This window comes from Gossypium hirsutum, chromosome D07 (assembly GCF_007990345.1).
Source record: "Gossypium hirsutum isolate 1008001.06 chromosome D07, Gossypium_hirsutum_v2.1, whole genome shotgun sequence".
Lineage (NCBI taxonomy): Eukaryota > Viridiplantae > Streptophyta > Magnoliopsida > Malvales > Malvaceae > Gossypium > Gossypium hirsutum.
The window spans coordinates 7,056,591-7,200,769 of record NC_053443.1 but is presented as its reverse complement, the minus strand read 5'-3'; the positions used below and the strand labels follow the sequence as shown (position 1 = coordinate 7,200,769).

General features: G+C 33.0%; 11 protein-coding genes, 2 long non-coding RNA genes and 1 pseudogene across 20 annotated transcripts; 5 read left to right on the top strand and 9 right to left on the bottom strand.

Annotated features, from left to right (window-relative positions):
- The first annotated feature begins 602 nt into the window (after positions 1-602).
- LOC107955923 (flavonol 3-sulfotransferase) lies at positions 603-1,720 on the top strand. The gene has a single exon (XM_016891705.2). The coding sequence runs from the start codon at positions 699-701 to the stop codon at positions 1,539-1,541; it is 843 nt and encodes a 280-aa protein (XP_016747194.2). The 5' UTR covers positions 603-698; the 3' UTR covers positions 1,542-1,720.
- A 29,832-nt stretch (positions 1,721-31,552) lies between these two features.
- Positions 31,553-35,253, bottom strand: LOC107953339 (ketol-acid reductoisomerase, chloroplastic). Its single transcript, XM_016888625.2, has 10 exons — positions 35,029-35,253; positions 34,863-34,955; positions 34,253-34,318; positions 33,672-33,812; positions 33,322-33,549; positions 33,125-33,242; positions 32,904-33,043; positions 32,594-32,761; positions 32,276-32,431; positions 31,553-32,197 (listed from the first exon to the last, which is right to left on the bottom strand). The coding sequence occupies exons 1-10, from the start codon at positions 35,110-35,112 to the stop codon at positions 31,829-31,831; spliced, it is 1,563 nt and encodes a 520-aa protein (XP_016744114.1). The 5' UTR covers positions 35,113-35,253; the 3' UTR covers positions 31,553-31,828.
- Positions 35,254-38,646: 3,393 nt separating this feature from the next.
- Positions 38,647-41,686, bottom strand: LOC107953340 (protein MICROTUBULE BINDING PROTEIN 2C). Its single transcript, XM_016888626.2, has 5 exons — positions 41,262-41,686; positions 41,036-41,119; positions 40,011-40,355; positions 39,393-39,611; positions 38,647-39,102 (listed from the first exon to the last, which is right to left on the bottom strand). Exons 1-5 carry the CDS (start codon positions 41,475-41,477, stop codon positions 38,935-38,937), a joined length of 1,032 nt encoding a protein of 343 aa, XP_016744115.2. The 5' UTR covers positions 41,478-41,686; the 3' UTR covers positions 38,647-38,934.
- Positions 41,687-48,295: 6,609 nt separating this feature from the next.
- LOC107953341 (uncharacterized) lies at positions 48,296-50,647 on the top strand. 2 transcript variants are annotated; one of them, XM_016888628.2, is made up of 7 exons: positions 48,296-48,494; positions 48,618-48,662; positions 48,760-48,828; positions 48,927-48,997; positions 49,390-50,125; positions 50,215-50,312; positions 50,401-50,647. In XM_016888628.2, coding segments are annotated over exons 5-7 (834 nt in total). In that variant the 5' UTR covers positions 48,296-48,494; positions 48,618-48,662; positions 48,760-48,828; positions 48,927-48,997; positions 49,390-49,391; the 3' UTR covers positions 50,403-50,647. The 2 variants fall into 2 exon arrangements, with proteins under 2 accessions (XP_016744117.1, XP_016744116.1); XM_016888627.2 differs by lacking the exon at positions 48,618-48,662.
- On the bottom strand, positions 49,736-51,924 carry LOC107953343 (uncharacterized). Its single transcript, XR_005916035.1, has 2 exons — positions 50,742-51,924; positions 49,736-50,404 (listed from the first exon to the last, which is right to left on the bottom strand). It is a non-coding gene; the product is annotated as an uncharacterized lncRNA (long non-coding RNA).
- Positions 51,925-54,633: 2,709 nt separating this feature from the next.
- On the bottom strand, positions 54,634-56,187 carry LOC107953344 (dof zinc finger protein DOF5.4). Its single transcript, XM_016888629.2, has one exon. The coding sequence runs from the start codon at positions 55,839-55,841 to the stop codon at positions 54,891-54,893; it is 951 nt and encodes a 316-aa protein (XP_016744118.2). The 5' UTR covers positions 55,842-56,187; the 3' UTR covers positions 54,634-54,890.
- Positions 56,188-61,300: 5,113 nt separating this feature from the next.
- On the bottom strand, positions 61,301-63,901 carry LOC107953345 (uncharacterized). 2 transcript variants are annotated; one of them, XR_001699188.2, is made up of 4 exons: positions 63,476-63,901; positions 62,404-63,335; positions 62,049-62,152; positions 61,301-61,604 (listed from the first exon to the last, which is right to left on the bottom strand). XR_001699188.2 is itself a non-coding variant. In XM_016888631.2 (3 exons), the coding sequence occupies exon 2, from the start codon at positions 63,298-63,300 to the stop codon at positions 62,422-62,424; it is 879 nt and encodes a 292-aa protein (XP_016744120.2). In that variant the 5' UTR covers positions 63,301-63,335; positions 63,476-63,901; the 3' UTR covers positions 61,301-62,152; positions 62,404-62,421. The 2 variants fall into 2 exon arrangements, 1 of the variants encoding a protein (XP_016744120.2); XM_016888631.2 differs by having other exon boundaries at positions 61,301-62,152.
- A 1,283-nt stretch (positions 63,902-65,184) lies between these two features.
- LOC107953346 (uncharacterized) lies at positions 65,185-69,022 on the top strand. Of its 2 annotated transcripts, none has more exons than XM_016888634.2 (6): positions 65,185-65,792; positions 66,014-66,114; positions 66,802-66,899; positions 67,344-67,546; positions 67,706-67,740; positions 68,693-69,022. In XM_016888634.2, exons 1-6 carry the CDS (start codon positions 65,447-65,449, stop codon positions 68,714-68,716), a joined length of 807 nt encoding a protein of 268 aa, XP_016744123.1. In that variant the 5' UTR covers positions 65,185-65,446; the 3' UTR covers positions 68,717-69,022. The 2 variants fall into 2 exon arrangements, with proteins under 2 accessions (XP_016744123.1, XP_016744122.1); XM_016888633.2 differs by having other exon boundaries at positions 65,283-65,840.
- A 1,149-nt stretch (positions 69,023-70,171) lies between these two features.
- Positions 70,172-72,953, bottom strand: LOC107953347 (leucine aminopeptidase 2, chloroplastic). 5 transcript variants are annotated; one of them, XM_041097309.1, is made up of 7 exons: positions 72,621-72,953; positions 71,438-71,533; positions 71,269-71,290; positions 71,029-71,089; positions 70,924-70,953; positions 70,634-70,821; positions 70,172-70,519 (listed from the first exon to the last, which is right to left on the bottom strand). In XM_041097309.1, the coding sequence occupies exons 2-7, from the start codon at positions 71,452-71,454 to the stop codon at positions 70,484-70,486; spliced, it is 354 nt and encodes a 117-aa protein (XP_040953243.1). In that variant the 5' UTR covers positions 71,455-71,533; positions 72,621-72,953; the 3' UTR covers positions 70,172-70,483. The 5 variants fall into 5 exon arrangements, with proteins under 5 accessions (XP_040953243.1, XP_040953244.1, XP_040953241.1 ...); XM_041097310.1 differs by having other exon boundaries at positions 70,924-70,935; positions 72,621-72,949; XM_041097307.1 differs by having other exon boundaries at positions 71,162-71,290; positions 72,621-72,944.
- A 4,191-nt stretch (positions 72,954-77,144) lies between these two features.
- LOC107953348 (uncharacterized) lies at positions 77,145-77,971 on the bottom strand. The gene is made up of 2 exons (XR_001699189.2): positions 77,817-77,971; positions 77,145-77,523 (listed from the first exon to the last, which is right to left on the bottom strand). It is a non-coding gene; the product is annotated as an uncharacterized lncRNA (long non-coding RNA).
- A 12,969-nt stretch (positions 77,972-90,940) lies between these two features.
- LOC107955924 (rhamnogalacturonan I rhamnosyltransferase 1) lies at positions 90,941-94,695 on the top strand. The gene is made up of 8 exons (XM_016891706.2): positions 90,941-91,794; positions 92,018-92,085; positions 92,191-92,279; positions 92,409-92,574; positions 92,724-93,013; positions 93,106-93,310; positions 93,405-93,562; positions 93,822-94,695. Exons 1-8 carry the CDS (start codon positions 91,542-91,544, stop codon positions 94,069-94,071), a joined length of 1,479 nt encoding a protein of 492 aa, XP_016747195.2. The 5' UTR covers positions 90,941-91,541; the 3' UTR covers positions 94,072-94,695.
- A 12,213-nt stretch (positions 94,696-106,908) lies between these two features.
- LOC107953351 (phosphatidylinositol 4-kinase gamma 7-like) lies at positions 106,909-110,079 on the top strand (annotated as a pseudogene).
- A 1,520-nt stretch (positions 110,080-111,599) lies between these two features.
- Positions 111,600-115,247, bottom strand: LOC107953349 (uncharacterized). Its single transcript, XM_016888639.2, has 3 exons — positions 114,805-115,247; positions 112,576-113,986; positions 111,600-112,075 (listed from the first exon to the last, which is right to left on the bottom strand). Exons 1-3 carry the CDS (start codon positions 115,177-115,179, stop codon positions 111,831-111,833), a joined length of 2,031 nt encoding a protein of 676 aa, XP_016744128.2. The 5' UTR covers positions 115,180-115,247; the 3' UTR covers positions 111,600-111,830.
- Positions 115,248-135,193: 19,946 nt separating this feature from the next.
- On the bottom strand, positions 135,194-139,112 carry LOC107953352 (disease resistance protein RPS2). Its single transcript, XM_016888640.2, has 2 exons — positions 138,823-139,112; positions 135,194-138,350 (listed from the first exon to the last, which is right to left on the bottom strand). The coding sequence occupies exon 2, from the start codon at positions 138,343-138,345 to the stop codon at positions 135,397-135,399; it is 2,949 nt and encodes a 982-aa protein (XP_016744129.1). The 5' UTR covers positions 138,346-138,350; positions 138,823-139,112; the 3' UTR covers positions 135,194-135,396.
- Between the last annotated feature and the right edge of the window lie 5,067 nt (positions 139,113-144,179).

Here is a 144,179-nt window from a genome sequence, read left to right as displayed (position 1 = left end):
ACGTGAATAGTGCCGTAAACGGTCGTATTCCCCAAGTACGAACCTGGCTCTGGTACCAATTGTTGCGCGGAAGCGTGTGAAAGAGTAAAATTATTGTACTGAAAAATCACACTAAGTTCAATTCCCAGGAAAGAGAGGTGGATCACGAGGATCGCTTACATACCAGATCTTTCCTAGCCAGAATATCCCTCTATCGTAATTTAATAGCACAATAAATCACTACAATGACACTTGCAAAATATGCAGAACAAAAATAAAGAACACTAGAATTTTAACGAGGTTCAGCAAATTTTGCCTACGTCCTCGGGCACTACCAAATATATTTCACTCCAAAAATACAAGTGAAAGTTTACAAATAGGGAGAGAGAACAATTGCCTTAAGTAGAGAATGACAAGTGTGGGATGAAGAAAGTAAGAAATGGTTAGGCCTATTTATAGTTGAGGTTCAAGGATCAACTTGCAATGTCCCTATACAATTAGGGACCAAAATTGCAATTATCCCATGCCAACTTTTAACCCAACTTGCCAACCAATTTTACTTTCTACTTTCGGTGCCCACCCTTTTTGACTTTTCAAACAATGGGTGGGTTCCAATAGAAACACTCCCCAATCTTCCCAAAGGCAAAGGCTGGATAACTGAGCATCTGGTTCAATATCAAGGTTTTTGGCTAACCCCTAATGCAGCTTTGAAAAATTTGATGTGGGTCCAAGACCACTTCAAGCCTCGACCCACCGATATTTTCTTAGCCTCCTTTCCGAAAAGCGGCACCACTTGGCTCAAGGCACTTATTTTCGCCACCGTCAACCGCACCCGCTATGGTTTTGCCGACCACCCTTTGCTCACCACTGGCCCTCACGATTGCTTCCCTTTCTTGGATGCTCACTTACAGGAAAAAGATCGGTCTCGTTTCGATCTTGATAGGTTTCCTTCACCACGTCTTCTTTCAATTCATATCCCTTACATTTTGTTACCAAATTCCATGACTGATCATCAAAGTTGTAGGTTCGTTTACATCTGTAGGGACCCTAAAGATGTGCTTGTTTCGAAATGGTTATTTTTGAACAAGTTGAGGCCTAAAGATTTGCCACCCATTTCACTTGAGGAAGCATTTGAGTTGTTTTGCCAAGGGATATCTCATTATGGACCTTTTTGGGATCATGTTTTAGGGTATTGGGAAGGTAGCTTAGAAACCCCAGAAAAGATATTGTTCTTGAAGTATGAAGATTTGAAGAAGGAGCCTCTTGTTGTTGTTAAGAGATTAGGTGATTTTCTTGGTTACCCTTTTTCATTAGAGGAAGAAAGTAAAGGAGTGGTTGAAGAAATAGTAAAACTATGTAGTTTTGAGAATTTGAGCACTTTAGAAGTGAATAAAGTAAGTGAACAAAAGTTCAGCAAAGATACCATAATTGATAATCGACATTTTTTTAGAAAGGGAAAGGTTGGAGATTGGAAGACTTATTTGACAACTGAGATGGTAGAACGTTTAGATGAAATAACATATGAGAAGTTACTTGGTTCCGGATTGGTATTTGGCAGCTAATTTCCCAATTTAATTTACTTGCTATTGAAAATTTGTTGGTATCTTTTATATATGTTTTATGAGCTGTGTTTGTTCGTTCCAACAATGTCGTTTCGACATTCTTCTCTTAAAAGTGTAATGTATTATTGGTAGCCATTATTTACAATTTAGGGTTGTGACTTTTTTTTAGGTTAATGTACTGGTTGTAAATTTGAAAATTAGTTTATTTACTTTTCTGAGTTCAAAATTCAAGTCCAATAGTTAACATTATCAAAGTTAATTTATTAATTCAGATTCATTACAACTTATTTTTTTCGTTACATTACTACTAAGTGATTTTTAAAAAAATCTCACCAGCAAATTTAATAAAAAGAAAATAGCAATATTAACAATCAGACTTGAATTTTAAAATATAAAAAAAGAGAAACTAAATTCTTAAAAATTATATATAAGGATTAAATTGTAGATTGTGAAAAATAAATCTCGGCATATTTTAATTTTTTTAGTAAGAAAATGATAGTGGTCCTTGAATATGCATTAATTTATCCTCGCAAGGTGAGTTTCATTTTCAATAATTGTAGCAATTTCCAATTCGTTGGTAGTTTAGCTCCGAGATTTTCTTTTACGTGCGGTTTGTGTTATTTTTTTTAGTGTAAGTAACAATGTTATCTTAATTGGATTGGTCGATTGGGTTTGAAATCAGTCAAGGTATTGGTTAAGAAAGAGGCTTTGAATGGATTAACTTGAAAATTGGTACGGATTGGTTAAACCTGTTAAAAAATCAATTGAATTGAGTGGTTAAATTATTTTTTTTGAATTTCTAATAATTTCTTAATTGAATCGGTTGAACCGTTCAAATCAATAAACTGATAACTTAATCGGTTTGACCATGACATAGAATAAAAAATTTCTATTTTTTCATGGCATCTCACAACTGAATAAATTTAGTTAATCTCAAGGACTGTAAATTTCATGATTAATTTTTTGAAATAATTAAATATAATCCTGAAGAAGAAAATAGTCTTGTTAAAATCAAGTTCGTCTCTTTTTAACCTCTTTAATTTAATAATACAACATCAATGGGTTTCCAAAACTCAAATAACCAATGTTTGGGTTGAGGAAATACTTGACCAAGTAGTGCATAGAGTTGAAGATCCACCGGGGTGGGAGTGAGGTCATTCGGTGTAGTTGAAAGATGAGATTTGTTTTTGTCTGGGTCTTCTCATCTGTATCTGATATGTGCTGCTAAGGAGAGAGACTTGGATGGTTTCGCTAGTATTCCAGGTAGAGCTGTTCATGGGTCGGGCCACCCGGCCCGGCTCGAAGACCCGTTTGAAATGTGGGAAGGTTTGGGTAAAAATATAGGCTTGAAAAATAAGTTTGAACAAAAAAATAAGGCCCGTTTAAAAAACGGGACAAGCCTTGGGTAAGGCATTTTGGCCTAAGCCGAATTCACTAAAGGACATTTTTTTAATATTATTTTCTTATTGTTTTCTTCCTATTTTGTTACCATTTTACTATTATGTTGTTACTATTTTGTTATTATTATTTGGATATTGTATAAAACTTAATTTATTGTTAATTTTGTTATTATTTTAGAGGCATTTGCTTGTTAAGTTACATCTATCTTAGTGTTATTTAAGTATACATATTTTTTAAAATTTATGTTCAATTTGTTTGGAATATTTATTTTGATGTATTATATATATTTTAAAATTATATAAAAATAATATAAAAATTAATATTGGAGGGCCGGGTCGAGCCCTGATTTTAACATTTTTATCCGAATTGGACTTGGGCAAAATTTTAGGCGCATTTTTCAGGCAGGGCTGAATCCAAACCTAGCAAACGAGCCTAAAATTTTAATTGAACCCGACCTGAACCCGACCCAACCCTGTCCATACACACCTCTAACTCCAGGTAGATGCTAGAGTCTTTAGAAGGTGGACTTTTACTTTGTTTTTTTTTTTTAAGTATGATACTTTGTTGCATGTTGGCCACTTGTTTTTTCTCTAATGAAGCTCATTGGCTTTTATTTCAATAAAATACTTGAATTATAAAATTTAATATATACAACCATGAGTGAATTAAATTAAATTATTTCAAATAAATTTTGAAAATTATATAAAAATAATATAAAAATTAATATTGGAGGGCCGGGTCGAGCCCTGATTTTAACATTTTTATCCGAATTGGACTTGGGCAAAATTTTAGGCGCATTTTTCAGGTAGGGCTGAATCCAAACCTAGCAAACGAGCCTAAAATTTTAATTGAACCCGACCTGAACCCGACCCAACCCTGCCCATACACACCTCTAACTCCAGGTAGATGCTAGAGTCTTTAGAAGGTGGACTTTTACTTTGTTTTTTTTTTTTAAGTATGATACTTTGTTGCATGTTGGCCACTTGTTTTTTCTCTAATGAAGCTCATTGGCTTTTATTTCAATAAAATACTTGAATTATAAAATTTAATATATACAACCATGAGTGAATTTATTAAATTTCAATAAATTTAATATACACAATTAAATACATTATTTCAAAATAATTAAATTAAACTTGTGAGTATCATGTAATCAATCTCTTTATAATGCGATATAAAAAGTTAAACTAATTTAAGAAAAGCTGGCCATGTGCCTAGGAATGTGTCCAGCTAATAATCCTTGGGGATTATAAAAATATAGATGTAATGGTATATGTACAAGTAAAATTCAACCCGGCCCAAAGTAAAACCAGATAGTCCATTTACAAAAATTACAGACCCAATTACAAGGCCCAGTGGCCGAAAATGTTCAAACATTTCAGAAGCCCTAAAAAACCCTAGCCCTAGTCTGCTGCCGCCGCACCTAGTTGTCCCTCTGCCACCACCTGCTCCACCTGCTACCGCCGCACCTGTCTCTACTTGCATTGTTATCTACAAGAAGAAAAGACAGCAACAAATAATAAAAAAAAAGCTTGTAAAATGGCTATATAAAGCCATTCCCCCCAATGAAAAGCGGGGGGATTTTTTTTTTTTCTGAAATACAAAAATAAAAAACAAAAAGACAGATTCAAAGAAAAGAAAACAAAGAATAGCACAAAGCAAAGGTTTTTTTCGAAACCCTTTTTTATTTATTCATTTTTACTTTGTTTTCTTTAAATATATATAGAGAGATATATAGCAAATATATATAAATATAAAAAACATACTTTTTTACTTTTTCGGTCACCGTGGACGGCGGCACCATCGCCGGTGACCGGCGGCCGAAGCGGTAGCGACCGGTCGAAATTCTGTCGGAGATCAGAGACTGAGAGAGAAAAGAAAGCTCTCACAAATTTTTTTAAAAAGAATGGACAGAATGTTTCTTTTACAAAAAAATTAGCTTTTATAGAGGTTCAAAACGACGCCGTTTTGAGCCCCAAGCCCAGGCACCAAAACGACGCCGTTTCGTGCTCAACCCACGCATGCGACCCGACCCGCCTGGTGGATCTGCGTGTTTTCAACCAATGGTATATTTGCGACTCTTTACAATTTAGTCCTTTTTATTTTTTCCTTTCTTTTAATTTTGCCCGATATTTTTTATTTATTTCATTTTAATCCGCGTTAAAACGCTGCGCATAATGATGGGGGATATTTTCCAAATTAGTCATTTCCTTCTTGGGACGCGTTTTACTTTAGTCATTTATTATCTTTTTTATTTTTTTTAAATCTATCCACTAAATCCTATTTTTTTGTCCTTTTATTATCATTGATTATTATTATCATCAGTTTTATTTTCCTTTTATTTATTTATTCGTTATTATTATATTATTCTATTAATTAGTTTCGCATTATTTTTTAGTTTTATTTGTTTACTTTTATAAATTTGTATATGTATATAGATATTTTATTATCATTTATTATTTATATATTTTTATACTTTAAAAATTTTACTTTTATTATTATTATTATTATGTTACCCTTTTTATTATATGTTTATTATTATCGTCACATTGTTTAATTAATTATTCTTTTTACATAATTTCTATTACATTTTTTATATATTGCATAACCTAAAATTGTTTATTTTTATTATTATCATTTATCGTCATTATAAATGTTTTCGTTTATTATTATCGTTACGTTGTTTAATTCATTATAAATGTTTTCGTTTCTAAATTGCTTTATGCTCTTATTTATGTATTTAATATTAGTTTTTTAGTTTCAATTTGTAAATTGGTCATATTTAATATTTGTCCTTTTACCTTCGACTCGTTTATTTTATTTTATTTGCGTTCTTTATATTATTGTTCATATTAATGCATTTATATTTATTCTATTATGCATACCAACAATGTAATTTATTTTCGCATTTTTACTACAACATCGTGTTTCATTTTACTCGATATGTCAAAATTTGTTTTAAATAAATAGCATTTCGTATTTTGATATTCGAAAAAGTCGTACCCTAACTTACGGGGTTTCAATTTTCACGATAAATTTAAATACACGAATCTTTTCAAACTCAAAGTTTTAAAACATCTCGGGAATTGAGAAAAGATCGTGTCCTAACTTACTGGGTATGATCTCTTTTTTTTTAAAATCCGAGATAGCTAAATATCTTTTAAAAAAGTAAATTTTTGGCATTCATTCGCGCATCGGGAATTTAAGACATTGTGTCCTAACTTACTAGATATAATTTTTTTCTCGATTAACGTGAAATATGCATTCCCCTGAACTGAACTCTGTCTATATGAGCCTATAATGGGAGAGGATCGAGGAATCTGCCAGTTTGGGTACCTTTACTTTAGAACCAAACCGCATATAGTGAGCCCTAAGAACCTACCCTAGGTAGAACCACGCCAAACTCTAGTAGTCACCCGAATAGGTGCTCTGTTTGTTTCTTTCTTGCTTACTTTTGCTTTGTACTAACCCGTTTCGTTTTGTTTCGGTTATGATTGCATTGCATTGCATTGCATTGCATTTTTCATCAAATAGAAAAAGGTGTTGATTCATGTTCAGTTGCTAAATAGAGAGCTTGTCATAAGAAAACAGATTTCTTGATAAAGTGGAAGACAATGCGGTTGTCCGAATATGGTCGAAGAAAATGGGACCAGAGAAAGATGATAGTCTAATGGAAGACTACTCAACTTTGCTTCGTTGCCCGAGAATTCAAGTTGACAAAGATTGTTCGAGAGTCGTCAATGCCGCGACCTTTTTAAAGAAGCTAACGAGCGTCACGAGGATGAACGAATAATGAGTTGTGACTCGGATCAAGCAAAAAAGAAGCTAATAGAGGCATCTATTGAAAAATTCACGAGATTCATTTTAACATCCGGATGAAGAAAAAGATCATTGTATTCGTTTGGAATATGAGGGCAAAGCCGTATACATATCTGCTTTATGTAAAGAGATTTATTTTCTAGTAAAGTTATTCTAATAAAATTGAACCAAGAATCGACATCTCTTTTGCATTTATTTCATGCATTTGCATTACATTACATCAAAAAGAGCCTAATTGATTAAAATTATTTCAGTTAATCTGGAAAACCAACACCCTTGCGATACTCGGGCAAAATCAAAAGATATGGATCAAAGATTGGAAAGACTCGAACAGTTCCAAAAACAGATGCAAGACCAAATGCAAGAGCGGCTAGAAAAAATTCAGTAAGATATGGTGGAAAAGATGATGGAGTCCCAGAAGAATATGGTGACTCAGTTAGCACAGCTGTTGGTTGGGGAAAATGACAAAAGAAAGGACCCCATGGTTAATGTTGAAGAAGGAGATAATGATGGACCCCTCTACCCTCCAGACTTTACACCTCCGCATGTATAGCCTCAAGCTGATGTACACCAACGCATGTCCTCTGTCACAATCAGGCCTCAACAGTTTTAGGCTGGTACTTCAATGCCAAGGAACTACCCGACAGGCTCAGGCTCCAATTTGGGGGACAATCTAGCCAATCCTGTAGTTCCTGATATAGATAAAATAGAAAAAACAAGAATAGAATTGCCAAAACAACTCGAATATCGGTACAAGTAGTTGGAGGAAAAACTCAAAGCAATGGAAATTGCTGACTACCATCAAGGGGTTGACGCTAAGGATCTGAGTTTGGTCCCAGATTTAGTGCTCCCGCCGAAATTCAAGACTCCAGAATTTGAAAAGTATAATGAGACTAATTGTCTTGAAGCTCATATCACGATGTTCTGCCAAAGAATGATAGCATACGTTAATAACGATCAACTGTTAATTCATTGCTTCCAAGATAGTCTGATCGGGTCAGCTTCCAAATGGTACAACCAGCTGAACTGTGCCGATATCCACTCATAGAAAGACTTGGCACAAGCTTTCATGAGACAATACATCCATGTAATAGACATGATACCTGACAGAATTACACTGCAAAATATGGAAAAGAAGCAAAGTGAGAGCTTCAGGCAATACGCCTAAAGATGGAGAGAGGTAGCGACACAAGTCCAGCCACCCCTTTTGGAGAAAGAAACCACGATGCTTTTCATCAACACTCTGAAAGCCCCATTCATTTACCATATGTTGGGAATAGCTACTATGAGCTTTTCAGATATAGTACTGTCTGGCGAAATGATTGAAAACGCAATAAAAAGTAGAAAGATAGATGCAGGGGAAAGCGTCAACAGATCAACCCCAAAGAATAAGGAAAATAAAGTGAATAACCTCAGCATGTATAATAAAGGGTATCCCAAATCGATCACTGTGGGCCAACTGATGGCCATAACCACTAACTATCAAGGCCCTTCAAGGCAAGAATCCAACACAAAGCCAAGCACAGAAAAACTCCAGTTCACACCCATCCCGATGACATACAAAGAGCTATATCAGAATTTATTTGATGCACATGTGGTATCTCTATTCTACTCAGAACCCGTGCAACCTCTGTTCCTGAAATGGTATGATGTGAATGCACAATGCGAATACCACGCAGGAATAACAGGATACTTAATTGAAAACTGCATTACATTTAAAAAGTTAGTTGAAAGGTTCATTAAGATGGGCATTATGAAGTTTGGCAATCCATCAGGACCTAATATGGCAGGAAATCCGTTACCCAGTCATCCAGACCTAGGGGTAAACGCGATAATTGAAAATGGAGGAAAGAAAACCAAAACCAATGTTGCAGAAGTAAAAACCCCACTGAAATGAGTTTTGACACAAATGATAGACACGAGATTAATTATTCAGAATTTAGAGAAAAGACCAAAAGGGATAAGGAGCTACTGTGAGTTACATGCTGAAGGAGGCCATGAAATCCAGGAGTGTGTTGAATTCAAAACTTTGGTGCAAAGCCTAATGGATAATAAATAGTTGGAATTCTTTGAAAAAGTCAATGGCCCGGAAAGAATGTTGGGGAATTTAAATGATAACGTCGTATCTGAAGAGGGAGCTGGGAATGAGAATTTATCATGCATTTACCCTTGCAAACCTAGAAGTGTTCTAAATAATTAGACTGCAGAAGAGACCCTTGTAGTATTTAGAGCTTACTCAGAGTAATATTCAGAACACACTTGTTGCTTTTAGCCTAGAGGCAATAGGAACTATTTTGTGAAATAGGTTCATGCTTGAACGTCATTATTTTAATGAAATGCATCTTTGCGATGATTTTTGAGCCAATATCCTTTCTTTCTTTACGAATAATTATTTTTGATTCTTTCATTCTTTTGGATTTTCTTCCAAATTAATCTTTCATTCATAATCATACTGTACAAACACTTATTCTTAAATTCATACATTCTTTGTATATTCGTCTGTACCTACTGTAATCACTGAATTTTGTCCGGCTCGATTTTGTTTTTTTTAAAAAAAAAATTTCAAAAAAATTACAAAAAATAAAAAATTACATTTTAACCTCTAAACTTTTTGAAATTGCATTTTAACCCCTAAATTTCATAAAATTACATTTTGACCCATAAAATTTTTGAAATTACGTTTTGACCACTAAAATTTTTCAAAATTTTGTTTCGGCCCCAAAACTTTTGCTTCATTTACAAATTGGTCCTTCTGTCAGAAAATCCCCTATAATCAGGCGGATTTCGTGCACTTGCCCCACGATTTCCGGCCGCCGGCCTAGGGCATGGCCTTCCCCACTTGCTACCTGCAAAAAAGAAGCAAAACCAACTATAAAAAGGAGTTTAAACTCCAAAAATCGAAGGGCCCCCCCCGGCGAATCAAAAAAGAAAAAGAAAAAGAAAGTTTCAAAAAAATTTTCAACAGCAAAAAGAAAGAGGAGAAAGAGAAAGAGGAAAGAAAGGAAGAGAGGGGAGGAGCGATGGCGGTGCAACCAAGGCGTAAAGAAGAAGAAGAAGAAAGAAGAAGAAAGAAGAAGGAAGAAAAAAGAAAAAGAGAAAAAAAAGAAAAAGAAAAAAGAAAAATAATAAAGCAGTCGGGTCGAACCGACCCGACCCGTCCGGCTCAAAACCCGACCCGAGCAGAAGACCCGACCCAGTGAGCCCATTAGTCAAGCCCAAAGCAGCCCAAAAAAATAAAGAAAAAACAAAGCAAAAAAAATAAGCAGCAAAAAAAAGGGGGCAGGCCAACAGCAGGCCCAATTCCAGCAGCCCAACAGCAGGCCCTAGCCCAACAGCCAGCCTGTCTAGCAGCAGCCCAGCAGTGCAGCGGCCCAAACCAGCGCAGCCCAACAGCAGCCCACAGCAAGCAGCCCAGCAGAAAAAGAAAAGAAAAAAGAAAAAAAGAAAAAAAAAGAAAAAAGAAGAGAAAAAGAAAAGAAAAATTCAATTTGTGTAACCCGTTCGGTGAAGCTCGCATTTTAGATTTTTCGGTAATTTCGTTTATTTCACTTTTAATTTAATGCTCGTATTTTTATGTTATTTCATTTTAATATTATTAGCATTTTATGCATTTTTATATTTTTGTATTTATATTTTCAATTTAATTTAATTTTAATTTTATTTTATTTTAAATAATTTTAAAAATAAGGCAACGGATCGATTTATCATAAAATCGTTGATTTCATCGCTATGTTGGGTGAATATCACCGGTTTGTGTTAAACTCGATACGCCCTTTTAAAAATAAAAAATATTCAAAAAATTCGTATTTTCAAAAAAAAATCCTCGGGTTTCGAAATTTTTCGTGTCTTCAAAAAAATTTATCGTGTTTTCAAAAATAAAGTAACAAATCGATTTGACACTAATTCGTTGATTTCATTGCTATGTTGAGTGAATATCACCGATTAGTGTTAAATACGATACGTGCTTAATAAAAAAATTAGAAAATTTTTCGTGTTTTCAAAAAATTCCAATTTTCACAATTTTTCATGTTTTCAGAAAATTCCCGTGTTTCAAAAATTCTCGTGTTTTCAAAAAAAAATCTCGTGTTTCATAAATTTTCGTTTTTTAGACAAAATTGTGTTTCCAAAATTCTCGTGTTTTAAAAAAAAATTCTCGTGTTTTAATCGGATCACGATTAACTATTAAATTGGATTTGTATTTTTTAAAATTAAGACAACGCGCGCTTAACAAGATACCAATTTTGGGCGTCGCGAGGGTGCTAATACCTTCCTCGCGCGTAACTGACTCCCGAACTCGAATTTTCTCTGGATTTTTACGTGGACCTAAAATTACCTCTTTTTTAGAAAAGTTTAAAAATAAATTTTTCTTCTAAAAAGAGAATTTTGTAGGTGTCCGATCACACCTAGAAAAAAGATCGGTGGCGACTCCTTTTTCAAATAAAATCGAGATTCAATTTTCAAGTTTTCAATAATTACTTCGAGTAGCGCCCGTGCCCAAATTTTTAGGTCGCTACAGCTGGCGACTCCGCTGGGGAACCTGTTGTGAGAGTCGAGTCTGATGTTAAACGCGTGTTGTCAAAATTTTCAAATTTTCTTGTTCAAATTAATTTTTAATCGTGATCCTTGAATATTGTTTTGAAAAGTCATGCATTTACATTCGGTTTTTAAATTAATATTTTTCTAACGTGTTTTATTTTTCTGTTTTTTGTCAGCTCTAAGTTTTACCTTTTTTGTTTTAATAAATAAAAAATAAAAGGTTTGTGAGTTTCTCCCCACACACCGTGCACTTGCATTTTTTGCATAACATGAGCTCTCTACCCGGGCTCCGTCCGTTTAAGTGGAAGTAAACGCTACGCCTTCGTGAGTTAACTCGTCCCTCCGCACAGGGTAGTAGTTACTTCCGGGTTACATATGACTTATGCTTTCGTGAGTTAACTTGTCCCTCCGCATAGGCATAAGTAAATGTAATCCCTCGAATTGAACTCGCAAGCCCATGACGGGCGATAACTGAGGCTCCGTACTTACCTTAGTAGGTGACAGTATGGACAATTCGAGTATCTTTCTAGAACCGTAGCCACATATAGTGAACCGTACGAGCCACCCAGTTAGAGCCATGCCGAACCTCTATCCGTTTGATAGTTACCAAAATAAGTACACGGGAGAAACGCCTCTTACCTTTTATTTCTTTTACATTTACACTTATTTACAAATGAATTGAGTCTGTTTAATAAATTGGGCCGGATAGATTGTCTGATGGTATGTGGGGTAGGTTTCTTGTAAAGCATGTTGGGGCAAAAAAAATGTTGGTCTGTTCCACCAAATTGCATGATTGAATAGCTTAATTTATTAAATTTTCCATAGTCTGTATTTCTCTTCTTCTGTTTATATCTGTTGTGATCTCTAACCAAGATTATTTGTTCTTTATTTTATTTTTCATCATACATCGTAGACATCTCATTAGGAAGGTGTTGATTAGAGATTGGTTGCCAAAAATGGGTTTCTGATGGAGGAGTCAATTACACGAGTAACTGAGAAAAATGCTGTAGTCTGAGATTGGTCTTTGAGGACTCAAAAAGTAAAAGGGGACAGTTTAAAGGAAGGATACACCTCTGATCTTCCCGAGCATGTGACTTTGAATGCTCGTCAGAACGATCTCGAAGACTTGTCTGGGATTTGGAAACAGTGGGACTCAGGCACTAGGGGCATCTTTATTGGCAAAATATTTTGTAATGGACTCTTTTGGATTAATGAAACGCCAAAATATGGGGCTAACTTGAAATCAACACCATTTTTTGCATATTTATGCATGACTGACATTCATCATCCATTCATTCATTCATTCATTGCACGTACATATCACCCTAATCATTCACTAAAGCCAAAACCGTACAATCCACAATTGCAACACTACAAGTCTGGAATCACGTCATTCTAGAGCTATGGATGCTGAACTCAACGAGAGTGATACAATTGAGGATGTTTCAATGATACGCTCTTATCCCTCAAGACATATTTTGAACAATTGGACTGCTATGGACCTCATTGTAGTTTCTAAGTCCTCTCCAAAGTAATGCCCAATGTTACTTCTCCATTTATTTTGTGTGCCCCTAAATAGTTGGATTCCTTTTGTAAGAGCTTATGTTTGCTTTTATCATTTCAATGAACATTAATGAAGATGCATTTTGTCATGATTTTTTCATTTCTATCAGTTTCATAGTTACCCTCATCGCTTCATATCCTTTCTCTCCATATATCCCATTCCATAACATTGTGTTTGTTGATTCCAATACTTTGATGCTCTCCTATAGCAGTCTTTTCTATCCGCCTTTCAAATGCTGAAATAGATTTTGAGAAGGCTGTTTGTTTAGGAGAATTTGAAGCCGAGGAAGATGCTGAAGATTGTGTCTCGCCTCCTGACTTACTGAGAATTGTTAAACAAGAAAAGAAACAGATTCTACCCCATCAAGAATCTGTTGAGACAGTGAACTTGGGAAATGAAGAAAAGAAACAAGAAGTGAAGATTGGAACTTCCATTTCAGAAAACACAAGGCAAGATTTGATCGCCTTGCTCCATGAGTACAAGGATGTGTTTGCCTGGTCTTATCAGGATATGCCAGGATTGAACACGGATATTGTGGTCCACAAGTTCCCACTAAAACCAGAATGCAAGCCCGTTCAGCAGAAGTTAAGAAGGATGAGACCCGAAATGCTGTTGAAGGTAAAAGAAGAAGTCAAGAAACAATTTGACGCTGGCTTCCTACAAGTCTCCAAGTATCCAGAGTGGGTAGCTAACATAGTCCCGATACCAAAAAAGGATGGCAAGGTGCGAATGTGCGTGGATTATCGTGATCTAAATCAAGCAAGCCCCAAGGATAACTTTCCTCTACCACACATCGATACTTTGGTGGATAATACGGCAAAGCATTCTCTGTTTTCATTCATGGATGGCTTCTCAGGTTATAATCAGATAAAGATGGCTCCTGATGACATGGAAAAAACTACATTCATAACAATGTGGGGAACCTTCTGTTACAAGGTAATGCCATTCGGATTAAAGAATGCTGGGGCAACATATCAGAGAGCCATGGTGACGTTGTTCCATGATATGATGCACAAAGAAATAGAAGTTTATGTCGATGATATGATTGCCAAATCTCGGGAAGAAAAAGAGCATGTTGGAAATCTCAAGAAGTTGTTCAAAAGGCTAAGAAAGTTCCAGTTGAAGCTTAACCCGGCCAAATGTACATTTGGGGCTACCTCAGGAAAACTGTTAGGTTTCATTGTCAGCGAGAGAGACATCGAGGTTGATCTAGATAAGATAAAAGCTATACAAGAATTGCCTCCCCCGTGCATACAAAAGGAAGTCAGAGGATTTTTAGGAAGACTGAATTACATTGCTCGATTCATTGCCCAACTTACGAATCAGTGTGACCCAATTTTTCGACTCCTTCGAAAACATAACCCGGGAGAATAGAACGAGGAGTGCCAAGTGGCCTTCGATAAGATAAAACGGTATTTGTCTAATCCTCCTATGCTAGTACTGCCGACCCCTGAAAAACCCTTAATTTTGTACTTGACCGTGTTTGAGAATTCAATGGGTTGCGTACTGGATCAACATGATGAGTTGGGGAGAAGAGAAAAGGCAATTTACTACCTCAGCAAGAAGTTCACAGAGTATGAGGCAAAGTACCCTTCAATTGAGAAGTTTTGTTATGCATTGATTTGGACGGTTCGAAGGCTCAGGCAATACATGCTGTATCATACGACATGGTTAATTTCAAAACTGGACCCAATAAAGTACATGATGGAGTCGCCTGCACTCTCAGGGAGGATGGCCCGATGGCAGATCCTAATGACTGAGTATGACATTGTATATGTGAGCCAAAAGTCGATAAAAGGAAGTGCAATAGCTGACTTCTTGGCAAGTCGAACAACGGAAGAATACAAGCCTTTGAGATTTGATTTCCCAGATGAAGATTTGATGTGCATTTTAAAAAAAGAGGGCGAGTCATCAAAAGAGAAATCATGGAAAATGAGCTTCGATGGTGCATCAAATGCATTGGGGTATGGAATTGGGGCAGTCTTAGTGTCACCTGAAGGGGACCATTAGCCACTCACTGCCAGATTGGATTTCTTCTGTACCAATAATATAGCGGAGTACGAAGCTTGCATCATGGGGCTTCGTGCAGCTATCAAGAAGAAGATCAAAATTTTAGAGGTACACGGGGACTCAGCATTAGTCATTTATCAAATTCGTGGAGATTAGGAAGTGAGAGATCCAAAATTAGTCAAGTATCATGATCTCGTTGCGAAATTGGTCAAAAAATTTAGAGAGGTGACTTTTAACTACTTTCCACGAGAAGAGAACCAACTGCCTGATGCCCTAGCCACATTAGCTTCGATGTTCAAAGCAAACAGAGAAACTGAGATAATGCCCATCCAAATGAGTATATATGAGACCCCCGCACACTGTTTTAGTATTGAGGAGGAGTCAGATGGACGACCATGGTTCCATGATATCTTGGAGTATATCAAGAATCAAGGGTACCCCGAGCAAGCAAACGAGAATGACAAAAGAACAATCAGGAGAATGGCTATTGGATTTGCTCTTGACGGGGATATTCTTTTCAAAAGAGGAAAAGATCAAGTGCTCATGAGGTGCGTGGACGCTGTTGAAGCTAGAAAGATACTTGAAGAAGTTCATGAAGGAATTTGTGGAACACATGCCAGTGGTTTCACCATGGCCAGGCAGATTATGAGACTTGGTTATTATTGGCTGACAATGGAAAGGGATTGCATTGGTTACGCACGAAAGTGCCACAAATGTCAAATTTATGGGGATAAAATTCATGCAGCTCCGTCGCCCCTTCATGTCATGACTTCTCCGTGACCTTTTTCTATGTGGGGCATGGATGTTATAGGGCCAATTTCCCCGAAAGCTTCCAATGGGCATCGATTTATCTTTGTGGTTATAGACTACTTCACAAAATGGGTAGAAGCCACTTCGTTTGCTAATGTGACAAAGGCTGCAGTCTGTAGGTTCTTAAAAAAGGAGATTATATGTCGATATGGTCTGCCTGAAAGAATCATTTCAGATAATGCTTTAAATTTGAACAACAAGATGATGGAAGAAGTATGTGAGCAATTCCAGATAAAACATCATAATTCTTCGCCCTATCGCCCAAAGATGAACGGAGCAGTAGAAGCCGCTAATAAGAACATTAAGAGGATTATTGGGAAGATGACTGAAACATATAAAGATTGGCACGAGAAGCTACCATTCGCTTTGTAGGCATATCGCACCTCAGTATGGACGTCTACGGGGGCAACTCCTTTTTCTCTAGTTTACGGGATGGAAGCCGTGCTGCCTATCGAAGTAGAGATCCCATCCCTGCGCGTCTTAATGGAGACAAGGTTAGAAGAATTAGAGTGGGTTCGAGCTCGATATGATCAGCTAAACCTTATTGAAGGAAAACGCTTGAAGGCAATTTGTCATGGACAGATGTATCAGAAAAGAATGATCACGGCCCATGATAAAAGGGTGCGGCCAAGAGAATTCCGCCAAGGAGAATTGGTACTAAGAAAGATCCTCCCGACACAAAAAGACTTTCGAGGAAAATGGTCGCCAAATTGGGAAGGGCCATACGTTGTAAAAAAGGCATTTTCAGGAGGGGCTTTGATTCTCACTGAGATGGATGGGAAAGAATTACCTAATCTAGTGAATTCAGATACTGTGAAGAAATATTATGCCCAAAAAAAAACAAAAAAAAGAACAAAAAAAGAAAAAGAAAAAAATCAAGATGAAAACCCGAAAAGGGCGTCTTGATAAACAAAAAATTTAGGATGAAAACCCGAAAGGGCGTCCTAATGAAATAAATTCGAGCTTAAAGGAGCAAAGTAACTTGAACGGGGAGTTGAATGACGAAGTCGCAATATTTAAAGCATTCTCAGAAGCTCGAAATCTTCTACACAAGAAGCCGTGCTCGAAAGGATCCAGGATGAAGAAATGCAGAGAAGTTCATGCATTGGATATCTAGAGCATTTCTGGCCATTGAATTCACTTTCTTTTCTTTATGACGATTCATTTGTTAAACTTTCCTTGTCAATTTTTTGTTTGTTGCTTTTAAAAAAAATGAATGTGAAGTCTTTCTTTCATGCCTACTTTGTCTTTTTATGCATCTCATTTTGGATTCATTTAAATGATAAATAGCAAGATGACATACTCTAAACAAAAGGAATGTTGAGCATTACCTGGATGAGAATTTGATAAATACAAGGGCCCCAAAGCAGGAACAATGTTCAGCAGGGGGCAAGAGAGTGATATACGAAGAAATGTGGATTACTTGCAAACCTTGAAGATGAGTACAAAACTTGAGAGAAAGTCGTGAATGGAGGCAATGAATGCGGACCCTCACAAAAATCAAAAGTGGGGCACGTGACAAACAACCCACGGTGCATTGCATGATCATGTAGACACAAAAGCATTTAGGACAAACATGTGCATATCGTAATAACATCATACATGACATATACAAGTATACCAGTAGAGCAAGGAATACTAGGAGAAAGCTGCACAGAATCAATGAGGAAGAAGGCTTTTAGTTTTACAGGATGTTTTTTTTGAAACCCTGTTTCTTTCAAGAAATATTTTTAAAATTCTGTTTTTTTTCAAAAAAAATCAACTCATAATACAGAGGTGAGTTGAGCCTCGGGTCACGCTGAGGTATTTTTTTTAAAATTCTGTTTTTTTCAAAAAATCAACTCATAATACAGATGTGAGTTGAGCCTCGGGTCACGCTGAGGTATTTTTTAAACTTCTGCTTTTTTTCAAAAAATCAACTCATAATACAGAGGTGAGTTGAGCCTCGGGTCACGCTGAGGTATTTTTTTAAAATTTAATTTATGTTTTTTCAAAAATCAACTCATAATACAGAGGTGAGTTGAGCCTCGGGTCACGCCGAGGTATTTTTTTTAATTTCTGCTTTTTTCAAAAAATCAACTCATAATACAGAGGTGAGTTGAGCCTCAGGTCACGCTGAGTTATTTTTAAATTTCTGCTTTTTAAAAAAAAATCAACTCATAATACAGAGGTGAGTTGAGCCTCGGGTCACGCTGAGGTATTTTTTTAAATTTCTGCTTTTTTCAAAAAATCAACTCATAATACAGAGGTGAGTTGAGCCTCGGGTCACGTTGAGGTATTTTTTTAATTTAATTTCTATTTTTTCAAAAAATCAACTCATAATACAGAGGTGAGTTGAGCCTCGGGTCACGCTGAGGTATTTTTAAATTTCTGCTTTTTTCAAAAAAATCAACTCATAATACAGAGGTGAGTTGAGCCTCGAGTCACGCTGAGGTATTTTTAAATTTCTTCTTTTTTCAAAAAATCAACTCATAATACAGAGGTGAGTTGAGCCTCGGGTCACGCAGAGGTATTTTTAATTTATGTTTTTTTTCAAAAAATCAACTCATAATACAGAGGTGAGTTGAGCCTCAGGTCACGCTGAGGTATTTTTAATTTATGTCTTTTTTTAAAAATCAACTCATAATACAGAGGTGAGTTGAGCCTCGGGTCACGCTGAGGTATTTTTAATTTATGTTTTTTTTAAAAAAAATCAACTCATAATACAGAGGTGAGTTGAGCCTCGGGTCACACCGAGGTATTTCTTTTAAATTTATGTTTTTCAAAAAATTAACTCATATTGCGAGAAGTGAGTTGAGCCTCGAGTCGCATGCTGAGGTATTTTTTTTAAATTTCTATTTTTTTTTCAAAAATCAACTCATATTGCGAGAGGTGAGTTGAGTCTCGGGTCGCACGCTGAGGTATTTTTTTAATTTCTATTTTTTTTTCAAAAATCAACTCATATTACAATAAGTGAGTTGAGCCTCGGGTCGCACGCTGAGGTTTTTTTTAAATTTCTGTTTTTTTTTCAAAAATCAACTCATATTGCGAGAAGTGAGTTGAGCCTCGGGTCGCACGCTGAGGTATTTTTTTAAAATTTTTGTTTTTTTTCAAAAATCAGCTCATATTGCGAGAAGTGAGTTGAGCCTCGGGTCGCACGCTGAGGTATTTTTTTTTTAAAAATTTCTGTTTTTTTTAAATCAACTCATATTGCGAGAAGTGAGTTGAGCCTCGGGTCGCACGCTGAGGTATTTTTTAAAATTTCTGTTTTTTATGTTTTTTTTAAATCAACTCATATTGCGAGAAGTGAGTTGAGCCTCGGGTCGCACGCTGAGGTATTTCTTTTAAATTTCTGTTTTTTCAAAAAATCAACTCATATTTCGAGAAGTGAGTTGAGCTTCGGGTCGCACGCTGAGGTATTTCTTTTAAATTTTTGTTTTTCAAAAAAAATCAACTCATATTGCGAGAGGTGAGTTGAGCCTCGGGTCGCACGCTGAGGTATTTCTTTTAAATTTCTGTTTTTCAAAAAAAAAATCAACTCATAATACAGAGGTGAGTTGAGCCTTGGATCACGCTGAGGTATTTTTAATTTCGGTCTTTTTTTTAAAATCAACTCATAATACAGAGGTGAGTTGAGCCTCGGGTCACACTAAGGTATTTTTTAATTTATGTTTTTTTTTAAATCAACTCATAATACAGAGGTGAGTTGAGCCTCGGGCGACACTCCGAGGTATTTTCAATTTCTGTTTTTCAAATAAAAAGAAAATTTCTGGATAGTCAAACAAAATTCAGTGCTTTTAAGTCTTTGCTCTATCCCTGTTTCACAGCGATGAGCAAAGAGGGGCAGCTGTAATCACTGAATTTTGTCCGGCTCGATTTCGTTTTTTTAAAAAAAAAATTTCAAAAAAATACAAAAAATAAAAAATTACATTTTAACCCCTAAACTTTTTGAAATTGCATTTTAACCCCTAAATTTCATAAAATTACATTTTGACCCATAAAATTTTTGAAATTACTTTTTGACCACTAAACTTTCTCAAAATTTTGTTTCGGCCCCAAAACTTTTGCTTCATTTACAAATTGGTCCTTCTGTCAGAAAATCCCCAATAATCAGGCGGATTTTGTGCACCTGCCCCATGATTTCCGGCCGCCGGCCTAGGGCATGGCCTTCCCCACTTGCTACCTGCAAAAAAGAAGCAAAACTAACTATAAAAAGGAGTTTAAACTCCAAAAATCGAAGGCCCCCCCGGCGAATCAAGAAAGAAAAAGAAAAAGAAAAAGAAAGTTTCAAAAAATTTTTCAGCAGCAAAAAGAAAGAGGAGAAAGAGAAAGAGGAAAGAAAGGAAGAGAGGGGAGGAGCGACGGCGGTGCAACCAAGGCGTAAAGAAGAAGAAAAAGAAGAAGAAGGAAGAAGAAAGAAGAAGGAAGAAAAAAGAAAAAGAGAAAAAAAGAAAAAGAAAAAAGAAAAATAATAAAGCAGTCGGGTCGAACCAACCCGACCCGTCTGGCTCAAAACCCGACCCGAGCAGAAGACCCGACCTAGTGAGCTCATTAGTCAAGCCCAAAGCAGCCCAAAAAAATAAAGAAAAAACAAAGCAAAAAAAATAAGCAGCAAAAAAAAGGGGCAGGCCAACAGCAGGCCCAATTCCAGCAGCCCAACAGCAGGCCCTAGCCCAACAGCCAGCCTGTCCAGCAGCAGCCCAGCAGTGCAGCGGCCCAAACCAGCGCAGCCCAACAGCAGCCCACAGCAAGCAGCCCAGCAGAAAAAGAAAAGAAAAAAGAAAAAAAGAAAAAAAGAAAAAAGAAGAGAAAAAGAAAAGAAAAATTCAATTTGTGTAACCCGTTCGGTGAAGCTCGCATTTTAGATTTTTCGGTAATTTCGTTTATTTCACTTTTAATTTAATGCTCGTATTTTTATGTTATTTCATTTTAATATTATTAGCATTTTATGCATTTTTATATTTTTATATTTTTGTATTTATATTTTCAATTTAATTCAATTTTAATTTTATTTTATTTTAAATAATTTTAAAAATAAGGCAACGGATCGATTTATCATAAAATCGTTGATTTCATCGCTATGTTGGGTGAATATCACCGGTTTGTGTTAAACTCGATACGGCCTTTTAAAAATAAAAAATATTCAAAAAATTCGTATTTTCAAAAAAAAAATCCTCGGGTTTCGAAATTTTTCGTGTCTTCAAAAAAATTTCTCGTGTTTTCAAAAATAAAGTAACAAATCGATTTGACACTAATTCGTTGATTTCATTGCTATGTTGAGTGAATATCACCGATTAGTGTTAAATACGATACGCGCTTAATAAAAAAATTAGAAATTTTTTCGTGTTTTCAAAAAATTCCAATTTTCAAAAATTTTTCATGTTTTCAGAAAATTCCCGTGTTTCAAAAATTCTCGTGTTTTCAAAAATTTCGATGTTTTGAAAATTTTCGTGTTTTCAAAAAAAAATCTCGTGTTTCATAAATTTTCGTTTTTTAGACAAAATTGTGTTTCCAAAATTCTCGTGTTTTAAAAAAAATTCTTGTGTTTTAATCGGATCACGATTAACTATTAAATTGGATTTGTATTTTTTAAAATTAAGACAACGCGCGCTTAACAAGATACCAATTTTGGGCGTCGCGAGGGTGCTAATACCTTCCTCGCGCGTAACTGACTCCCGAACTCGAATTTTCTCTGAATTTTTACGTGGACCTAAAATTACCTCTTTTTTAGAAAAGTTTAAAAATAAATTTTTTTTCTAAAAAGAGAATTTTGTAGGTGTCCGATCACACCTAGAAAAAAGATCGGTGGCGACTCCTTTTTCAAATAAAATCGAGATTCAATTTTCAAGTTTTCAATAATTACTTCGAGTAGCGCCCGTGCCCAAATTTTTAGGTCGCTACACCTAAAATAGGTCCCTGAATATCAACGACATGAGTGACGCTGCTACAAACTTAGAATCTCCTTTTGAGCGAGACATGTGTTTAGAGGGATCTCATGACTTTGAAGGTGACATAGATTGTAGCCTATCTCCAGACTTGTTAATGATGGTAGAACAAGATGAAAGACAGATCCTACCTTACAAAGAATCAATGGAGTCCATGTGTAATGACCCAAATTTAAGATTATCAGAAAAGTGGTTTCGGGACCACAAATCCGATGAGAAAATTTTATTTTTCTTATATTTTTATGGTCTATGATTTCACAAAATGATTTTTTGAAAATTTCGTTCGAAAATTTCGACGTTTGGGCACTCAATTTAGTCAAAAGGACTAAATTGTAAAAAGTGCAAAAGTTGAGTTCTACATGTTAGAGGTGTCCAATTGTTATGAAACTTTAAATTTAAGGTCCTTATATGGTAATTAGACCATTGGTAACTTGGTAGACAAAAATGGACATGAAATAAGTGAAATAGAAAATTTTTAAGTTAGGGGCAATTTGGTAATCTAGTAATAAAAAGAATTAAAAGGGAAAAAGATGGCAAAAATCATCATCTTCTTCATTAGGACGAAATCAGCAAGGGGGGAAGCCATAGTTAGGGTTTTCAAGCTTCCAAGCTCCATAGTAAGTGATCCCAAGCCCCGTTTTTAATGTTCTTTACGTTTTTGAGATCCCGGTAGCTTAATTTAGCTTATTCTAGCAATAATTTAACCTAGGGTTTATATTTTGAAAAATGCCCATAGGTGAAAAGTGTTTATTTAGATGTTTTATGATAGAATATGAAGTTAGAAATTATGTTAAATAAATTTTGCTAAGCGATTTTAAGTGAAAACGAGTAAAACGACATAATCGGTAAAAATACCTAATGTTCTTAAGTACATGTTAGAGTGGGAATTTGATGTTGCCATAGAAGGGAAAAATGTTCAGCATGTCATAAAACATAAGAATAAGGGATGAATTTTAATTTCCGAGCCTTGGGGCAAAAATGTAATTATGCAAAAGTTTAGGGGCAAAATCGTAATTTTGAAAAAGTTAGAGTCGAGGGATGTTTTGATAAATGTGAGTATTAAATGAGTTAAATTTGCTATTTTAGATCAAGAAGAACGAAACTCGAGGTTAGACAAAGGAAAGAATAAAGTTGAAGACTAAGTTGGTGAATTGGGCTATATTGGTACCGAGGTAAGTTTACGGTAAATAAATGCAATATTTCAATAATTTTTATTAATGCTGCTATTTTCCAGAAACTATGCATTTATTTCATGAATTTATTTGATGATGACCCAAGTATGAAATGATAGAGAATTAAAATTTAAAAGTCCCGTTGATACATAAAGATGATACTGGATACGAATGTCATGACATTTGGGTAAAGAGGTCCCATGTAAGACCATGTCTGGGACATGGCATGGGCACCGAGATGAGAGGTCCCCCGTAAGACCATGTCTGCGACATGGCATGGGCACCGACATGAGTACATCCCATGTAAGACCATGTCTGGGACATGGCTTTGGCATGTTATGATCAGAAGATACCCGAGTATCCTTATTTTTCCAATGTGGTTCAACGGGCTAGTAAACGAATCAGGTACATGAAAGTTCAGTTAAAGATAAGAAATGACAAGCTCAGGTGAGTTATAGGAGTTAAGAATTTATTATATTAACATTTGATATTCAACGATGCAGCAAGAGAAGAGTAAGTTATGAACACAAGTATATTAAGTAATCAAGCAAGAGAACTAGTATGAGATTAACTAAAGAGTAAAATAGAGATATAGACACTTGAGTTTAATTATTTGTGTTAAATATTGTTATTTATTTGCTAGTAAACTTACTAAGCTTTATGCTTACGTCTTTTATTTCTCTTTCTCTTATAGTATTGCAAGGCTACTTCAAGGATCCTAAAGAAGCCGGAGATCGTCCACACTATCAAGAAAAACTACTCGGTATTTTATGATGAAACATGTTTGAGTTATGGCATGTATAGGGATTTAGTTATTTTGTATGCTTGTAATTATGATTTTGCTAAAGAATGAGATGTAAGTATTTTATGATGAATGGTTATTAAAATGGTTAAGTATGAAAGTGTTTGTGGTTATAAGAGTCTAAGTGATATATTATGCATGGCAATCATGAAAGGGGTAAAATTTTGCAAAGAAACAGAATTCAGGCAGCACAGTGACGTAACTTTGAAAAATCACCTAGGATGGTATAAAATGAATTAGAGGGTGAATGATATATGTAAATAAAGCTTGTTGAGTCTATTTTCATGGAAAAATAACGGTGTAGAAAAAGGAATTTTATATTTTAAGATATGTGAATTTTGGTGAGATAGAGTCAGAACAGTTTTTGGTGTCCCCTGTTTTGAGTTTATAAAATCATTAAAAATTGTACAAAAATAGTTATAAGTTTTAGTTTATATGTATAGATTTCTTATTTAGTCTATTTTCTGTAAAAACAAGTAAGAACTTCGTATGAAAATCCTACAGTGAGAAAACTTATTTTTGGTGACAAGAGGTCAGAACAGGCAGGTGGTGAAACAGGGGAGACTTTAACTAATAAACTGTACTAATTGGCTAAGCCAAAAATTATAAAAATTTTATGATAGGAAGTTATATGAGTTTAGTTTCAGGGAAAATTTACGGAGTTAAATTTTGAGTTCTGTAGCTCGAGTTATACTAAATTTTGTAACTGCTGCGCGATTTGATAGATTTGCTGTAAATAGTGAAATAAATTTTCAAACTAAGTTTTTATGCTTCGAATTAGTAAGATAAGCTAAGTAATGCCTCGTGCTCGATTCCGGCAACGGTATCGGGTAAGGGGTGTTACACCATGACTTTTCTCTATGTAGGGCACAGATGTCAGTGGGCTGATCTCGCCAAAAGCTTTCGACGGTAATCGATTCATCTTTGTGGTCGTCGATTACTTTACTAAGTGGGTGGAAGCTGCTTCATATGCCAATATCACAAAGTCGACAGTTAGCAAATTCTTGAAAAAATCATAAGTCAGTATAGAATACCAAAAAGGATCATATCTAACAATACACTAAATTTGAACAATAGCATGATATCAGAAGTTTGCCGTCTGTTCAAGATTAACACCATATCGTCCCAAAATGAACGGTGCGGTAAAAAAAACTCTGCCGGGCAACACTTTTCACTTTGGCCTATCGCGGTTTTGCTCATTGAAGTCGAGATTCCTTCTCTTTGAGTTTTTTTGGATCCAATCCCAATTGAAGAGAAAGTTTCAAAGTTATTCGTCATGGTCAAATGCACCAAAAATAAATGATACAAGCTCACAAAAAAAAGTTCGCCCTAGAGAATTCCATTAGAGGGACCTGGTATTGAAGAAGATCCTTCCCATACAAAAAGAACTTCATGCCAAACTGGGAAGGTCCTTATGTGGAAGGCCTTATCTAGAAAAGCATTAATTTTGACCGTAAGGGATAACAAGGACTTGCCTAATCCTATTAGTTCAGAGTCAATAAAAATATTTCAAAAAAGAAAAGAAAAAGAGAAAAAAAGGAAAGAAAATGGAGAGGCCAAGGCAAAAACCCGCAAAGGGCGCATTGAGACCAAAGGGGATTTGAGTTGAAACCCCGAAAAGGGCGGCTTAAATTTTGGAACAAAATGGGGCATAAGGTGATCGAAGCAGCTCAAATTTTGATCAGATTGGGGCATGTGGTGATCTTGTTATAACTGAATCAACAAGAAAGGGTAGACGACATCTTGGGGCATCGATAAAGCCCTGTAGATCTCCTAAACACATGTTAAACTCAGAATGGTCTTTCAAAGGGTTTGAACAGAGAAGTTCAAGTTGCGATATTTGGGGCACCTAATCTTTATACTATTTATATTGAATTTGTTATTCTTGGAATACTTCATTCTTTTTCAAGATACGTGTTCCAATCAATTCCTCTGTTATTCTTGCTATCTTTGTTAATTTATTTCGAGCTAGGCTCCCAAATCAATTCCATTTTTATCCATCGTTATGATCTTTTGCAAGCATGTTACATTAGAATAATGATTAATGGACTAATAATACTTTCACAAGGGAAGTTTTGCATATTATTCTAGAAGTTTCTAAATAATACAAGAACCTGAAATAGGACTATTGTTTAGAACACACCAAATTTAAAAGTTGAAATATCTAAGAAGGAAAAGTCTAAATTAAGACTATACTTTCAGATTTTGGTTGTCCAAACATTGATTGAACAAAAATGACAGGATGTTATGTTGGTGATAAAGCTTCAATGAACAAACAAGCAATGATCACCGAGTGATAAGGAGAGGTTTCTCGGAAGAAAAAGTTTTACAATTGTACATAAACATTTGGTACAATACCTTGGGAATGGTGTAAGGCCAAAGAGATTCAGATAATGTATCCTTAAATTGCAGTAGGAGAGGATTGAGAGAATCAGATCTTATACTCCTAAATTACAGTAGGAGGAGGATGGTTCAAATTTTATGTCCCGAAGGTGCAGTGGATTGAACCTTAAAGGTTATGGTGGATTGAACCTTGAAGATTATAGTGGGGCAAGCCGGTTAAGTAAGATATGAGCATTACCAGCTGAAGAAGATAGCATTCTGACGTGTTGGTAATGAGGCATTAATGAACAATGAGCAATAATAACTCAAACATTAAGGGATCATTTTCATGACATTTTGCATTCATGCATGCACATTTAGTTAGGAGATTTTGATTCATTCCGATCATAATATTCTAATCACTAGGCATAAATAGGCCAATGAAATAGATTTTACAGGTCATGTTTCCCAGAACAGATCGGTGAAACCACAAACCGTATACCACTTAAGTTGTAGTGGAATGGATTGAAGAAGATTGCAGATCTTGTCTTTCTGTATTGGCAGCGAAGTAGATCGAAGATACAAGCCTCGTCTCCCTGAGCAGCAGTGGAGTAGGTCGAAGATAGCAGATATTGTCTTCCTGTATTGGCAACATAGTAGATCGAATATAGCATGTCTTGTCTTCCTGTATTGGCAGCGAAGTAGATCGAAGATAGCAGATCTTGTCTTCCTATATTGGCAGCAGAGTAGATCGAAAATAGCAAGTTTTGTCTTCCTGTATTGGTAGCGAAGTAGATCAAAGATATCAAGTATTGTCTTCCTGTATTGGCAGCAATGTATATCAGAGATAGCAGGTCTTGTCTTCCTGTATTGGCAACGAAGTAGATCGAAGATAGCAGGTCTTGTCTTCCTATATTGGCAGCGAAGTAGATCGAAGATAGCAGGTCTTGTCTTCCTGTATTGGCAGCAAAGTAGATCGAAGATAGCAGATCTTGTCTTCCTGTACTGGCAGTGAAGCAGGTCGAAAACACTAGTCCTATCTCCCTGAGCAGTAGTGGAGTAGGTCGAAGATTGTAGATCCTGTCTCCCTAAGCAGTAGTGGAGCAGATCGAAGATAGTGACTCTTATTTCTTGGGCTTTGCAGTGGAACAGATTAAAGCTAAAGGTAGCGAATCTTGTTTCATTGGCATTGTAGTGGAATAGATTAAAGCTAAAGTGGAGGGGATTAAAGCTGAAGGCAGCGAATCCTATCTCCTTGGCGTTATAGTAGAATAGATTAAAGCTAAAGGTAGCGAATCTAGTTTTCTTGACATTGCAGCGGAGCAGATTAAAGCTAAAGGCAGCAAATCTTATCTCCCTGGTGTTAAAGTTGAAGAAAGTAAGTCTTATCCCCCTGAAAGCAATGTGACAGACTGAATATAGAAAATCTTATCTCCCTGAAGTTGTAGTGGAGCAGATTGAAGTTACTAGTCCTATCTCCCTGAAGTTGTAGTGGAGCGGATTGAGGTTACTAGTCCTATCTCCCTGAAGTTGCAGTGGAGTGGATTAAAATGATGGATCTTATCTCTCTAAAGTTGCAGTAGAGCAGATCGCATCAAACTTTATGCAGTAAAGCAAGTTGAAGCTACAAGTCTTGTCTCACTGAGGTTGCAGTAGAGTAGACTGAAGATAACAGATCTTATCTCTTTGAAGTTGCAGTAGAGCAGATCACACTATAACAAGTCTTATCTCCCTGAAGTTGCAGTGGAGCATACTGAAGATAACCAAGTCTTATCTCCCTAAAGTTGTAGTGGAGTAGACTAAAGATAGCGAATTTTATTTTTCTGAAGTTGCAGTGGAATAGATTGAAACTATAAATTACCGATCTTATCTCTCTGAAGTTGCAGTAGAGTAGATCTCATCAAACCTTATCTTTCTGAAGTTGTAGTGGAGCAGGTTAAAAATAAACTAATCTTATCTCTCTGAAGTTGCAGTAGAGTAGATTGAAGACCGGCCAAATCTTATCTCCCTAAAGTTGCAGTAGAGCAGATTAAAGCCACCAACCTTATCTCCCTAGCGGTGCAGTGGAACAGATTGAAGCTACAACAGCGAACCTTGCTTCCCCGACATGACAGTTAAATAGATTGAAGCTATAACAGCGAATCTTACTTCCCTAGCGGTGCAGTGGAACAGATTGAAGCTACAACAGTGAATCTTGCTTCCCCGACATTACAATTAAATAGATTGAAGCTACAATAGTGAATCTTACTTTTCTGGTGGTGCAGTGAAACAGATTGAAGCTACAATGGCGAATCTTGCTTCATCGACATTGCAGTTAAATAGATTGAAGCTACAACAGCGAATCTTACTTCCTTGGCGGTGTAGTGGAACAGATTTAAGCTACAATAGCGAATCTTGCTTCCCCGATATTGCAGTTAAATAGATTGAAGCTACAACAGCGAATCTTACTTCCCTGGCGAACAGATCAAAACGGCAAAGTCTTATCTCCCTGAAGTTACAGTGGAGCATACTGAAGATAGCAAATCTTATCTCTCTGAAGTTGCAGTAGAGCAGATTAAAGCTATAAATAACCAATCTTATCTCCCTGAAGTTGTAGTGGAGCAGATTGAAGCTATTAATCCTATCTCCCTAAAGTTGCAATAGAGCAGATTAAAGCGATGAATCCTATACCTCTGAAGTTGCAATAGGTCGGGTTAAATTTACCATGACAAGTCTTATCTCCCTGACATTGCAGTGGAGTAGATTAAAACCACAAACCTCACCCCCTAAAGTCGCAGCAGAGTGGATTGAAGCTACAAGTCGTATCTTTCTAAAGTTGCAGTGGAGTAGATTGAAGAATACAAGTCTTATCTCCCTGAAGTTGCAATAGAGCAGACTGAAGCTACTAATCTTATCCCCCTAAAGTTGTAGTGGAGCGGGTCAAAAAAATGGTGTCAACAGTTACTTTTACGAGGGAGCAAAAATAATCAATTTATGACAAACATATTGTTTTCTTCTTCAATGTCTCTTTGTTAAGTAAATTTGAACATATTATTTACCGAAACAGAATTAAGAAACTTCAAATAAAACAATCATTCTTACCATTAAATTTTATGCCATTTGTCACATGTTGTTCATACCTTAACTATTTTTGTACAACCATTAGTGTGTTGAGGTTATAATTTGTATAACATTTTCAATGAGAAAATTTATAATCTTCTTTTTTTTTTTGATTACATAATAATTATTTTTCTGAGTAGGATATATTGCCTTCTTTGAGTAGGATGTAAACGTCTAATGAAATCATTGAAAACATTAATCAAGAATTTAGTTGAGTCCAACTGAATATCAATAAGGCAATAAAAGGTAGCACTAGTTTAATCTCTTTAAGGGACTTGCTAGGGACAATGATAGGAGATATATTGATGTTGATAGAACAAGAAGTAGCAATATGCAGTATGTCTTAGAGTGGGTTTGGATGGGCAGTGCATTTACTTGTGATTAGTGTAAAAACAGCGATGGCAGTGAGATTAAATACTGTAGTATGAGACAAAAAGTAAATTAAACCTGCCGCTCATCCAAACCCACCCTTAACTTACTTTTCCTACCGAAGAAAATATTGAACTTATCAGGTATATTTAAATTTTTTTATTGAAATAATTTATCCAGGCTAAAAATAAATAAAGAGATCATGTTATATTAAGTTATTAATATCTATTTTATCAATATAAAATTTTTATTATTTTATAAATTTTTATCCATAAATATTACAAATTTTCCTTTAAACAAATAAAAACTAAATGAACAATTAATTTAATACAAAACTATGTTTCATTTCTATATTATTTGAAAAAGTAAATAAAAGTATATCCAAAAAAGAGAACTAATCTTCTAAGAAAATTTGAAAACATTATATTAAAAATTGAAATAAATTATTCGTAGGATTTCAAAATTTAAAAAAAATTAAAAAATATATTTCTTTCATAAATTCATATTTTAAAAGTAAATTTTAAAAAGAAAAAATTCCTCTGATATTATTGAATTTAAATTTGAGAAAATGAATTCTCGCAAAGATTTTATATTGCCAACATTATAAATTGATTGTACCTTTAAAATTAATAATTTTATTGATAAAGTACATCATTGGCCACTTAATTGAGTAAAATAACAAAACAATTACTCAACTTTGAAAACTTATAACTTATTTACTAAATTTTAGAAAAAAAAACCAATTACCAGTAATCATTTTCAATTACATCTATATCAAAAAGTTGACCTATCATGGTTAATGGTCATCTTGGCATCCCACGGTGGAAACAGTCCCAATTTAAGAACTCTAGCTGGGCTGGGTAGTAGAAAAAGAAGAATAAGAATAAGAATAAGAATAAGAGAAGAAATAGAAATACCCTAGCTACAACTGTTTTGTTCCTCTAAGACGACTCTATCGAATCTCTGTCACTTTTTTTTTTCTTCTCTTCTTCTCATCTCCTCTATTTTCTTTTTTTCCATAACTTTAGTCATCACGGTTCATGGCCTTCTCCGGCCAACCGTCATCACCAAGTGGCTGTTCTTTGTCTCTTTTCGAATCTCACTTCAGATCTGCCAATAGGTTTTCAAAATTCTGAGATAAACACCTCAAAGCATTGAATAAGGCTTCAACGGATCTCTGTCGTCCATTGTCGGATCACCACCATATTCCGACCACAACTCTTCTTCAATCAACCATGACTCTTGACCGCTTGGATCATCGAACTGGTGGCTTGAGTTCTCCAACCCGTAAAACACAAAATGGGTGTGGGTTTCTTTTCTTTTGATTCTCTTTTTTATTTTTTAGTTTTTTTTACTTCTCTCTTTTGATGCAAGCCAATTAGGGATTATTGTTCTATTTTTGCTGGTTTGATTTTGGATGCTTGCTATTTGGAATATTTGTTTTTGGTTGGTATTTCACATGTATAGAATGTCTAAGGGTTGGGATTTGGTGGTTATGGTAGTAGTGTCTTGACAAAGGAGTGACAATGAGTGATGCTGGTGTGGTGATTAAATGATAGTAAGCTTGTGGAGGTGGCCAATGTCGAGGGTGGTAATGAGAGAGCCAAGAGGGATGAAGAAAAATGGTGAAAAAGCCCCCCCCTTTCTCTAGTTAAAATGGTGAAAAAGGGTGGCCAATGTCGAGGGTGGTAATGTAGCAAGTTAATTGGCCATGTCAGCTAGTTAATTGCCACATCACCTATTCTGTTAGCCTGTAACGAAAATGTTAGTGGGTGATTGTTTTGTTATTTTCCTAAAGTTTATTGACTGGGTTGAAAGTTGAGTGATTGTTTTGTTATTTTCTCAAAGTTGAGTGATTGTTAGTGTAATTTATCTAATTTTATTTTAAAATTTAAAATTATAATCATAAATAATTTTATTTATAAAAAATTACAATACCTTGCATAGGTCGAATTAAAACTCGACCCGACAGAGCTCGGGTCTCGAAGATGAATATTTTAACTCAAAGTTGATTAGAAAAGTGTTAAGATCTTTGCCATTAAGGTCACAGACATCGAGGAAACAAATGACAGAGAGATTGAGTCCTTATAGACTTTTGAGATGTATTTTGAAGAAGGCCAAAGGAGCACATAGAATTATTGTTTTGCAAGTGATAAACGCAATGACCACTGCAATTGAAGATCTCCAACAATAAACTGTTTTGCTTACTCATATATAACTTCAACAAAACTTTCAAAAAGCAGTCTAAAAGATTCACCAAAAGCATTCTCGAGTAAATCCAAAGGAGTCATATCAAAGAAGAGGCTGATAAGGAAGAAAAAAAAAAGGGAATCTAGTGCCATTAGTGTTCAAACACCCTAAAGACATAGCTAAAACTACATCACTCATTTATAAACGAGGTGAAAGTTTTGGCTTAAACACACTATAGCTGCCCACTCAAGTTCCAAGATTCCACCTACTCAATTGCCAGATTGACGCAACTCTGGTCGCACAAAATCAGCATCAGGGTGCACTGAAATGTCAACCGTTGGCCTCATTTGAGCACAAACTTCGATAGCACCATGCACTGGGTCTGACAAGAAGTTGCTAAGCAGATCCTGGTTGATGGGAGTGCCATTATCGACAGCCACCAAAGCCTGTTGGGTTAGGATGTAATCGAACCGAGGGGCCCATTTCCTGGATCCCAATCGTGCTGTTGTAGAGCAATTGTCAACCATGAAAGAAACTCCACGAGCATGCATAAATGGATTTAACGAATCCACTGCCTCTATCACACTCTCGTTGATGATCTCAGAGTACGAGTGCCCTTTCTTCCTCAATATCTCGATCTGCAATTATTCAAACCAATATAAAAATCATCAGACAAGTTTGACAACCTTCGTCTATATCAAAGGCAAGCATCATACCTGAGCCATCATCAAGGCCACATAGACACCGGCAGTAAATGGATACAATGGCCCTAAATCACCAGATGGACGTGCCTTTCGGACTCGCTCACCGACTTTCCACATGCGTGTTTGATCAATTTTTCCCATAGGGAAAGCAGGGAGACCATCCTTCTCCTATAAAACAATTCCAAACACAATGAATCTTGCTGGTCCAGAGTGTGAATAAATCCATAAATTATATAACAATAATTCTGTGCAACCTTAAATTCAAAATAGTGAGAAACTCGTATCCATTACAAGTCGAAGTATCAACAGCTGATTAAAGAAAATACTTACATAAAATCGTTGCGCAGCCAATACAACACTACGGATTTCACTTCCACTAGCTACATCTTCATAACACTCATACAGTATATCCATGCATGGGTGATAAGATGCACTATAGGCAATCTCGAATTCCCTTTTTCCCTCTTCGGACAAGGAATTGTACACAGCCAAGATGCCCTATTAAAGGAAAAAAAATAGACTACAGTAAATAAATGCAAACACTTAACAGGTCCAACTGCACCAATAGTAGAGCAAAAGAGAGAAGTAGATAAAGATTAGGAAATATAAGAGGTTCAAGAAATTGGACACAATGGACAACCTTTGTTGAGATGGTCTTTGATATAATTCCTGTAATGCATTCAACAGTGTTTTTGTAAGCAAGATCCTCGCTCATTCCGTTTTCGGTGTATCTTCTAAACAAACACTCCACAATTCCATGAACAGCACCGAGAAGAATGCCTAGAAATGATTGTCGAAGCACAATAAGCTAAAAGAAAAAGCATATAAGTTGATCGCAGAAGTGAATGGTAAATTACTTACCCCGCTCCCCGAATATGTCACTCTTGTACTCCTGTTCTAAAGTAGTAACAAAGGTGAAAGGTGATCCAAGGGCAACCGACCACCCCAAGGCAACATCAGTAGCTCTACCATCAAAGTCCTGTGCACAAAGAAAATTACTCAATGCCTTAACAGGAAAAAGAAGAAAATAAACGGAACAAGACAAGGAAAAAAAATACCTGATGGACTCCAAAACTAGAATTGATTCCAGCACCGTTGATCTCTTTGCCTTGAACATAAAGTCTCCTTACAGATGGACCCATTCCTTTAGGACACACAGCAATTACACTAACGTTCTTTGGGAAATCAAGTCCCATTGATTGCAAGTGTCCAAGAAGAAAGCCATGGGAAAGCCCAAGGATGCTATTTGGTTTCATGTGGGAGAATATCTTCTCATGATTGTCAGCCTGCAAAATCACATAGAATTCAATTCTTTGTGCAAGGAAAATCATATAAGTAGTAAGACCAATGACCAACCAGTTATTTTCATTAGTAGTTTAGACAAAAGAAATATTATATTGAAACAAACCTGTGCAGCATCAGAAATTAAGAGTAATACAAGATCACTTCCAGAAATAGTTTCCCACATATCACCCAAAGTGCCATTTTCTTCAGAGAACCCAGCAGCGCGAGCTTCGGCAAAAGAAGGAGAACCCTTCCTGAGTCCAACCTGTAATTTTATATTATTTAAATATTTCTCAAAAATATTATATTATATTTTATAAATGTAAATGCCTACCATCTTTAAAATAAATAAAAAATAAAACCATTAAAATTTTGTACGTATTATAAATTTTTTTTCTATTTTCTATTTTAACATTCTAGTTTTTTTTAGCAGGTGTACCTAAACAACTAAAACTTAAAAAACCTAAAAAGGCTAAAGCTTGAAATGTTTAAGAATTTGAGTAACATTAATTTATTTTCTTTCCAGCTTAAAACACCATATTTTTTTCTTTAACGTTATGAAAGCCTGAAAATGAGAATAGCGGGCTGTTATTGTGGTTATTCTTGCGGCCATTATTCGCCGCTATTGTTGTGATTTATATTCACAACCATTTTCTTCCGCTATTTGAATTGCTGATAACAACGTAACTGAACTAAAGAGATCACCTTGACAATGATATTAGATTTTGCATCAGCAAGAGAATCCCTTAAATTTTGAGCTTGAGCAGGTCCCTGAAAGAAGTTTGTTAGCAGTTAGTAAGTTGAAGATTATATCCCTCTACTTACATTCAGATATACGTTGAACAAAGGGGTACTTCATGAAACTATAATGAAGAATATGAAAGATATAAACAGCAACCCATGTTGCTGGGGCAACAATATCCATTACAAGAAGCAAAATACCATTTTTCTTTAGTTGAGTGAAGATGCAAAGTATTTTTATACAACAATACATGGATACCACATGCTTAATAAACCAAAAGCTATATAACAGAACACAACGCACACGATGCCATCAAACCAGAGGCAAATTTAGAGGCCATCAAATAAATATCTTTTTTCCAAAATGATGGAATTATAAATGAATACAAAATAAAATTACACCAAATATTTTATAATTCAATTCCCGGATCAAATAATATTTATATTTACTCCATGCATACACGAATTGCAATGTCTAATATATATACAAGAGTGGATAAGTCATAAATGCCCATATATAAATAAAACGAAAATAAAGCCTAAGACAAAAAATTCTGGGGGTTTGGTTTGGTACCTGGGAGCCCCAACCAATAACACCAATCTGCTTAATCCCTTTGAAAGCATCAGGCAGCAACGTAAACAAATCTCTTCCTCCTCTCACAATGTACTAAAAAGAACCCAAATCAATAAGCTCTCCAAATGAGATCGCAAAAAAAAAAAAAAAGAAAAAGAAACCCCACCTCGAGGTGACCAGCGAGGGAGACTTTCTCTTTCTTGAAGACACAAGTGTGGAAATCGAGAGAGATGTGGGTTTGAGAGGCCATAGCTGAGCCGCAGCAATTATGAGTAGTCAGTGGGGTTGGAATGAGAGGACTCAAAGGATCTGAAAATGGACGTGAAGAAACCTAAACTAAAGTTTTGAGAGAGAGAGTAAAGTAAGTAACCGCCAATCATGGTAGAAGGAGACAAATATTCAGCTTTAGCAAAAAGGGGCCACAAGCGGTTACACTAATTTGGAATTTAGTCTACAAATTAATTGATAGTAATATAATTTAAACAATAAGGATTAAATTCTTAAAAAGATATAAAATGGACATTAACCTTTCACAGAGTAGTCATATCAGTTGAAACGTTTTGTTCTGATAGTGAACCAAAATAAGAAACTGAGTGATACCCATTGATTTTAAATTTATGTCATAATAAATTGTAGTCACGAAGGCTATTAATTATAATATAAGTATGCAAAGAAATATTGTGCCTACAATCAAAATTCTAATTAAATTACCGATAAACGAGAAGTAATGGTAAACATGTGAAAAATGTTGGTTTTTACCATAAATAATTATAGGGTAAATTTTTTTATTTAATTATAAAATAATCAATGTTGCCCTTTTTGTCATCGTTTTGGGTGTTTTCATTGTTTACTTTAGTTAAGGTTTTGGGAAGAAGGCGGGGAATAGACGTAGGACAATGGAGTTTCTCTGTGAGGAAGAGAGGAGAATGCATTGAAGTAGGGCCCTTGGTTTGTTGTAGCAAGGATAGGCAAAATGGGGCAAGTTTGCATTGAAATCAGCTTGGATGAACCTCTCAAGATTGTAGACAAGTAAACGTAAAAGAAATGATTTTGAGAAAGACTACATTTTCACATATCTGAAAGTGGTAGCTTATATACATGCTGAAGGTATCTGCGGGGAGATTGGTGACCCACCTCCGCAATGCCAAGGAGTTAGTACAGACGCACAAAGGATATTTTCCTCAAAATCATGCCTACTAATATTCACAGTCTGCATCTTGTAACTTCATTTCACATTCTTCTGCTGAATCATTTTTCCAAAAATATTTCTCTCAAATTAGTCACCAAACAATTGTAATTTCTCAAAATTTTAACTCACATACAATTATTTCTTAATAATAAAATTAACTAACCATATTATTTAGACATGAAACAATGCAAATGTAGTTATAAAATGGATAAACTATATCGGTAGTCATCTAACTATTATTATTTCTTTTTATGGTCGTCCGGCTATAAAAAGTTATAAAATGATCATTCAACTATTTGAAATTTTCTTTTTTGGTCATCAACTATTAAATTATTAACGGAAAAATAATTTGGCAGCTTTTAAAATTGACTTAGTAATAACTTTAACACTTAACATTTTTACATTGTATCAATACTAATATTATTCAATATTAAAAGTACAATTATTTAATTCAAAATTTGAATGCAAAAATATATCATAAAAACTTTTGATTTCTAATATTATATAATTCAAATGTGAAATTGTTGTATTTAAAAGTATAAGAAGAATTACTTCATTAAAAAAAACATATATTGAAAATAGTATTTTGTGATGTACAATTTTTTTTTAATTGTTCTGCACACAGTTTAAGAAATTTGTTTGGAACAAAAAAAAATTATACAATTTCTTAGTAATTTGAAAAGACTTATTTATATATAAAATTTATCAAACATATTAATATAAGATGTGGGGTCATTATTAATAAGCAACATTTATAATTGTTTGCATTTATATAATTTGATTTATTTTTAAAAGTGGTTAAATTTATATGGTAATAATGAATTTAAAAAAAAAATACTTTATGTTTTTATCACATTAACTAAAGAACATTTTCATATCTCACATCACACTCATACTAAATAAATGTTAATTTTTTCACTATTTTCATGAGCCTCTAGAGTAATAAATTCATGAGAAATGAGTTACAGTTTGGGGTGTTTGGTTCGTAGAATATTAAATTACGGGAATGTAAAATTACGGGTAGAATGTGAGATTATCTTATTTGATTCATTTGGTTGGAATGTAAGATTTGGTTCATTTAGTTAGAATGTAATATTCAGATGTTCGGTAGACCGAAGGTAAGATTACCTAAAAGCAAATTTTATCTTTGCTACAAAATATGGACCATTAACCAAATAATTAAGTCAACTATATAGCCAAAGAGCAAATTAGTCCATCAAATTGCCAATAATTCCATAATCCTAATAGTTGGAGGAAAAAAAGCTTAAAATCTTGTAAAGAAAAAAAAATTTAATTAAAAGTTATGATCTTAGTGAAATTTTCTATCGAAGTGGCAATTTAAATTACAAACAGCAAAGCAAATAAGCTTCAAACTTTAATCTATAACAGTAATATTAAATTAAACTCATAACAAAAAGAACATTGAAAATTGAAAATTGAAAGTTAATTGAAACTCACAAACAATACAATACAAAAGAAGAGATGGCGATAGTAGCCATTATACAAGGTTTCCTATTTTTACCTATCTCTATATACTCATTAATTAATTAATTAATTAATTAAGGATTCATAACAACTGCGAGAACCTCTAAAAAAACAAGCAAGAAAATCCATAACAATCAAATCTACAACAATCAACAAACATGAAACCTACCACAAATGTTGAAATTTATTTTGAAAATCTCTCAATGCAATAAACCACAAAGCACTATGAAGACATAACTAGAAATCGAAAATATTAAACTTACCTAACTGGAGACGATAGTGAATGATTAGGAGAGTATGAAGTTAAAATTGGGAAGAGAAAGCTAGAGATTTTGTTTTTCAAACTTATGAAAGAAAAAGAGTGGTTTTAATTGTTGTCTTGAAATATAATAAAAACAGAGGGTAATTTTATCTTAAAATTCAGATTCCACCCCTATATTATGGAATAGCCGTAATGTGAGATTACAAGATTGTCGGGATATTGAAATCTCATTCCATAATCTTTAAATACTGTAATCTTATTTTGGAATGAAAAAATTATGGGTTATAATGTTATATTCAGAGGACTAAACGCTCCCTTATAGTTTTTTGTATACAATAATATATATTATATTAAAGAGAGAAACAATAATCTTTAAAAAAAAAGAGGTATTGATTCAAATAATCTACAACTTTACTCAATGCATATATAGAGTCAAATTCGAATCAAATTCAAAAGAGGAAGTTCAAATTAAAACTGAATCAAATTCAGATAGATATTTGGATTCTTTTGCAAGTAGACAAATGAAAGAAATCTGAGATTCAAGTTATATGCAAAGTTTGCATAAAAAACAGCCAAATGGAGAGACGCCCATTGTAATTGCCGACCTTCAATGAAAGCAATAGTTAAATATACATACATATATACACATATATTAGAGCTTGACCGAGTTTACAAATATTCACATCTTCAATCTATAATATTTTTTTGAACGAAACTGTAAGACCCAATGAGTCAAAGCGGATAATACCCGGCAGGTATTGTCATACAATAAACATGCAAATAATAAAAGAGAAAGATGGGTGAGAGTGAAGGAGGAGATCAGATACAGTAAATAAACGCCGACAGTATGAAACCAATAGTGCTAATACATTAATGAGCTTGTGCGGAATGCTTCAAGCTAAGATCAGACAATTTCGAACACGATACGTTTAGTAAAACATGAAACCTGTGTAATAAACACAACACAACCTGAGAAATTTAAGCACTACTAACGCAATGGACACCAACACGTTTAATACACATTTGTGTTGTGTTGTGTTGTGTTGCGTTTGTGTTTACACAGCTTACACAAAACAAAACACCGAACGTGACACGTATACACGGATTGCCAAGCCTACTTCAATTCTTATATTGCTTTATTCCATACTTTCTGATCTGAAAAGAAATGATTGAAGATATAACCTTGCACTGGCAGCAGCAGCAAGGGATTCTTCATCTTGCTTCTCTTTTGTAGCAGCAACAGCAGCAACATAAGCTTGCCTTGCTTCTTCCATTTTCTGTAGCTCCTCGTCATTGACATCATCCTGTTTATGCCAAAAGCGGATTCTTCATGACTAGACAAAATAAACAATGAAATCCGCACTTTATGGGCCTAAATGCAATGATCTTAAGTTATAATAAAGCAATAATAGCCTTAAATACAAATCCATTCATGCGACTTTCTATTGTGGCAAATCCAAAAGAATGAAAAGTCATGTTAGGGAAAACAATAGTTTATAAGAAACAAACCCGTATACATACATTTATTCGGAATTTTGTTCTCTTCTACCATATAAAACCATTAGATATATTAGGCATAGGATAGTAAGCTTACCATACAAGGGAGAGGATCCAAAGGGTATGGTTCTAAATCATAATCATCAGCATGTGTAGTGGGATTATTCTTTGTTAAACCATTTAACAACAGCATAAATGATGAAAATTCTCCTTGCATGGAATCAATATTATTTTGCAGCTCCTCCACCTTTTGCTTCGATGTCATTGCTTCCCACTGTGTCTTTTCCAGGGCAGCTTGCTTGTCTGCAAGTTTAATCTGAGGAAGACCTTACTTATCAATAAGGATTAAGGGAACAAGAAGAGGTTCACAATGAAAATGTTTTATGTAGACATCTTTCTAAGTAGTCAAATGATTCATAGGTAGACAAAAATACAAAAATGGAAAACAAGAACCAGATATGCTGCAACCTTTTATAATGGAGGATAGATGTATTCTGAAATCAGATGACAATCATATTTTGACAATCAATTAAATAAACAATAATTACAAAATCTTCCAATAACACAATTAAGTCTTGTAGATGAAACTAATTCTTTTTCATGTCAATTATGGAATATTTCATCCTAACTTTTTAATCTTTACACAAGTAATATAAAACCACAAACTCCGAATTCACAAACAGATCTCACTGTTCCCATTAATGATGTATTATACCTTGGCATCAGAGAGTTGCAACTGAATAGACTTGATTAAAGAGTCCTTTACTGCAGCATCTCGCTTCAATTTACCAAGTTCAGCACGAACATCATTGATCTGGTTCTTTGAAAGCTCTGCTGATTTCAAAAGTTCATCTTTCTCTAGCAACTTCTTTTGCAGATCCTCCAGTTGTTCCCTGAATGAAATTAACTCTTCATTCTCTTTTTCTGTTGCCAAAGCCTCTGAGGAAAATATTGAGCAGTCCTCACCATCTTGATTATTACTACCATTCTTGTCGACTTTATCTTTTTTCTTTCTCATTGGAATTGACTGAGCTCCATTCCTCCCTTTCATATCAGTAACCTACGCGAATGAAAATAACAAAATTATAGCACATTTATGTAAAGAAAATTAACCATCTCAAAAATGAAAAGCTATTAAACTAAAATATGAGCATGAATCTGATAGTAAAAACAATTGCACATAAAAAATCATGTAAAACAAACCTTATTGGTGAGAATTCCTTTGATAATCCTACAAAGAACTTCCATTGCATATTTGTTCAACACAAACTCAAATGTTGAATATCCTACCATGGTACGATACAGATTTGCACAAATGGAAGCATAACACATTCATATCAAAACACCAATTTAAATAGGCTATGCCTAATTTCCAATTTTTCATATTTGGAATGCAAAGGCATATATAATTTCAACTTAGATACAGGTATAACAAGGAGTAAATCTATCTAATTCACTAACAGTATAAGCTATTAAAAAAATAAAGCAAGTAATACATAATTCCACAAATTGTCAAGTAAACTCAACAGAGGCTATGCCTAATTTCCAATTTTTCATATTTGGAATGCAAAGGCATATATAATTTCAACTTAGATACAGGTATAACAAGGAGTAAATCTATCTAATTCACTAACAGTATAAGCTATTAAAAAAATAAAGCAAGTAATACATAATTCCACAAATTGTCAAGTAAACTCAACAGATTAAATTGAAACAAGTGTATATATATTATAATCTCACATTTCCAGATAAGGATTCCCTTGAAGGGGTCTTGGTGTATATCATCGAACCACGCCTTGTAAATGAACTACTTGGTTTCCTCTCCTGATCGAACACAAGGTTAGTAAATAAATTAAAATTAAAAAGAAACCCATTACTAATTTCCCTGTGTTGTTCACTAATTTCAAAAAATTAAGGCAAAGAAAAAAAAGTAAAATTAAGTAAGGAGAGAAGAGGAGGAGATTACGATGAGGGATTGAACGAGAGGGATCATCTCGACGAGATCGTTGTAGAGGACGCGATCCAGATTGGCGTTGGAGTAAGTGAGTGAAGAATGAGTTGGAAGGTGAGTCGGGGAGGAGTTGCCGTTCATGATGTTGCGATTATCACCTGAAAGCCAGGATTTGGGGTCTCCGAAATTCGAATTCTCTTGTAAATTTACGAAACGTTGAGGCTCAAACATTTCTTTTCTTTTCTTTCAAAACAACGCAGAATAGATAAAGAGAAAAGAAAAATCAAAGAGAAAATTCGAATTTTGAAACAACTGAAGGAAAAAAAAGGAAGAGAGAAGTTAAAGTTTTTTTTTCTTTTTCAAAACCGTTTTTCGTTGTTTCCACTTACGGACAACGGATATTTCTTCAAATCGTATTTTCAAAACTATTTTGTAAGATTACAAAAATACCATTTCACTAGAATATTTATATATTATTTTTTAAGTATATGAGCTTAGCCCGTTACACTAAAATAAAAAATTATTCATCTAAATTTTTTAAAAATTTTAAAATTTTAATTTTTAAAAATTATAAAAATATAAACTATTAAAAATTATAATTTAATTTCTGCCCCTTAACTAAATTTTTTAGCTTCGCCCTTGCTCTCATCCATTATTTTTTGTGTCCATTATTATCTAATGTAATTTCAATAACTATTTACAAGTAAGTAAATTAGAAGTCGAATTGTAGTTTGTTTCCTCTATTAAAAAAAATAAGTAAATTAGTATAGGGAAGTTAAATAAAAAGTAAACTGGTCATTCTATTAAAATTTTTATCTATTTTTATGGTTAAAAACCGATCTTTACACGTCAAAATAAGATATACATGGCACACCACATGTTACTTTCTGGTTAAAATGATTGATTTACTCTTTAATCTAACTTATAGAAGAAAACATGTATTTAACAGCATTTATTTAAGCTTTTTTTGACATTTAAGAATGCCTCTCATCGTCACGAAAGGTAGTGACGTTTTAAAGAAAACATAGCAAGATATTAGACTTTAGCGACATTTTTTAAGAAATGCGACTATAGATATAGCACATGGGTGGCATTTAAATGACAAACGCCGCTAAAATAAGGTATTTAGCAATGTTTTTTTTCATAAAACGCTATTAAAAATAAAGCATTGAGAGGCATTTTTCATCGAAAATGCCACAGAATATATGACCTTTTACGAACGCTCCTAAATATTCATATTATATTTTTTAAAAAAATTACATTCCCTAATAATTATAATACAATCCAAACATCTATAATTTCACATTATTATTTATAAAATTATATACAATTCACCAATGAAAAAAAATATTTATAAAAATTAATTAAGTTCCAATATAACATAAATTAAAAATTACTCATACAAGAACATTACAATCACCGGGAATTTAACAAAGGCATCCCCCTAATATTCATATAAGTGTATGAAACTAGGTGAAATATCTGATGGCTCTAACTTGCTTATTCCCTTGTTTAGAGAGACACAATTGACTGACCGGTCTTGAACTTCCCCATTTATTTTTCTTTCAATTTTATTTTTACATTGGAATTTTAAAAAAATAAATTTGTTCGGTGTGGCCCTACAGATTGACAGTACCATTAAATTTATTTGTTTATTTATTTCACTGATATAACCATATTTTTATCCGTATTTTTAAAAAATATATATTAATATTAATATTATTTGACACAGTGATGACATAATTTTTTTTAAATACTAATAATTAGCTAATAATTGGTAGGGAAAAAGAGAGTAATTTTGTCAATGTGTCCGACTATACCAATAGAATAATAACAAATAATCTATTTTCGTAATTAATTAATTTTTTTATGATATTTTTATAAAAAAAGCCTGAAATTTCAAATGATGTAAACACCTTTCTTTTGGCTTGATTATGAGTCAACTGCTGGGTAAAACACTGTTTGATAAAAGGAAGCTGAAATCTTCAGAAGTCCTCTCTCTCTCTCTCTCTCTCTCTCTCTCTCTCTGTTCTGCAAATTATATTATTTTGTTATTCTGTAATGAGTCAATAATTCATACTCACTGTCTCTTTCCGTAGTCATACATAATACAGTGCAAAACTGATATTTATAAACCAAAGGCCACAGACAAGGCAGTTCAGAGGCTCCGGCAACTTCTGCACCACATGCGATAGATACCTGCAACACCCTTATCTCTTTTGCTCTCTCTCCTGCAAGGTTTCTTCCTCTTTTTTTACCCCATAACTCCATAACCACCACTCCCATTCTTTGATTGTACACATTGGCTCATGGCAGATTGACAACGTATTAAGAACAGGATATGGGCTTTCCAAGTTCCTATATGATTGCAATTATTTGCCATTACCTGACGTGGGTTTGGATGATGGTCTTGAAAACTACAATAATAGTAATTTCAGATATAGCACAAGCATAAAAAAAACATTGTTCCATTGGTTAGAGTCTTACCCCTCCGTGTGCAAGAGCGATGGCCATAACAGCGGAACATGTTCTTTCAGTTTGTGCTCGAGCTCCACAACCTGCATTGGGTCAATTTGAAGGCAAAATAAAGTGAAAGGATAGAAAACTAGATTGTTCAGTTGACAACCAACCTTTTGCTGGAAATTTGAGCAAATTTCTTCCTTTTCCATCATTCTTTCTGAAAGTTGCCACAATTGCCTGTCTAATTATCTACATAACTCTGTCTTGGATGAAAGCTGGTTTTCAAGTTCATTGAGCTTTTCTTCTTTGGCCTTGCAAAGTTGATCCTTGCCTTCGGCTTTATCCTCTAAGTTGTGAAAGTTCTCCACTGACTTTCTTAAAGCACCATCTTTTGATTTCAATTCTTGCTTGGCTTTGTCAAGCTTCCATAGATCAACAGGAAGATGAGGCAAGAAAAGTACATGTTTAGGTTTTAGTTCCAGAAGATATCCACTTCATGTTCTAGTTTTGTGTTAGGCTCTGTACATTAAGTAATTAGCTTACCATCTGTTTCAATTTTTGAAGCTCAGCAGTGTCAACCTGTGTCTTTACCGGACCCAACTCCACTCCTCGAACCCGACTTGCAAAATTTAATCAACTAAGGGTCTCACCTAAGTTCTGCTCCGAAGGGCTGATTTGTACAAACATTAAGGTTTTAGAATCACCCCCTACAGCAGATTAATAAAGGCTTTTGAGAAAGGTAGATGATACTTTCGATTCCTTCATATAATAATAAAAGTAATAACCCGTCATCATGGTTAAGTGCACCATATTCTATAACAAAGCATTCCCTCTTCAACTCTGGACATTCTTCTAAATGTGTTCATAGATAAACAAGTATGCGACGAATTCTATCTGAAGTCTATATTTGAACGATTTCACAGTTGACTAATAGAATATTCGAATAAGAAGCTCCTTCCATGTGCTTCCTTACCTAAGGAATCTTGGAGTTCTGCAAAACCCAAATAGATAAAGCTGATCAGATTTAATTGGAGAGGAAGCATTTTCAAAAATTAAAAGAGGAGATTTTGTATGGATAATTCATTTACTTTAAATGTTGATTTATCTCCTTATTTGCTTGGAGAATGTGTTTATCTTAGCATATAAATAGGCTGCATTACCTCACATGGTTGGAGTAAACCTTATTGTAAGTGAGGTTTCCAGGGTGAGTGTTTGTAACATTGGGATACTTTATTGAAGCAGCAATTAACGGTTATATAAGAGTAGATTGGACTTTAACCTCAACAAATCATAGATTTTTCAATTGGTATCAGAGTAGATTTCAAGAGTAGTTTGAAGGTGATCCTTTGTTTTGTTTGTAGCCATGGAGTCCACGAAGGAAGGTAATTTGATTACTCAACCCTAGTTGCTACTTGATTAAATAAACTACGTATGAGAGCTTTTATCATGTCTATTAATGAAGAAGCTTAAGAAGCTATTAAAAATTGGTGGACTCGACCTATTGTGATTGTTGCTGATGGCACCACACATCCTAAAGAAAGAAGAATACATACTACTGAAGAAAGAAGGGTTACTCATGGAAAATTACAAGCTCTAAATGTCATTTTTAGTGAAGTTGACTTGGACCAACTTAAAGTCATTTCTATTTGTGAATCCGCTAAGACATGGACAATCTTGCAAAACCAACATGAAGAAAATGATGTTGTGTGCAGTTTTGAAATTTTAAAAATGCATGAAGATGAATCTATTTTTGAATTTTATTTGTGACACCTTACACCTTATCTAATTACCGAATCTGAATGCATGACGTCACATTACGTTATCAAAGTAACTCAAACTATCTCAATTAATTTCACAATTAATTTTGGCATTCAGTCATATTAAATTCCATACATACTCAATTATATGCATAAACGTGATTAATTAATGTTAAAAGATCCTACATAGAATGTTTCAGAGTTAAACGGGTCAAATATGGAGATAGGATTCGAATCTGAACTCAGTATGTCAATTTCAACAGTGTGTCTCAAGACATTGAAGTTCATGTCTCGAAACATAGCTCCCTTGTTTCAGAAGTTTAGATTCGATGTTTGGATGTCTCGAGACAAAACGATTTTTATCTCAAGCTTAAAAATAAAGCAAAAATTATTTTAGGTTCGATGTTTATTAGTCTCGAGACAAAGTATCAATTATCTCGAGACTTGACAATGTACGTCTCGAGACATGTTCAAAATATCTAGAACGATCAATTTATTCTTGATATCACAAGACAATGATCTCCTTATCTTGAGACCAAATGGTAAAATGCCAAAATGTGCATTATCTCAAACATAAAAGTGATATCCTAAAGCCAACTAATTCACACCAAAGTTATACCACATCACACCAAATTGACCTTTAAAAACACAATCAAACATTTTAAATTCATAGCATTCCATGCATCACATTTTAATATAAGCAAGTAGTTAATTAAGCAAGCTAAACACATGCTTTTAACTACTTAAACCAAGCATCAAAACTAGCAAACTACTAACACATGCATCATTGTAAAAGATTATAAAAGATTGTTGAGCTGAGAAAGTTGATGTTTTGGATGCTGCCGAACTCGCGATCACTTCAAGAACTTAAATCAAGCATGCACACAGATACAAACTAATTTGCACACTGAATATTATATACTCAGTGGTATTAACATAATTTGAATTCAAAACATAAAAACATTAAGCTCATAAACATGTTACTAATACTTTATATCCAATTCATTAAATCAATTCCACCTTCTAGCATTTTATCAACATCAAGATATCATATCATTATTAGAATAATTTCATATTCATTATTTTCATGACCAATTTCACATATCATTTTCATGATTAGGATAACATTCAATTATCAAAACCAGAATGTTATATCATATTCAGAATCAAGATGACATTTGATTATGAGTATCAAAATAACTTTTCATTATTAAAATCAAAATGAAAAATCATTATTTACTTTTAACCTCTATTAACTGGATGCATACATAAGTGTACGGGTGTGCGGATTAATCCCCTAACACTCTACAATAAGCATCAAAGTGCTAAGAAGGCATAAATGCATTGCTCCTCTAACATTCCACAAAAATGAATCACACCGAAGTGTCAGAATGCTCCCACCAACAACATATATGAATCCTATAACATGCCAACTATATCGTACTATGTCTAACATATTTAATAGGGTAATTTCATAATTCTCATAATGATCATGTAATAATCATAGTTTCAACCTTTTATATCAAATCATACATTATCAATTTCTCAATATCATTCTCCATCATTTATTCAACAATAACATTACATTTCACACATTTTTATCATGATATCATAGTAAAAAACATCATAATATTATAGTGAATTTGTACACACATACATGACAAACTTACTAATTGTAACAAAATTCAACAAGGCATAGCAAACATATTCAAAGTGCCATTTATCATCACAATTTAACAGGATTAGTTATATAATTAAATTCATGAAAGGAAGAAAATTATGAAAGTACAAACTGTTATTCCTCGACGACTTTCACTTTTCTTTTGTCTTTCGACAGACTGACTTCATCTTTAACTACGTATGAAAATATAAATATATAAACTATGTTAGAATCCCACAATCAAACAATATAACATTCAAATCAAACATGTTATGAATTAATTTAGTTTGTTCCTTACAAACTTGAATGTCCAAAATTCTCCTATCTTTTAATTTTCCCAATCAAATCAAAATCTAGTCTCGACTTGTGACTCAAGCTTATAACTTAAACTAAAACATTTTTTTTAACATTAATCTCATTATAGATTGTTATCATATTTGCTCTTTTTGATACAATGTCTAGAATTATCTATAACCCCTTCCCAACCCTTAAATAGGAAGATAATGCGCTTCAACGCGCTTGAACGCACGTCCTCCTGCACTGGCAACAATATCGATGTCAATCGAATTAAAACTCAATCGATAACTTGAGATAAAACTTAATCAATCAATTAATTAAAAGACTATCATCATATTGTACAAACTCTATAAACTACAACCTTGAGGTGCAATGTAATGTTTCTATTCTCATCATTTAATTCATGTGGGGTTATCTCAAAGCATTTATCTTAATCAATTAATTTAAAAAAAAACATCTTTTAAAAAGTTAGATAAAAAATCATGTATAATTTATTATAATTTATTGAAAAAACGGTTAAATAAAAAAAAACAATGTATAATTTGTTGATATAACTACATATTTCTTTTGCAACTCTAAATTACTAACCATTATTAATTACCAAAAATATATTTTTTTTAAAAACAGCATTTATCTCAATAAATTAAAGTAATAATATTTTTAAAAAAAACAAATCATTAATCTCAATCAATTAAACTAATAATATTATTTTAAAAAAAACATGTTTTACAAAATTAAAAAATTTATGTATAATTATCTAAAATTATTTGAGTTAAAAGACTCAATCCGCAACAATATACCTTTCTTTCAAACATGAAATATTAAAAGAAATGAGAAAACGTTTATGTTTACAAATTGGAAGTTTATGGTTTTATTGATATTTAATATTGTGAGCTGTCCATTTATTTCTTAACCTTCTTTGCTTTTTCTTCCCTTTTTCAACTGCCCTCAATTCCTTTAACCATCCCACTGGCTGATTTGTATTTTAGCCTTTTTTTCTATTATTATTAATCACTTGTTTATCACGGAAGCAAGTGCAGAAAATTTTCTGGGTTTTTCCTTTGCTAACTCAAGGTAGCGTTCTTTTGTTACAAGTTATTTGATTAATCTTATTTGACAAATGCAGAATTTATTGTGTTGGATTTTTTTTTTTAACTTTTATATGTATGGCTTTTTCTCCATTGATTTTCTTCTAAGTTTTGCGATAGGGGAATCAATTTTGTAATTCCTTCTTTTTTTTCAGTGAGTACCCAAATTTTCAATAGATATAGATTTCACCAATATTTGGTTTCTTTTGTGTAACTATACAAATTCTCTTGTATATATCATCATCATGCAGGGGATGAATTAGTCTCTAATTTTCAATAATTGGAAAGAAATAGCCTTTATTCAGAGATGGGACATACTGGTTAGTGACAGCACAATGCCAAACATTCTTCATATCTTGTCAACTTTGCTATGGAATATTGACATTTTCATTCATTTTTGGTTTCTGAGATTTTTCAGGTAACTGCAGATATTTAAGAGAACAACTTGTTTTTGCTAAGAATTAGTACCAGCTGGAGTATATTAACTTGGTAATTTTCCAATATATATTACCAATGATACATTGATGTTTATTTTAAAATATCAAGTTCCCTTACAAGCATGGATGTTGATTTTGTGGATAAACAATTGCATTGATGATTGTTTTTAATTTGTATGAAGATATATATATACATATATATTGATGATATACACTTTTTGATTAATGCTTGACTATGTTATAGTTTCAAGATATCTCCCGGTCTTTTCATTTTCCTTGGAAGTACTCGTATTCTACACTTATCTCCGGCATATATTCATAAATGAGTATAGGCATATATGAAAGTGAATTTGTTATGTACAATTTCTCTGCAATTTGAAGCTGCCGTATATATATAGAGAATCCATTGTCATGCTCATGCTCTTGGCTCGTAAATCACTGCAGGGATGAGAAGATATAAGGCAAAGACCAATATAGAAGTTAATGGACAAAAGGGTGATGGAGGAATCAAGAACCTTGGAGTTAATGATTTCATGGCTCGGAAGAATCCGATACAAGGAGCATCGTATATGGCAAGTCCTAGTGAAGTAGAAAGGCGAAAGGAAGAAAACAAAGTTCATGATATGAGCGAGACCTTTTTGGCATCTGGTGCGCCGGAGCTGGTTGTATTTATTCAAGAGAGTGATTATCAGTCAATCAAGGATATTTTCATAGACAGGGAAGTTCCTTCGCGGAATCGACTGAAGTATAAGGGTATCTATTCCAAGTATAATACAGATGTGAATGGTGATAGTGAAGAACCTGGAAAATCTCTTAGTATATTGTCATCTATTTCCAATGAGATTGAACAAGATTTTCAGAATTATGCAAGGAAAAGGCATGCTCTTGAGGACTTAATGAAGGATGATGATGATGAAGATTCCGATGGAAGAGACGTTCACTCGCATGATAAGACTACCATGAGCAACCTTGAGGAATTTTTACAAGGTTCAGAGTGTCAACAGCCTCATAAAACCGAAGGCTTACCGAGAAGCCTAACAGGCCTGAGTCAAAGCATCGTTAACAAAATGGCTTCTGGTGATTGTGGTTCCATTGCAGCGAGTCCAATACCATGTTCCGGTAGCATGTCTCTGCGGTCAAGTAGTAGCACTGCCAGCTCTCATTCATTTGCTTTTCCCATGTAACTTGTTCCCTCTTCATGATCCCATTTCCTTTTCTCAGTTACCCCGTAAACATCGATGGCTCATTGATTGGTTTTTTACAAAACAGATTGCCAACGGAATGGAACGGCAGCCCGGTAAGAATGGCAGAAGCTGACCCGAGACGGCCGAAGAAGCACCAAAGTTGGAAAACCTGTTTTCTCTGCTGTATGTGGCTCTTTAATTGCTTCTTTTGTACCAACAGCAATTCTAATTCCTCATATCTGATACAATTTTCATTTGTAATGCTCTGCAGGATTCTAAAAACATCATGATTTTCAACAATGGTGTCATATTAGAAAGATAAAATTAGCAATGACGTTTGTCAATTGTCATACAGAGTGTTCTTTTACCTTCCAACATTATCATTCAACAAATTGTGAAGTCTGTTGGGTGCAAAAACAAATAAGACAAAGCTTGTCTCTTTTTCTTTCTTTATACTGTCTATGACTGGTACAAAAAAAAAATTTAATATTTATACAAGTCAGTTCTGTTTTTTGTCATTTTCATTAGTTTCCATTTCTTATCTGCTGTTCCAGATTTGCAAGGTTTTATACTAGTTTTACCTGAGATTCAATAATGTCCTTGAGATGTTACCTGGAAATGTAGGTATTTGGAGGATCATACTCCATACTCATGTCTGAATATATGCAGGATAATCAGGTTTTCATCAATGCTGGTCCAGAATCAGGAGTTGGCTTAAGTTTGTCGGAAATGGACATGGATAGAGACATGCGTAGCCATGGCTGAAAGTTCCTTGCTGGCTGTTTACGGCATAATTATAGTTTCCTCTCATGTGTCCAGCTAAGATATTGTAACTTTGTCACCTTTGACTAGCAAATCAAAGCCGGCTCTTCACTTTCAGACCTTTGCACACGTTTGAGGTCATTTTCCCTGGCAAGAAATCAAACCATTTCGAGTTTAGGTCATATGTGTATGAAATTCAAACCGGAGACATGAGCGTCATTTGCATGAGCCTCAGAGTAAAGTCATTATGAACCATGTAGTAGATGTTTACTAATTTCTGGCACGTCAAAATCATGGCTACAAAGTAAAGGGCGCCAGAGAGAAGCAAGGAGTCATTTGAGTGAAGGACCACCTCCATGTGCCTAACTTTTTTGAGGTGCTAGTTTTCAGTCGCCGTCCATGGCTATTGGAGACAACATGGTCCCTTGCTAGTTAAATCTTTAAATGATCCTTCCCATTTGGTTATCAAGGCAAATATTTGCCTCATGCTTGGTGTATTGGGCCATTCTATGACCACCGGCCAACCATCTTCGTTGGTCTTGAATTGAACTGGTTTTTGAGATATTTCACCTTCAGTACAACACCAATATAATAGCCAACTCAAAGAAGAAAAATGGAGAAGTTGGCTCTTTGACCTTGTGAATAAAATCTAGATAAATGAGAGAGAGAAAGACTCCGGTTGAGTTCCGAGTAGGTTCGGAAGGGAAACCTCTTCTCTGTGGACACTTGCTTCTTCTTTTTTCATTCATAGTACTTGAAGTTAAGATATGGAGATCTTGTTTAATAGATATCGATTTTTTTGTCATTAGCAGAGGGTTTTGCTGCTCATGAAAATAGTATATAACCTGCTGGATGGGGCATCTGGTTAAAAACAAAAAAGGCAGCTCACATGACTATAACCTGTCCAGCCATTGCCGGCTAGGTTTCTCTATCAGGATGTTTCTTAGCAGTGGCCAATGTTTTTTTGTTTGTTTGTCCTTTTGCTTAAAAGAAATTTACAGAATCCGATGGTACCTTAATGTTGCATTCCATCAAACCACAACTATAATGAGAGACTGTATAGTTAAAGAGTACAATTGATCGAAATTTAAGAAAAAAAATAAAAATTATAGTATGTTTCGAATTAAAATCATATCAATTTAAAAACTGAATCGAATGTTAGACTTAAATCGAATGTGGATTTCTGTTTTATATCCTAGTTCATTTAGCTATAACCAAAGTTTTCAAAATTGGACAGATAGTCAAACCGATTAATCTACTAGTTCTTTTTTGAATCGACTCAATTAATTCATTTCAATCAAATAAATTATTAAAAATTCATTAAAAATAAAAAATTAGCTCAACCAATTTAACCAATCCATATTGATTTACGGGTCAATTGATCCAATTCCTTTCACCAATTTGATACTCCAATTGATTTTCAATTTAATCAATCCAATTCCCGAAACAGTGAGTAAAAGATTTTGTTAAAACCTTACTAAATTTCGAGATAATCTGGGTTGGAGGCATACGTGGTTTTCAGCTCTAAAATCTGACTGACCACCGGACCCATGAGCAGCAAACATTTGGCCAAACGAGACAGCAGAGAACCTGGACCAGTGGTGGTCCAGCCTAACTCCTTCTAGCCAAGTTGATGAATAATGATCAACCCCCTCCCCCACCCCCCCCCCAAAAAAAAAAAAACCCCCGCATCTAGGCTTTGTAGCAAAGGCAGTCTCCTTATCATTGTTTCGGCTAAGAGATAGCAGCCCAGAACTCAACCTCTAAGTCCAAATATTGCAAAAGATGTCAATATCCAACACCCCCCCCCAAAAGGACCACATCAAAAAAAACCCTCACCTAATTTAACACCCTGCCTACTCTAAAGTTCAATGGTCCAAAACCATACATTATTAAAAATAAAAAATTCATTAAAAATAAAAAATTAGCTCAACCAATTTAACCAATCCATATTGATTTACGGGTCAATTGATCCAATTCCTTTCACCAATTTGATACTCCAATTGATTTTCAATTTAATCAATCCAATTCCCGAAACAGTGAGTAAAAGATTTTGTTAAAACCTTACTAAATTTCGAGATAATCTGGGTTGGAGGCATACGTGGTTTTCAGCTCTAAAATCTGACTGACCACCGGACCCATGAGCAGCAAACATTTGGCCAAACGAGACAGCAGAGAACCTGGACCAGTGGTGGTCCAGCCTAACTCCTTCTAGCCAAGTTGATGAATAATGATCAACCCCCTCCCCCACCCCCCCCCCAAAAAAAAAAAAACCCCCGCATCTAGGCTTTGTAGCAAAGGCAGTCTCCTTATCATTGTTTCGGCTAAGAGATAGCAGCCCAGAACTCAACCTCTAAGTCCAAATATTGCAAAAGATGTCAATATCCAACACCCCCCCCCCAAAAGGACCACATCAAAAAAAACCCTCACCTAATTTAACACCCTGCCTACTCTAAAGTTCAATGGTCCAAAACCATACATTATTAAAAATAAAAAATTCATTAAAAATAAAAAATTAGCTCAACCAATTTAACCAATCCATATTGATTTACGGGTCAATTGATCCAATTCCTTTCACCAATTTGATACTCCAATTGATTTTCAATTTAATCAATCCAATTCCCGAAACAGTGAGTAAAAGATTTTGTTAAAACCTTACTAAATTTCGAGATAATCTGGGTTGGAGGCATACGTGGTTTTCAGCTCTAAAATCTGACTGACCACCGGACCCATGAGCAGCAAACATTTGGCCAAACGAGACAGCAGAGAACCTGGACCAGTGGTGGTCCAGCCTAACTCCTTCTAGCCAAGTTGATGAATAATGATCAACCCCCTCCCCCACCCCCCCCCCCAAAAAAAAAAAAACCCCCGCATCTAGGCTTTGTAGCAAAGGCAGTCTCCTTATCATTGTTTCGGCTAAGAGATAGCAGCCCAGAACTCAACCTCTAAGTCCAAATATTGCAAAAGATGTCAATATCCAACACCCCCCCAAAAGGACCACATCAAAAAAACCCTCACCTAATTTAACACCCTGCCTACTCTAAAGTTCAATGGTCCAAAACCATACATTTAATGCACACAAATGATGCAAAAAAACAACTGAATTCCAATTCCTTCCATTCCATCATCAATCATCATCCTTTCATCAAAAGGGCATTGAATTATAACTAAACTACAATGTAGCAAATGTGATATGGTACACTCACTTGCCTATGTACTCAAAATCAAAGGGCTCAAATGGTGGGTGGGGAGTAAGACTTAAAACACCACTATTGCTTCTGCACATGCCTTGGCCCCATTTATCCATCGCCAATCCACCCATTAACCACCATCATGATCATCACTTAAATTGCCATCATACACGTATTGAATTATAGAATATCAAATACTAAAATTATTTTCACTTAAAACCGACCATCCATCCGCTCCACCGGGGGGTTCGAAAGAGTCAACCTAACACATAGGGTGGGCCTACGCATTAAGGCCGTTCCCCGGTGTCTCATCACCGCCCCGGTGGAGTCATAATCGCGCATGGGTCTGGTCAGTCAGTAGTCACTAACTCTCCCTGGACCTACCGAAAACAACTACTTCCTAACCAATTTCTATCAAAACCCCAAAAAAGGGCAACGTTTTCACCTTAATTAATATAATTAAATTATTAGTGATGATGATTATGACGACGACGATGACGATGAAAGCCGTTACGATGCACAAAGCTAGAAGATGAAACTGGTTCGAAAAATCACCCAAATAAAACTTCAATACTATAAAAATGAAAGAAAACATTTTTTTTAAAAATTACAAAAGGGGGAACAGTTATATTCATATACCCATATAACTGTATAAAGTACACACTTGGACGAAATTATCATAATTAATAACGAAAATAACAGTTAAATCCTGCCTTGAGATTTGATTTTATGAGATTTTTTTTAATCTCTATTTCAATTTTGTAGTTAATAAATAATTTAAGTGGGAGAAAAAAGGGTCAGAGATAATTTACGGGAGATAGAGGCCATGGTGATCTTGATCAGGCCACTGTGTTTGACTCCAATATGTCTTATCAACATCGTTAGGAAGATCAAACAACCCTTGATCTTCATTCCCTTGCCAATCCAACGCTCCAAAACCATTCTCTGATCTACTATGCATATTTGATAACTCAACCTGCACCGTCTGATCAAGCAATCCACCGTTGATTTCATCCCCTCCCATCCTCATCATCTTTTGATGCCGTTGCTGCCACTGTCCTTGCTCAAGTGCTTGCCCGTTTAATACCTTATCGAAACCAAACGACATCGTTTCGTTGTTTGATGATGTAATCAAGCTCGTAAAACTCCCAATCTCCGGAAATATCCCGCAGTCTGATCCTTGTTCTAGCAATCCTGGCTCTAACCCTAAATTATTAGGGTTTCCGTAAAACTTCGGTTCACTCAAATTTATCAAGTTAGAATGAGAGGTTACCGCCTCCGCCGTGCCAGCGGCAGAACTGTAGTTGTTTTGATTTGGCACTGCAACGTTAGAGTTAGTGGCAGTAAGACTCGAACTCTCGCTACTAGAATGAGAATTCGCTTTACGTTGATCACCGTGTTGTTGCTCCGGAGGCGGCAGTGCGGAGGCGGCGACTGCGGTGGTTTGGGACGAAGCTTTGGTTTTGGTGCGCTTGGCTTTGCGGCAGCCACCGCCGACGGGAACGTTACGGAGGATGCCGCCTTTTGTCCAGTAATGACGGCAGCTCTTGCAGAAATGACGTGGCTGAGAGAGGTTGTAGTTGTTGTAGTAACAGAATTTCGTGTTGAGAGAATCGCAACGAGGACACTTGAGAGCTTGATGGTTGTAATGGTGGTGCGATCGTAACCTTTTGTCTCCTCCTCCTCCACCTCCACCTCCACCTCCACCGCCACCGCCGCCGAATATGCAGCCACCTTCGATCGAGTGGATGTCTTGCATTACTCGCAACAATTTTCGCTCCAAAATGCAAAATCGGAATGAAATATTTTATATTAGTTTATAGAAACACAAAGATTTTTGCAAGAAAAGAATCACATCAGTGAAGAAGAGTTTGTATGAGCTTTGGTCTTCCAAATATCCCTTTACATATATCCTTCTAACAAAATTATATTCCAATTACCAATTTAACCCTTTTCCAATATGGAATTACGTGAAAGTTGCGTTGCAAAAGTACGAAATTGGGCTTCCCAAATCCAGATGGAAATTAAGATAAGGTCTCCGTACCTTTTGAAATATATGCTGCTCCTGCACTGCAGCCATCCCTTCTTATAAAACATATTTCTATTTTTTTTATATATTATTTACGGATCAATGTATAATTTAATTCATAAAAGATCTCTCCAATCGCTAAAGCTATATTATTTATATGTTAAAATGTAAAATCAAACCAAGATCAGTTAATGTGGAAACCCATAGGACTAAAACTAACTTTTGAGCAAAACAACCAATGAAAGTAGATACTCGCGTATAACAGTTGTACATCATACAACTCAAAATTAAGTATTCACAAATTTAATGCCACCTGCCAAGGCTTCATTGGCAAATAAAAGAAGAAATATTAGAATTGGTAACACCATATTTCGAAACTTTATTTATAATTAGATTACTACAGATGTGGGTGAAAAATTTTATGTAAAATATATTTTCATAATAAAATATGTAAAAAAAAAGGGCAAATGAAGTAGTTGAAATTATAATGCTGAGGTTTTGTAGATCATGATAGCTTACCTTCTTTACTTCAACTAATTCAACCGATTCGATTAAAAATTACTAAATTTTTTTAAAAAAATTGGTTCAACCGCTTGATTCAATTAGTCCGTACTATTCTCGAGTAAATCTATTCAAAAGCTCTTTTCCAAACCAGTATCCCAACCGGTTTCCGATCCAGTTCAAACAACATTGTTTATATCTCATATGTTATTTTCTAAATGATTTATTTTATATATTTTTTAAAATATAAAAAGATAAAGTATCTCATAATAATATTTCTTATTTTGTTAAAAGAAAAGGTTTTATTTTTAATTAATTTGATGCTCGATTGATTCATAACAACAATTCAAGGTAAAAAAATCTTTTTGGTCCCTCTCAATTTTGATATTGATCAAATTGATCCCTTTAAAAAAAATCAGAGCAATTTAATTTCTATTAAATTTCAAATTGAACAATAAAAACAATTAATTGCGATGTTAATTTTTTATGCTAATTATACATATTTTTAATTGATATAATAAACAGATTTGACCATTGATATTTATATATAAATCATTAAACCATTATCTTATATTACAAAATACATGCCCCATTTTTTTAAATATAAACTACATTTAATATTTATTCATATTAAAATAATATTTACATGTAAAAGTAAAAAAAAAACAAATCAATAATAAAAGTATCATGAAAGCCCTTTATACTATGAGTCAAGTTATATTTTACTCTCTTTACTTAAAAAATAGGTAAACTAATCCATATATATTAGATTAAAAAACAAACTAATCATTTTTATTAAAAATTTTATTCGTTTCAGTTGAAAAATAGCATCACTAATTATCATCAAGTTGCTTGAAAATGAGTTTATTTATTTTTTACAATAAGGATGAACTGATTCTTGAAATGTATTTTCCTTGTTTAGTTTAATGTGGATGTATTTTCCTTACTTGCAAGAGATTCTTGATAAAATCTAATTATCATCATTTGGCTACAATGATGAAACATTACACTAATCTCATCTTTATAGTAGTCGAGGTCAACCTCAATTTTATCCTTTCTATCAATAGTAATTGTTATATTTATATTACAACATGAGAATCAATTAGAGAAACCTACAAGTGATCTTTTATTTTATATTGTCTGGATGATTATTTAATGATCGATTATTCGTATGTCTCGTAATTGCATAGAACAGGTCACCTGTCTTTAACCACTCAGTCAAATTCTTTTTCAATCTATCTGCTATTAACGAGTGCACTCTTCTCAAAGGGACCATTTGTGAATCGTCACCTATCCTATAAATATCCCAAGTTACCACATAGAAAGGGGACTCTCTCTTTCCCTCTCTAAGATGCTAAGCCCTCATCCTTCTCTCTATTCTCGTGCTTTTGCGACTCTCGACTCCAAATTACCAAAACTTAAAATAATATAAATATCCTCATGTAATCATTAACAATTTATATGTTTTTATTAAAAGGAAAAATATTTGGTACGATGTTCGTGACAATATTTTAAAGATAATTGTGGAATAAAAATAGTATATTGTTAGTGTATCAAATACTAACTCTTATTAAAATCCTCCAATACGGGTAAAATTAAATAAATAGATTAATTCAAAAGATAAAATTAAATACGACCTTACTTGAATAAGATTTGTTCTATAAGTTTGTACCTTTGCAAAATATGAAATAATTTCAATCATAAGATGAGGTGTAGTGTGGTGGTTGCTCTCATCATCTCTTAACTATGAGACAGGTGTTTGGTCCTTACTTATAGGAATGAATAATATTTCATGGTCAGCCATTTATCACTTCGAAAATTGTTTTCCTACTAAATTTAATAAATTAAATTAAAAAACTAAATTTTAATTTTTTATAAATGTGATGAAATTAATAAATAGATTTTTAAAAAAAGGAAGTCATATTTGCCAAGGGAACAGTAATTCAACCCTTTGTTTGACATCCTAAATGACCGAAGTTGAAACCTAATCCACCTTTGTCCATTTGCAATGTACCCTAAAAAAAATCATATTTAAATAGGTATGATCCATGGAAAAATGCGAGGATAGTGTTTGGCTACGTATGTATGTTATCCCCAAATATCTAACTGCAATCACCATCTTCTTCAACCATTTCAATAATAAAAGCATAATAATTGGTCTTCATTCAGCAATGGGGACGATGTGTTTCAGGCCCACTATGGGGACAAACCCTAATTTCCATCCATCCAACAACATGCCATTATCAGTAAATTTTATCATATATATACACTATTTACAGCTGCAAAAATATTTATGTAACAAATATATTTATTAATATTTTACATAAAAATCAATTTGTTTAACTGTCAAAATTTTAATAATTTCATAACTGAATTGATATCCAATTGATTCGTAATACCAACTCGACAAAACACTTAAAATTAATATATTAATAGATAACTTAATTTGTATATAAATTTTTTTTTATTAATATCATAACTCCGTGACACCAGTATTTAATTAATTCTAATTAAAACATATTTTATCGTTTAATCAAATTTCCTATACCTTAACTCTAGTATAATTCATTCACATAACATTTTTTTTGTATTTTATAATCTTAAAATAAGAATATTCTTGAATGGAATCCAAAGAATTTAAATTTATATATTTAAAAATAAAAAAATCAATTATGAAATTTCATATATATATATATTGATTTAATCGGTTTATTGTATGGGTAATTTAAGGGAAAACATAATCACATGCAAATGGGACAGTGTGGGAAAGGGAGGGCTCTTCTGGTACTTTGTTCACATCAACCTCTCGTTTTCTTTCGAGTTTCAATTTTGAAAGCTTACAAATAAGTTTAGTAGCATTTATTATATGGAAAATATAGTAGTAATATTAGGCATTCCTATCCTTTTACTTTTATTTTTAATTAAGATTCAAAAGGGGGTTAGGAAAATAGGGTTTTCATAGGCATCATATTTTCAATATTACCAAATTAGAATATGCATGTTTTTTACTAGTTTTCTCGAGGTGGTGATTTGGATAATGAATTTTTATCTAGGCATGACTTTGCAGATGTAGTTGGTAACTAATTGTTTTATGTATTTTCTATGCATTAATTTGAGGTGTTACAATTAAAGTCACAATACTGTTTAACACGCATTTAATCATGCTTGTCAATTGATATTATAGTAGGTTATTGATCATTTTTTGGTGTGATCTTGGTTATGTGGTTAGTACTAAAAGATGATCTTGATTATGTGGTTAGTACTTATGGGCTCTTTGAAGGAAGGAGGATTTGTCTCTCAACTCTTATTTTTTGATAGATCTAATTATGGATATTGAAAAATTAAAATGAGAGTTTTCGTCGAAATTATTCATAAAAAAGGCCCGATGTGCTGTTATAACAAGCTAACCTCTACTTGTCAAGAGAGATGTCGAAGAAAGGGATACTGTGAAGCTCATATAAAAATATGTCATATAAAAGAAAATTTCAACATGTAAGTAATCTTATGCCCTCCATGACTAATTCTTCAAGTAATTGGCGCTTGTTTTCTTTTTGGAAAAAGAATTTCTTGCTTTCTTCATTTTATTCCTTATATTTTAGGATTTTTAAAAACCCCAATTTCCCTAACTCCAGAGAATATGCTGACTTTAAGTTGGGTTAAAACTTTCATTTATTTGAGCTTAAATTAGTAATGAAATTTTTTTATCGGAATTGCAGTTACGCGAAAGAGGGCATGAGAACTAGCATTGAAACAATTTTTTAACAAATGAAAAACATAAAAAAAACACGAGAAAAAAGTTACGATGGAAAATAAAGAAAAAATAAAAGAACAAAAAAGAGGAAAGTTAAGTTACTCAAAACGAGATAATATGTGGACAAACCGTATAATTTAACCTAAAATTTTTATTTAAAATGATGATTTAACGTCTCATGTCAACTAATGACAACTAACTACTAAAATATAACTTAAGATAAATAAAAATAACTATTTTATAATTTACCCAAATAGAATTACAAGCACGAGTAAATATGACATATTTTAACTTTAACGTTAATACCAACCCATTTAATTTGGTATAATTTGATATAAATATGAAAGAACGAATACAATAATTGGCAGCGCAGATATATTCCCTTTCGTTCATTTCGGGCAACAGCAGCTAAGCAGCAAGAAGACTCACCAACGCTAAACCAAATTTGTGGAATATGAATCATTACAGTAAAGAAAATGCTATATTCAATTTGGTAAAAATTTGATAATCTTCTCCAAGTTAGAAATGACAACCAAATCAAATGACAACCAATCGAAATACTGATCCGAAAAATAACTTATAAGTCAAAACAGATTGATTAAACCAATCTAAAAATTAATTAAATCGAATTTTGTAATTTCATAATTTTTATTTTTTATAAATTTGATCTTGACCGAATGAACTGATTGGATTTAAAAACCGATCATGTGAGGGTTTGACTGATCTTGAACTTAAATTCCATTAAAACGTGATAACGTGAGGCTAAAAGATTGTATCACGTCATTCTTCAAATGATAACATGATACAATTTCACCCATCATACCTTAACGGAATCCAGAGACTAATATGGGCAAAAAAAGAAAAGCTTAGAGACAGAAATGGAAAAAGTTTATAAGTTCAAATACTGAATATTACAAGAAACTAACATAGAACAATCTGCAGAAGAAAAAGGGCCATTTCATTTCCATTGCAGATCAAGAGAAACTTCATCTAAGTTTCAATGTTCAACAACCATAAATACAAGTGCAATACCTATGTTACTCGAACGTACTTGTGTTGGATATTGGCATGTGTCCAACACGATTATATTCAAGTTTATCCCATTCATTTGGAGCCATCGGTGATCGGAGGTCATAACCCATATTCAGACATGCATCAGATACAAGTATTGAAGTGTTTACTTAAAGAAAAATGAAGCAAGGCAATACCTACTGAAAGTGGAGCATTTCTCCGAATCAGCTCTATTGAACAAAGAAAAACCACGGAGAAGCATGCATTAGCTAAATTTGAGGCACCACCAACATGACATATAACATTTTCATGTACATTCTTTGATATACATTAACATTTCGGATCACGTACTTCCATATCGACATCACAATATAGTACATAAAAGAGCTTGTTTCATGCTAAAACAACAACACGGACATCTATTAAGACAATTACTAAGTATACTCAAATCATTCTATGACTTATTTTCATCAGGATATACATGTTTCTCAACACTTAAAAGAAAGGGAAAACGGCAAAAAGCCACGCAGACACGGTTTTTATCCTTAATTCTAAGTAAACGGGATTTCTCAAGTACTTCTAAGTTAGAGTAAGAAAAAAATACAATGAGCAGTTCAATGTCAGATGTAAAGCTCATGAAAAACGTTCACTAGCATTAGACAAAAAGTTCATACCTAAGCTTTGCATGACTCGATGCCAACTGCCAAGTAACATTGACTTGTATCACCAGCTTATAAGTCGATGACGATATGAAGATTATTTAAACTGAATCATGTGCCTAAATTCGAAGCAAGTTACCATTTTAGTTCACATAATGTTCAGATTTTATAATTCGAGGGGGGCAGAGATAATAAACATGTAAGTCGCATAAAAGTATGAACTGGTGAAGTTTATCTCATTAACAAAAGCCAGCAAAGGAACATTAAGGGAAAAAACCATGTCAGAAACTCAAAAAAGTTACACGTCTGTGATATTTTTTTTCCTGCACATAAGGGAGGTGAAGTACAAAAAAAGAAAAGGACTACCCACAATTTATTCGAAGAGTTTTCACGAAGAAGCATTGCCCCCTCTTAATTGTTGTATTGCAGTGTACAACTTCCGTCGATGTCCAACAGCAAACACACCCATCTCCTTGAGATCATCTAGTGTAAGCAAAGGCAGAGTTTCTTGATCAACCTCATGCATTTCGAAAATACCAGCATACCTACCGAATCCCAAGTCCTCCAACCACGTTCGGACACCGGTAACATCATTACACGCATATCTCGTTTGGTCCCATTCATCACCTGATCTAAGCAACGCATTATCTCCTTCATAACAATCATCAGCATTTCCTTGTTGCCAACTATCAGGTTCATCCGCATCATGGTCTGATAGGTACTGCGAATCTATGCAAGCATTCGATTCGATCCCCATAAACTCTTTCTCCTCATCGTCGTGCTCCTTTCTATCCTCACCACTAAATTCAGGGCTAAATTTAGGACTCTGAGTCCAAGCACTGCAAAGAAACGCGGAATTGTTGCCTTCTCGAATCCGCCCTCGCCGTTTCATGACCCTACTCTTCCTTGTTATGGTACCAAAATTTATACTAGACTTCATCATGTCAATTTCATCAGCAGTAACCAAATCAAAACCCAATTTTGAAGAATTGGGGTTCTTATTCTCTCTGTTCTGTTGCAAATCGGCCGGCAAAAAACCGGGGTCCAAGTTCAAGAAATCTGGTGATTTCCCTTTAGAAAACTCATCAACAGTAACAGGTTCATTCACTTGAGAGTTGAGAAAATCAGGTTTCCATCTTTTATGTACTAAATTTTCCTTAGTTTTTTGAGAAAATCCACATGCAAAAGCAGCAGACGCATCCCCTATTTCCCCTAACCTAACATTAGGCCGCCTTTGCCGTTTGGAATTCAAGCTTAAAACCAACATTTTACACCAAACCCTAACTTCTTCTTAATCAAACCCTATCAACACAAAAATGAAACCACAAAAATCAGCACAAACATGGGAACCAAAAAAATTGCAACAAACAAACAAAACCAAATCAAATATCATCCTAAACAACCATTAAATCACCATAAAACAATGTAAATTAAAAGTGAACCTGGTAAGAGAGTAACAGTGGCTGAAAAGTTCGAACTTTTGCATGTTCCCAAAACTGGAACAATTGCTGGATTGCTGAAGTATGCTTATTAGTTTATATATATATTGAAAAGGAAAGTGATATTTTTATGAAGAAGCGAAGCAAATCCAAAGAGCAACAAAAAGGATAAACTAGTGGAGGTTCTTGCTAAACTTCTAAAGATTTTCAGACATAGATAGAGACATGGAAGACATGTAATAAAAGGGAAAGTCAAAATTAAGAAACATCCTTTCTAAAACAAACAAAGGATAAGGCAAAGAAAGAAAAGAAGAAGACTGATTTATGAAGTAAAACTTTTTCTTCTTTTTTAGAGCTTGTCTTTATCTTTTACACGTGGTTGATATAACCCTACATGTCATTAGATATGTGGAAGAGAATGAAGTGAGAATCTTGAAGCTTTGAAATTTCATACTCAATTTAAATATGTTTATATTCAAAACTGTGGGCTGAAATTAAATTTTGGGGTAAATGGAAATTTCCAAAAAGTTGAAGAAGATTCTTGAAAAAACTAGGTTTTTGATTTGAGACATAATGAGTCCAAGGTGCTGAGGATAGACATGACCTTTATAATATCATTATAAATTTTCGCTAACATCTATTTTGATTTTTGTATTTTTTTTATTTTGGTTTTTAAAGTTGATAAATATTTAAATTTTGTTAAGATTTGAAGATGTGATTAATTTTACTATAATAAAACTAAATCAGACGAATTGGTGAATGGAACCAAATGAGATATAGCTGTCAAGAAAAGAAATTGCATCAATTCACTTTGAAATAGCTTGGTAAAAATTAAAAATTGAGATAACTGGTGTAATGTTATTTTCCCTTTTTTTTAGATTTTTTATGAATTTTTAATTATTTGTTTAATTATTGTCGATCCAGTAGTTGAGTTGAATCGGGAAATTGATAGTTTAATACATTTTCAACCACCGGTTCGATTATTAAAACATTGAAGGTGACAATCTAAGATTAAACCACACATCACTTAAAACTTTCAAGTGATGATGTAGCATAATTTTAAAGTATCTGATTAGAAAAAGAATTGTATGAAACAATGATATTATCATTTTTCAATAGTTTATTTTCTCAGGATGAAAATGTTGATGTGTGATTAAGCTATTAGAAAAGGAATATAGATGACGTGATATCACTGTTTCATATCATCATTTCCCATCACATTATCAAGCTTTTATATTTTCAAATGTAACAAAATAAACTTAGTTATTAAATTTAAATGTCAAAATGGACCGAAATATATATATATACTAATGTGAACTTAATTGTAAAATTCATTAATCAAAATTTATATTATTTTTTAAAAAAATTAAATATTTTGAAGTTAAATTAAACTGGGGATTAGTTTTTATTGAATCCACATTGGTTAAAGCTAAAGCCATTCAAACAATTACCCTTTTTAAAATTTAATCTTGTTTTCTCAACGAATAATTTGTGGGTTCAATAGAGTGCTTTTAACTTACAGAAATATAAAAGTAGGAATTAAAATAAAATATGATATGATATTGAAAATATTGAAATTTAACTGATATATATATAATTTTGTTTGGACTTAGATATAAATTATTAATATAAATATAATATATTAAATGCAATTATAAGAATACAAATAAATATTTTATTTATTTAGAATTGTCAGTCATTCTACAGACTCGGTTTCTGACTGAAAAGAAATTTATAAAATAAATACGAAAATATAAAAAAAGAAGGAGTTATAAACATATATATATATATATGTATGTATATTATTCTTGAAAATCTAATAACTGTCATGGCAAACGTGGATACCTCAACCATAGCCTTAGCATTTCAAATTCTTCACTTCTTTCTACATTTCTAACAATAATCCCAACGAAGAAATCAAAGGAAGGAGAAAGACGAAGAGAATTTAAGATTGAGCATTTGGCTTGGTCCGAAATGGATATTTGGAACAAGGCTCGGAACTTCGCTGAGGATGCTGCTCGCCGGTCGTCGGAGCTCAGTATAGGCTCCGCTAAGCTCGGCGATATAGTAACGGAGGCTATGAAACGGTCCAAGGAGATCGCGGCCGAGGCTTCCAAACGAGCCGAAGAAATCAAAGCGGAAGCCGCGAAGCAAGCCGAGCTCATCAAGTCGTCGATCGCCGAGGGGGTCGCGCCTCCACAAAACACGGAGAGGATGGTGGAGCAAGAGAAGGAACTGGAGAGTTTTGGTATTAATGAAGAGTTGAGAGATTTTGTTAAGGGGATTACATTAAGCACCTTTCAGGATTTTCCTTTACCTGGTAAAATAATTACTTCCTTAAGCTTTGTTTGGATGCTGAGAAAAAAAGGTCTGTAGCGGAAAACTAGAAAACGAAATTTGAGTGTTTGAAAAGTCGATGCACTGGTTGTTTGGTGTGAAAATTTAGGAACTGAGAAAGAAATTCTAAATTTTCATTATATCATTAATGCAATGTAACTATCTTCTGGCTTAAGTTGATTTCATGAATCTTTTCATTGGCAGATGATTCTCCTATGTCTGATGTTCCCACAATCTCAAATGTAAGGCAAGATCTTACAGAGTGGCAAGAAAAACATGCCAAGCTTGTACTTTCTACGGTTAAGGTGCATATAAGAGTGTGTGTGTGTTTATGATATGCTTAATTCCTATGACATTTTAATCTTCTTGAGTAAACATGTTGTCCTATTCCTACAGTATGTACCTAAATTCATTTTAAAGGTTTTAATATATTAAATTGTATTTCAAATTATTAAAATGTTAATTGTATGCAAATAACATATAGTCAATAGCTACATAATCTGCATATAATTGCACTTGCATTACTGTTATTCCACTCAGTCATATGTTTAACAATGTAGTTATATTTTATCCATTGGAACCAGAAAAGGGTGTAAACTGTCCCATACTTATTTTCCAATTTGATGAAATAGTAATAGCAATTTTCCTCCTTTTGGGGGATTACTGCCAGTTTATGGTCATTTATTTCCATCTTTGTTGGATATATGGTCTTTTGCTGGGATTAAAACATGCAATGTTGTTTGGATAGTAAGCACCAAACTGTGACGCTCTCTTTTTTTCTCTGAATTTTCCCAAATTCTTGAGTCTTCATGGGGGTAAATTGACCAGCCTAATGTGTATTTATTTTGTATATACTACAAAGTTAACTTTTATTATTAGCACGGTAAGTGTAATCATAGTGCATGAGCATATTCATATCAATTGATAGTTGGAGTAATTGAGTCCTGTGTTTCTGAAGAATATGGTTTTATTTCTTTTACTCTATATTCCAGGAAATTTCAAAGTTAAGGTTTGAGTTGTGCCCGCGTGTTATGAGAGAGAGGAAATTCTGGAGAATATACTTTCTACTAGTAAATAGTCACGTTGCACCGTAAGTAACCCATCTCGATGTTGAGCCTTCATTTTGTCTTTTGCTGAATTTACACTTGCTAGTCACCACTTCATTTAAAATGAGCTTCTCCAAGAATATAGGTAGTTCAGACGATTATTGCTTCCTTGCACTTCTTTAATTAATGCATTTTATGAATTCACAAACTTTTAAACCAGAAATAGAATGTTCCACTGAATTTATGATTCCAGAAGAAATGGTTTGGCCTTCAGCACACGTTTAATAGTATTGATTTCTTTTCATTTGACTTGAAATTCTTTAAAACACATCCTTCTCAGAATCAATTCTTGTGTAATTGTGCATGTCATCTGGATCTGAAGGTGCATTTTAGATATTTCCTTGCTCTAATGTGCACTTTTATTGTGTTTTAGATAACATTATTTTTGTTACCAGCAGTAGACCCTGATAATATATGCTTCCATATAGGTATGAGAAGTGGTACATGGAAGAGATTGAGCGAAAAACAGCAGAAAAAATCCGGGACAAAAAAATGAAGGAATCTTCAAACATTGAAATGACGTCTCAACAACAGGCAAAGGAAAGCAAGCAACATAATAAAACTTCGGCCTCATTTGTTGAGCAAGACCTGGATGTATTTCTTTTGGGTGGTGACAGCGATGATTGCCCTGGTATGAATAATTCTTTCTTGAAACATTAAGGTGGTTTGTTGATTGTCGTTATTCACTTGAAATAGATTATGCTTATGCTTTTTCCTATATTAGCGTCATCATCGCTGTTTTTTCATTTGAACTGCTTTTATTGTGCTAATCATCTGTTTGGTGCATCAGATGATGGAGATGAGGGCTTCGATGATTTTGGCTCGGTAAGCACAGTTCTGTTTATGGACTCGGTCTTGTTTCATTTCTTCATTGGATTGCTTGTGTAGATTGGACTTACTGAAAATAAAAGTTATTCGATACAAGTGACTTCGTACCAAATCCGAAGGACTGCAATATGATCTCTACATTCTTGTAGCTTCTTGGTTTTATGAGGTTTTACCTGTTTTTACTTTTTACAGAATCATTTTACCATTTGAAAATGAAAAATACATAAGCAAATAAAGGGGATAATGCAGGCTTCTAATGATTCATATGACCAAATTTATGACTTTACTTTATGTGGTTTTATTAAGTACATAAGTGATGGTTTATGAGTGAACTCTTGGATGCATATAGCAGCAGATATTTGAGTTTCCTTGCATTAGAGTTTCGTTCGAACTAACTCCGATTTTGATGTATTCTGCAATATTTCGAATGAATGCATATTATGGTTTATGCTTGCACATATTTGGCTTCCTTGTGATACAGTTTTGATGTGTCAAAATGCACCATGGAGGTATTTGTATTATGAGTCAGATTGCATTTTATCCCTTTAGTAAAAACAATGAGCAAATTAGTCCTTGTACACTAAAGCAAACAGCAAACTGGTTCTTTCTGTTAAAAATTTCATTTATTTTTACTGTTAAAACTGGTTTTTTTATGTCAAAATGAGGTACACGTGACACACCACATGCTGCCACGCCAGTTTTTAACAGTAGAAATAGATGAAATTTTTAATAAAAAAGACAAATTTGCTTTTTAATTTAATATACAGTAACTAATTTGCTCATTTTGTTTTACTGAATGTGGTAAAATACAATTTAACTCATAGTACAAGGGACTCCATGATACTTTTAGCATCAAAAAGCTCCTGCTTATATTGATACAAGTTTCGCAATCTTATTGAATGATTGTAATCATATTTGTTCTAAAACTAGCTGGACCTGAAACATGCAGGATGATGAGAAGGTGAAATCATAAAAGATGGCGAAACCGGTCTCAACATGGTAAATCGTTTGCCATTACATCTGAAAGAAGATGTCTGGATATTGCTGGCTAAAACATTTTCAGTAGAATAAAACAGGGCAGGTGATTCATATAGTTCTCTATCAATATAAGAAAACCATTGGTTTTTCTTTTTCTTTGCCATTATTATTATTTGTTTATTCTCACTTAGGAAAGAGGTCAAGACATGGTAATTTGTGCATCCGTATTATGTTGGTATATTTTAATTGTTTATTTTACATAAGTTTTGACAGATTAATAACTCATGTTATATAGATTTTAGAACATTCATTTGATTATTTTTCTTATTTATGTAAATATTATGCCCAAAATTATGTGGTTTAGTGAGCTGAGAACCGGACATTCTTTTGTAAAGAATTTGAATGATTTCATAATTTTTTTTATAGGATATATTTAAACCCCTTTTCAACCTTTAAATAAAAGAATAAATGTGTTCACTTTTTCCTATATTAATAATAATACCAATATCAATTGAGTTAAAACTTAGTCGATTGCATAATTTCATACTTAGCAATTCGTGTATTGTAGTCATTTTCATATTTTTAGTATCATAATTTTATTTATATAATTGTTAAAGAGCTTCTGTAAAATGATTTACTAAAAAATATTTTCTAGTGTTTGATTGAATCTGTGTAAAATATTTTCTGCTGTTTGACAGATTTCCTGAAAATATTTTACGGAAAAGTTGTTTTTACATATATTAATATATATTAATAAATTTTTATATTTTACATATAATAAATTGTTTTTACATATATTGCAACGATTTATTTATAATAATACTCAATTATTAAGCTACAATATTAATCGTTATAAATTGAAAAAAACTAATGTAACTTGTTTTAATGTAACTTTCTTAATATTTTAGCAACATTTTCCCATAATTATAAGTATTCCTAGTAATCACATTTTTTTTAGCAACATTTTCCCATAATTATAAGTATTCCTAGTAATCACATTTTTAACTATCTTTAATTATTATTTTTATTTCTACTTCCTTCCTACTCAATTGTTATGAACCTAGTAGAAATAAATTCATTTGAGTTAAAGTGCTTTGTAGGATAAATTATCCTTTTATTTTTTTGGTTAAATCCCTATTTAAGTGTTGAATTTAGTAATTATTCTCGTATTAAAGCTTAAATTTTTTTTGTTCAACTTAATCCCTAAATTTGACAATTGTTCCATATTAAGACCTAAATTTGATAATTATTCCCACGTTAAAGCTAAAACTCTAAAATTTTCAAGGAAATATCAAGTACTGGTAGATAAAAAAAATGTTTAAGCCCCAATATGAGAATAATTGTCAAGTTGAAACACCTAAAGAAGTTTTAACCCTTTATTTTTTTTAAGTTACCCAAATATCCTGATATATGTATATATATATAATATAGTTAGAACACAATCACCATAAAACATGAGAAGGAAAGAGATTTATTGGTAAAAAAGCTTTATGTAGTTATAACATTGTAGGAACAAGCTACATAAAGCAAAAGAAAACAGAGCAGTATTCCAACAACAAGCTTCTTATTCATCAGACAGATCTTACAGAACCCAACAACCTCGAACATGTTGTTCTCCTTTTTCGGTCTGCCACCGTCACAACAGAGCATGTTCCAAGCTTTCATTTAAGAAGAAGAGTTCTTCAGAACCCATTCCACCAAAGTTGAGATGCCAAATCTAGTTGCCACATGCTTCTTATCATTCAAGACAGGCCCAGCCATGTCAACGTGCATCCACTTTTACTTTTTCATCAACAAACTGCAAAATCATAGTTCCAACAATAATGAAGTTCCGCAACATGGTTCGACCGTGGACATTACAATACCTATCGTTTAAATGTGTAAAAATATACAGATAGTAAAATTGACATACTTGCTTCAAGAACAAAGCTGCATTGATAGCACCGCCTTGGCGACCGCCGGTATTTACCATATCAGCAACTCCTGATTTCATTGATTCCCAATAGCTTTCCTCTAATGGCATCCTCCAAAATTTCTCACCACTGGCCTCTGATGCTTGAAATAACTCCTTTGCTAGATCATCATTGGGTGTGAAGACGCCTAAAGAAAATGTTCCAATGAATTGGCAATGGTGAGACAGTACACACACACCGCTTTGGTTTCAATAATTGAGTAACAACCAATGAAACGATGATTGCTTGCCTTTCGAACCAACTATGAATAAGGAAAACACTTTCAATGGAAAGAAAAAAAATTGTTATATTGAAGTGCCAACTATGTTTAAAAATTCATATGTTAAGTATATACCTGCAATTGAGGGGCCAAGAGCAACAACACAAGCCCCGGTTAGTGTTGCCAGGTCAACTATCTGCAAAATAAGTCAACCAGACTTGAAAAATGGAAATCTGATTATCTATACAAAATAAGCAATTGAAACTACCAAGTTTACAACTCTAATCACAAATTTACGATGTCTAGTTTTCGGCTTTATCTTCTCTACACCTTGGTTGCAAGCATAAACCAAAGCATCTGCTAGTGTAAGCCTACCTTCTGCATCAGTGTTATTAACCTACAATCCGCATAGTGAGCAACAAGTAATTTATTAAAGACAACGAAGAAAGAACCCAACTATGAATGTCACAATACCATATATATTTCATGTATACCTCAAATTTCTTTTTATTATTATTTTTAGCTAGAATAGAACAAACTATACCTCAATTGTCTTTCCATTTGAAGCTGTGACAATATCTCCAGGCCTCATACCCTTTCCACTTATCATGTTTTCACAAGATGCTACAATAAAATGAACCTGCGTATTAGGAAAATTTATGAAGTGAAAGACTAGATTTGATAAAAGATAAAAGATGGGTTTCGTGCAAAATTAACCATGAAAATGGCTTGAAGCATTCATGAATCATGAGACCATTACCAAGAAGTAAATCACCAAAATTAAGCATTCAGCAAAAGATAGCTTCCTATAAATGGCTAAAGCATCGTTAAGAGACCACACTCCTTTAAAGTCTGAAAACCACACTCCTTCAGCTATTTGTCACTAATCTTTTTCAAGCAACAGGAACAACAGAACAAGTCTTGAATACCAATTTGAAACAATATGGAACATTCTAGTTTGACTATAATCGAATAACATGTTTCAGATTGAAGTAAATTATTCAGCAAGTAGATAAAACAAATCATTGTCTCTACTGATTTTTTTTAATGAAAAGCATCAATAGTTGTTTATTCCCCTGACCATAACATTCATCTGTTCTGTTGGGAATTTAGGCTTATATATTTGGCAAACAAGTAGGACAAGAAATTAGGGTGTTAAGGCTGTAATTTTTTTTCAATTTTCCTTTCCATTTAGCATTATTCACTCATGTAAATTTCTTTTGTTTTTTCCCAGCATAATACGAACTGTAATCACAATCTTTGGACTCTACACTGTGCTATGGGGCAAAAGTAAAGATCAGGAGAACTCAACAGCAACACAGAACGGTAAAGTCCAAGAATTGCCAATAACTGACGGTTCTAAATCGACCAAGTTGGAGGTCAAGAGAACTTACAGATGAAATTTAGCAAAGATTGCAGAAGCTATATAGCATACGCATACATGATGGGGTGTTAAAGTTACAGATGAAGAAGCCAAACATTTTCTTTCTCTTAAAAAGAATCATCCTTAATAGCGAAAATTGAAAGAGAAGACATAACTATCTCTTTGCTAACTGATTTGGCCATGAAAGTATCCAAATTACCCATTTTCCAGTTAACCCAGAAACTGATTTGCAAAAAAAAATTGCAGAAAACTACCCATTTGCAGAAAACACATCTACTACAAAAACTTGCAATAAAACTTGCAGAAATCAACAGATCCCCTAACCTAGAGCTTGCAATTTTACCTTCGATAAACCAGCAGAGGTGAACCAGCACGCTAACGAGGCAAGCAAAGAGAAGAGGTGAACTAGCAGAGAAGATGAGGCAGAGATGATGATGCTGCAATCGATAGGGTGAAGAGAGGAGCTGTGGAAAGGGTGAAGAAAGGAGCTGTGGAAAGGGTTTCAAAGGTGAATAGATGAGCTGTGGAAAATGTCTTACCGATTTCTAAGGGGTAAGACATTTTCCGGAAAGATGAGATGATTTTACCCGTGTTGTGGAATTGATTTTACAAAAGTAAAATATTTTCCTCCAAACAAACATTGGAAAATGGGGAAAACTAATTCTGAAAAATATTTTTCCTTTATCAAATAGACCCTAAATTCATTCATTGGAAATAGTAATACCAATGATCATGGAGCTGTGGAAAGGCTGAAGAAAGGAGCTGTGGAAAGGGTTTCAAAGGTGAATAGATGAGCTGTGAAAAATGTCTTACCGATTTCTAAGGGGTAAGACATTTTTCGGAAAGATGAGATGATTTTACCCGTGTTGTGGAATTGATTTTACAAAAGTAAAATATTTTCCTCCAAACAAACATTGGAAAATGGGGAAAATCAATTCCGAAAAATATTTTTCCTTTATCAAACAGACCCTAAATTCATTCATTGGAAATAGTAATACCAATGATCATGGAGCCCCTCCAAAAACATCAACAGCAGAGGTTTTTAGACATTAAAGCCAGGGTTTCAAAATTGAAGAATTGATTAAATCATCGATTTGTTTGATTTAATTAAGTAAATTATTTTAAAAATTTATAAAAAATTTAAAAGATTAAAAATAGAAAAATTGATTCAATTATCAATTCAATCGGATCGTATTAGTTTATGAGTGAAACCAGTTCAATCTCTTATTTTTGAACTAGTACCTCAATCAATGAATCTAATCGATTGGTTAATTGCATTCCCCTAGCACCAATGTCGTCACTCGGCTCAACCCATTGAGCATGGGCCATGTTGGGAAAGCATAAGTAAGGTTTTGTGTGGGGTTGAGTGGTATTTCCTCGTCCCCTTGGGTCAATCATTAAAATATCTTTGCCTCTAGTCACCCATTAATGCTGGTCATTTTCAAACACGTACTATAAAACAATTTCACCTTCTTTAATTAACTAAATCCAGTGATAGGCAGCGACTTCTGTCTCTAAAAAATTGTTAAATTCTGCTATTGGTATTTATATTTTGTAAAAGTTGTGGATTTAGTTCCTGTTCTTTTATTTGTTCAATTTTAGTCTTTGTACTTTTTAAAATTTTCAATTTTAGTCCTTATACTTTTCAAATTTTTAAAATTTTAGTCATGACCTAAATAGTAATTGTTAAATTAGTTTTATTAGATTCAATTACTAGTCTAGTACTATACATGCGTACAATTCTAGATTTGGTTCATATTCTCCATTTGGATTATTTTAAATTCTTATACTTTTCGAATTTTGAAATTTTAGTTTTGACACAAATGACAATCATTAATCCAACTAAATTTTTAGTGAATAATATGTGGAAATAATAAGCTAATATAACATTACACTTATGATAAAATGTTTGGCATATCAAATTTTGGGAATAATAGAACTTAATGAATTTAATAGCTATCATTTGGTAATGATTGAAATTTTAAATTTTAAAAGTTATAGGGACTACAAACAACCAAATAAAAGTACAATGATTAAATCTATATCTTTTGCAAAGTACAATGATTAATACCATAATTTAATAAAAAAATAATGACCTCACGACATATGGTACCGTAGGACTCAATTTTGCAACTAGGGATGTTTATAGTTCGGTTAAAACTAAATTAACTGGCCGAACCGATCTAATTCAGTTAATCGGTCGGTAGTAGAATTTAGTTCGGTCGAAGTTCAGTTAATAATTTTTTAAAATTTTGGTTATCAGTCAATTTGGTTCGAAATTAAGTAATTAACCGAAATAAATAATATATATTATATAATATGTTTTTTATATTAGCAATGCATTTTTTGAACTATTAAAAAAAAAGAAAATGAACATTAGCAATTTATTTATTTTTATATTTTTTTACTTATTTTAACCAAAAAAACAAAAACATATAAAATTTGTTTAATGCAATTAATTGTCCGGATTAACCGAAATATTTCAATTTGGTTAATATATTTGAAAAAAAATTCAGTTCAATTAAAGGTTAAATTTTTTTACCTTTTGATTTGATTAATAACAAAACTTACTGTTTGAACACCCTTATTTGCAACCGTGTAATGTGGCCACTGATACAACCCCAAATTGAGAAAGAACCATCGCCATTCAACTGCATGAGTTTCACGTTCCAATTGCATCTACTCTTTACGTTTAGATCACCGCCCCATGCCTCAAGCGCTGTAACAGTGCATATCTATTTTTTTTGTGGGGAGGGACCTTAAATCACATTGTGGATGGAGCCCGACCGCAAACAATTTGATGGCATCGACAATTTTGAGGATATTGACGCGTGTCTATTCCGATGGAGTGAACCGTTCTGATATACAAATGCCGTCATAACAGTGCAATCGACACTCTGACAACAATCTTTTTCTGATTTTTTTTTAAAAATAGAGTTTTATATCACGAATGCTTTTTATATCTAAATATAAATTTTAGAGAAGTATAAAAAGATATCTATTGATCAATAAAATTCGTAAGTCCTCTAATGCTGGTGAGTTCATTACTCAAGCTTTCAATGATTATTGTAAGTTGGATTATAGATGCGAATAATGATCGCAAAAGCGTGTTGTTTATATATAATTGGTTTAGTAAAATTAATGATTAAGTGTCTTCAATTAGTAGCTAAATCATTACTTTTGAGAACAAAATTTTTTGTATATAGAGATATGATAATTTATATGAATCAACACTTGTATGCATCATGCCAATAAGTTGTAATAACTATTCCATATTACAATTTACTTTTGGTCAAGAACCAAATACAACTCATTCTAGAAGTTTTAAATGTGCGATATATGTTTAAATTGCTCCACCATAATGCACAAAATAAGTATTCAAAGAAAGTTGAGAATATATATTAGTTATGAGTCTTCTTGTATTATTAAATGTGTCGAATAAATTAGCATGATTTGATGATTACAACTTTGATTTGATAAGTTTTTCAACATTAGAGGGAGAGAAATAATAAAGGGGTAGAATAACTTGGAATGAATTATTACTATCTAAATTCTTGTAGATCGTAATTTGAACTAGAAATTCAAAAATATATATATATTTTTTTGAAAGTATTTCCAGTTGGCATTCATAAAGAAAAAGGAAAAAGTGAAATACAGAGCAAAAATCAAGTGTTTTCCAATCACTTAACAAAATCAATTCTAAAACTAAAAAAAACCATTAAATAAAGTTTAAAAAGAGAGTAGAAAAAGAATAACCAATCTCCTCACATCTAAAACAAAACAAAACAAAAAAAACCCTCTCAAAGTCTATAGAAGTTGAAGAGCCAAACCAAAAAATCCCCATCTTGAAGAAATGAATGAATACTGAAAACCTCAGAGCAGGGACGCCAAAAGGGAGAACAGTGCCAAAACCTGCAATCAAGTTGTTGTGCGACAGCAATCCCACTCCCCACAGGCAAGAAACAAAACCAGACCAAGGAAGCAGAAGAAAAAGCAAAACAAACTATTCTAAGTGGAGAAAATGTTGAGCTTCTTCCAGAAGCCGATAGATCTACTCCGACCCGTCCTCCATCCATAAGGTATTTTCTCCATAATCCTTACCTAACCTTGCCAATAGATTTGCGACAATATTCCCTTGTCTTCGAGTAAACACAAAATCACAATATTGAAAAAAAATTCTCATGTGTCTAATACTTTGAATAATGGGACCAATAGGAGAGAGATCAAGATAGTTAGACGATGCATTTTTAATCACGGTAAGAGAATCCCCTTCCACAACCACCTTATCAAGTCCCAAATCTCGAGCAAAAGCCATGGATTGAGGACTCTAATGAGAATAGTTCTATATACCAACTAATGTTTTTTATTTGAATTGAAGTCAACTTGTTAGAATAAATAAAAGTAATGCATGATTGTTGAAGCATGATAGGTTGATCGATTCCAAATATGAAAAATCTCGTACAAGAAAATAATAAATATAGATAGTTATATAATGGATGCGAGTGCTTTTAAAGAGACCTACAACATAACTACTTATTAAAACTTCTAAACAGATTCAAATACCTAAATATAGAAATAATGAAAATAAAGAGAATGCAATAAGTTATGTTAATATGTGAAAATATAGAACCATGAAAATAGAAAGTTGTCGACAACGATTTTACATGCAATTTTTTTATTGAAATAATGAAAAAAAATGAGGATCTTAAAAACAATTTGTTGAGAATTATAAACATGAAATAAATTGGCCAAAATGGAAGACGCAATTTAAGTATAATTAAATTCATAACGTTTCTAAACCAATAGTCCAATTCTAGCCTTTCATACCAATTTATAACTAAGTAATCCACAATCAAGCATGCGTATATAAATCAAATACATAATAACCTAAGTAAATAAATATCATATGAACTTATGTGTGTGATACCCAATTTTTTGCCCCCTTACAAAAACTAAATAAATAAAATTAAATACCAAAAAAAAATGTAAAGTCCAAACGCAATCCAAATTACAAAATTTTAGCTCAACATATCAACCTAATCCCAAACCCAGTTACAGAGGCCCGATACCTAGCCCAATAGTTATAAAGACCCAAACCACTAACCCTAACTTATTTCACCAAAAAATAAAACCAAACCCTAATAGCATTCAACCCCAGCCAGCGCCGCAACCACCAGGCCTTTCCGCGCGTGTGTGCCAGCGGTTATCGCCCTCCACGCACGCCACGCACGTCTCCTCCAGTGCACCTGTAACAAACCACAAATCACGAACAGCAAATAATAGCAGAAATTACGACAAAAATGAAAAAAGAGTTTTCGAGAGTTTCTTTTTTACGTTATTTTGGCTATATAAAGCCAAATTAAATCTGTAAAATGGGTTACGAATATTATATCAAAAACTATTAAAAAAAAAGAGAATCAAAGAGCAATTTGAAGGTTTTTTTTTTCCTTTTTTCTTCGAGTTTTCTTCTTTTGTTTTTTTTTTTCTTTGTTTCATACTTTTTTAAAAAATAATAATAAAAAGGAAAAAAGCGATTTACCTGGTTTCGGGCGCCATTCGCGATGGCTTCACGGTGGGCACGACGGCGGCGGCATGAGGGTGCTAGGGTCGAAACCCTAGCAGAGAACCCCTTCCCCTCTGCTTTCCTCTTTAAAAAATGAAATAGAAATGTTTTTTAAGAATAATTTTGATTTTAATATTAAAGGAGAACGGCACCGTTTTAATGAGGGAAGATCTGCGCGTTGACCCGACCCGTAGGTAGGGTCAGCGCGTTCTTGCCCTAATGGGTAATTTGCGCTATTAGTCCTCCTAATTGTTTCATAGTTTCAATTCGTTTTTTTTATTTCCTAAATTCGCCCCGTATTTTGATGTTGTCCCATTTTAACCCATTTCGCCGCGCAGCGTTTTGGATGCAGGGGAATATTTCAATCTGACCCCCTTGTAATCTATGTATTGTGTTTTAATCCCGCTATTTATTTTAATTTCATTTGTTTCCTGTTAATTTAGTTTTAATTGCGATTTAATCCTTTTTTGATATGTATGTTATTTTTCTAAAAAAATTAATAAATTGGTTTGATATAATTATTATATTTACTACAATTATTGTTATTATTATTAATGATGTTATTCGTTTATATATTTACTTATTTTATATATACATTATTTTATTATATATGTATTTTGTTTTAAGCTTCTTTTAAAATTTTATATATTATTACCCCTTTTTTATGATATACCATTATTAATATTTATTGTATTTTTTTTATTCTACAATATATTTTCTCAAAATTTACTCATTACATATTTTTAGATTTGTATAAATATTTTTTACGTAATACTATTATATAATAATATTATATATGTATACATATTTTATATTAAATTATTTTCATTATACATACATACATACATACATAATCTATTGTTAGTTTCATATTATTATATAGATATTTTATCTCTTTCAAATATTTTAACATCTTTAATTTATTTCAACTTATTTCAATATTGTTAATTTATTTAAATTTATTTAAATATTTTAATTTATATATATTATATTTTTTTCTTGAATTATATTTAAATTTGTATATTTCGTTAGTGTTTATGTAAAATTGTTTGATTTTAATTAGTTTCCTCTTATTAGCCAATGTGAGTATTTACATGAGATTATTGTTGCTATGTGTATTACTTGCTTGTATATATCTACCGCTCATTTGATTAATGTGTGATTTATTTACAAGTTACCCTTTCGCGTTGCATATTGTCATTTAATCACCTTACATTTTTCATTCAAGGGTTTATAAAATAAAGCAATTCTCGGTATCTTAGATTTTCAAAGAAAATTGTGCCCTAACTTACTGGGCTTCAATTTTCCTCGTTGAATTTAAGTACCCGAGTATCTTTTTTTCAATCCAAATGTAAAAATTTCAAATCAAAGCTTATCTCGAGAATTTGAAATGTTATATCCTAACTCACTGGGTCCGACATTTTGTTATCTCGAGACGAGATTTTTGATAAAAGCAAATTCGTGTGTTGTCATAGGAACTTCAAAGAATCGTGCCCTAACTTACGGGGTTTCGATTTCTTCACTGAAGCAAGATGACTAAATTTTTTAGTTTTCAAAATAAAAAATTTTAATAAAGATTTTAAAAGGGGAATCGCTTTTTAACCATTTTCGACATTCGACCTCAAGACGTTAAATAATCAATTAGGTACCAATTTTGGGCATTACGAGGGTACTAACCCTTCCTCGTATGTAATTGACTCCCGGACTCATTTTTCTGAAATTCGTAGACCAAAATCGTTTTTAAGGTGATCCGATCACACTTCAATAAAGGATCAGTGGCGACTCCAATTTTCATTTTTAAGTCGATAACTAAATTTTTGTTTTTCAAAAAGTGGTTTCGACAATGTGATCAAAACATCAAACAAGTTGATTCTTCAAGAACTAATCAACAAATTTAGCTTCTCCTTGATTAACTCTGATTTGATCTGGTTCTTAATCTAAACAATTATTTTATACAATCCATCAATACAAAAAAATTTCATATTATGCCATGACATGAATGAACTTATATAATCTCATTTTTTGATACCCTAAAATTTTATATTTTATTTAATTTAGTCCCTAAATTCAAAATAGCCATAACTTTCAATTTTTAACCTCAATTTAAAATCCAACTTCACATACATTCATCAGGAACCCTCTACTTTCTATTTCTATCAAAATTTCACAACAATTTTATGTATTATTCACTTTAATCTCTATGTGCAAAACTAACAATTAAACATTACAATCTAGTCTTTTTCACCACCCCAAACTTAAAATCTATCAATTTCAAGCATAATTCTTCAAAAATTAAACAATGACAACTTTCAAAAACTTTAATAATTTTATAAATTGGTATATAAGCTAGCTAAATCAAGCGCCCATGACTTCAAAAACATAAAAAAAAAAATACAAGAAAAGACTTAAATTTGCTTACCTATTAGATGGTTGAATGTTTGAGTTTCAAAAATGACTTTTCTAAGGTTTTTATGCTTGGACGGTTAAAAGAAAATGAAGGAGGAATATCCCATTTTCACATGTCTTATATACTTTGAATAATCTTTAATTAACCTAAATTAATTAAGTTAATCTAACTTAATTAACATAATAAGCATTTAAATTTCAATAGTAGAGAAAACCATCATCAAGAATTATCTTGTAACAGCCCGTTTTCAATGAAATCAGAATAGTGGTTTCAGGACTACAAATTTGAAGTTGAAAAATTTATTTTAATATTATTTTATGGTCTATAGCATGATAATATGGTGGTATAAAAATTTTGTGAATAAATTTTACTATTTGTATGCTCAATTTTTGAAAAAGGACTAAATCGCGTAAAGTGTGAAAGTTGTGTTCTATTAGCTAAAGGTGTTAAATAGCTATAGAAATTTAAATTGGAGGTCCTTATATGGTAATTAGACCATTAAATGAGTTATTGGGTGTGCATGGCTTGGTATATGAGTAATTTTTAAAGTTAGGTAAGGGTAAAATGGTAAAAATACAATTAATGATAAAAATAAATAAAAGAAAAGCCAAAAAGCTATCATCTTCTTCTATTTTTCATGCCATAGCTGAATTCACCATAGGAGAAGGGAAGAAATTTTTTCTCAAGTTTTTTCTTTGCATGTAAGTGCTATTTCATCCCGTTTTTGTTGATTTTTATGTTTTCGGAACTGTTGTAGCTTAATCTAGCTAAATAGAGGACTAAATTGCAATATGGTTTAAAGTATAGGGTTTTTCCATGAGAGCATATTAGTTGTTCTTGAAGTTTAATGGAAGAAAATGAACCCATGTTGTTAAATAAACAACTTTTGTTAAGTGAGTTTTGATGAAATTGTTAGTTATGGGTTAAATTGAGAAATGTGAAAAATTTGTGACAAATGCGTGAATTTATGTAATATATGGGCTGATATGAGCATATATAATTTTTGGATAGGCTTGGATGTAGTGAAATTTCATGAATTTCATTTTTTACGAGCCTAGGGACTAAATTGTAAAAAGGTTAAATGTTTAGGGGTAAAATGGTAATTTTTCCATAACATGAAATTTAATTGAATTGAATAGAATAAATATTAAATTAGTTAAATTTGATTATATATAGAACAAGAAAAGCCACGTTCGGAATTAGATCGAGGCAAAGATAAAGTAATGGATTGATAGTCTCCGTGTAAATTTGAGGTAAGTTTGTATGTTTAATAAGAATTAAGTTATATGTGTTTAAATGCTCAATTGATATAATTGTGATGATATGACACCACGGAAATTCTCGAGAGGTATCGGCAATGTATGGATCCCGGTTGAACCTTAGGAATAGATAGGATACAAATGACATGTCATTAAGGGTTACCATGTTTTGGGTGTTGATCTCGTACGTCTTACCGGTGGTTGAGTTTCTGGTATGTGTTGCGATTACTTTACAGCTTGTATGAGTAACACTGTGTAGTTACGTCTTGACTGACAGCTTGTGTGAGCAGACCAGTGATGGCTCGAGAGTGAGCATCTATATGAGATATGGGATAGAGGTGATTTTGACCACATATTAGCACTTAGTGTGTGAGATACTTGAGTATCCGATAGTATTCCAAATGGTTTAACAGGCACAGATGATGATACGAGGTTATAAGAGTTGATACGAACCAGTATAGGTATTCGTGTAAAATACGAAAAGTAATTCATAGTTGATGTATTCATATATGACTAACATGATTGTGATTATGTATTAGGCTTTGGGCCAATTGAAATTTACCTATGTTTTAATTATGCTTATCTAAATTGTGGATGAATGGTAAGTTGTATTTATTAGCCATACAAACTTACTAAGCTTAATTGCTTACTTTGTTTTAATTTCCGTGTTTTATAGTGATTTGAAAGCTCGCTCGGTTTGGAAGTTGTCAGAGATTGTGTTGCACTATCAAACTCTCATTCCGGTATTTTGTACTTTGTATATTTTGGTTAAATGGCATGTATAGGTGTTTTAGCTAATGTGACCTATATGTCTTGTTGTGTTTTGGCCATTTGAGATGGCTTGTAAGGTGGTCACATATTTTGATATGTATATATGTTCAAATGACCCTTTGATATGTAGTGTATGGTCGCTATATGAATGCCTTGCTTGTGAAATTGTGTTTGGCATTAATTGGTTGAAATGAAGATGGTTATGTATGCTAAGTTTTAGGCACAATGTCTTTATATATGTAATTGATTATTTAGGTAACCTTTGAAGTATGTTTGGTATGTTTTAAAGTGATCAAATGAATGTGTTTATGGTATCATGTTATGGTGTGAATGTACATGTTATAAACTTAATATTGGTTGGACTTGAGTGCCTATTTATGCCATGGTTTTATGTATTTTGATGTGTATAGGTTGTCACCAATTTGGGTGAGAAATATAGCTTGGAAAATGGTCTATTTTTGTCCACACGAGCAGAGACACGAGTGTGTGTCTCAGCCGTGTGTGACACATGGCCAGATGACACACGGCCAGGTGACACGACCGTGTGTCCCCTATAATTTCCTTAGAAAGAAAGTTAGTAGCTTCACACGGCCTAGCACACGGGCGTGTGGCTTGGCTATGTGGCACAAGTCAGTATACCATCTAGTTTTCACACGGCCTGGCACACGGGCATGTGGTTTGGCCGTGTGACCCAAGTCAGTGAGTTACACGAGGTCAGACACGAGCTAGGACACTACCATGTGATCCCTTTTCGAATGTCCACACGGCCTAGCCACACAGGTGTGTGTCCTCTACACTTTGAAAATTTTCAATGTTTTTCTAAAAAAAATTTGAATACTCGGTTTAGTCCTGAACCACTTTTAATGTTTATTTGGGGCCTTGAGGGCTCGTAACAGGGACTGTATTAATGTGTTTGAATGGATTTTGATTTGAATGATAATTGATTATGAAATGTATGATTGTTTAAGTCATAAGTCCGTAATGTTTCGTAACTCTGTTCTGGTGTCGAATACGAGTTAGGGTGTTACATATCTCCTAATGAAAAATGGTTTATTCACCAATTTAAAATTTTATATAATTACAATTTAAGTCCCTAAACATGTGGTCAATTAAAAATCTATAGCAATTAGAATTTTATAATTTAGTCCCTGTATCCTAATTAAGTAATTAATAGACAGAATTGATGGGCAAGCATCAATATTCTTTTATACCAACTTCGTAAATATTCGTATTTAATATTTACGAACTCGGTTTATAGAAATGGTGTTCTGAAACCACCTTTTTCAGCACCACTAAAAATCGAGATGTTATAAAATTTATGTTGTAATATCCCGTTTTTCAATTGTGTCAAAAATAGTGATTTCGAGACCATGATTCTGATATGTGTTATCATGTTTTAATATTTAGTTAATTTTTATCAAATTTTATTAGGGTTATACTAAATTTTGGTAAAGAAATTTTAAGGTTTAATTAGTTAATTGAATAAAAAAGATTAAATTGTGAAAGATGAAAAATTTAGTAATTAATGAATTATATTGACTTGATAGTTTAATTAATGATGTGGAGGGGACTTATGAAGTAATTTGTCAATAAAGTTTAGTGATGGACGGTTTAAGGCTTGAAAATATGTTAAAATGCATGTTTAATTTTGAGGGCAATTTTGTAGTTGAGTTAATATAGTTTAATAATTAAAACAAAATAGAGTATCATCTTCCCTAAAGGGTTCTTCCACCGAAAATAGAAAAGAAATTCACCATTTTTGTGCTAGCAAGGTTCGGTTAAAGTTCCCTTTTGCATGTGAGTTCAATTTAAGCTTACCTCTTGTAATTTTTATGTTTTTAGGAATGTTGTAACTAGGTGCAACTAACCCATAGCTTCTTTTTTGAAACTGTTAAGATTTTTGAAATGTACCATGGATGAATTCTTAGTATTATGAGATTAGATGATGAATTAGAGTTATTAGTTGTTGGTTATGAGTAAATTATAAAGTGATTTTTGTTAGTTTTTGAGCAAATGATTAAACTGATGAAATGTTAGAAGTGATGGGGAATTTTAGTGAATTTAGAATAAATGTGGGCTGAATATGGTAGGGTAAAAATATGGCTAGCATGTTATGTTATAAAGTTTTGTTAGTTTTGGTATTTTGAGGGTAGGGACTAAATTGTGATAAATGTAAAAGTTTAGTGAAAGTGTATAATTAATGAAAATTTAATGGTCTTATACATTAAATTGAGTATTAAATGTATGTGAATTTAATAAAATGTATTTAATTACTATATAGATCAAGGCACAAGTCATAAAGACAATAAACGATGAAAGATAAAAATTATGAAGTAGTCCCTGCGTTTGAATCGAGAGTGGATCGTAGGTAAAATCATAGTGCTTTGTTTTAGAATTGTAATTTATTTGTGTATTAGATTACTAATTTCTAGTTAATTGATTTATATATATGTAGTTATTTTGGTTATTTATATAACCATGTGAATTGCAAGTATTTATGTATATACTTCAGTATCCCTATTTGCACATATGTGCTCCTGTTTTGCATCTATGATGCCTCTGAAAATGGAGTAACTATTGAGTATGTGAATCGAGTACTAATGATTTAGAATAAATGTTATGGAGTACTACGAACTAGTTACATACTTGTATGAAAGGTTTATTTATGGATTGTTACATGGAATAGGTATAATCCTATTATGATAAATTTCCAGAGAAGATGCCCATTTCAATTTGGTTGATTGTGAAAACAAACGTACCATGTATTTGAAGATTAGGATGAGCATGTTATAACTTTAATTTTTTTTATTTTAATTAAGTTAAGTTAAGTAGATGTTATAATATGATCTTACTAAGCTATTTAAGTTTATTTGTTTCTTTCATGTTATTTTGTAGTTATCAGTAGCGGACTGATTGGACGGATCGATTGAAAAGCTCACACTATCCAATCATTTTGGTAGCTTTTTCATCTCTTTTTGGGTTGTGGCATGTGTATATAGGTTTTGTTTGTAAGTTGTTAATGTTAATGGTAATGGTAATGGATGATTAAGAAGATTGGTTAGCTTTTTTGAGTATGTTTTGTAATGTTGGAATATGAAATCTTATGAATAAATGGTAGTCTTGATGTTTATTTGGTAAACTTTGTAGCATGTTCAAAATGTAATAATAAAATGGTTAGTTTTGGGAGTTTAAATTGGAGATTGATATTAGACAAAGTCTTTTTAGGCTATTTGAATATTTAGTTATGAATTGAGGTGCCTATGAATGGTACATTGGTTAGAAGTTTTAGGTTGATTGTTTTGACATGTTTTAAGAGTGTATTAAAAGTGTTTTGATCATAGGAATGTATGTGTTATTGGTGTACCTTGTTGGGCAAGATTTGGTATTGAATTGGCTTGTATTAGGGGTTAAATGGCGAGTACACGGGCTATCACACAGCCGTGTGTCACACACTGACACCCCACACGATCGTGTATGCTTTTATTGTTTTAGGTGTAGGTTTCACATGGTCCAAGACACGGTTTGAGACACGACCGTGTGTCTCGAGTCTATGGGTTACACGGGATAGCACACAGCCTACGACACGATCGTGTGAGCCAAGTTAGTGAGTTACACAGTTAGACACATGGGCTGAGATACGACCATGTGTCCCTACTTCGAATGCTCACACGGTCTGAGCTATGTCACACAGCCTGACCACTCGGCCGTGTGACCCCTACTTTTCAAATTTGTCTAAAATTTTCTGTTTTGTTTTGATTTAATCCTAGATTGTTTCTAAATTTCTTTTTAGGGCCTCGTAAGCTCGATTTAAAGTCCATAAATGTATTTTTACCATGAATTGAATTATTTATTGTATGTTTATACATTATTTGAATATTTGTTCCAAAATTTCGTGATATGACTTGTTCTGCTTAGTAACTCTTTGTAACCCTAGTTTGGTAACGATGTCGGGTTAGGGGTGTTACATATGTAATACATCAAAATGAAGCTTTGATTGGGTGATAAATATATGATTTTAACAATTTAATTGGCATGAGTTCAAATCTCACAATATAATTTATTTTAATTACAGAAAGACATTTTTGTGATTCTCCTAATCGAGTTGGTGCCCAGTTGACTGGTGACACCAACTCAATCAAGAGCTTAAATGATAGTATATATATACAATTGATGTAGGTAATGAAGTATGCATAATACAATTAAAATGTAAACATGATATTATATATAATTGATGGAGATGATAAAATTTGCATAATAAAATTAAAATGTATAAAAATATAAAAATAAAACTTTAGTTGAATGATAAATTAAAAGTTTTATTAGCGCAATTGACATGGATTCAAATCACATCATATGTAATTTTTATTTGTTTTTTTAAATAAAAAAACTAAACTAACCTCAAGTAATATTACTTATTTTAATTATCGAAAAGCATTTTCGTAATTTCCTAACTAAGTTGGTGCTTGTTTGACTCGTAACACTAACTCAATTAGAAGTTTAATTAATAGTATAAAACATGAATATATAAAAATTTAGAACACATATACAAGTTATTAAAGTTTCAAAAATAAATAAATAAATTGTTTTAGTTTAAATAGTAAATAAAAAAGTTTTATATACATGGTGTCCTTGGTCCAAATCTTGGTAAAATTATATATATGTCTTTTTTTTAAGATTTATGATTTTTAATATTGCTTAAAATTTTGGATGTTAATATTATTGAATAGTTTTAGTATTAGGGATTAAATTGATAGATTTTTAAACTAGAAATGGAAAAGGATTAAATTCTAGAACAAATTGTAAATTTTGAGTAATAGGGACTAAATTGTGAAAAATTCAAAATTTAGGAGTTTAGTTGAAAATAGGGAGCTAAATTTAGCTTAAAGTGAAATTAGTATAAAAATATAGGATTAAATGTGAAGAATAAAAATTAGTCTCGATTTAGGGACTAAATTGGAATTTAATGTTGAGTAAAAATTGGAATATTCAATGTGAATTTGAATTGTGTTGTATTGATGTATTTTAATTGTTTTAATTTCGTAGCTAACGTCGTACCGGAATCTTCGACTAAAAAGGGGAAGGATAAAATCGACGTCGAATAGCTCAGAATCCACGATTTGTATTTCTATAATCCGAACCTAGTTGTTAATTGTTATATTTTGATTTAATGCATATGGTAAATGGTTGAGGTGAGTATTTTGGCACTTTGATAGTGAATTGAAATTATAGTTGATTGAAATGGATTGAATTGGTATATACATTATGAATGTATTGATTATTTGAATTGAAATGAGTATATATATTTAAATGTGATAAGGTGCATATATGAGATTTGGATATTGTATGTATTTGTAATTGAATTGAAACCCTATTAACTGTTTCAAGCTAAGTTGGATATAGATGGCATGCCATAGGATAGGAAGAGTTCAGGGAATTCTTTGACTTCGAGTCGATGAGGCACTGGGTGCCGATTTGCTTCGGTTTAACTGATGAGACACTTGGTGTAAATTTATATAGCGCTAAGCGTAGTTATTATTTTGGATTTATCCGATGAGGCACTAGGTGTCAAACTAGTTGTTGGTTGGATCCGTGTATCCGTCCAAGTCTGAGTCGTGTTAATAGGGGTAATTTAATAATAAAGTTCTATAATCGATATTGAATGGTATGGTATGTGAAATGGAAATGAGATGATGAATCGAAATATGAAAAATGAGATATATTGTGATTAAATGAAATACATGAGTTATGTACTCATGAATTGAATATGGAATAGATAATGTCATTGTATAAACAAATATGGATTGATATGCGAAAAGCTATTTATATATCAAGTAATGTGAATTGAGATATTTGTTAAACAAATCAAATATGATAGCATGTGAAAATCGAGTATGGTATGAAACGACATAGTAATATACATGAATTTGAAATGATGGTATATGGTAATTTTAAGCTCAAACAATAGTATGTTTGTATAATTCAAATTATGCATTCTTGTATTATTATGTCTTTAAATGTGTGGATTATAGAAATATCACTGAGTTTTACTCAGCGTATGATTTTATTTTCCGTACGCAGGTTAGATATTTCTCTTTTGATAGCCGACTTAGCATCCAACAATGATCTCAATCTCAAATGTGGTGATTTTTACCTTTTTGTGATGCCATGTACCTAGGATGTCTTAAATTGATAGTTATTTTGTGAATGGTTTGTAATATAGTTATAAGTATACTGTTGGGTTGAGCATATATTTGTGTTTGGAGCCATAATTTGGCCTGTTGTTTTGAACCAATGCTTGTTAGGTGTATGTGAATTTAAGTTGATGTTTTAGGTAGTTATAATCTAGGCTAAAATGATTGATTTTGGCATGTTTAAAATTTTGATTTGAATGATACATGGATGAAATGTTTGGATGATATAACTTGCGGTACCAATGAGGGTACATTGGTTAGGCACATAGGACGATTGTTTTGACATGTTTTGAGTATATTTGATTGTGTTTTGAACAGGTTAAATGATTGGTTTTTGAGTTGCTTAATGCTCAAACAAGTAGGAATTCGTAAACTTGTTGCTTAAGGTACATTTTAGGTCTACATGGGTGTGTGACTTGGCCGTGTGAGACACATGGCTAGGCGACACAATCATGTGTTGTCTGATGAGTGCTTAGGGAACAAGTCAGCTAGCACACGGCTTGACACACGGGCATGTGGCTTGGCCGTGTGACCTAAGTTAGAGAGTTACATGGGCACGGACACAAGCTGAGACACGGCCGTGTTTCCCTATTTCGAGAGTTACACGGTCTGAGACATGGGCGTGTGTCTCAGCCATGTGACCTCTGTAGTTGAATTTTTTTAACTTTTTCCTTAAATTTTCAAATGTTCCTGATTTGGTCCCGAATCGTTTCTAAAGTGATTCTAAGGCCTCGAGGGCTTGAATAAGGGACGATATGCATGCTTAATGATGGATTATGTTGTGATTATTGAAATATTTTGAAATAAGTGATTTAGGTAATGTTTATTCGGTAATGCTCCAAAACCCTATTCTGGCGACGGATATGGCTTAAGGGTGTTACAGGTATGATATTTCAAATATTTTTATATGTGAAATATTTCAATTAATTATTAAAATATCATTATGTTTATATGAGAAATATTTCAAATAATAATTTCAAATATACATGCAAAAATATATATAATATTAAAATTTACTATACTCATGATATGGATTGAAAAATAAATATTACACATATAAAAAATTTTATTTACTAAAAATAATAATATTTGCAATAATTATTTGATTTTATAAATAAAAGAGTTATTAATTAAAAAGATGAATTAAAAATAAAAAATTGAAAACAATTCATTTATTAATTATAAACATTAATTAAAAATAAAAAAAAAGCTTGAAACAACATTAAATAAAAAAATACATATTAAAATGTTTATAAGGGGAATTGAATCTAGGACTCAATTGAAATCACAATTATCTAATCATCTAACCAAAAGAGGCAATGCATTAAAAATATTAATTAAAAATAAAAAAAGTTTGAAAAAACATGAAATAAAAAAAATACAAATCTAAGTAGGAGAATTGAACCCAAAATTTAAGGACAAAAGCACTAACATTTAATTATTTGATCAAAAAAGCTAAAAAACTAAATTATTGGACGTGTTTTCAATTCTCTCTCCAAAAATTGCTTATTCTTATAAATATAAAAAAGGCCTAAAATCATAAATAGTAAAAAAAAGTCCACATATATATAATTTAACCTTCAAATCTCATTATGGATAAATTTTTATTGAGTTATAAAAAATATAAAAAGATAAAAACACTCACATAATCATATAAGTTATTTTGTAAATACAATAGTTTGTTAATGATTTTCTAATTGAATTGAGACCCGGTTAATGTGTGACACCAATTCAATAAAAAATTTAATAAATATCTATATTATTTACAATAATTTTATAATATAAATTTTTATTAAATTTGATAAATTTATAATATACAACATAATAAACATGTAACAATCATGCCCAATACTTTTTTTTTAATCTTCAACAAAAAGCAAAATTATTGGTGGAGTAATGCTTTTCACAGTTTTTTTTAAATACCTTTAAAAAGAGTTATATTTAAAAGCTTTCAGTGAAATCATTAGAATTTTTTTATTAAATTTTGTTAACTTGACATAGTAATTAAATTGTTCTCGTATAACATAAAATTTGATTGATAAAAAATAAACATATTAAGTTAACAAATTTTAAAAGGATCTCTCAATAATAATAATGATAATTGGTTTAGGATTTTCAAATTGAAAAAAATAAGAGAATTAAATTTTTAACTTTTAAAATATAAGGATTAGATATCAAATTTTGTTAAAGTATAAATATGATAACCCACAATCTCTCTCCAACTCATGAATAAAAAGATAATATGTTTAGCCCACTCAAACATATATATATTTAAATTGATAATAATATTTATTCCAATTGAATTAAGACTTAGTCTATAATTTTAATTTTTAATTTATTATGAGTTATAAGTTGTTGTAATATAAAGTAAAAAAAAAAGGAGTTTGTAATTTAAAAATGAATATTTTTTCAAATTATTTTTCTAAAATTAAAAGAATTAATACCCCGAACCGTTTAGCCAACTACTTGGCGTTATTTTCTCGGTTCTAAATCTGTTTGTGAATGTATATTTCCTTTTCTTTTTTTTTTTTTCTTTTTTTTAAAATTATTCTCTCTCATATTCTCTTTGATTGGCTTACGTTTGAAGGCAGGCACGGGTTTCAACGGCCACTCCACGACAATTCCTCGCTGGAAAAGTCATTGAATCGGCTAAAGGATTTCTTTTTCCTTTTTAAATTTTTTTTAAAAAAAATCTATTTGAAAAATTTGTTTATTTTTAGATTGGAATTTATTAATTTGTTGAGTTGATGAGGAGGAAATCGGATCTCTTCGATTGTATTTTTTTGGATTCTTTTTTTGTATCTTCGGAAGTTAATCGGATCTCGAAGATTCTGCCGTGTTTTATTTTCGGAAAATAAGAAGAAAAGAAAGAGAATTTTGTTTTTTTTTTAAAATATTTTTTTGGAGGTGATTAATTGGTTGTAAATTTTTCTGAAAATCGAGCTACATTGATCGTACTTGAAAGGAAGAAAACGGTGGCGTATTTCTGTCGGGGGTGGGGGATGTGGGATGGCGGAGATTGAAGCTGGAAATATGCAGTGTTGAAGGGAAAGGGAGAAAAGGAGGGATAAGAATGGGGGTAATGAAAGGTGGAGGAGGGGAAAGAGTTGAAAAGTTGAAGTACTCCAGAATGAAGCTGTGGATGATACGCGCCACCACCTCGGTGTTGCTTTGGACTTGCGTTGTACAATTAACGGCGGTAGGTGAGACGTGGGGACCACGCGTCCTTAAAGGCTGGCCTTCCTGTTTCACTCACCAGGATTCTTCCTTCTCCGTCATTGAAGACAAAGTCCTCTCCGTTCCCGCTCGTGTTCTTCCTCCCAAAAGTAAAGCTTTACCTCTTGTAATATTCTATATTCTTGGGAAACTTGGCAAAACCTGTTAATTTTTGTCTAAATTCTTATTTGAGGAGAAAAAGAGCAATTATAAATGTCAGATTGAAGTGCATTTCTTTTTCTATATATATATATATGAAATTGATGCTCCCCAATTTTTTCGTTATAGAATTTGGATACGAAATTGACATGATCTTTTCTTTGTTGACGATAGGGGTATATAAGAACAATGGTTACTTGATGGTTTCATGTAATGGAGGTCTCAATCAAATGCGAGCAGCAGTGAGTGCTTTAGCAATTTTTTTTAAGCTCTTAATGAGTTATTTGTTGTATAATCCATATGGAAAATGATGCTATTTTTAATTCATTTTGGGGTTTGCTTGACAGATTTGTGATATGGTTACCATTGCAAGATATTTGAATGTCACACTTATAGTTCCAGAACTGGATAAAACGTCCTTCTGGGCCGATCCCAGGTGCATTAACTAAGCTTTGCTCACATCTATAGATATGGAAAGGGTAGTGTAAAATAAGTTCTGGTATTTTTTTGAACTGGGATTATTTTTCCTACATATCTCTAAATGTAGTTTTAATCAATATGGCAGTGAATTTCAAGATATATTTGATGTGGATCATTTCATTACATCACTGAGAGATGAGGTTCGTATATTGAAGGAGTTGCCTCCTAGGCTTAAGAGGAGAGTTGAAACGGGAACGGTGTATTCCATGCCTCCAATTAGCTGGTCTGATATATTGTACTACCGTAACCAGGTCAATTCTTTGTCATTACCAGGTCCTTTATGCACCTAGAGCTTTTATAGACTACTAAGAATTTAACTTAGTTTCTTATGCTTTCTCAGTTCTCCTTTCTTCGAGGGACTCCTTTTAAATTAGCATGTTTTGTTCTCTATTTCATGCAGATTCTTCCTCTGATACGGAAATATAAAGTTGTACATTTGAATAGAACTGATACTCGACTTGCCAACAATGGGCAGCCTTTAGATATTCAGAAGCTGCGATGTCATGTAAATTTTAGTGCTTTGAGATTCACTTCTCAGATAGAGGACTTAGGTAAACGAGTTATTAAGCTTCTGAGGCAAAATGGCCCTTTTATTGTCCTTCATCTTAGATACGAAATGGACATGTTAGCATTTTCGGGCTGTACCCAAGGTTGCAACAATGAGGAGGTGGAGGAGTTGACAAGAATGAGGTGAGCTTTATTTACTTCTTTAACAAATAAATGATCCATGAGCTGAATTTTGAAATTTTAATCTCTGTCTCATAACACAATCAATTTGGCAGATATGCTTATCCCTGGTGGAAAGAAAAAATAATAAATTCAGACTTGAAAAGGAAAGATGGTTTGTGCCCTTTGACGCCTGAGGAAACCGCGCTTATATTGAGGGCGCTGGACATTGAAAATAGTTATCAAATCTATATTGCAGCGGGTGAAATATATGGTGGAAATCGGAGAATGGCAAGTCTTGCCTCAGCTTATCCAAAATTGGTAAGTAGGTAGAAGTTCTGCAAACTAGATGTAATAGTAATGTTTACAATTGTTTATCCCGTATCAATGATTGGCCCTTTGTTTATTAAAACAGGTTAGAAAGGAGACTTTATTGGAGCCATCAGACCTCGGGTTTTTTCAAAATCCTTCATCCCAGATGGCAGCATTAGATTATCTTGTTTCGTTGGAGAGTGATATTTTTATTCCTACGTATGACGGAAACATGGCTAAGGTTGTTGAAGGCCATCGCAGGTACTGTTATACTGGTAGATTGTCTCTTAATATGTTCGGAAGACTTTCTTCTTTCTCCACCAATTTTTCTATAGATTTAGAGATCAGATATTATTTGTATTTCAATGGTTGCACCATGAACCTAGGAATTTTACAACTACCCGTTTTTGAAAGTGCCTCTCATAATGTTTCTTTCCAAGTGCTTTTCATTTTTTTTTTTTTGCATAGTTAGAGCTATTCTTCATTAATGTAACCGCTGTAGTTTTGAATGGTCATTCAGATTTCTGGGGTACAAGCAGACAATATTATTGGACCGAAGGCTTTTGGTTGATCTGATAGACCAGTACAATAGTGGATCCCTAAGTTGGAATGAGTTCTCAAATGCCGTGAAAGAATCTCACAAATATCGCAAGGGGCAACCAACACAAAGATCGGTGATCCCCGACCTGCCTAAAGAAGAGGATTACTTCTATGCCAACCCAGAAGAATGCTTGAAACCATCATCATATGGTCAAGTGAGTAGCATGTGATCTTTCTATCTGGGGATTGTGACGATTATTGGTGTTTTTCCTTTTTCTAGCGTGCTAGGCATCATACCTGAAACCTTAAGGTAGTTTCTCTGCACAAGTATGACTACAATGAAGGTTTTTCTTCCAAAGATACAAATCTGGAGATGATTAGGGTAGAACTTGAAGAAAGCCTGAGAGGATCTGGTGAAGCAGCTAGAGGACACAATTTTTAATATATGCAAATAACAAGAAGCATGTATAGGAGAGCTGCCCTGTCATTATAGGGCAATATCAGATCAAAATGTGTTGTACACGAGGGATGCAAGTATAAATTTCGAGACTCGATTGGAAGGTTAATCCCTTACCTTTTCGTCTTTCATTTTTTGTCATTTCTTTTTAGATTGCTTTACAATCTAGTTAGTATTCTAGCACATATGCATTCTAGAATTTGTCATGCACACCCTACATGGACACCGTTGTATTTCTTTTCTAGTATGGCCACATCAATGCAGGGAATGGTTGAAAGCATCGAATATAAACTTGAATACACTTTTATCATGTAAATTAAAATGATTGGCACTTGAAGTTTTGGGTCAAGTAACCTGGTTTTGCCTTTCATCTGGGAAAAAGTATGGACCCCTTTCTCATCAATGAGGCTATTTGTCAATTTAGCTTTGCCCCATTATTGAGGTTGCTGGACTTTGCTTTTTTTTTTTGTGTGTGTGTGTGTGGGCGTTCCTTAGTTAAATCTCATGTTAGAAAGTGAAAGTCTAGCCAATCAAAAGATAGTTAAACATGTCCCTTTTGCATTATTGGGGGAGTTTTGGTTCTTTTGATTTACTATGTTCCATTTGTGTCAATGATCAGTGGTCCATTCCGTATAAGTTCTGCAATTTGTGTATTTGTATCGTGTATTATTTGATGAATGGAAAACATGGCAGAAATTATTGTGTTAAAATGGGAAAAACGAGTATGAGAGTTGTGTGTTAAGCATGTTGTGTTAATTGTTTGTAAGTGTAAACATTGATATGGGAGATTGTTGTCATATGACTGCAAATTGCGACTGCCTTTCTTACCTTAAAACTCTTTGGTTTTTGTTCTGTTTTTGTAGTATTAGTTTTGATGGTAATATGAGGCCGATTTTGTTAAAAAATCATGTGAAAAAAAATTATTTATATAAAAAAAGATATTTTTGTTAAAATGAAAAAAAATTGAAGTTTGAGATTGTTTGTGAATTTATTTTGAGTTTATTGATTTTAAATATAAACGACCTTGGGATATCAATAAAAAATAAATATATAATCTTTCTTATGTTCTTTTTTTTTTCTATTTGTATGTACTTATGAATTGTTGAAGTCATGAATATTATAATATTTCATAATATTTTTTTTTGTTTTTTTAAAAGCATATAATTGATTATTTAATTGTAAATTGAATTTTCAAAATATAATTTTTAATATAAATATATATTTCTAGTTAGGTATTATAAAGATGATATTTATAAGAATATAATATTTTTTACTTAACAAATTATATAGAATTTTATAATAGTAATTATAAATTTTGATATTAATTATTCAATTTTATATTTTAATTAGGGGTGAGAGATAAGGTTGTTTGGGATCAAATTTAAGCTCTTTCTCATACCTCACAATTTAATACTTTTACTATAAGGCTAAGATTTTGTTAGCTATATATATATTTTTTATAAATTATTTATTGTCGCTTTTATCTATGACTTAACATATGAATAAATTTTTTATTTAAAAAATGTAACTTCATCATATTATATTATAAAGTATAATTCTATTTTGGTATTATAAAAATTATGGTACTTAATCAATAATTTGTTCCTATGTTATCAATCAAGTACTGTTATAGCATCTTTACTAAAATTTTGTTTGTTGTTGTTACTAATTTACTACTATTCATAAATAATTTATTATTATATCATTTATCATATATTACTATTTTATAATTATATTTTTAATTATAAAGAGTATCATATGTTATTAATAAACTTTATAGAATTAATTATTTGAGAAGTTTGGACTCGATTATTCAATTTGATATTAACTTAAAGATTTGGTTACAAAGAATTGAACTAGTGATTTTATTATAAAATATTTTCTATCTTAACAACATGCAATATAATGATTTAATATTTGTGAGTTGACTTGCAAAAATTGATATAATTTTAAACTTAAAAGTTATGAAATTAGTAAATTTTTTAAAAACTTATTAATAGTTTATATAAATTTTAACATTTTAATGATGGAAATTTATAATTATGGTCTTATCTATCATAATGTATTACTTTGTTATGAATTGCTAACTACTATGTTATTCATTATTTATCAAAATATTATCAACATGTAATTGCAATCTTTCTAATTATGTGTTAATATAATCATCATTTACTAATTAGTTTATCTATTTAAAGCTCAATCTCATTATATTGTTCTTTTTTTTTTGAAAAAATATAAAATTTTTGGTTGCAAATTCTTGTGCTCTCTTATTGATCCAAACTTACATTTATTTCTCACATAGAATGATCAAGTTGTATGTAACCAAAAAGAGTATGAGAGTATTATTGGGAGCTTGAGGTATGCAACTAATTGCATCCAATCTGACATTGCTTATGATGTAAGGGTGCTAGCTAGATTTACAAGTAATCCACACTTAGAACAATAGGACGCAATTAATCATGTGATGAGATATTTAACAAGGATTCTAAGTTAAGGTATATTTTATCAAAATCATCATGTTGCATTTGAAGGATACTGTAACGTCCTTAAAACCCCTTGAATTGAGAATAGTGTTATTTCAGGAATATATATGATCAAATTTTGGAAGTAAATAAAATAAAATTTAATAGTGTTAGTAAAGAAGGTAGATGTACACTAGAGGGAATTGAAAAGACTCATGTATTGAGAAAAATAAATCCGGGATATAGACTAAATCGTGAGTGAAATGTGTTGGGAAAAAGTGTGAAAATTGAAATAATAAATAATTGAATTGAAGGGAGAAAGAGGAAGGATTAGAAATGTAATTATACCAAAAGTGTGTAATGAATCAAAGATGGAATTGTAGAGAAAATTCAATGGCAAAATGGTCATTTTCATAAAAATATTTATGAGAAACATCTCATAAATTGATAGTGAAATTTGAGCCCTTGGATGAAATTGAAATTTGAGAAAGAATGGTGGCCATTAGATGAAAATGATGATGTCAAGTATGGATAATTGGAAAGTAACTTAATGATTCATACATTATCTTCAGAAAAACAAAACATTAGATGCTTATATATCAAAGGTTTAATAAGTTAGAGATTGTCGAGTATACAAACTTCGATTTTAATGGAATATGGATGCAAAATTGTCACTAAGGTGCAAATTGTGATAACAAATTGCAATAATTTATTCCAATAACAACAAAAGCATATCAAAGTCAAAATACATAGACTTTAAAATCTATGTTGTTAAAGTCAGAGTTTAGAGTGGTTAGTGTCTATAAAGCATATTAGGACAAATTCCATAATTATGATCTGCTTACTAAGGGACAACCACCCAAGGTTTTTATGAGCACATTGTTTATATGGTTGTAATGTCATTTCAAGCTATTTGGTTTTAGTGGGAGTTTGTAATTTTAAATGCTTTCCTGTTATAGACATATTTTCAGTCATTTCTGTAACAACCCAATTCTCAGTTGTAGCGAAAATTACAGTTTCATGACCCCAATTTCATAAACTGAGTACGTAAATATTAAATAAATATATTTACAAAGTTATATTATATATGAATTGAAAATTTGATTGTCAATTCAGCCAAAATTGTGGTTAATTAAGACCTATAGACTAAATTGTAAAGTCCAATCGTTATATATTTTTAATTAGAAAATGAATTAGGGACTAAAATTGCAATTAACTGAAGGTTCAAAACAACAATTAGACTGTGCTTAAGTATGAAGTAGAAGACGGTAGTGTTGTTAATTGATTAATTAAACAAATTAAGATTAATTAAGGTAAAACATGATTAAATTAAGTTAATTATCAAATTAATCCAACTATAAAAAGAAAAGTAAATGGAGGGAGAGATGAGATATCATCTTCTCCAACTTTTTAAGTATATAAGAAGGGTTGACTCCATTTTAGGGATTTTCAAGCTTTTAGCTCCAATTGCAAGTAAGTTCCTAGCCATTTTTCTTTAATTTTTATAGATTTTTTTTTTATCTTGGAAGCTTGATTAAACTAACATAAGGATTTTTGATGAGATTTCATTGTTGAGGATTGAAAGTTTTAGGTGTTAAATTGATAGAAATTAATCTTAGTTTAAGAAAAAGACTAAATTATAAAGGTTAATTGATAGTTTTGCACATTAGGGACTAAATTGAATAAAATATAAAATTAACATGAAATTCAAATAGGAATAAGGAATAGGGGGTTCCTAATGAGAAATTGTGAAATTGGATTTCATATGAAGCTTTGGATTGAAATTTATGTTTGTCATAGGTTTAGGGACTAAATTGAATAAATTATAAAATATGCTTGATTTTGTGATTAGTTATAATTTAAATTGGATTTAATAATATTATATTTTTTTATGATTTTATTTAGCTAATGTTGACACGGAACCATTGAGAGGGAAAAGGAAAATCGAAAATTGACAACGAATAGCTCAAAATTTTGGTTTGTATTTCTAGATTTGGGAACCATTATTTTTTCTATTTTTTCATGTAATTTATGCATTATATAGAGTTGAGGTAAGTCATTTATGGTTATTTGATTTGAATTGTTATAGTTGAGATTGATTATCGAGACAAGGACTAAATTGAATAAAATAGAAATTTCTTTATTCAATTGGAAATTGATGAATTGCATAAAATTGAGTTATAACATGTTGAATATGTGATGAATTGATGAAATTTATGATTAGTTAGATATGATAAAGTATGATTCGAATTGTTTATAATGAATAAAAAATTTGGTTACCCTATTAGTTGTTCGAGCTGAGTCAGATATAGTTGGCATGCCATAGGGTCAGACTAATGATTGAAAACCATTGTTTCCAGACAATCTGGGATGGTAGATCGTTCTTAGAGCCATCGTTTTCAGGCAATCCGGGGTGACAAATTTTATAGTTGAGTAAACCATCGTTGCTGGACAAATCGGGGTGACGAATCCATGTATCCATTGTAAGTCCATGTTGGTTAATAGGGTTATAAATGAATGAAATTGCTTAAATGATATGTGAAGTGGTTTATAAATTGAAATGCATTGTACAAAATGAATTGAATGCGATTAAGAGGGCCAATAGAGTCGAAAATAGCCAAAAATCATTTATGATTTTGAATATGTATATGCAATGTTTTTGTTATTCTAATAATTGGTGAGTTGTTAAAGAAGGAAATAAAATGGTACCTTTAATGTTGAATAACACAATTAGTATTGCTTGGGTACTTACTTGATGATTGTAGCATGTAATGAACTTAATCAAGCTAAATAGTAATGGTACCTATGACATTAGTAGATGTAAGTTTAGTATAAGCACGATTCTATGAAATTGAAAGAGTTTGACATAAAATGGTATGAGCTTGGGTTAGGAATTAAATATGTGCATTTGCATAAGCTTGTTATATTGTCTTGAATCATAGACTTACCATTGAGCGTATTTGCTCAGGGTACAGTTTGTTTTTCTCCGTGCACAGGTAAAGTAGATCTAGATAGTTCGAGTAGTTGATCCAGTATCCAAAAATCTATCCCCGACCCATTTGTATATCTTTGTTTTGTTATAGTGTAACATATACCTAGTTGAGTCACTTTTGTCACCATACTATACTTATGTCAAATTTTGAGTAAAAGTTGATATATCCAATTGGTCACTTGGATGCAATAAGTGAATCAGTTAATAAAATAGTTTGAAATGTATTAAATGCTGTAAATGTAAATAATTTTGATGAATTTGGTATGGTTGTAATGGACATAGGTGAAGTATATTAGATAACCAACTTGTAAGTGCTAAGGCTTTAGTATATTATTAAATAAGGTAATGTAATTCATGATTTGTGTGTTGAAGTTGGCATAGGTTAGTTGGACATTGAGATGAATGTGTATATTTGTTGGATGGAAAGAAACTGCAGGTTAAGGATATTTAAAAATTGCAGAAATAGTATGTGATGTCGCAATGTCAATTGAGTGTCGTCGCAACGAGATCAAGGCTTTAGGCCACGGTGCAACGTCGAACTTGGTTGTTGTGACAAGGTTAAAGTAGTATCTCACATCGCAATGAAGACAAGGAACTCTTTATGTTGCAATGTCAAGCTGAAGTTTTTTCAATTTTACAATTTAGTCATAATTCGACTTCAGGTTAGCATTAGAACTTTCGTAAGCTCATTTAAGACCCGAGGATAATTATGTCATATCTTGTGTTTATATTATTTGTATTTTTATGTTAATTGGTATTAATTGAATATAATTTAACCATAATTGCTTAGGTAATGAGTGTGACACCTCGTATCTTGAGCCTTGCGATCGGGTTGAGTATAGGGTGTTACAATTTCATTTTAAGAATATTAAGATTATTCTTTGTAGAAATAAGATTTATATGATTTATTCACACTTTGATTTTGGTAAAATTTGATCTCACTAAGGTTTAAGGAGGACCAATTAGAAATAAACATGTTTAGATCACATTGCATTTAATTTCCATGCTACACATCCATACTTAATCTATGTCATTTGGTTAATCAAGGATGGATTTAGTTACAATATATATAACGAAAGTCACATTGGTTCTATGTTGACATATGGACAAGATAGTTCAGAATACCTTTTAGATATGATAGTAAAACTTTGAGTTCATAAGGTTTTATAATATGTAATTATAAGGTAATTAGTATATATATATGGTCTAAGTGGGAGATTGTTGGATAATATGGACATCACATATATATAATAAGAAAATTACATGTTATTAGTTTTCTGATATCCCATCTTTAGAGAGAGAGAGGGCCATATTTCTCTAAAATACTCGTGTGTTAATTTAAAATATCAAAATCATAATATTTGAATATTTCAAGATATCGATGGATTCAGGTACGCTTCCACATCTAGTTTTGTTTTTGATTTGTTTTTGATAATCTGACATGACAAATCTTAGTTTATGGTTTTTTAAATTTTGTATAAGAGATTTACGGTTTTAACAACATTTCCAACAAAACTGTTAGGATCGTCCTGATTAAGCAACGGACAAGTAAAAATAGTAGAAGAAATTGAGAAGATGAACACAGAAATTTAACGTGGAAAAACCCCTCCAAAGAGGATAAAAAACCACGGGCAAAGATAATTTTACTATAATGGCAAAAGAACGAATAGTACAAAAGATGGAGATAAAAACTAAACCTGAAAACCCGAAAAATAAAGAACCCTCAAAACGTAAACACAAAATTCTCTGAATGTGTTATGAGTTCTAATCTAATGGGTGTGTTTTTCTAAGATTGTAAAACAGCCTATTTATAGGCTAAATTAGTAAGTCAAATAAACTATACTAATAAATGTTAAATATATTAAACTAATAAATACTAAATCTTCTAGAAAGAAAATATATTTTTGTTTAACTTGACTTGCAAACAATCTCTTAGAGTTTGGGTCACACAACTCTAACAATCTCTACCTTGACACGAATTCTTTCAACGCCATCTTTGCCAAAACCCGCCACGGGCCTATCTTGAACTATGCAGGGAATTAACTGAGTCGAATCTATGCTTAGAAGCTGGAAGACTTCTAGCCTTCGACTTATGCAGTGCCAAATCAATACTAATCCGGGTCTGATTTTCACGAATATAGTGCCCTAACTTTTCAAAACCTGCATCCAAAAGAGAACTTCTCTTCAACGAAACGGTCATACCTTTTTCCCTCCTATGACCAAGTTGCCTCCGCTCCAAACGAGTTGACTTTGACTCCGTAACGAACGAGGGACGTCCGATTTCACCGATCACTGTAGAGCCTTCCAGAATATAAAGACTGCCAGTTCTTTTACCTTTTAACAAAACGAGAGCTCCACGAGATATTTTAATGTGGCTCGACTCGATGTTGATTCTACATCCATTCAAGTCTAAAATACTCAAGGAGATGAGATTCTTTCGTAAATCAGGTACATACCTGACATCTGAGAGTGTCCTAATCATCCCATCGTGATTCATAATTTTAACAGTACCAATACCGATTATCTTACTAGATGAATCGTTTCCCATGTGCACAACTCCACCTTCAACTGAACTGTATGTGGAGAACAATTCTCTATTAGGACACATGTGGAAAGAACATCCTGAATCTAGGATCCACTCAGATGTAAGCTTGGAGTTATCGCTCGTTGACACTAACAAGAAATCATCACCGCCTTCATCGACCAAATTAGCACTAGCTACATCTTCCTCGTTACTCTCAGCAGCTTTTTTATTTCGCAGTTTATAACAATCTGCTTTGACGTAACCTAACTTTTTACAATAGCGACACCTTTTGTCTAGTTTCTTTGATGCTACCAAAACGGAAGCTTGTCTATCTGCTTTGCTATTCAAACCAAACTCATTGTCGAGTTTGTCTCTACTAAACAAATGACCTTTCACATCTTCGAACGAGAGTTTGTCTCTACCATAAATCAGGGTCTCCTTGAAAGACTTGTATGAAAAGGGTAAAGAGCACAATAATAGCATAGCTTGATCTTCATCGTCAATATGAACCTCAACGTTCTTTAAATCATTTAAAAGAGTAATGAATTGACTGATGTGATCTCTAAGAAGCTCACCTTCATTCATGCGAAACGTAAATAGACGTTGTTTCAACACTAAATGGTTAGCCAGGGACTTAGTCGCATAAAGAGTTTCTAACCTTTTCCACAATGCGGATGAGGTCTTCTCCATCAATACCTCCTGCAATACTGTATTCGCGAGGCACAACTGGATTGCAGACAAGGCCTTTTCATCAAGCTCTTCCCATTCTGTTTGATTTAGAATCTTAGGCTTTTTCCCTGTAACAACATTTTTCAAGCCATTTTGAACTAAAATTGCCATCATCCGAACTTGCCATAGATTGAAATTTGTCTCACCATCGAACTTCTCAATTTCAAACCTTGTTGCTGCCATATTTGAACGGGCTGATCTATGAAAATTGAACTAGCTCTGATACCACTTGTTAGGATCGTCCCGATTAAGCAACAAACAAGTAAAAATAGTAGAAGAAATTGAGAAGATGAACACATAAATTTAACGTGGAAAAACCCCTCCAAAGAAGATAAAAAACCACAGGCAAATATAATTTTACTATAATGGCAAAAGAACGAACGGTACAAAAGATGGAGATAAAAACTAAACCCGAAAACCCGAAAAACAAAGAACCCTCAAAACGTAAACACAAACTTCTCTGAATGTGTTATAAGTTCTAATCTAATGGGTGTATTTTTCTAAGATTGTAAAAGAGCCTATTTATAAGCTAAATTAGTAAGTCAAATAAACTATACTAATAAATGTTAAATATATTATACTAATAAATACTAAATCTTCTAGAAAGAAAATATATTTTTGTTTAACTTGACTTGCAAACAATCTCTTAGAATTTAGGTCACACAACTCTAACAAAAACTTTCTAAGGAAAATGAGATTTGTGGATCTTATAAATTATTATCTCCTTGGGGTTTATTTGAGAATCTATTTTAGGGTTCTAATTAGACGTAGGGGTTTTATTAAAGGTACAAAGGTAGCGGAGAGGTAGCTTAAGCATCGATCCATCCCTTTTTCCTTTCAATTTGCCTTCAAAATTTTAAAATTGTTAGCTTTTTTATATTTAAGAAAAGTAGTACAATTTTATTTTAAAAGAAAATTATAATTTTTAAACCTTTAAGATAAAAATCTTGACATAGTTCCTGACTAGAAGATGCTTTATCACAATAATATCATTCCTTTTGAATAAATTTTTTTGGATGAATGCCATTAATCTATGAAAGCAGTTAAAATGCTACAAAAGAACATTGTACAGTAACTGTACTTTAAGCTATACAACAAATTAACCAATGATACCCAAGAAGCACAAAGTGAAGCATTAACAGGGCCAACTCTATGGATTGATCTTCCTTTTAAACGAGTATGGTCAATCTTTTTAATTTGCACCAACACAACATCTTCAATCAAGAAAGATGCACCAAAATACCTATTGTTCCTTTGTCTTCATATCACATACAAAAATGCATTTCAAGCAAGCTTGAGTATAACAACAAGCAAGGACTTTACTTTAAGTTTTAATATCGTCCAAACCAACTCTTGCCTCCAAGTTCCCACGGCCCTATGAATGGAGCAAAGCTGCAAAACTGACTGCCACACATTCCTTGAAAAACTGCACTAAAAGAAAATGTGATCACGTCTCTCTGCAGCATCCATACAGAAAAAGCAACAAGTATCAACAGAAATCCAAAAGCAAGCAAAAAGTATCATTCTTTTTGAATAATTGATGTATGGTTTATGTTCGTTTTATGGTTTATAATGACTAATTTTTTTGAGATTTATAGATATCTTTTTCAACAATATCATCTCTAAAATTTGAACTTAAATTCTTTTCTTATGAACACAATATGTCTTAAGAATACATTCAACACTTGTTAGTTTATTACTATATAAAAAAAAGTATAAACTCTAAGCAAAACCCTTTTGTCACAAAAGAAGAAGAATAATAAAAAAGTTGAAGTGTGGAAAGAATAATGAGGTTGATGAGAAAGATTTGAAAGCTTATACCTAATCCTATCTTTTAAATATTAGATAAACTCTCATAATTTCACAAATTAGCAATCCACCTAAAATGCTAGTCATTTTCTTGACTAATAAGCAGCACTTCGCACTTTAGATAAATGAATCTTGAATAATAATAATAATAATAATAATAATAAAAAAAAAATAACAGTTAATTTTTATAATAGACTTTTTTAGGAATTAGATCGGATCTCAAATCAGAAATTTTAAATTAAATATTAAAAAAGTAAATATATATATTTATAATTGAATAATAACTTGAGTGAGGTTGGAGTAATCCATGCTACATAATTTTTTTTGGTAAAAAAATATTTTTCGGTTTTTTCAATATCGAGTAAATTGACGTTTCTCAAAAAAATAGGGTAATTCAATTCTTTTTAATTGAGCAACTAAAGAAAATTAATTACAACGTTAATATTTTTCTGTTTATTGCATATAATTTTAAGTATGATAATAAATTTAATCATGAAAGTTTACACATTATGCTAATTTGATCCTAATTTAATTAATTTAGCTTGCAACATTTGTGCAAATATGTAAATGCTTGAATTTTTTTAGAATCAAGTCGAAATTGATAATATATAAACTAGACCTGTCCATGGGCCGGGCCGGGCCCGGAAAAAAATTTGGCCCGACTCTTAGGCCCGGGCCCGGCCTGGCCCGAAAATATGGGTCTAAAATTTTGCCCAAGCCCGGCCCGGGAAAAAATAATAAGCCCGAGCCCGGCCCGATTTTTAATAAATACAAAAAAATATTTTAAAAATAAAAAAATAAAAAAATATTTTAAAAGTATTTTAAAATTAAAAAATAAAAATAAAAAATCGGGCCAAAAAAGTTGAGCCCGAGTCCGGCCCATTTTTTAAACGGGCCTCATTTTTTTGCCCAAGCCCATATTTCGGGCCTATATTTTTACCCGAACCCTCCCATATTTCGGGCGGGCCGTCGGGCCGGGCCGCCCGACCCATGGATAGGTCTAATATAAACATGAAGGGCTAAATTTGTTATTATATTGATCAGACGAAAGATATTAATACCATGATTAATTATCCTTAATAGCTCACTTCCAAAATTGATAGAGATTAAATTATTTTAATTTTTTAAAAGGAACTAATTTACTAAATATCAAAATTGAGAATGAATAAAAAAAATTACCTACTTTGTCGGAAACCTCAGCTGAATGATTAACCCAGCACTTTAGCAGGTAATATTAGTAGTAATGGAAGGTAAGGTGTATTTCTCCATCAAAGTAGTGGGAATATTTATAAAAGTGAAAAGGGAAGTGATGCATATTGATGGTGTGAAAGTAAATGTAGTTGAGGCCATGGAGAGGTGTAAGACAGGGTCAGTAAGAGAGAGGAGCGTCCAATTTCCATTGTTAGACTGTTCTTCATTCCGGCGATGATGTTTGGATCCCTAAGATTGGGACCTTGTTGTATTTGTGGAAGATCCCGAAAAATCTTACGTAAGACTGAATCTTATTTTTTTTTGTCTAAGTTTATTTTTCGAGTGTATATTTTTACTAAAATTTTCTCACTTTCCAAACAGATCTTCGAATATGAATGAATAACCCAATTCATGATCAAATCTAATTTAAATCTAGTTAAATAATATAAAATTTTTAAGACAAAAAACGCAATTTTATTTGTTATTTTGTAAAATAATTGTTTATTTGATAATTTAATTGAATTTTGCCTCATTATACCAACTTCATCCTTCAAAATCATCATCATCATTATGTTATTTTAAAATTTTAAAGTAAGAAAATATCATTTTGAAGGTGTTGATATTTTTTAGTTAAATTTTTAAAAAAATTGATTTTTATTATTTTAAACATTGTAATTAATTTTAAAAATTTAAAAATTTTAATTATATTAAATTTTATAAAAATTACTACATTCAAAATTTTAAAATATATTTTTTAAAATTTTTATTTAATAAAATTTAAAATGTTAAAATTAAAAAGATTTGAACACAAAAAAGGTGACATATTTTTTTGGAATTATTAATATGTAAAAAATAAAATTGGTATATAAATTTAACTGCCATTTACTTACCCTCGTCACAAAATACAAACAGAGAAGAGTGAGAGAGTCGGAGAAGGTTCAGAGGTTACAGGTGATGGAATCGTGGACAAATTTCAGCCATTGATCTTGCATACTCTCTCTGATTCCGATCTTTTGATAATGAACGGCCGTGATTTCTTCTTCCTGACATTCATTGCCGTTCACTGAATCTCCGTGAGGTTTTCTTTCAATGATTTTTCTCTTCTTAATTCTCACTGCGTTTCTTGTTCCTCCTTCAAAAATGTCATAAAAAGGAAACTAAATGAGACCTTTTACCTTTTCATTCCATATTTTTTTTTACTATTTTTCTTTTCTTATGAAAAAAAACCCAAAGCTTTTGCCTTTTTCTTTTTCCTTTCAAAAGATGATCAAAATTTAGACCCACAGGTTTTGTTTCTTCATTATCTGAATACTGAAGAAGCAACAGTGATATCTTTTTTTTTTAGTTTTTGGAAATCTGAATGTATTGGCAGATTCAGGTGGCTTCTCTTCAATTTATTTCTCCACTGTTAAGTTTATTGAGATCTTGCTTTGATTGTTTTCCCCTCGTAATGATCATATGGCTATGCTTATTTCTTGTTAATAATGGGTTTTCTTAAATTTGTAAATCTTTATCTTCACTCTATATATGTATATAATTCTTTGGTAGTTTTATTCTTTGATCTTCTCAAATTCTTGAAGAATTAGTACGGCTTTTGGGATTTGTTTATATTCTCCCTTTAATTTACCTTGAAGGGCATTATTTTCTTGTGAATTATAGTAAGTAATTATATCTTGTCTTATAAATGATGCAGCTTTATCAATGGCTTCTATGCAAATGTAGCTGTTTTCCTGTGTTTCATTCCATGGCCAAACTCTGTGGATTTTTGTTCTCAATATGAGCATCCGTTTGGGGCTGTATAAGTCGACCGGTTACTTGTTTCACATGTGATTACCGCATTCCATAGTTAAGTCGGGCATCACTGGGTGAGAGACAAGGATCTTTTAACTTGTGACATCTCCGTTGCCAGCCTTGAAAACTGCAAGTTTTCTGTACCATTTTATGGCTAGTAAGTTGGAAAGTCCAGTACAGACACAGATGGCAGTTTCTGCTTTTAACAGTATATCCAATGGGCAGTACCATGGGAATAGAATATTGAAACCTGTTAGAACACGGCGTGTCTTTGTACAGACTGAAACTGGCTGCGTATTGGGATTAGAATTGGATCGGAACGACAATGCTCATTCGGTTAAAAGAAGAATGCAGATTGCCCTTAACGTACCTACAGATGAGAGCTCTCTAACATTTGGTGATCTTACTTTAAACAATGATCTCAGTGCCATTCGGAATGATTCCCCGCTACTTCTTACTCGAAACGCAATGCATAGGAGTTCATCCACTCCATGTCTCTCACCGGCTTGGAAGAATCTTCAGCCAAGAGATGGGAGTGGTCTGGTTGAGATATTAGGGTTCTCAACTCATTCTTCTGGAACAACTGAGTTGGTGAAGGACATTATGGATGCGATCAAGAATGGGGTTGATCCGATCCCTATAAGTAGTGGGCTAGGCGGTGCTTATTTCTTCAGAAATATTAAAGGTGAGAATGTTGCAATAGTGAAGCCGGCTGATGAGGAACCTTTTGCACCAAATAATCCGAAAGGCTTTGTAGGGAAAGCTCTTGGCCAACCTGGTCTTAAACGTTCGGTAAGAGTTGGGGAAACAGGATTCTGAGAAGTAGCCGCATACCTTTTAGATTATGATCACTTTGCCAATGTACCTCCTACTGTCCTTGTAAAAGTTACTCACTCGATCTTCAATGTCAATGATGGTGTAAATAGAAACAAGCTTCAAGACAAGAAGGTGGTCAGCAAAATTGCATCATTGCAGCAGTTCATTCCTCATGACTTTGATGCTGGTGACCATGGAACCTCAAGCTTTCCAGTTGATGCTATACATAGAATCGGAATATTGGACATTAGGATCTTTAACACGGACAGGCATGCCGGAAACCTTTTGGTCAGGAAACTTGGTGGCGTCGAAGGCTTCAGTCAATTTGAACTCATTCCGATAGATCATGGTCTTTGCTTGCCTGAGAGCTTGGAGGACCCATATTTTGAGTGGATCCATTGGCCTCAGGCATCTATTCCTTTCTCTGAGGATGAACTTGAGTATATAAAGAATATCAATCCAATGCGTGATTCTGATATGCTGCGGGCAGAGTTGCCTATGATTCGAGAGGCATGCCTCCGTGTTTTGGTGCTCTGCTCAATATTCCTTAAGGAAGCAGCCGCTTTTGGACTGTGTCTTGCTGAAATTGGCGAGATGATGAGTAGGGAGTTCCATGCCCTAGAGGAGGAGCCAAGTGAACTCGAGCTTGTATTCATTGAGGCAGAAGAACTTGTAATGGAGATCAACATGCCATTCTTTGAAGCTGATGAAAGAGATGACGAGTTTCAGTTTGACATCGATTGCAAGGAAGCTGAGGTTAATTTCACCCCGAATACTACAAGAGATTTGCCTGCAAAAGCACTCATTAGGCATTGGTCTGAAACCATGAACAACCTGAACTTTCTAGCTGAAGTAGATGAGGATATTGAAGCGTCTGAGATCCAAGTGGACGAAGAGCCGGTTAGGGCCAGAAATGCTGGTAGTCTTGAAGAAGATTGGTTTCATACTGCTTCAAGGTTGTCTCTTTCCTTGAAAAGAATTAACAACTTGGGTCCAAAAGGCTTCCACTACCATGGTCAAAAACCTGAAAGGACTCACACAATGGACTACTCATCTAGGATGAGAAGTGCAAATGAACAGCTTCTGACCTCGACAAGCTTTGTGAAGTTTGCTGACATGAATGAAGAGGAATGGAATCTCTTCATTGTAAAGTTCAAAAAGCTCCTTTGCCCTGCTTTCGCCAATCGAAGGTCTCAAACGATTGGAGAGACAGAGACTTGGGACATCATGCTAGTTTTGAGTTTAGTTAAATATCCTGTTGTGGATGTGTAGATTTTAGGTCTAAAGAATAAATGTTTTTGGTGCTGGGAATTGGGTTTCTGTTACATAGTTTTCTTTTACATTGTACAGTGTTATGGAAGAAGAAATAGTAGGCACTAAAAGTAGTATATTTGGGAGAAAAGGAAGAAGAGAAAAGCTTGTTCAATCATATTTTCTTAATGAAATCATATGCATTTGTTACATAAACATGTGAAGTTGGTTATAATACTATCCTAAAAGATCTGGTAATTTTGGACATGACTTGGAAAAATGAGAAAAACACAATATGAGCTTGGTTAGTGCTTTAAGTAGCAAATGCGATGACTTGCATGGCTGTTGTTTTGGCCCGAATTTTCCTAGAATTTTGCATGTTTTGTCCTTACAAATTCTAGTTCCAAGGGATGCTGACATTTGCCCACATTTGATGTGAGGTTTCAACATTCATGGAGACCAGTCTTTGTTATTTCTAAGCAAACCGAGACAGTGCCAGCAACATGACAGCAATTGATGAAAGGGACAGCATATCTTTGTTATAGTTTTTCGTGTTGTGAAATGTTGTTCCCTTACCTACTCGAAACATATTGGTACCATGCGTGACTGGTAGTTAAAGAGAAGTGGCACTCAATTTTCACACTTCTAGTGTATAGCAACTTGAACCCGGAAGGAACACTTCAAGTAAGTGAAATTAAATTTGTTGATACCAAGGACCAACAAAGAGATTATTGTATATATAAAAAATGAGGAGATAATGGAGGAGGAATAAGGTCGGTTTACCCATTTAGGGTGGAGAGCCGTCAAGAGATATTAAACTGGAGGAGAATGGAGAAGAGGGAAGAAGGTTTAACAGATGGAATTGGGATCCTTAAGAGTGCTTGGTCCTTTCGTCATGCTCCCGGCTTTATATATGCAGGTCATCCCATGTCCCGAGGTGTTACGTGATGAGTTGATATTGGGGTTAGAAGTCAGAGGCCAATAGCCAAACACTATAGGGCCAGGTAGGTTGGCGCACAAGACGCTACAGGACCAGGCAGGTTGGCGTTATGATGTGTGTTTGTGGTCCTGCCTGTGTCCTAAGTGGTCTTGCCTGACGCTACATTCCTTTGCTATGACAACTAATGATTGGATCTGTCTATCAGGCGAGTTACTGGCCAGGGAGGGCCTTCATGAGGGATCCATGCAAGGGGTTTCATCTTGACTGCTCAGAAATCTCGGCAAGGCTTAACAAAATTTAAAAATTCATGTTCATATCGAGTTCAAGTTGCTTCTCTTGTAAAAAGTGTGCAAAATTACCTAGTAAGAAACCCTTTTTTGAACCCTTAAGGAATCATTCCTTCAGGTAACGTCAAAGGTGCTAATCTGAAGTGGTTGGTTTGATTGTTGTAAAACATGCTACTTGGCCCATTTATGAGTACACCATTAATAGGACGAGCTCTGTTTTGCTTGACTTGACTTGCAATGTAGACAAAGTAAAAACTCAGCAAATGACAATACTAAACGCCTAAATGGTAATTCATCAACCATTCTACTAATGGTGCCGGTTTATTCATCGGTGCTACCACCAGATCTCTGGCATTCCAACGATGCCAAGATTTGACTCAAAGCAAAATGTGCTCCAAAATTTATCGAGTTAAGCCAAAACCATTGCCAATCATTCATGTCACCAGTAACTACATTCAGCGATCAATGGTCAATGTCAACTGACAGTAAAAACTAGGGAAACATAATGGTAATAATGAAGCACAAATTCATTGTACTCTGAATACATACTTTCAAATACAGTGTTCTTTGAAACCATTTAGTCATAAATTAGATTCCAATAACAACTCACATTTGTCGTACATAAGAACAACTGACGGGTTGACAAGAGAAAAATTGGCTTTTGATTGGATGTGGGAAGAGAATAAACAACATATTCCCTTACGGATTTATAATTAAATTTTGGTTAGGTAGTGATAACCTTATGATGACCTAGCCAGACCTTTCTCAACCATAATGGAGCTAACAACATTCTTTACAAAGACATAAAAACATTCTCGACAAGAATTCGGCATCAAAGTAGATTTATGTTGCAGGTTAATATCATTGCTATGGCTACATACCGGACTTGGAAAAGAGTGGATACTGGATTTTGAGTGCTGGAAACCATATGCTGCCAAGATTGTATGGGTGGCAAGCCTAGCAATCTCCTTGAATATAACGACTCCTGCAGACACACGGTGTAAATACATTTCATAAATCGAAAAACAGCCAAGACACACATAAAGTGTTTAAAGGCAAAACTGAAATGCAACTACACACACGTAAACCCAAACAAAAATCGAAAAATGGCTTTTTAGGTAAGTCTTCAAATTGTTTATGTAAACTCCTTTCACCTTTTCATTTTGTTTATGCTTCGATCTTGTTGAGGTGATAACATTATGCTATAATTTTCCTTAACGCATAACATCCAAGTTTTGTTGGCATGCTAGCCTACTCAAAGGATTTTCTACAAACTTAATAGTGCAAGCCCTTTGGCATTTTAATATGGATAAAAAAAGCTGAAAACTTGGTGGATAATAAAATGTTTCTGGATCACCCGAGTTCAGCATTGCTTTCATCAAAAATATTATTTCATGAATACAATAAATACCAACTACTCTGATGAAGAATAAAGAAGTGTTCTTAAGATGTTTGTTAGAAGAAAACATTTAGATAATATAGTACCTAATCGTTTGTCTTGGCTTAGGAGCTTTAGATTGAGTTTAACAAGGGCCTGGATCTCACTTTTGGCATTATCATCTTTTCTATCCTTGCTTTTAGAACAACTCTTCTTCAACCTTGTTCTCGCCTCCGGTATATCTAACTTATTTACACCTGCCTCCAAGTTGGGATCTAAAAAATCCATAGATCCTCTTAGCACTGAACCAAACAAACTAGTTGAACAAGATCCACCCTCCGTGTTTGCCGTTGATGATGATTCTCGACATCTACTTTGTGCAATTTTCACAAATGGCCCCAGGTCATTTACACGAGAGCAACTGTTTTCAATTTGGACATTTGCAGATGATGAAGGTTGAAAAAAATGAAGTGAATGAGAAGAAGGAACTCTCTCACTGGGTTGTGTATTTATAACCACCCTCTTTTGCTTTTCCAACTCAGGAGATTTGCACTTTTCCTTTTCCCTCTTGTGACAATGATACCCATACTGCTTCTGTTTTCCCATTCTTTCCTCATTCCTAGTTTCATTTTGCTGAATTTTCAATATATGATGACTTGAACTTCTGATTGCCTCTTTTGAAGCACTTCCGAGGCAAGGGAGTTTTGTTGAGTTCCGGTTAAGACTATTAGTTGTCTTACAATTCTTTTGCATTGACTTTGCAATATTCATCATTTTCCATGCCTTATCAATATCATACAAATCTTCCTTAGGCTGAATAGAACTGTCTCGAGAAGTTGATTGTTGACTTGTTGAAATGGACGGTTGTGATTCACTTGATCCAGGATTACATACTGCAGCAACCTTACCTTTCCCACAATTTCCACCACCAGATTCAGCCATACGAGAAGAGAAACTTAATGATCTATTTTGCAGTGCACGCCAATTTTCACGAAGAACCTGTATACGGCTTTGTACATTGCGACAACGACGCAATGTTCTTGCACCTGATTCAGTTGATTTACCCACAGTATTCCTACTAGGACGACTCACTTCATCTGCCCCACTGCTTTCACATCGAGGGATGATACTAGGCGGTGAATGATTAGAACATGAAGACACACTTGCATTATGTCCTTCAAGTGGTGTGATATTTGAATCTCGAACTATATCGAAAATTGAAACATCTTCCTCAGATGGTAATTGTACATTATAGTTAGCAGCGATCATATGATTGTCAGTTTCAGTGTCAACATCAGTTTTCTCATGTTCGGACCTAGAAAGAGCACAATCATGACAAAACCAGTCACCATCAGGTACAGTCGCACCCAAGCCAACACAGTATGTATGAGCAGCAGAGTCACAGAGATCACAAAGCAGTAGAAGACTTTCGTCGGTCATACCATGGCACATGCTACATTTAACTTCTGAATAGGGATCAGAAGGCCCAGATGTTGCATTTCCAGAGAGATGGTAAACCTGAAAATGTTACAAATATCAGAATTCGTGGACTAAATGAATTTCCCTTCTTTTAATTGACAGATAGTTAACAAACCCAAATCCAATGCCTAACTAAGAATAGGCTAAGCTTGGGAGCTGACCTTTTTGCACTACACCTCATGCTAGGGCAAATAAACCATAACTTGACCGGAGGATACACCTAACAATTCTATTTTGCTTCGACTCTTCATTTTCCTTCAAACACCTATGTCCTAAGTATATCTGGACATAGATATAGGGATATGACCCACCAAGGACCCTCTATGAAAATCTTTAAAAAAAATTTGAGCATACTAATGCTGGACACTCGTATCCAAGTCCGAATAACATAGCAATGCATTCCAATTCCCAGGTATCAAGTTGCTTAACATGTAGATATAATACAGCATATGTTATTAGAAAATTAAAAAAAAAAAAAAAGCTTATGTGTTGAGAACTGATTAAAAGACAGTGTGGAAATAGAGATATAATTATATATGTTCAAAGTATCCATAACCTCTGAGGATCCCCAAATTCATGGAAAAACTGAGAATAATTTGAACAAATTCGTATAAAACCGAAACTCCAGTTCTGAGTAATATAGGCAATTAGACTATCTCAAAATTAATTAAGCCAATCAGTACCAGGGTGATTCCACCATGACCCCAAGGATAAGGCTATGAAACTTTGAGATCCCAAATTCATACACAATATTAAATTTCTAAGAACATTAATCTTGGAGGTCAAATTAGCAGAGCAAGCAAAATTAAACTAAAAAAATGACGCAATTAATAATGATAACGAAAAGGAAACGTGACCTGATCTCGTTGAGGGATGTTAACGAGGCGTTGGGAAGCAAAGACACCTTCCTTGGGCGGTCTATGAATGATGGTGAACCTGCGTTTGCACATAGGGCAACGGGACTCCACCTTAGCCCATTCCATGATACAAACGAAACAGAAGAAATGATCGCAGCTGTTGATTTTGCCCCTGACTGCTCTTCGTCCACCGTCCGATAAGCATATCCCGCATATCTCCGGATCTGAATCATCATCGTCCGCTGCTTGTTGTTGTCGTTGTTGTTCTGGTTGATGATGATTACCGGGTTCGTCTTCGATGATTGATTTGGATGAGGTTTTGAGGCGTTTGTTTGGGGAAGGAGATGGGAACTCGGTTGTTGAGTCACCCGCCATTTTTTTTATTGACACAGCCGTTGGTTCCTAGAGTTCACCCATGAATGAAAGAAATCCTACCTATACTGAGTCTATGGGTTTTCACTCGCCTCCAAAACTTAATGGGTCACCTTTTTTTTTCGTTCAAAGCCCATTAGTTTTCCTTTGTATTTTGCGTCATTAGTGTTTTTCTAACGGATATTTATTTAATTTGGATTTGTTTAATTTTCAAAACAAGTTATATGTATAAAAAATATTAAACTCAGAAAAATAAGTTTGAATAATAAAATTAATTTAATTTAAAAATAAATTGAGTTTAGATTCCAATAATTAAGCTTCATGTTTATATATTATAATAAAATTAAATATATAATATTATAATATAAATATTAAAAAAATTTAAGTTGTTTGTATATAAAAATTAATAAAAATAAAAAAATTTTAAGGATTACATAAAGAAATAGCATATATATATTTGATAAATATATATTTATATAAAACATTAAAAATTAATATGAATAAATTTAAACAGGATTGAATTAGTTAATTACAAATAAAGGTGAACTTAAATAAAAAATTAAAGTACATATTTCGGATTAAATCAAATTAGACTTGAGCAATTATGTATATGATGTTGATGCCATATATTGTGCTTCAACTCACGTGGACTTCTACATTATATTCATAAACATGTTATGGAAACATATTCAATATGAATATAGATATTTTAGGCAAAAATGAAGTTGGACATAACAATTAGGTTTAAGAAATGTAATATTAATTTTAGTAACAAAATTATGTTAACATAAGATTACGGGGTGGAATATTGGTTATATTATTACATTACATTGTTTGATTTGTTTAGTTGGAATGCAAAAATTTGATATGCTTAATTGACCGAATATAAGGTTATTTAGAAGCACAATTTATTAAATTGTCTTTATTATAGAATTTTTTTAATAAATTTAATTCCTTAAATATTTTTTAGTCTCAAATTTGGTAATTGTGCTAAATTATGACAATTTTTTTATTACAATTTATGTGTTGATAAGTAAATTATGATGTTGGAATAAATTTATAAATAAATTATTTGGATAAATATAATAATTATAAATTTAAATAAAGATATCTATTGTTTCACCATTAAGAATAAGATTTATTTTTACTTTTAATTAGACTTGAATTTTAATTTGGAAAAAAAGGAAATTGATTAAAATGATATAAACAAATGGTAAATATGTCCAAATTTTTATATAAGGTGTGTAATCTTAGATAACAATATGTGATGTTGATGATATCTTTATTCCTTAAATTTATTTGAGAATGTGAGATTATGAGATAATTGGAATGAGAATGTGAGATTATGAGATAATTGGAATATTCTGAATTTAATTAAGGTAATTTTAATCCATAGTTAATAATGTTGCCAATTAAGTGGTGGAATCGATGAGTTCAATTCCCGTGATTTCTCAATCATGCCATTGGCAAATATATGTGAGTTTTAAGTTGATTGGCATAAGGTCCAGGGTTTGATTCTTGTGTTTGTAAAATCTGGCTATTTTACCAAACTAACCCAAAAAAATTAAATATTTACAAGAATGACCTAACTTTAAAAACAATGACAAGAATTACCTAAAATCTACGGTGTCAGGTCGTGCCAACACCCCGATGACCAGCACCAAAGTCCACCATCGTGTAATCATTTTTTTGTGATTGACTTGGGGATAAAATTTTATTTTTTTTGGTGCCGGCACTGCCATGGCCAGTACCCGTATGTATTTTTTAAGTACTTTTTAAAAAATACGGGTATCTCCTAGTTCAAAAAAAATATTTTTTAATAGGTGCCGGTGTGTAGGTGGCAAAAAAATTTTGAATATTTTTTTGCTGTGTTTTTTGGTGCTGGCACCAGTTCATATCTTAAAAAAAAGTTTGTCAGTGTTGGTGCCGACGTTCTTGTTGCCGGCACCTGTGTGATTTAAAAAAAAAAATTGCTAGCATTTTCTCAAGTGTTTTTGACTTTCTCTTTTATTTATCTTTTAGTTTCCTCTTATTTTTTCTTCTCTTCCTCTTCTTTTCTTCATTTTTTCAAGTGTTTTTGGCTTTTTCTTAAAAATGGTCATCGATTTCGACAACCAGAGCATGCCGGCAAGTTTTTTTTTTCAAAAATCACACTAGTGCCGGCAACAAGAACGCCAACACCAGCACTGGCAAACTTTTTTTTTAAATATGAACCGGTGTTGGCACCAAAAAGTATTGTAAAAAAAATTGAAATTTTTTTCCAGTGCTGGCCATCTACACACCGGCATCTATTAAAAAATATATTTTTTGAACTGGGAAATGCCTGTATTTTTTAAAAAGTACTTGAAAAAATACATATGGGTGTCGGCTATGGCAGTGTCGATACCAAAAAAATTAGTTTTTTTATCTCCGAGTCAATCACAAAGTAATGATTACACGATGATGGACTTTGGTGCCGACCATCGGGATGCCGGCACCGCCCGACATTGTAGATTTCAAGTCATTCTTGTCATTGTTTTTTAAGTTGGGTCATTCTTATAAATATTTAATTTTTTGAGATTAGTTTGGTAAAAAAGTTGTAAAACCCTTTTCCTTTTCCCCATTGTAATGTAATTGTAGCAGTTATCATACCGAAATTTTAAAACCGTTAATCGAATTGAAATTTTTTAAATAAATTATTAACGGGCCAAAATAATTTCGATTAATTCAGGTAATTAATTGAATTAGCTAAAATTTTTACATTTTTTGTTTAAATAAATTAAAACATGAAAAAAAATTTATTGCAATGTTCACAAAGGTATAATCTGCCCTATCTAACAATCTCATCCAAAACCAGAAATCATTTGGTCATCCAACCAACAAAATACTAATGAAGCATGCATTACCAACATTGAAATATTGAATTCAACTAACACAAACCCAGTATTCTCAAGTTAGCCTTAATGGAGAAATATATATATATATATATAAATGAAAGAATAATGCATATCAACTTTTTTTGTTGCAATTGCATTACAAAGTAGGTTCTAATGAAATTCTTTTAAACATATTCAATTTCTATTGCATACATATACAAATAGTATGTTTGTATTTTCTAGAATTCCCTATCAGAAACAACAAAAATAAAAACCCAGCAGAAGCAAAATTGGATGGCTTAACCCCCAAAATAAATAATAAATAGTTTCATTTTACTCTCAGTTATTCTTAGGGGGATGGGATTTTGGGACATGATAATCAGCATTCAAAGCTGTAAAACCAGTCATTTTGGTCTTCCCATGGCGACGACGACGACGACGACGATTATGATGATGATGATGATTTGTATTTCTCGATTTACGATTTACGTTCAAAATTGCTTCCTCTGATGATGTATGGTTAATAAAGTGATGATTTGAACCTGAAATATTTGCACCTTCTTCCACTCTCACTTTCTTTAACTTCATTAACTTTACCTTGCCTGAGTTGGCCAGGTTTTCCGTTGCCGATTCAACACCACTTCCATGATCTGCAGCCACTGTTGTTTCCATAACTGAGAAAAAAAAGTTGAACAAATTAACATTAACTAAGCTTATAGCTTATTCAAAAGAAGTTAACATGAATATTCTAACATTACCAAAAAAATAAAAAGAAAAAAGAAAAGCTTGAGAGATCAATAAGGAATATGAATGTATATACCATGGCGATGTGCAGTTGAGTTTCCTATAAGAACCAAAACAAACACAAGTGCAAAGCTAAAACCCCTTATGGACACCATTACTGCTTTGCTTTCAATTCTTTGAAAGGGGAAGAAGGTGTTTATAAAAGTTTTGAATATCCAGGTCAAAGCTAGGGTTCTATCTCCAAAGCTCACTTTTTTTTCCTTTGATAAAATCCAAGTACTAATATTTAACTTTGGGGGAAACTCAAAGTTGAAAAATGGGTACTAATTATTATTGTTATTTTCTTTCTTTCTAGTTTTGCTAGAAAGTAGAAATCATGTTAGGGTAAAAAGAAAAGGTAATGATGGCGTGCTTGTCCGCCGCCATGCATGCAACGAGGAGAGAGAGCTTGTTTGGTGGCCAAGCTTTGGCAAACACAAAAACCAAAGGGCCATTCAAAATTTTAACTACTTTGGAACGATCTGGTCCCCATATATGTATGTGTGTATATATATATTTATAACATGAATTTAAGCTTTGTCTTGGGGCTTTTGTTTGAATCAATATGAATATGATAGGCTGTAAAGATAAATATTATACTAAAAATGAAATACAAGATTCTCATGGTGCGCAATGGAGGGATATGGATGATCCTGGCTTACAGCTATATCGATACATATAGTTTAAGAGCTGCACACACACAACTATATATATAAAGTTGAATGAGTTGATTAAATGCAAAGCGTTTCACCATGCCAATCGTACATTTATAAGTGCAACTGATCATAAAATATACGATGAAGCAATATAACTATGGATTCTCTTTGTCTCTTGTGTTTTGGGTATATATAAGGGTTATCTCTTTGCCTTGTAATACCACTTAATTAACAATACAAGAAGTAGGCGTGACAATATGGTCTGTCAGGTGGCAAGGCTGTTATAGGTATGTTGTCATATAATGTACTATGTGATCCAGCTTTGACATTCTTATTGTTGAGATTGAATGAGGATGTTAGGCTTTAATGGTCATCACAGAAGGTTCGTAGAAAGTATTTTTTTTAGATAGTTCAGGTAGAATTCACGGAGGATCATCAACGAACCTTTTTGGGCAGAGGGTCATTATGGAGGGTTGCTCGTGAGCTATTCACAGCAGAGGATTATTTGCAGGTCACCTCATGTTCTACCATGTGTCCTTGCCGAAGTAGTGGTATAACAAAATTTTTTTGAGAGTTTGTATTCAATGCATGGGTAGTGTATGAATTTATGCACGGATAAAAAATTACATCTTATTATTACATTAAAAACCCTTAAAAATCAATATAGAAAATTAATTTTTTTAATAGATAGGGATAAATCTCAAAATTGTACATGAACTTTCACTCAATGTGCGATATTATACACTATGTTCTATTTTGTACAATTTTACATAAAAAATTTTAATTTGATTCAATTTTCACAAACAATCAACACCATTAATGATATAGCAACATTTTTATGTTTACATATTGGATACACAAATAATTATACTTACCAAATATAAAAATAGATTGATATATTTATTTATTGAAATATATACAATTGAATCAAAATAAAAACTTTATGTATAATTGTATACATTTGAATCACAATCAAGGTTTCATGTCTAAAATTGTACATTGAATCAAAATCTATGCATGGTTTTAATATTTATCCGTAAGAGGTACTATCAAATAATTCATTGTTAGTATATAAATATATAACATTAAATATTAATTTTCATCCAAATCCAATGTTACTCAAGCAAAAGTATAATGGAGGCCCCTGTACTATGAGTTAAATTGCATTTTACCCCATTTATTCAAAAAATGGGCAAATTTGTCCCTCTATGCTAGATCAAAGAGCAAATTGGTCCTTTCTGTGAAAAATTTCATCAATTTCTAATGTTAAAAGCTAACGTGGAAAACGAAATAACCAGATAATTATGTCACGTGCTTAGAACTTTAACCAAGCAAATGTGTGGCCTTAGACTCGATTTTTCGCCAACGAGCCTAAGTCAACATTCGATCCTCGTTCAAGAGAGGCTTTGGCACACTTAGCCTAGACAAGTAATGGAAAAGGGAACTTAGATTAGCATAAGAGAAGAATGCAAGAGTTGGGAGAATGTGGAAATGTCTCTATTACTCAAATAAGCTAGCTTGGATACTTAGATTAGAACAAAAGAATAATGCAAAAGTTGAGAGAATGTGAAAGTATCTCTATTACTCAAATAAGCTAGCTTGGATACAAAAGAGGAAGGGGAGCCTCTCTTTTTATAAGCAAGCTCATTTCAATCTAGCAGTTACAATAAATCCTAATGGACAATCAAGATCTAATTATAGAACATTCCCACCTAAATCATTAAGTGCTATAAGATGGTGGAATATTCTAGAACTTTTGAAACATTCTATATGGTTCTACATGGATTCAGTCATTTCTTTGGACTTTTAGAGTCTTTCGGGGTACTCCGAGAACCTAGTGGTTCGATTCGCTCATGTTTGGTTGGTTTCAGGTTTGATGAGCCCTTGCTCACTTGCGGGGCGTGACATTCTCCCCCACTCGATCTAGCAACGCTTTCACTGTTAGGGAAGTGGCACTTTCGATTATTCGATCGACGCCTTCTTCTTGAGTGATTCCTTCGGGGCCTCTGTGCCAAGTCTTCTACCTTTGGATTTGATTGACCATCGTTACTTGGAAACTATCACTCTCAGCTCCTTTACTTCCATGTTGCTGGCACTCTCTCCACTTCTTGCGTTGCACCTTTGCATAAGTGGGGTCGAACTTCTTCTCACTCAGTTTCACATTCTCCATCGGTGCTCAGCTAACCTCCACCTTGAAACACCTACGAATGGAAACTAAACTTAACACTCATGGCTCCACGTCGTACGCATCCTTCATCACTTGAATGTCGCCAAGCTTCTTTACTTGTGGCTTTTGGTCACTTCCACTACCTTTGGTTTCAAACTCTTCCAAGGTCTTCACGATCGTAGATAGTTTGGCCTTGGTGGGACAATCTCGCACCCTATGAGACCCTCACATAAGAAGCAACTAAGTGGTTTTCTCTTGCCCACCTCTTTCAAGGTTGTCTCGAGTTACCCTCTATCTCATCGAAGCTTACCTCACCTTGCTCCTCATCTAAGAAATGGTCGTTATCGGCTTCCCTACTCTTTTCGTTGCCACGACTCTTAGGAATTTTGTTCATTACTTGGGATACTCGACTAGGGACTCCGCTATCGCCATGGCTCGCGTAAGGTCTTAAACATCCCTATGTTGAAGCTCCAGCTTTGCCCATAGCTTAAGTCTATCTAGGAAGTTGAATAGGGCCTCACTCTCACTCATATCTGATATCTAAAGCATCAACTTGAAAAACTCGCGCATATAGTCGCGTACTGTCCCGCATTGGGTAAGCCATCTTAACTTCAACTGAGCCTCCTTGTTGGCATACTTAGGTAGAATTACAGCTTAAACTCCCTCCAGAAGGCCTCCCAAGTATGAACACTCTCGCCCTCATGTTTTGCATCATCGCTCCTACAGCACCACCAAAGCAATGCAACATCAATTAAGTACATTAAAGCAGTGATTACCTTAAAGGCACTTTCCTCGATCCTAATAGTCATTATCACCATCACAATTGATACGAATGAGTGCAGATGAACGCGGAAGCGGATCGTAAGTTTGTTCAAGTTGTATATTTGACTTAGGGCTCTAGGCGTTTGGAAAGAAACTTGAGTTTTGACACAACCTAAACACAATCAAAGTCAAGTCAAACAAAACAAATAAAATAAACAACTAAGATAAGTAAATAGAATAATAAATTAAATATTGGAACAATAAAGAAGAAAATAAAGAATATAGATGGAAAAGATAGAACGTGATATGTAGAAGTCCTAAGAAGCCGTTGAAACACGAAGAATCCACAACCCCCTTCAAGCGGCTCTAATTTTCCCTCCAAGATAGAAAACTTGGTAAGAAAAAATTTGAAGATGACCCCCACAATCTGAAAAGATTGTTAAAACTCTTCTAAAAAAATTTAAGAGAAATTCTTGAAAAGAAAAACTCAAAGAGAATTTATTAACTCAAAAGAGAAATTGAATAATAATTAAATAATTGATTTGTGTACAATGCAAAAGCCTATATATAGGCTAGCTAAATATATCTAAATAAAACTCTTAAGTATACTAGAACTCTAATTTAATCTAAACAATAAGTAGTTTTAAACTAATCTTTCTTGTTAACATAAAACTCCTAAATAACTTAAAATACTTAATAATTATAAAAAATTTGGAATAAAATAATAATAAAATAATAAGGTCTGATAAATACAATATTAAGTTCATTTATAATAAAAATTAAGTTTAGAACCTGAACCCAATATGAAATGCCTAAGCTTGTGGGATTGATTAGGGTCCTTGAAGTGAAACACTTAAACTTGTTAGCATTTTCCATATGGACTTGCCATCATAGATTGAGAGTTAGGCCCACGAACAAAATTAATCCATTCGAATTCATCATCGCTCCAAAATCCATCGTCTTGAAGCTTCAACTATTTTTCTCAAAATTTTTTTATGATAAAATCTTGAACGAATAAGTTGAGGTTTAACTTTAGCTGCTTGGATTTAGATCTCGTGATTGGGCCTTGAGGGAAACTAAACTCGTCTCCATTATGGCCTTTGAATTAGACCGAGCTACTCTTATCAACAGTGCTAGAAACGTAAGCTTCAATACCACTTATCACGTGCTTAGAACTTTAGCCAAGCAAACGTGCGACCTTCGACTCGATTTTCTGCCAACGAGCCTAAGTCAACCTTTTTATCTTCGCTTAGAAGAGGTTTTGACAAACTTAGCCTAGACAAGCAATGAAAAAGGGAACTTAAATTAGCATAAGAGAAGAATGCAAGAGTTAGGAAGAATGCGAAAGTATCTCTATTACTCAAATAAGCTAGCTTGGATAAAAATGATGGAGGGGAACATTTCTTATATAGACAAAACCCCTTTAGATCTAATGATTACAATTAATCCTAATGGATGGTCAAGATCTAATTCTAGAACCTTCCTACATAACTCATTAAATGTTATACAATGGTAGACAGTTCTAGAACTTCCCTTCTTCGGATTTCTAGTGTAACACCCCTTACCTGAGACCATTTCCTGAGTCGAGTATGAGGCGTTACTTGACTTAACTTAAAAGTTCGGAGCATAAAAATTTACTTTTAAAAGTTATTTTACTGTTCATAATAAGGCTGTCCACCTGCACAGTAGTCATTAAATTAATTATACTCAAACTACGAAACTCAAAATTTAGATCCGTAAAATTTCCCTGAAACTAGAGTCATATATCTTTTTACCATAAATTTTTCAAAATTTTGGTTCAGCCAATTAGTACATTTTATTAGTTAAATTCTCCCTTATTTCATTGATTGACTATCCTGACCTCTCGTCACTAAAATTCAATTATCTCATTGTACAGACTTCATATGGTGCTTCCACTTATTTCTACTTAAAATATACTCATTAAAAAATCTATAAATATAAATTATAACTCATAATTCCTTCTGTACAATTTTTAATGAATTTCTAAAGTCAAAATAGGAGACTTCAAAAACCATTCTTACCCTATATCACTAAAATTAAAATATCTAAAAATATATAACTCTTTTGCTTACTCTATTTCTTTCATGTGAAAGTAGACTCATTCAGATTTAATTTCATATCTCACTCAGCTTCTAATTCAATTTCCACCATTTTTGGTTATTTTTCAAAGTTACGACAATGCTGCTGTCTAAAAACTATTCCATTGCAATTTTATTATATTTAAAAAAAATCAATATAACCCCTTTATAATTATTTAACCTTCCCTGCAAATTTCAAATTACAATCAATTTCAGTATTTCAACTAATTCATTTAAATACTAATAAAGTTCAACCAATCAACCATTCCAAGCTAAAAACATGTATATTTCAATTTCTAACACAACCATCACATTCAGATTTACTTTGCATTCTTAATCATTCATACTATTACTTTTTACTTCAATTCCCTATACATGCCATATAAATCAAAAAGTTGTTTAACAAAATCTATCGGAGTAAATCTGGATAGTGTGATTCTTGATGTAGATTTGATCCTCCGAACGTATATATATATGTCAATCTACAAGAAACAATAAACACACACAAGTAAGCTTATAGAAAGCTTAGTAAGTTCATAGGCATTTAAGATAAATCTTACCGAACTAATCATAATAATTCACATCTTATTATTCACTAACACTTCCTGCCATACACAATATCCAACTGGTAAAATCATTTAATTGAGCTCAATTTCAACAACTACGATAAATCTACCACTTGAATTTGAGTCTATGTAACACTTACCGACTTTATCAAATTAGTGAACGTCTTACGGAATTGAGTACTTCATTTCCTCGATGCCATGGTCCAACTATGGTCTTTTACATAATCACATAACACATACCGATTCCATAGCCCAGCTATGGTCTTACACGGAATCACTTATCATTTATCTCTTGTCACTGATCAGATAAGTGTAGCTAAAGCTACCACTTATCACTTATCACTTGTCACTGATCAGATAAGTGTAGCTAAGCTACCACTTATCACTTATCACTTGTCACTTGTCATTGATTAGATAAGTGTAGCTAAAGCTACCACTTATCACTTATCACTAATCAAAAGTACTCAAATCCGACGTTCCGCTCAATTTGATCATTTATTCGATTTTTGCATTATTATTTTATTTTCAATCCATCAACAAATATATATCATCATACACTATATAATTCATGAAATTAACATTTAATCATTAAATTTCAGCCATATGAACTTACCTGACTACTTTGGAAAAGTTACGGAAGTTTAGTGACTAATCGATAATTTTCTCCTTTCCTCGTTTATCTTTGGGTTCTTGATCTAAAATACAAATTTATTCATTCATCAGCATCTAATTCAATTCTAATTTATTTCACAATTTATACCCCTTTAATTTTCGAAATTACACTTTTACCCCAAACTTTACAGTTTTTACAATTTGGTCCCTACTCAATTAACCCCTTAATTGATCTAATTTTTCTCAATTAACACCCTGTACAACTATTTTATACTACTATATAGCCTTTTATATTCAAAAATGCAACACCAAACCCTAATTCCAAACTTTTTCACAATTAGGTCCCTTAAAATCAATTTCTATAAAAATTACTTAATAAAATCATCATATAATAAAATTAAAGCTATAATTTCATGTTCATTCATCATAAAAATTCAGAATTAATCAATGGTAACTCTCAAAATCAGCCATGAAATCAAAAACTAATGAAACAATTAGTTAGACCTAATTGTAAAAGTATCAAAATCACAAAGTTAGAAGAAATAATCAATAATTAAACTTACATGAGTCAAGTATATGAAAAAACAGCTTGTTTCAGACCTCCTATGGCGTTTTTTCTGATAAATTGTGAAGAAATCTCTAGATTTTTCACTTTTGTCTTTGTTTTATATATTTAATTTGTAAAGTTTCTAATTTTGCCCTTGTTTCTCCTTACCTTCTTGCTGATTTTTCTTGCCCAACCCTCCAGCCCATATAATTTGGGCCTAATTGCCTTTTAAATCCCTCCTCATTAGTCACTTAAGCTATTTAATCACAATTTAACAAATTTTACACTATTTTTAATTTAGTTCTTTTTAGTTAATTGACTATCCAAACGTTAAAATTTTCTAACTAAACTTTAATACCAACTCAATGACACTCTATAAATATTTATAAAAATATTTATAGCTCGATTTATGGGTTTGAGGTTTTGTTACCTCATTTCCGATTCTAATTATTTTAATATTTATTCCTAGTATACTATTCACTATTTCAAAACTTTTCCTAACTTCACATTTAACTTATACTCACTAAATTAATAATTTTTTAACAGAATGACCAGTTTGTTCTTTGATCTAGCATATAGGGACTAATGTGCTCATTTTTTTAAGTAAAGAAGGAAAAATACAATTCAACTTTTAATACAAAAACATTTATGATACTTTTACGGATTAATAGTAAAACAGAAAAAAAAAGTGAAAGCGTATCATTCTAGATTTATGAGAAGATATTAGTGTATTTTCAGTTAATATATACATATGTATATGGTTATAATATATTCATTACTATAGTACGGTCTAGTTGCAAACTTTATTATCTCTTCCATTTCATTAATTTAAATAACCCTAGGTAATGTAGCTATCTCAAAATACGTGAAAGTGTGGATGGAGGCACTATTAACCTACCTGTCTCATGATTAACAGCAATTAGTCTTGGATTTTTTTTATACTATATACTTATTTTATGCACTTGGTGGTTAACATGTATAGAACACGAGGGTATGCCCCCCTCAATTTTTTATACTTCTTTTTGGAATGTGTCCATTATCTTTTTAACATTTTTATTTCTTATTTTCATCTTAAAAATTATAATACAATAAAATTTAAATTTTAAAATAAAAATAAAATTATATTTGATTAAAAGTATCATAAAGGCCCATGTATTAGGAGTTGAATTGCATTTTATCCCCTCTTCTTAAAAAATTGGCAAATTAGTCCATAAACATTAGATCGAAGAGCAAAGTAGTCATTTTGTAAAATTTTTATCTATTTTTACTGTTAAAAGTTGATCATTATACATCAACATGAGGTGCATGTATCACACCATATAACTATCAGGTTATTCCGTCTTCCATGTCAATTTTTAACAGCACAAATGAATGAATTTTTTAACAAAAAAATGATCAATTTGTTTTTTAATTTAACGTATGGAAACTAATTTACACATTTTTCAGCATAGAGAGTAAAACGCAATCTGATTTCTAATACTAGAGTATCCATGATACTTTTACAGATATTACAATGTGAATGAAAAACGTTATGTAATAAATATATTATAAAAAAATCAATATAAATAATAAATGGAGTTGGTTTAAATACTGTTTTTTTACTAAGGGTTTAAATATTGTTATGTATATTTTTATTTTTCTATAAAAAATATATAAGATGATAAAAATATTTTTAAAATAATACAATTTAATTTGTAAAATAAGGATCTATTCATTATTACTCAACTGAGTTAATGTTCTGTTAATTCAGAAAACTAAACACAGTAAAAATTTTAATATTAATAAAGATATAGAAAATATTATTTTAATTTCATAAAAAAAAAAGTTAATAAAGGATTAATAATTTGAAACGAGGAGAGCAATATTTTATTATGAAGCGGGTGTGCCCTATTGATCACTAGGTCAACTTAGCCGGTTTCTTTAGTCAAAAGAGAGAGAGAAAAAATCCTTAAAGAATAAAAACATTTTCATTTTTATTCTTCTCACTTGCATCGGAAGCTGAATAACAAGGTGCGTGGGACTGGTCGGCCATGCCATGTGCTAAAAAACGTCCTTAGAAATTCCGATATTTAATTTAGCTAATTTATTTAATTATTCTTAAAATTAATATTTAATAAATTTGACTTTGAATATATTATTAAGAAATAATTTTATGTAATTAATGAAATTTTGATATTGTTAACAAAAGTTGAAGCTTGTGCTTTGAAAGTGTAAACGAATGAATAAGTATATATATATCTCTAAGAAATAGTTTAAAAATAATATTTGTTGTTTTATAAAGTATAGATTATAATCAACAAGTGCTGATTACAATAGTAAGATACATTTACTTTAAAAAGAGTATGTGACTTTGAACTATAAAACAGGCATGAGGAATAAAAAAATGTATGCAAATTATCGTAACAATCACTCAACTATTAATATATTTTTTTACTCAACTATAAAAAGTTACAAAATGGTTATTCAACTATTCAATTTTGTCTTTTTTGGTCACCAGCCATCTAACGATAGATTAAAATTGGTATAATAGCAACTTTAACCCTTAACATTTATAAATTATGTCAATTAGTGCCGATTCTAAAATAATTTAACCCTTAACATTGACACATTATGTAAATTCTTTTTTTGTAGTTTTGTTTTTCTTGGTGACATTTAGGGTTGATTTTAAAATAATGAGAAAAGATAAAATTTATTATATTGGATTTTTCATTGTTTTCATTTTTTTTGGGTCTATTTTCAATAAAATTTAGTTGATAAATTTATTTTTAAATTTTTTAGGTGAAAAGACCACAAAGGAAAGCAAAAGTGCCAAAAAAAAAGAGAGACCAAACTACACAATATGTAAAATGTTGAGGGTTGAATTTTTTAGAATGAAGACTAAATTGACACAATGCATAAATATTGAAAGTTAAAGTTATAATTATACTAATTTTAAAAGCTATCACCATTAACTAACCGGTAACGAAAATGATAAAATTAAATAATAGAGTAATTAAAAAACTTAGTCTAAAAAAATAGTCTTACATTGTAGATAATTGGACATAGTGAAATGTAAGGTGGGGACGGTTTTGCAAAACTTTCCACAACTAAGCCGTCCAAAGCTTGAAAAGTGGGAAGGGCCGACCAACGACCCATTTAGCTTCATACACATAAATATTATATTATATTGTTTGTTTCGTGGAATAAACAAGGAAATTTAATTTTTGGGTGTGACCAAACATCCATTTTCCCATCACTATATCTCCCAAGTTGATAGCATAACTCAAACTCAAATATGGCTACTTCTAACTCATGGAAACCCTAATAATCTACTTATTATTATGGCAAAGGTTTTCCAAACATACATTCATACCAAATTATTCTCCTTATTAACAAAATCCGCATCACTGCCACCGCCTCCACCTTTGACGATTATCGACATTGAATCAGCCACCGAACCGATTTCATCCCAAGTCCATGATCCACAGAATTACTTAGCTTGGGAAAAACAAATCGTAGCATTTTGTTTGGGAGCTTCCATTGAAATAGCTATCTTGTTCGCCGAAATTGGTCCTCAACGATTCCCGGTGACGTTCATCCTTGTTTCGGTTGCGATTATGTTGGCATTCACTTGCATATGTGTCGGGAAATGTTATATGAATTCCAAGTTTCATGTGATGGCTCGAAAGTTAGAAGAGTTGGGAGGGTTTTTCATGGTGACGGCTTTTTTTATAGCAATAGCAATTCCATTTCCATTGTGGTTACAATGCTGTACAGGGACTGCTTACGCCATGTTTTTAGTATCCATTTTAGCCTGCAATTTCTTTTAACTCAATCTTAAAGCATGTACAGTAATATTATCAGCTCAATGGTGATTTCTTAAGAAGGAAAAGATTATAACAACTGTATATGCATGCGTCTCAATAAAGCAATAAAAATTATATATATTTCAAATTGATGATAAATTTAATTATTTTTTAACAAATGTTAGATGCATTTGATTGCACTTCTAAAGAGATTTTAAATTCGAATATTAAAGATGACATTGTTAAAAGAGTCCATCACAAACTCTTAAAGGATTAGTTTTCATTAGCCGTAAAATAGACATAAAAATACCTTGATCATAAAAAAAGAACTTAAACCACATAATGATACATAAATTATATCTTTTTTTCTCAAACTGGTCCCTAAATTTTTTTTTCTGGTCACGAGTAGGGGTGTTCAATCGGTTAACCGACCCAAACTAGCATTAACTGAACTTTTAAAACCCTTAATCGTTAACCGAACCAAAATTTTTTCAAAAAAACTTAATTGAACCGAACTTTTTCAATTAATTTGGTCGGTTAACCGATTATTATTTTTTTGTGTTTTGGTTAAAACAAATATAAAACATATAAAAAATTAATTGAATTAATCGAATTTAATATATGTAAAATGTATATAAAAAATATAAATTTTTGATTAATTCAGTTAATTAACCGATTTCGAATAGAATTAATCGTTAACTGAACTTCCAAAAAATTATTAGCCGACTCACGACTGAATTAATTCGGTTAACAGACTGATTAACCGAATTAATTCGGTTCGGTTGGTTAAATCGGTTTTACTCGAAATTTGCACACATGAGTGATATCTAAACTATACTTTGTTACCAAAGTGAAACCTAAATTATACTCCATTACCCAAATCATCCTAGCCATTAAAAAATCTTTTACTCAATCATTTTGGCATCTGACAATTTTTAACTAAAAAAAATCCAGAAAACTGTTAAATATTATTTGCTTATGTTTCTTTTAAAAAGAACTTATAAATTCATCTCTTTTATTCTTTAGCCAAAACTTTAATGACGGAAAATTCAAGAATTTATTAAAAAACTCATTCAAACTCAGATTTTGGCAAGCTTCTTTTTTGTTTTTTAAAACTTTGATTTCGTTTCTTTTCTCACCTCGATTCAAAATCTATGTATTATTTTTTTTGGAATTAACTTTCTTCATACTTTTTTATATGCTCTCCATAAAAAGTAAAATAATTAATATTAGATAAGCCTCTAAAATAATAATAATAAACTAGATAAAATATGAAATCCAAATACTAAAAAAGAAGTTTAGTCATAAAAATTATTAAGGGAATTGCAAATGAAAAGTTATCTAACAATTATAAAAAGTGCATTAAAGAGAAGAAAGACTGCAGGGGATGAGATGTTGTAAAAAAATGAAAAAAAATTTTAATTAGTTTAATTTTGTTATAATTTAATTTAAAAGAGTCACATGTCACCAAATGATTAGTTAAGAGATTTTTTTAACACTTGGGGTAGTTTGGGTAACAAAGTATAGTTTAGATGCCACTTTAGATAATATAATATAATTTAGGTACAATTTATGACAAAAAAAAGTTTAAGTACTAACTTGAGAAAAACAGAGTGCTTGAATGGAAGAGATATTTGCAATGGCTATTAAAGGTGGCACTACGATGAACACAACAAAAATAGGGCATGCAAATTTGTTAACGTAGTTAATTTTCCCTACGTCTATAGAGCTTAGCTTAGTGAATAAATATATTATCTTTAATCCTAATACAATAACTAATTTAAGTACTATTATACTCTAATATAACACCTCACTTTTGTACCTAAAGATCTAGATCACTCACCTTTAAATTCTCCCTTGAGAACTTGGGCAGTAAACAAAACATATTTTCTCTCTCTATACACACAAGTTTTGAGTTGAGAATTGACTTAGAAGTTTGGAGTCAAAATTATTAATAATTTCAAAAAGATGTTACAATCCTTGGATATTTCTTGATTACAAAGAAAATTTCCTTTGATTTTTCTCTTCAGTTGAGCTTCAATCTAAGGGTTGTCAAGACTAGATATTAGATGGATGCGAGTTGTTTCAAGGTGTTGGAAAAATTCAGTTAAGAAAATGATTTTCAGTTATAAAAGAAGTTTAAAATTTTTCTAAACAAAGTCGGTTTGTAATATTTATAGTAATAAACTTTTCTAAAAAAATTACTTGTACTATTTGCGAGATGGATTTAAACTGTGGCTTTCAACCGAACGACCTTCTCCAGTATCCTTGTACCCTGAATTGCATCAAGTGTGGGCTCAAGCAACATGAATTAAACACATAACAAGAAACGATTTTATTACTTTCAGTAAGAAAGTAACTCTCTCAATAAAAACTGGTAGAAATCGAAATTCTTAGAAAATAGAATTTATTCTAGAAAATACATTCTCACTACTTTATGGTGGAATAACAATATATGAAATTTTATGTGTCAATAGTTCTATCGGTGTCGTCTATTTATAGGGAGAGATAAGAAATTCTGGTTGAATAAAAATTACACAGATATAATATTTATTCAATAGAAAATACACTCCTACACTAAGTAGAGTAGGGGTGGGCGACACACCCTAGATAATAACACTAAGGTTATCGTCCATCCCATGCAATATGAGGAGATTTGAGTCTCTCCTGCATTGGATCCAATTATATATGCTTATTGGACTTTGAATCCAACACTTTATAATTTAATCTAACCCGATATTCGTTTTATATTTTCCAAAATAAATATTATTTAATTAATCAAATTAACTAAATTAATTCTCAATTAAATAATTTTCTCAATCCAATTTTAATTTCGTTAAAGTCATGACAATTTTACTGTATAAGAATTTATGAGGAAATATATTTAATTTCCACATTCAACAGACTCATAATGAATAATTAATTTAATTTTAATTTTTAATTTCAATTAATTAATTAATTAATAATTTGAAAATTTTAAATTAATTCTCAAATCATTTCTATACTTAGTGAGAAAATGCATTCATTTGTGAACGCGACTCATTTCTCTAACTTCATAATTTCCATTCATTTTTATTCATTTGGTTTTACATGCAATTCATTTTTGTTTCAGCGAGCTAACGGAGGAATTGATTAAACATATATAGTTATGTCTTTGTGACTAAATAAGTTAATAATTAATAGACGAAAAATTAGAACTTAATTAGAAATTATTTGAGTCCTAATTATATATTTCCAAAGGGTCCCTCTACTAGCTCGTTGAAACCGTAAATAAATTGCATGTAGAATCAAATGGATAGAAATGAATGAAAACGATGAAGTAAGAGAAATATATCACGTTTATAAATAAATGCATTTTCTCGCTAAGTATAGAAATGACTTGAGAATTTATTTAAAATTTTTAAAATTATTATTTAATTAAATAATTGAAATTCAAAAATTAAAATTAAATTTATTAGTCATTATGAATTTGTTGAATAAGGAAATTAAATATATTTCCCCATAAATTCTTTTACGATAAAATTGTTATGACTTTAACAGAATTAGAATTGGGTTAAGTAAATTATTTAATTGAAAAATTAATTTAGTTAATTAAATAAAATAAATAATATTTATTTTAGAAAATAGAAAAATAAGTATTGGGTTGTATTAAATTATAAAGTGTTGGGTTAAAAATCCAAAAAACACATATAATTGGACACAATACATAAGAGGAGTAAACTTACCCCTCACGAACATGAGGAGCGCCAACCCTAAGGGAAAATAAGAGTGTGTGTCACCCCCTCTCTCGGAGTTAGACTGGGAGAGTGTTTCGTATGTAAAAATAATATTTATCAAGGGCTTGTATAATCAGGATTTTTGTACTTTCCTCCATAAATAGAGAGCACCAATTGACTTAAAAATATACTTAAAGAAATATTAGAGTTATCGTTATTATGTCAGAAAGTAGTGAGAATTTATTGACTTAAAATAAATTCTATTTTCTGAGAATTATAATCTTTACCGGGTTTTATAGAGAGAAATTACTTTTCTACTGAAAGTAATTAATTCATTACTTTTCTGTCATTTGGTTCATGTTGTTTGAGTCCACACTCAATGCAATTTGTGGTACAAAGATAGTGGAGAAGACTGTTCGATTGAAAGTCAAGTTTGACTTGAATTCGTTTCACACAAAACACATGTAATATTCGATTGGCATTTATTATTATAAATATCACAAAACGGCTCGGCTTTGAAAATTTTCAAATCTTTCGTTGTAATTGTAAAACCATTTTTCTTAATTGATTTTTCCAAAGCCTTTTTTGCTTCCACTCCTCGATTGAACTAGATCGAAAGGTGGCTCTTCTTTAGGATGGATATGGCATTCATTTGAATTTCTTCAAGTTTTTCAGTTTTTTTAGAGATCTTTAAAGAGATAGAATGGCTTGGGATGCCCCCTTTTACTTGAATAAACAAGAGTTCTTGTAGAACTTTTCCATTTGAGTGTTCTACAAGAATTGAACTCTTTTATTTATTATATTTCTAATTTAATTAATTAATTAATTAGAGATATGTTGGGGATTGACCCGTGTAAATAACGAGATAGTAAAAGTGGAGAAGAAGGAACACAAATATTTTACGTGGAAAACCCTCAAAGAAGGGAAAAATACCACAAGCAAATGAGGCTTCGACTTTTCACCAAAAGAGTAAACAAACGAGAGTACAATATGAAAAAAATAAACCTAAATGTATTAAACGTACATTACCCAAAACCCTGAATACAAAACTCAAAATTTCAAAGAACAAACTAGTAAACAAAACCCTAAATCTCATAAATCACTCACAAAAGGGGTATAATACTTTCAATTTACTAAGAAAACTCTCACCAAAACTCATATGAGACTATATTTTGTCGCTCTCAAAGAAAAACCCTTACTTATTGACATATTAAAATAGAGATACAATGACCCCTCTAAATAGGCTAATATTAGAGTTCTAATCATACTAAAATATCACTGGAATAATACTGTCAAATAGTACAACACGTTGTGATGTCACAATTTCTCATTCGCATACATCAAAGGTATTAAAGAATGCTACTTTGGTTTGGATATAGGAAGGTGTACTTATGGGGTGATAAAGCCATAAAGCTTAATGGATATTGAAGAGGGCAATAGTGAACTTTTTCTCTTGGAACAAGTTCAAATCCTCGGAATATTATCCCGAGCCCAAATATAAGTTTTTTAGCTAAATTCATACTTGAAAACTAACATATTTTACAAGAGTCAGCAAAACTACTTCCATCAATGGCAAGTTTAAACAGATGAAAACAACACAACACAACACAACATTACATACATATATCATACATCAATCTATTTCACATGAACAAGAAAAAAAAAACCGACTTTACCTTAGATTGCAGATCAGTTGAAGCTGTTCTTTGACACCGTTTTCCGGCCAATATAATGCTTCCCACCATACCTTTTCTGTTTCAATGGATTTCAGTTTTGCTACTTTGTCTTTATCAAAAGGTAGTGATTTCAATTCAGGACACTTGTAAACTTGAAGCTCTTTCAATGAAGGCCAAGTTAATGACATATCAACCGATAATGTCCTTAGCTTAGGCATCTCAATCAGTATCAAAGTCTCTAGAGTCGGAAACACGGTCGAAACTTGTTCATCGATTAGCTCTTCCATTTTGACGCAGTTTTGAATTACTAGTTTCTGGAGTTTTGATAGTTGTTGAATCACCCCGTGAGAGAAAAGTTTTCTCAACATTGGACAGCTTGAGACCACTATTGTATGCAATTTGGAAAGGCTTTCAGTCGAAAGGGTGCCCCGAAAAACGGTTTGCAAACTCTGCAAATTCGTTAAATGCAGTTGTTCTAGTTTCGGTAGGATGATGCCACCTTCGACCATGTCACCGTCTGCAATGGTAGTCATTTTGTTACACTTTTCGATTAGACAGCCACGAATGCGGTTAAAGCTAGCAACATTCACAAAATCCAGTAGACTTGTGATATCTTTGTGTTCAACCAATTCTAATGCATCAGTTTCAGGAAGCAGATCACAAATTATCGAGTTATCACCGTGGTTGCCTTGGCAATATCCTAAATACCTATCGATTTTGTACTTAAAGTACTCGAGGATTTGAGGACGTTTCCAGTTTCGGCAACCAACAAAGAACCGGAAGGAAGTCAATTGTTGCCGGTCCTTCCATGATGGACTATGCTGCATAAATGTCTTGAGAACTTCTGATTTCGGGAAGCAAATCCGAAGAGTAGTTAGATTCTTCAAGGTAGCAACCTGACTCATTATATCTGCAACTTCCTTGCACCAATGATCGTAAGACCGCACGTCGATCATTAGTTCTTCGAGTTTGGCAAGAAACGGAATCACATTGCAATCGATGTCCATATCATGACAACCATTGGGATTGCTAGATTTATAGTAAGACACTCTCAAGCACCTTAAGTTCACCAGTTTTTGGATATGAAACGGAATGAAACATATCCTGCAGCCTCTAGTATCGAGCACCTCGAGACGAAAAAGTTCTCCGACTTCGGGCGGCAACACTGTTAAATGGATGCAATTGTTTAAGTAAAGCCCCTTGAGACATTTTAACTTTGCTAAAGATGATGGAAGTGATTCAATCCCAGTTCCATATAGATCCAACACCAACAGTGTCTTCATATGCTCAAAGAAAGATTGTGGGATTTCAGTCAAATTTGGATTTCTCTGCAGTAATAGTGACAAAAGTGTGCTACAATCCGGGCTATCGGGCAAGTCTCGTAACTTTTTGTCTATCATGGCAATCCTCTTAGATTGTTGCCAATCATTTTCTTCTAAGAAATCCGATGAATCTTCACTCATTCCGGTGAAAAACTTACAATCCGGATCTTGCGACGAAATGTATAATGCGACCTGTCGGATGCTGTTGTTCATCGAAACGTAAATCATCCTTTCCCCTTTCTCTAGCAATGATACATTAGTCAAATGCTTCAATGTGTCGTACCCTTCGTCGCGTGCATCCTGGAATCTCCTCCGCTCATTGGTGCCGCCAACGAGTCCTTCGGCAGCCCAACACTCAAGTAAATAGTCGGTATAAATCTTACTCTCAGCTGGATACAATGCACCATATAAGAAGCATTTTCTTTTCTGATCATCCTTTAGTTGATCATAACAGAACTTCAAGAACGAATGCAGTTCCGTTAAGCCAGGGATCTCGATCTCGGGCCATTTTTGTAGGTCTTTTAATCCTTTCCTCCATTCAGAAACACTATCTTTTGACTTGAAAGCGCCTGCAATTGTCTTGATCAGAAGTGGAAGTCGAGCACATTCTTTAGCTACAAGCCGAGCAATCGGTTCAATATCAGGAAGATCTATAACATCACTTACCATCTGCTGAAACATCATCCATGCCTCGTTCGGTGACAGCGGCCGAACCTCGATCAATCTATCTGCCAGCGAAGAACAAACATGACGAAATTCAGTCGTAAACACCACTTTGCTACCATTATTGTTGTCTGGGATTCCAATATCTTCCAACTCAATTGAGTCCATCACCTCATCCAAAAGCAGCAAATACTTCTTGCCTTTCAACTCTTCTGATATCGTTCTCGCCACATCCTCGGGATGTACAACGTCTTCCGATTTTAACTTAAGTCGCCACGAAATATCCTCCTGCAACTTCTCTTCACTCCTTTCACTACAAACATTCGCCCAAATAACTATATCGAACATTTTGGCAATTTCTTCATGGTTATTCAAGTTCTTCATTATTGTTGTTTTCCCTACTCCTAATGTACCCCAAATACCAATACCCTTAAATTTATCATTTCTTAAAAGCTCCAATACTTGCTCCAATGGCCTCTGAAGACTAGGAAACCCTTTGATCTGAGGTGCATTCACCTTTAAAACAGGTTCAATCGGCTTATCAACCAAAAAACCTCCAAGAAACTTGCCTTCTTCCACAAGTTTCTGAATTTCTTCACATATTCTCTCCAATTTCCCACTATAATTCGATCGTCGCTTGAGATGAATGTACCGGTATGAAAGCTTTTGATCGTCTTGGTATCGATCTTCCAATATCTTTGCATTCTCAAGTGTCTTGTTAACACTGCGAAGCCACACATCGTAACTGCTAGTAGTTGTCTTCTTCATTTGATGTTTTTGGACTTCCTTCTCGTAATCATACCTCAAAGCCTGGAGCTTCACCGCTTCGTTTTTCAACTTTTCGTAGTTTTTCTCCATGCTTTGCGATAAATTGACCTTGGTTCTAGCATAATTAGTTACATCTGCACCAGCCTGCGTTATGATTTCGGAGATGCAAGAAGCTAGTATGTTGTCTGCCATTGATCCTGCAACAGCAGCAACAAGTTCACATGTAAATAAAGTTAGAACCAAGAAAACTTTGTAGAACCACACCCGACCTGCAGACGCGTACGAGACAGTCGAGTCAAAAAAGACAAAATCCTAGCAAATTGGATATGGGGTATCAAAGAAAGTATACAAGCAGATGGTTAGTGTATGTATGGATGACCATGTGTGGAGGCTAGATACCATAAACATCGTCCTGTATATAATTTTTTCGGAGACCGAGCTATCGTAAGTTTTACAGTTTTACCACATAAAATCTACTGATGCTGGGCATAAAAACATAGAATTATTTGCCAATTGACATATAGTTATGTTTCAACATATTCCCTGTAAAATTTGCAGACTAATGATGTAATTATGGCGACAACAACAGAAATTGCAAGCAATAGATTAGATCCTGAGAAAACAGAGGAAAATTTAGAACAGATTTGAGATAAGGATGATGCAACTAACCTGAGTGTGCAGAGGGCTCAACTACGGGAATCTATCGTAAGTTGTGGTCAGGGATGAAGCGAAGGAAGTGGATCATCAAAGAGAGTTGACTCAGAGGGACCGAAGCCTCTCACCAAGGAAAGAAATTTCCTTAATTTTATCAGTGGGTTATTCGGTAGGGGGCGAAATAGCAAGGAAGAAAGCGAGTGGGGACTGTTTAAAAGTCCTCAAAATCTCCGTTGGTTTTACACTAAGGGTCCATTTCTTTTTCTTTATTTTTCCTTAAAAGGGATGAGCATCTATCTCCATTGACTTCATATTAACTTGCCAAGGACACGTATTAGACAATAAGGGTAATGCAATTATTACATGTATGTTTTGTACGATTATCAATGCAAGAGTCCCTGGTGGGCCTCCATTCATCCCCATAGTCATAATTGAGGTGCGGGGACTTAGCATTGTGGGGCATAGGCTGTCGAGTGGCACAATGCACAATTCCAGGTTCAGCTTCAGCATTTTATGGTTCAACCTGGGGAAGCCGTAGTAGTGAATTTTCTGTATGAAAGATTGAATTGTCATTGCTACGAGCAAGGCTTGATAATGGCAATTTACAGCTCCAAAAGTATTCCACAATACAATGACAAATTAACGAATAGGAGCCTTCTTACTAGACTTTCTTTCACAGCACGTAATTCAATAAGGAAATGAGACAATATTCCTCTACATTTCACACCTCCATCTCCTTTTTAAGTTTGACAAAAGTTGGTATGACAGAAATCAACCTTCAGAATATTACTCAGATCTTCAAGAACTATGAAAACTGAACACTGGACAAAGTTTAAATGGTAAACAATGTGCAAATCTAATTACAAACAATTGTAACTTTGTTACTCAGATCTTTGGCCCAGATAACATAGAGGGTAAAACTATTGAAGTAAATGTTTCCATCGCTCTACTTCTTATTCTGGTTACCTACAACATCAACTGAGTCCTCAAAAAGCTTCACCACTCCTTGCATATTCAATTTGAAAGCACCATGCAGCAATCTTCATCATCTCCACAACTTGGGCTGTAATCGCTACGCTTATCAACTAAATCCATGAGTCGCCTTCTTCTTGCTTTCTCCTAAATAGTCTTAATAAATACCTATCTTCCTCGTTCTAATGTCAAGGGTCAAAGTGCAAAGTCCGTGACCATGGCACAAGATGCGTCCCATGGAGGTCTATCGATTAGATGGGGAACATTAAGCCCACGAGAACTGGCCCGATTCAAAGAACTGTTAGAGAAGCCTGTCAGATTGAAGCCTAGTTGGCCCGATAATGAAGATATGACAACTTAGGCTATTTTTAGTAAGTAGGGGAATCATATCTTGTAGATTTGATATGATATGATATGATATGATGTAATCTTGTAAATCCCCAAAATTAAGGGATAGGCTAATCTCGTCCATCGATGTAAATTAATCTTGACCGTCGGTTTTGGGGGAGCTCAACTATAAATAGAGAGTCTCCCCTTTACTTGTAAATCATTCCATTGTACTTGAATTCTTAAGAGTAATAGAATTCTGAGAGCATTTACTCAAATACTTTGTGTGCGTTCTTTTCTGTGGCTTTCTGTTGTTCTTTGTGACTTCTTTTGGCATAAGTTTGCTTCAGCTATATAAATTGGTGCGTTGGAGGACTTCTAAAAGAATCATCACTTGAGTAAAGGCTGACTTGGGCGAATTTGGACGAACGGATCGCCTAAGGCCGCACGGATTGCGAGACGAAAGATCTAGCCCCGTGACAAGTGGTATCTGAGCTATTGGTTCGAAGGCACCGTTGGGATGTCGAAAGAAGTTGTCAGTTAAAGTGAGCCAATGGAGACCCGTGGAAAGGCCAGAAAAGTGAGTCGGTCAAGGAATTTATTATCAGCTTTGGAGGGTTGAGTTGTCACTCTCGAAGAGTCCATGGGGACGTCAAGGAGAGGATCGACGAAGTCGATGATAGAATCAATGATAGGTTGCAGTTCATGAAAAAGCAGCTCAGGGAATATGTGTGGGATACTATCAGTTCCTCGAAAAATAAGCTGGCTAGGAAGGATAATGCTCTCGAGGTTATGGTGACAGCTTTGAAGGAAGAGATCAATGAGCTTAATGGGGAACTCAAGATTTTCAAGGCTGCCATGGGTAATGGAATGTTGGCTTCGAAGCTGAAGCAGCAGGCAATAGATGTGCCCAAACCGAAAGCGTTTAAAGGGGCAAGGTCCGCAAGTGAAGTGAACAACTTTTTTTTGGGCAATGGAGCAATACTTCTATGCGATGAGCATCGAGGATGATTGTAACACCCCTAACCCGTATCTCTCGCCGGAACCGAGTTAGGAAGCATTACCGGAGTTTACAGATCAAACAGACAGAAATTTTAAACATTTCATATCATCAAAACAAGTCATCAAAGTATCATTTTAATCCGAATTATAAACATACCAAATCCAAATCAATTTGCCTACTTCATGAGCACTTAAACATATAATTAAATTCACATGCACCTATTTAGATTTAGTTTAATTTACCATGCCATAATATAACTTCAAAAACAAACACATATTTATACGTATAAAACCAACCAAAATTAAACTTATAACCTCATTTACAATCAAATCATAAAATAACTATTATTTAGACACCCTAGGTACATGCCGACACAAAGGATAAACATTGCCACATTTGAGTTCGGGATTGCTGTTAGATGCTGAATCGGCGATCAAAGTACCTAAACCGTGCACGAGAAACAAAACCATTCGTTGAGTAAAACTCAGTGGTATTTCTATAATCTGAATATTTAAATATAAGAAATTACAAATATACAATTGAAATATAAACACATATTAATATTTAATTTTTACAACAACCATATCATATTTCATTTGTTTCACAAATATCTCAATTCTCATACTTGCTATATAAATAGTTTTTCACAATTTATTTCACATTTTATTATACAATTGCAATATCCATTCCATAGTCATTTCATGAGTATATAACTCATATATTCCATATATTTGCAACATATTTCACATTCTATTTTCAATTCACTATTTCTCTTCCATTTCTCATACCATACCATTTCAATATCAATTATAAAACTTTATTATTCATTTACCCCTATTAACACGACTCGGACTCGGACTCGGACTCGGACGGATACACGGATCCAACCAAAACACACCAGTTTGGCACCCAGTGCCTCATCGGATAATTCAAAGTAATAAATTGACACCTAGTGTCTCATCGGTTGAACCGAAGTAAATTGGCACCTAGTGCCTCCTCGAATTAATCCAAAGTAGTAAATTGAAACCCAGTGTCTCATCGACTCGAAGTCGAAGAAATCCCTAAACTCTTCAAATCCTATGGCATGTCATCTATATCCGACTCAGCTCGATACAGTTAATAGTGTTTAATTTCACTTTCCAATAATAATATCCAATATCATATTTGCACAATATTACATTTACACATATATATTCATAATATATATTCCAATTCAATTCAATCAATATAAATTAAATAATTTCATCATATACCAAATCAATCTATTTCAATTGCAAAACACAAATATTCTCACCTCAACACTTACCATATACATTAAATAAAAATTACAACAATTAATAACTAGCTTCGGATTATAGAAATACAAATCAGGAATTCCGAGCTATTCCACGTCGACTTTATCTTTCCCATTTTTAATCGAAGATTCCAGTACGACGTTATCTATGGAATTAAAACAATTAAAATTCATCAACACAATACAATTCAATTTCATATTGCATATTTCAATTTTTACTCAACATTTGTCTAAATTCCAATTTAGTCCCTAAACCGAAACTAACTTTATTTCTTTACATTTAATCCTATATTTTCATTTAATTTCCACTTTAAACTAGATTTAACTCCTAATTTCACTTAAATCCCTAAATTTTAAAATTTTCACAATTTAGTCCCTATTACTCAAAATTTACAATTTGTTCTAAAATTTAATCCTTTTTTCATTTCTAGCTTAAAAATCTATCAATTTAGTCCCTAATACTAAAATTATTCAACATAAACATCACTTAAAAACTTAATAATTTCTAAAATTTTGACATGGGTCGGGTAGTATTTAATACCGAGATTCCAAAAACATAAAAATTACAAGAAAAAAGGACTAAATTGACTAACCAATTGAGCTTGAAACTTTGAAACCCCTAAGGCCCTTTGTCTTTCTCCTTTCTCCATTTTTTCTTTTTCTGTCCTTTTTCTATTCTGTTTCGTTTGACTTTCTCTGTTTCTTTCTTTCTATTTCTTTTTTCTTTTTATTATTATTATAATATAATATAATATATATACTTAACATTTAAGTTTTAATATTATAATATTATAATATATATTTTTTAACTTTAAATTTTTATAATATATACACTTATGTCGCCTTAATTATGACCATTGGAATAATTGTTTCTTTAGTCATTTTAGTTTTTATTTAATCTATAATTCAACTTCCACCCTTTATACAATTTAGTCCTTATACCTAATTACTCATAATTCATACAAATTCACCTAACCAAAACCTAATTAACCACAAAACTAGCTTCGTAAATATTTTTAAATATTTACGAGTCTGATTTACAGTAACGAAGTCTCAAAAATGCATTTTTCAACACCCATGACTATCGGGTCGTTACAATGATGCCACAAAGGTAAATACTGTTGCTATGTATTTTACTGACGTTGCTTTGTTATAGTGGCGATGTAGGTCCACTAATGTGAGACGTGGTGGGACTAAGATTAGGACTTGGAAAGAGTTCCAAAATGAGTTCAAAGTATAATTTTACCCCGAGTATGCCGAGGATGAAGTTCGAGCAAAGTTGCGATGGCTTACGCAACGAGGCACGGTTAGGGAGTATGTGCAGGAGTTTAGTGAACTCATACTCTAGATTTCTGATTTGAATGAAAAGAAAACATTTTTCTCTTTTACGGATGGGTTGAAACCATGGGCGAAGCAAGAATTGCAATGTCGAAGAGTTCAGAAACTTACCAATGCCATTATGGTAGCGGAGTCCTTAGTGGAACTTGTTTCGAGAAGAGACAGGTTTGAATCTTCCAAGCCCAACGGAAGGGGCAATGGTGGGTACCATGAGGAAGGTGAAGAGGGACATAGCGATTATGACAATGGTAGTAGTAGCGACGGTGGTAATAGGAAACCACGAAATGGGAAGTGGAGACCTAGTAGCCCAAAAGAGAAGAGGGGAAAGTTGAGATGCTACCTTTGCAAGGAACCGCATATGAAGAAAGACTTTCCAAATGTATCTTCAGTTTTGGCTATCAAGAGGAATGATAAGTTGAAAGAGGCGAAGCCTATTGA

What these genes read in the sequence shown, in the direction of transcription:
- LOC107953349 (XM_016888639.2), bottom strand. Translation starts at nt 115,179, where the DNA reads ATGGCGGGTGACTCAACAACCGAGTTCCCATCTCCTTCCCCAAACAAA. An exon ending in ACATCCCTCAACGAGATCAG is followed by an intron (nt 113,987 to 114,804) that starts GTCACGTTTCCT and finishes TAACATTTTCAG; the next exon opens with GTTTACCATCTCTCTGGAAA. An exon ending in AAGCCAAGACAAACGATTAG is followed by an intron (nt 112,076 to 112,575) that starts GTACTATATTAT and finishes GTGTGTCTGCAG; the next exon opens with GAGTCGTTATATTCAAGGAG.
- LOC107955924 (XM_016891706.2), top strand. Translation starts at nt 91,542, where the DNA reads ATGGGGGTAATGAAAGGTGGAGGAGGGGAAAGAGTTGAAAAGTTGAAG. An exon ending in GAGGAGTTGACAAGAATGAG is followed by an intron (nt 93,014 to 93,105) that starts GTGAGCTTTATT and finishes TCAATTTGGCAG; the next exon opens with ATATGCTTATCCCTGGTGGA. An exon ending in CCTCAGCTTATCCAAAATTG is followed by an intron (nt 93,311 to 93,404) that starts GTAAGTAGGTAG and finishes TTATTAAAACAG; the next exon opens with GTTAGAAAGGAGACTTTATT.
- LOC107953339 (XM_016888625.2), bottom strand. Translation starts at nt 35,112, where the DNA reads ATGGCCTCTCAAACCCACATCTCTCTCGATTTCCACACTTGTGTCTTC. An exon ending in TTATTGGTTGGGGCTCCCAG is followed by an intron (nt 34,319 to 34,862) that starts GTACCAAACCAA and finishes AACTTCTTTCAG; the next exon opens with GGACCTGCTCAAGCTCAAAA. An exon ending in AATCTAATATCATTGTCAAG is followed by an intron (nt 33,813 to 34,252) that starts GTGATCTCTTTA and finishes ATAAAATTACAG; the next exon opens with GTTGGACTCAGGAAGGGTTC.
- LOC107955923 (XM_016891705.2), top strand. Translation starts at nt 699, where the DNA reads ATGTGGGTCCAAGACCACTTCAAGCCTCGACCCACCGATATTTTCTTA.
- LOC107953341 (XM_016888627.2), top strand. Translation starts at nt 49,392, where the DNA reads ATGAGAAGATATAAGGCAAAGACCAATATAGAAGTTAATGGACAAAAG. An exon ending in CATTCATTTGCTTTTCCCAT is followed by an intron (nt 50,126 to 50,214) that starts GTAACTTGTTCC and finishes TTTACAAAACAG; the next exon opens with ATTGCCAACGGAATGGAACG.
- LOC107953344 (XM_016888629.2), bottom strand. Translation starts at nt 55,841, where the DNA reads ATGCAAGACATCCACTCGATCGAAGGTGGCTGCATATTCGGCGGCGGT.
- LOC107953345 (XM_016888631.2), bottom strand. Translation starts at nt 63,300, where the DNA reads ATGTTGGTTTTAAGCTTGAATTCCAAACGGCAAAGGCGGCCTAATGTT.
- LOC107953352 (XM_016888640.2), bottom strand. Translation starts at nt 138,345, where the DNA reads ATGGCAGACAACATACTAGCTTCTTGCATCTCCGAAATCATAACGCAG.
- LOC107953340 (XM_016888626.2), bottom strand. Translation starts at nt 41,477, where the DNA reads ATGTTTGAGCCTCAACGTTTCGTAAATTTACAAGAGAATTCGAATTTC. An exon ending in CTCTCGTTCAATCCCTCATC is followed by an intron (nt 41,120 to 41,261) that starts GTAATCTCCTCC and finishes GTGTTCGATCAG; the next exon opens with GAGAGGAAACCAAGTAGTTC. An exon ending in TGCAACTCTCTGATGCCAAG is followed by an intron (nt 39,612 to 40,010) that starts GTATAATACATC and finishes GGTCTTCCTCAG; the next exon opens with ATTAAACTTGCAGACAAGCA.
- LOC107953347 (XM_041097307.1), bottom strand. Translation starts at nt 71,503, where the DNA reads ATGATAAGTGGAAAGGGTATGAGGCCTGGAGATATTGTCACAGCTTCA. An exon ending in CAAATGGAAAGACAATTGAG is followed by an intron (nt 71,291 to 71,437) that starts GTATAGTTTGTT and finishes TGCGGATTGTAG; the next exon opens with GTTAATAACACTGATGCAGA. An exon ending in ATTCATAGTTGGTTCGAAAG is followed by an intron (nt 70,822 to 70,923) that starts GCAAGCAATCAT and finishes CATTTTCTTTAG; the next exon opens with GCGTCTTCACACCCAATGAT.
- LOC107953346 (XM_016888633.2), top strand. Translation starts at nt 65,447, where the DNA reads ATGGATATTTGGAACAAGGCTCGGAACTTCGCTGAGGATGCTGCTCGC. An exon ending in TTGGATGCTGAGAAAAAAAG is followed by an intron (nt 65,841 to 66,013) that starts GTCTGTAGCGGA and finishes TTTCATTGGCAG; the next exon opens with ATGATTCTCCTATGTCTGAT. An exon ending in GTAAATAGTCACGTTGCACC is followed by an intron (nt 66,900 to 67,343) that starts GTAAGTAACCCA and finishes GCTTCCATATAG; the next exon opens with GTATGAGAAGTGGTACATGG.